General features: G+C 32.5%; 1 protein-coding gene across 1 annotated transcript; it reads right to left on the reverse strand.

Annotated features, from left to right (window-relative positions):
• Positions 1–5305: 5305 nt before the first annotated feature.
• Positions 5306–98786, reverse strand: LOC123698908 (division abnormally delayed protein). The gene is made up of 9 exons (XM_045645734.1): positions 98503–98786; positions 32193–32336; positions 25159–25508; positions 24569–24777; positions 17432–17600; positions 8376–8623; positions 7975–8101; positions 7012–7174; positions 5306–6572 (listed from the first exon to the last, which is right to left on the reverse strand). The coding sequence occupies exons 1-9, from the start codon at positions 98627–98629 to the stop codon at positions 6442–6444; spliced, it is 1668 nt and encodes a 555-aa protein (XP_045501690.1). The 5' UTR covers positions 98630–98786; the 3' UTR covers positions 5306–6441.
• Positions 98787–107750: the final 8964 nt, after the last annotated feature.

The following is a 107750-nucleotide window of genomic DNA, read 5'->3' on the forward strand; positions in this document are numbered from 1 at the left end:
TGTAATCTTGCCTGGCTTGAAATATTATTTCGTTTACAATTTAACTGAATATTAGGATAAGTCTTGTTATATTCCCCAGGGATATTGCGTATTTCTTATTCTTGTTAGTATTTCAAAGACAAAATTAAGAGTTTTAAAAATATATCTACAAGTAAGTATATTTTCAATTTTTGGAAGATATTTTTCCAAAAAGTCTATTTGTCTTTATTTTTATTATAAATTTTTACTGATAGGTCTATGAAAGAAAGGAGGTAAGAAATAAATAATTTATTACATCATATATTTTAGACTACGAGCATACGCCTTATGTGACATATCTATTACCAACCTCACCCAATATATGAGCAACATTCAGTGAGTGGACATACCTATTATTGCTTTTCTTAGAAGGTTTCAAGAAAATTCTGGAAAGGACTGTAAAATTGGATAGATAGGACTTCAAACCTCTTATTTATTGTTGGAACGCAATATAAACGCTATTACATGTTATTCAGTGTGTTACCTTCTCCAGTCTCTATTTCAAAAATTCTATTATGAATAACAAAAATAAATAAGTCTGTTCATTCTCCTATGTTTTTACAAATACTTCTCTCAATTTGCCTTATTGATAAAGTGTCGGCATAGTTTAAAGAAAAAGACGCTATAAATGTTAGTGATGCAAGTACCTTCGTCACAATAAAGGGAGGTCCTCAGGGACACTTATATTTGCACCTACTTTGATGATTGAGTTTTCTTTTATGTTTCCTTCCCTTTGTGCACAAATGCGACGATGGCTTTTTTTCTTTTGTAGAATGTTTATTAATATTCAATGCGGTATTTTAACGAGATTACGTAATAGCAGATGATTTATACATATATTTTATTGTTCAAAATATCCCAGGATTTCCATTGCTTTGCAATTTATCACTAATCAAGTGTTCAATTTTTTGTTTAAGTATCAAATTACCGAATTGTAACTCGTTAGTAGAGTACATATTATATTATTGGGCCGAAACTGGTCGCAGCAAAAAGTAACTCCGTTATTCAATAGACGTTTCGAATAAGACCGCTGATTTTATTATCTATAAAATAAAATAGTAGGTCTATAGCGATTCGAAAGCTCTGTATTAACTTTTATGAGATCCCCGCAGCGTTGGTTGACCGCGAGTTTATTTCTACGAATTAATTAAGTTATTGTTTACATTTCTTTCAAACTCAATAAAAGAGTAGACGGACAACGGATTTAACAATATTTCTTATTGAATGATTTCGCATTCTCATCGTTTTGCTTCGGTAATCATAATATATTTTCTTACATCGACTTTTGAAAGTAGCTTCAAAAAATCTTCTGTAGCAAAAACGATTTCTTTATAACCACAATATTTTTTTCTAAATTTAAATAACTGATAAAATATCTTAAATATATTAATCACATATAACAAAAATAATCTGAAGAAATATTTTTAATATACGATCAAAATCGGACCCTTCTGCAGTAAATAACACCTTAAGTAGGACGTAAACTCTACCATCTGGAAACTTGTCCAAACTTTATTGATACCAAACTTTAGTGGCCATTTGCAAAATGATGCCCCGTTGTACAATTTTATAAGGTTATTAGGAGTTCGGGTTTTTTTAAACTGATTAATTATTTATTGATACATTTAATGAAGCAGAAGAAATAAATTTTTAGTAGTAGGTTCTTATTGTTTTTATTTACGTCTAGGTGATCCACGCAACTTCGTCTGCGCTATAAAGGATTATTTTGCTACCCGGTTCGTATTGATTGTAGTGTGCTATTATTATTTAATTGCTGCTTGTAACCTTTGTCGATAAATGGATAATGCAACGCAAATTAAAAAAAAATGCAGTAGTTCCTGTGATTGGCATTTGGCACATTACACAAACAACGGATCTTCAGTTGTAGGCAAGGAGTTATAATAAGTAGTAGGTCTGTATCTTTATATTTAATACGTGAACCAGACTAGAACCTTGCCAACGTCAGAAAAGGAAATATTATGTACCTACATGTATGAGTTAGAATTTTGTTAAAATTGAAGTTAATTAAATAATACCGTACTTTTTTGATTAACTGAACATAAAATAGATGTAACAAGTACAATTTTTATTTTATTAAATTTAGAAACTGTACATCAATTCCAATAGTCAGAAAATGAATCATCTTTTCAAACATATTGATTTCATATGCCAATATCATAATAACGGGTGTTCCTCAGGAAACTGAACAAGTCAAAAGTCACGAAGGTGACACGACTTGACACCGACCTGTGTTCGACATACCATTCTAATTTTGCTGGGTTATATGTATAATTACATTTGGCATTTACAGTACTCTGGAATGCTTTAATACATGTTTTAATCACTAAAGTATTTTTTTTTGTATGTGCAACGAATAAATAAGTTTGGATACAATTTCTACTACAACGATAGATGAAAAATTGTATTTAATATAATGTAACGATTACGTCTGTTATTTAAAGGAAGGGTTGAAAAAGGTCTCCATCTTCCTTAGGGAACCATCTATTACCAAGTCCAATTTGATTTAAGTAAATAATATATAACTATGGATAACACATGATGAAATATTTTGTTTTATAATACGGTCAAAACGTACCAATCGTACCAAATTGTTTACATGAACGTAATATCAATATCGATTGATATAACGTTCAGGTAAACAATCATAATCGTATCTATGATAATTTCTAGATGGATATTCAAGTAGGCCGGTGTTTGCAATTCAACCATCTCAATCTCAAACATAACCTGAGTTTCACTGTAATAAAATACATACTGAAAACAACAAAGTATCTTTTGAAAACATAAGGCAGAACTCAAGTCTCTACTTTAATGTAACTGCTACGACTTTAACATAATAGATTTAATTTATTTTCAATTCCGAGTGCGTCAGTCAATGCGCTACCTTAGAGTTTTAAACAAAGGCATTTCGATATTCAGTAATGGTAAGCAATTGTATAAATCGAAACGTTCAGTGGCGGACGCAATGGTCCGCGAAATGGTTCCCGATACCGTCTCTCTATCTTAATGCTTTGACTCCATTTCTTAATGTTACAATTTAGGCCAGGCTATATTTTAGGTAAATGGGATGTTTATAACGTATATGTTGATATTTTAAATATTTATTGTATGCATAATTAGATGTGCCCCGTGGTTTAACCACGTTGCTCCGATCTTATTGGTCTTATGCGATGATGTAAAACCGATACTCTTCCTCGATAAATAGACTAACAGTGATATAATTTTTCAAATAGGACCAGTGGTTTCTGTGCTTAGCGCGTTGAAACAAACAAATTCTTCACATTATTGCATTATAATATTAGTATAGATGTAGGTCATAATATCTTGTAGGTATCGCAAATATCGGAGATCTGAGAATATTACTCATGAACATGGAGAGTTGCTCGAGGCATGTTTGCGGAGAAAGCAGACTGTATTCAGCCTAGATAGATCCTTTTAAGACTAGCCTTATCGACGATAACTTTTTAGGATGATTGAATTCATTGTTTATATTTGAGAAGTTTTACAACATTTTTTACTCAATTCAATATTTCACTATATCCGGATGAGGTTTCTATAGGTGTATCCTATTTCAATTTTTTTTTCATTCTCATATTGTTTTGCTATTCGTGGATATTAACAACCATGCTGTGGTATTTGTTATAAAACAAAAACCTTTTCCTAAATTTTGGAGAATTTATTGCACCATATCCTTCAACATATTGTTATTGATCATACCCGAAGAAGTTTTTACGAGGAAAAACATATGCATGGAGAAAGGCTGTTCTTACCATAAACAATAATTGTATGATCAAAGTTTTCCATCCGTAACATTCCTAAATATAAAAGCCTCCGGGGTTTCATTTTGTCTCTTTTCGAAGAATAAAAAAAAATACAGATAGTCTGATGCAAATATTTCTAATCATATTATAAACAATTATAAATTCAGTTTGTATATTTTGATGTAGCTTTTATTCTAGTTTTCGTATCATACTTGGGAGTATATAATTAAGGAATAAATGTTTCTTGAATAAAACAAAAACAGTTATGGTACAGAGTTTATTTTCATGATATAAACACACTATCTGTCCAATATTTACAATATTCGGGATAAGTTCGTTGACCTACGATCGAATTGCATACAACTTAATAGCATCTACTTCCATTCATAATAAACAGTTTTCGTTTTCAGATCATGCATAAAAGACCTTGCCCACTAAAACGTACAAAATAGAATTTATTACCAACTTTATAAAAATGCATAAATATTTTAACATAAAAAAGAGCGTGTGTGCCGAACACACGTGTCAGAAGTGAAACTTCTTTGGCAACATTCAAAGACACCAAAATCACCGTACTCCATGACGTGACGGTATTGCCGTGACGCGGACGCGACCATGAAATTTTACTCTTAACGCGCCTAAAGTTTCACTTCAATAATTAACACCTGATTTGAAAATCTAGTAAAAACGTAGATTTTGTGTGATAGTCGAGACCTTTGTTGTAAGTAATTTCTGCTCTAATGACCCTTATTGTTTAATTAAAATGGAATAGTACGGTGTAGTGGGCAGCCCTTTATTATTTATCTTACAAAAGAAAGAATCATACTTTCTTAACGAGGGTTGAAACAATAACATTTTATGTCTAACGTTAAGCAGAAGTCGTTTCGCATGAATAAAAGATTTTCTTGGGTGAAAAAGAGATTATTGTATTAAAAATGTCAGTTTGATACATAAAAGTTTGCATGTATTTTGGTATTGACCATTCCCGATAGGGTTATGCTTCGGTAATAAACAATAGGTAATTAATATATTCGTTACCGGTTCATCACTAACAATTAATATAATATACAACACAATTAAAATACATTCTGCCGCCATTAAATGGCGAATATAATACATTTTTAAAGCACAATCGATTCATATAATATCCAATTTTCACTACGTCCTTTATAACTAATAATTTCTTGGAATTTTTTAAGCAATTTTATCTAATTGTGTCTAAAATCAAATAAAACCATAAAAACGGCTTTGTCAAGAATTGATAAGTGCCTACTTTTTGGCTTTTTGTCTTTTATTATACAGACTACCTAGTTAACATATCGTGTGATCTTAGCAAGTAGGGTCTCTATTTAATATATTAGTGATTTGACCTTTTAGATAATTTTTGAAGTGAAACTTCTTTATCGGGGTTGTAAAAAATTTAGTGTAACATTTTTTCGTTACGCGTGACATTTTTCCGTTACGCGCCACCTTTTTCTTATCCCTACCACGCGTGATTCGACGTATTTCTGTAAAGTTGCATATAGTAAATTATTTTTTGATAATTATGGTCATAAAGAAGTTTCACTTCTTACGTGTGTAGGTACTGTGTACACTAGTACACGCACACATTTTTCTTTATCACTTCATGCTTACTAAATGTGTATCACAATGGTTTGGTTTATGCATAGAATGATATTCTAAATGTTATATTAACGTATTTTGAAGTTAATTGAAATATCTATAAAGACTCTACTTGTAAGTAATACGTATTAGGTAAAAACTCTACATTCGTAGACCAAGAGCGACTTACTAATAGATACATACATAAGCAATAAGCAATTTGTTATAAAATTAGGCCCTATCCATCCTTCCATACAGCATCTATAAAATATTACTACAATAAACAAAGTCAACTTAAATATAGTAATCCTGTATCACATAATATTAGATTAAATTATGACTTAATTATATTTATTATAAATAATAATATGGCAACAAAACATGATTACTTAGCTAAGCACCTAGACCAGTAGGATTTTAGGTATGTACACATATACAATCGACACTTTTATACTCATTATACTAACCGATATATATTTTCTAAGAGAATTATTGCCAATCAGCTAATATTAATATTAACATCGATAGAGATTCTTTATATGTTTCTTATTATGACGATTTCACACTCAATTAAATGCAATATAATATTAGATTCTTCCTATGCTAGTTATATAAAACGAGAAAATTATATACAAAATACAGTTAACATTTTGATATGCTCTGTACAATCGCAGACTTCAAAATGATATTTTCAATGCCGATAGCATTTTAGTTTATATTAAACTTAGTTTAATTTGGAAGCTTTCATACCGGGGACTAGCTACAGACACGCCTACGGGTTCACACCGAACATTTGGATTTATCAGACTACCCTCTAGTAGCGTTTGTACGAATTTAAAAAGTCACTAACATTAATTTTGCTAACACTTTTACCCTTAATTTACGTATGCATAATTCAATACAGAAAACGTGAACTATTGAAATCAAATTTTCCAAAAAAATCATGTTTATCTTAATCAGTACACGAGAGTAATCTCACAAAACGTCACAGTTTTCATTGCACAAATCCATATTACATATGATATGATTCACTGAGTACTTAGAGAGTGACACTTGAGATAAGGAAAATAATTGTAATTCCGAAAGACATTGAAGCTAAAGTTGAGGCGCTGCTGTTCACTTTGGGCGGCGCTGAGTGTGTCTTTTCTTCTCCACTTACTGGTCCACCAGCTAGAAAAAACATAATACATGAAATATTGTAATTACTAAAATGTTTTTTTTTTATTATTCTTGGTATATTTGTGGTAACAGATATACTTTCAGCAATGAGCACGCTTCGGTCTCATGAATAAATAACACGCAACGAAGCAGTTCGGCCTGAATGGACGCGGCGTTTCTTTTCGGCAGAGCCAAGTGTAGGTAAAAAGCTACAAAGGCTGAGTTGCTTTGCATGGAAATGCTTAATTACACCGGAATTCAAACATTAAGAAATTGAAACGTGCTGAAACTGTATGTATGTATTAAACTCTATTTAATAAAAAAGAGTTTTAAAAATCCAGAATAACATAAATTTTCCCATCCACCAACCAGACACATCTACACTGTTAAAAAATAAATCCAACAACCACAAAAAACATAAAAGACAAATAAAAAAGTTGCAAATGCTCACCAATATCATGTGACCCAGACCCCTCCTCACCAGACCCCTCAGTATCATATGAAGCATCATCATCAGTGTACAGTCTCCCTGAACCAGACCCTTCATCCCCTGCTTCATCACCCTGCATGAAGGCTTCCGCTGTTGGAGTACTCCACGAGTGTTTTACTAGTAACTGTGGACGAAAATATTGTTTAAAATTATATGTGAAAAAAAAATTACAGGGTAAAAATATTGTTTGAAATTATAGATTTTGCTAAAAAATTCGAAAAATCTTTTTCTTTTTGATTGTAGAGGATGATGTGTTTTATCTTTTATGTAATTCATTTGATTAATGTTTTACGAAATATTGTTTAAAATGACGATTTTATTAATTGTAGAGTTTTCCATATAAATATGTTTTTTTCTTTAATTATTATATATATGAATTTAATAGAACTCCATCAATGCTTTACAATGTGCAATGTGAAAAATAAAATTCAGAATTTTTCTGTGTTTTATTATTAGAGTTCTAATATGTAAAACTGATGTATATTATACATAGCATGATGTCGGATATATACACAGCATACCCTTCATATACACAGATATATGGCAGCTTAACCTGGTCATAGGACCAGTCCTATTAATACAGTTATTGATTTTCATTGTTCCAGTGCTAACCTGAGCTTATTGAATATCACATGAGATTCGGCATGGAAATGGCTTGTCAATTGTCTAGAATATTTATAGTTTAATATACATATATGCAATATTAAAATCGGATATACTATAAAATATATGCTATTTAAGAGATATCTTAATTAAATATTTATGGTCTTACCACAAAACAATTTAAACACAGTCTAACTTTAAACCAGGGATCTGTCACTTTAATAGTTGTTTATGTGAAATATGACAAAACCAGATTAAATTTAAACCCTGTCTAAAGTTTTTTGTGGTAAGACAGAGATTTTTACAACATTAAGCACATACTTGTCTTGCTTGCCGTAATCTATCTCCGAGAACTGCAATTTTGGAATTTTGGTTCATCTCCGTAGAAACTTCTGGATTGTATTTTTGATCACTTATAGAAGCCGATGCGACCAATGCTTTGGTATAACTGTACAGAGAGAAAGTTTATATAAATTACATTGCTAATAAATTTGGTTAAAATAGAGCTTTTTTATTTTTATTTTATTCGCAATCTTATGTATTATTTCGTAAACAAAATGTAACTAAAGAAATTATTTATTTTAAATTATATAGCATTTTGAAAAAAAATTAATACTAAATTCAATATCACAGAGCTTTTATATAAAACTTTTTAAAAAAGGGAACCAAATCGGTATAAACTGGAATAAATATGTCTTAAAGTTTGCACCCAAATTACTTACTCTCCAATGCTTTCCCCGTTCCAGCAGTGCTCATTGCCATCAGCTGCGAAGTCTGTGTCATCGCAGAGTCCATCAGCCAACCCCGCAAAGAGTTTCTTGCTAGCTGCTAGTGTTGCAGCGAATTGCAATAGCTCAGTGTCCGGTGGAGGCGCGCGGAGGGCATCCCGCCTGCTGGTCGTGGCTGTGGGCTGTGGGGAGGTGCTGCTGGCCGTGTCTAGGGTGGACGGTGGACCGCATTCTTGCCGCACCTATTTGTAATAGATGTTGATGTTTTGGTGTGTTTTAAATACAGATTTATGTAAATAGATGTGATGTTTATTCGCTAAGGCTAGATAATAATAGTAATTTTATAGTGAGTAATCAATTATATAGGAATAAATATTAATAACTAATAAATTCTTAATAGATATCATAAATAGTTATTGATTGTAAATAACTCTCTGGCATTTATATTAATAAGTTTTATTTATAGTAACGGGGGGTACTAATAAGCAACAACAATTACACATCAACGACCACGTCGGAATGTGCGAAACTAACATACCGGTTGCCGACAAATTGCACTCGCGATGTGTTATTTATCTATCCGCATATATTACCTTATTGCAATTCAAAGGGATCTTATCCGCGTCATTTGGCGTCATTAGTCTCTGTTTGTCAGTATGAAGTTACGAATATCATCAGCTCAAGACATCGGCGTTCGTGCGTAAATAGCGCCCGAGCCGTGTGAATGCCCTTAGCGACTCGCGACAAGCGCAAATAAACGAAGCCTGGCCGCAAATAGGCGCATAGTTCGTGCTCTGGACTACAACAATTTTGTGCAATTATTCTAAAAATTGCACCTTTACACACTTACGCGGATTCGCGGAACAATTCCCATTGGAATGTCAACAGCTTTTGCGTATGCCTTCACTTTTTGCTCCATATTACATTTGAAATAATTGAAATTCTGTGATGATGTGATGAATTTTAGAATACGTATGTAAAGCTAACTAGTAATTGAAAAGCTCATTAGGGTACAATATACCACAAGGCATTGTTATTCTTATCTTTAAACCTCATTTTATTTAAATATCCATACTAATATTATAAATGCGAAAGTAACTCTGTCTGTCTGTCTATTACTCAATCACGCCTAAACTACTGAACCAATTTGCGTGTTTGGTACGGAGATATTTTGATACCTGAGAAAGGACATAGGCTACCTTTTATTGCGAAATATGTACCACGGGCGAAGCCGGGGCAGACCACTAGTAGGAAATATTTAAAGAAAATGAGGAAAATGAGGTATCTCCCCGAAAGTAGTTAAATTAGTAATAGAACTTTATTTGCGTTAAAGAAATGTTTTCACATTTAACTCACAAAAAATCTTATAAATTTCCAAAGTCAATAAATAATGAATCTCCATATACGTAACATTCTATGATATCGTCGATGTTTATACGCACAATAGACGAAAACAAGAATGAGTTATTACACACAATTTATTAGAAACATTATTCACATACCTATCTCTACGATATTGATCATCAGATTCATAACCCACTGACTAACGCCATTGTCTCAAACTTTAATTAAAACAATTGTTACAGACGTCACGGTTTGTCCTTGCAATATGTCATTCATTATTATTTATTAGCTGAATATTTTGACGCCTAAACGAATTTGAATGAAATAATAATTTTAAATGAAGCATTTTATCTGTTATTTGATATCTTGCTCAAATTGTATTTAAATTTATTTTAAAGCTGCATATTTTTATAACTTCTAATTGTCTATTGTTATGGAATCCTTACGAATATTATAAATGTGAAAGTAACTCTGTCTGTCTGTCTGTCTGTTACTCAATCACGCCTAAACTACTGAACCAATTTGCATGAAATTTGTTATGGAGATATTTTGATACCCGAGAAAGGACATAGGCTACCTTTTATTGCGAAATATGTACCACGGGCGAAGCCGGGGCGGACCACTAGTATTGATATAAATCTAATTAATGAATCAGTATTGATAAAGTTGAAGTGTATAAAAATATACAATATTTATTCGGCTCATTTAGCTCTACATCTTTAAACTTTAAAGGAACTTACAATAATTATAATGGAAAATATACCTAATTTTAAAAATAATACGATAACAAACGAATGAAAATGTGCAATTAACGAATAACACAATTAACTGTTTTTTTTATATTTTCAACGTTAATAAAAACTAATAAAATGATGTTTTACTATTCCATTCTGTTCTTTAATGAAATATTTCATCAAGCTCTTTACATATTATATTGATAAAGCCTCCAACAGCCATTAATTAACACATGTCACTTATAAAAGATAATATAATGTATAGTCACATGTTAATTACTTTTCGAGAACTTTAGTAAAATGGAAAAGATAAGATATGACAATACTTTCCAAGATTTAATGAATACATGTAGGTATAACTTGTCAGATTTATAGGTAATAAAAAATATGGTTGACATAATTAATAAATTATTTAACTTACTTTTTGTGTGCCTTTTCATCAACTTTCATTGATAAAATGATATATTATCTACCTATTACAATGTACCTATAAAATATATACCAATATTTTATTAATCATATATACCGTGTTTCGCGGAAAACTAACTATATTGCAGTCATTGGGGAATTGTGAAAGCTCTATAAAGAAACTACGCAAACCAAACTTAATATGATGAGATGTTTTCCAGTAATAAAATTGAACAAACATTAACCAGGAAATGTTCACTGTACTATTTTTATGAATATATTCATACACTATACAGGCTGAAGAGTGGAGGAATATTTTATTCATTAATTTCGCGTTAATTAGTGCAAGGGCTTTATTAAATCAAATATGTATTATGTTAAGAAGTATAACATAAAATATTATTATTTTCTAATTTCATCTCGTTGTTTCATTGATCCATCCATTCATTGATCATAAACTTTCTCAGTTAAAAACATTAAAATAATCTTTTTGACACCTGTCAAACTGAAATCCTTCTTGCAAAGATATACAAACACAAAGCAAATACATTTGAAAAAACAAAACTTTCCTCCACCTAGCTAGCTAGCACTAGCAAAAACAAACTGGAAACCAAAATTGATGACTTAATCACAAGAACTATAATTTAGAGGTATATATTCTCAAAAATAACAGGCTGTCATATCGCTATTTGAATCTATCAATAGCGGCTAAACGTTTTAAATTGAAGCTGTATAATCTATACAAATAGTGGGCTGGTGTGTGGGCGACAAGTGCTTGTAATTAATTCGTCTTTGAACATCCGGACTTGCGTAAAAGTTCAATCGTAGTCACAGATAAGGCAATATCAGAAAAGAGGTTAAGGTTTTATAAATTAGTGTACAGCAGGTACATTTAAAGCGTTATTGTGTAAGATGAAAATCGAGTTTTCTAAATTAATGGGATAGTAAGGATATTTGTCATGGTGATATATTTCAAACACACAAACTTTAATTTAATTCAAAAGAAAAGCTTGGGTTCCATGGTCATGATTAAAAATATACGGTATACATTATGTAGTGAATTTTTTTTAATGAATATTCACCTGTTTTAGACTGCTACGAATATTATTAACATTAACTCAATCTCCTCATAAAGCATGATGCTTTAGATCAAGATAAAAAGAAAGATTCCTCGAATATTGAAATAAAAGAAAATTAATTAGGCGCTCCAATCATTAGTGATAAATATTTAAAACAAAACAACACGGTCTGTTAAAATGTCTGGCGCCTTTAACGAATTTACATTAAACCATCAATATTATTGCAAATGAAAATCGAAACAAACATTAATATTCAAAAATACCGGTTACATTTCACCAAACGCGGGTCGAATCAAATCGAGTCGTTAAAAAATCAGTAGTCGTAGGCAGATAGTGTCATGGCCATAAAGAAACTATCGAAGTTCAATAAATAAGTGTGATGCGGCGGTTTATCAATAAAATTGCGTAGTCGATTGGCTGCGCCGGCGCCCACGTGGCCTGTGGTGCAAGTCAAGTGAGCAGCGACTTACTTGGAAAAGAGAAATCGTACATTGATACTTGCCCTCGAAGTTATATACTTACGAATAAAAACCACTGATAGTGAAAAAAGGTTTTCATGTAAGGATGCGAAAGATCACTTATACGAGTACACGCAGTTTCCGATCAATGTTGCTTACAAGAAAACTTATAAAATTTATACCGAAAACACAAGATTAGCAATGGAATATAATCGCAAAATAGTAGTTCAGTATACCGTCTACCGTCAACAGCGCTATAATCCATTACTATAGTATTTATCCATACATACTTATTGTGCAAAAAAGAAATACCATTGCAATACGAACCTTCTATTTTGCTTAATCGTGTTAACAAAATCGCTAGCCGCTTATTCCGTAAACTCTATCGCAGAGAAAGCTCGTTGCGTGGGCGGGCGCCGGCGCTTCAACCTGATGGAACTCGAGACGCGGATTGTTGTAACATTTGATGACTTTTCACTCGCGACGATGCTAATGACCTTACGATTTTTACCTCATTCCAAATTTGAAATTAGCTTTTTTTACGATTTGTTAAATTATGACCAGTCACGACTTAATCGAAATTCGAATCATGCGTTTTGTTTTGTGCTAATAAAATTAAATTTAAAATTTAACTAATATTTGGTACATTAATTAATACTAAATTGATATGATGATTGAAAAGATTAAGATATGCTTGATTTTAATATTATTACGTACCTACCTATAGACTTACGTCTTTTATTAGCAAAACGAAAATAAATTTCAAATTTCAATCTACATATTTTCAATCTCTATAGGTATTTAAAGTTTACTTCAACTGTATGAAAAAAAAATGTTATGTAATACACAACTTAGAGTCATCTACAGTCGTAACATAATCCACGGAGAGACACAATGTCAACATAATCCGAATCCCTGCCTTCTGTGGAATACCTTTTGATAAAGGGATCCTTTGAAACCCCATCCACTGTCTAACGATGTGATTTTTTTAATCTTTGGCGAATAAAGCAGAAAAATCAGCTTAAATGTTAACACCGTTTGCGAAATGTATTTGCTTTATCCATAATTTCAAGTGTGCTTTGCGGGTTCTTTTTGTGTTTTAGTTACATATATTATTTAGGTTGTTTTAGAGGTTACTTCGTAACTTTAACTCAATTAAGGTTTATGTATTATACATGATAGTATTAAAACAGTAAATTCACATAATTTTAGGGCACTGTTACAATTTATTTAATTTTTGTTTCTTTACGACATTATAATATGAAAGCTAATCTTTTCTAATAAATCTATACCTATCGCAAAATTACATCTTATTCAATATCTATTTACCATAGACAAACCGAACTTCGTAACCGTAAAACCTACCCAAATCAAAGTTTCCTTAAGTTCTAATAAGTTACAAAGAAAGTAAGTAATCGAAAATTTTATCGATAAGCAACCGATCCCTAAAGTTGTATCCTGCGAATTCTTGGGGGAGTGGAAGCCGCACCAAAGCTATTAGTATGAAAATTGAAAGTCAACATTTTACCTACAGACTTCGATGCTTTCTAGAACGATTTACGACCGCGTGGAGCGGCATTGTAATGGAATATTAAATGTTTACTCTTTATCGTAAAAGTACTTTGTTGAAGTAACTTTAAAAAAGTCATTATGTTTAAGAGACGACCTGTATTGACAAATTATGATCCTTTATCCAGGTACACATGAGTAAGTAGGTATAATACCTAACCTATTTATAGCATATTTATAACATAATATATTGATAGCATATTTTCATATATGTGCCTCCGATATTCCTATTGATAATCGAAGCAATTGTAACTAATTACAATGAGAACACGTTACTAGTTCAATGCTACGACATGGCTTAGTAACATCTAAGGTCACTTCAGTTTTATTGTCATTAACTTTGCAATTTACGACGATCAATTGTGATCAACGGGTGTGAAGACTGTCAAGGGGACATAGGGCAAACAGATGTTTACTAATGATGTGTAAGGATGTGTACTCACACACAGAAGTTCAGTTTGTATTATCGTTATAATTTAGTAGGTGTGTTGGTTGAATTTTGTATTCCAAAATAATATATGTGTACGTAGTTTACATGACAATTATATCGTTTTGATTGCTAGGACTATTGTGTGATAAAACAAGGAAAACTTCATCGTATATTTGGAAGCATTTTCCTAGCCAAGATCAATTGAGAGCTGCTTTAAACGAAGTATTATGTGAGCAAAATGTGAGCACAACAATTTTAGAGAATTGAAAGCGGTAAAAGAAACACTTAACAGTGAATTATAATGATCCGATGTATAGAATGATGTATTATGTCGAATTCAATGTAGCCCACATTTGCTCTTCAATGCTTTCACGATTTCAATATTCATTAAGTGGAAGCCCACGCGTACTGAGCCTATTATCCGCGAAGCAAATTCAACATAAGCACTTATACATTCGTACCGCGAGCATACAATAAAATTTAACCACTCATTGTACTTAGAACTACATTCAAATAAAAATGGAATAAATCTATAATTTGAAATGTTTAAAAATTTATAGCGCATTTTAAACTACATATTATGTAATTAACATCGTTATTTCTCTGTTCCAACTGTCATGTAAGTGGTCAATTTATGCTCAAATGAAAAATGATACTCAAAAATGAGCAAGCTTTAATGATATGTAAATCGTGTTATGTGTAAAGAGATATAATCTATATAATTAGTAACACATTAAACATATTTCCGTCTAAAGGTATAATTCGTTTAAGCGTCTGTGGTTTAGCGAAGACGTTCTTTGCCCTGCGCCCACGATTGACCTGAACTTCGCCCACGTGCACACTTTATGGGCTCATAATTTCACATAAATTTATAATAAGAAAATTTCAAACTTTATTGCCTGCAGATGAACTGCAGTGTTGTTCGATTTTGAAGAACATAATACTACAATAAAAAATAATGTCTTATTCTATTTTATTCATTTTGAAAAACTGCTAAAATTAAAGAGCGATTGAAATATGCAGGAATGAATTTTTTTGGGAAAGATACGTTTTGAAACAAATCTTATTTATGTTTGGTCGAGATGATAAGCGAAACCTAACTATTTTTTAAAGAATTAACTATTCGAATAAATTTTGCTGTGTCCATTTGATGCTTCACAAAAGATAACAATAAAAATTTGTAGTAATAAAATTTGAATTATTGTAAATTTTATTGGTTGTGAAAACCGAATGTTTCAAGTTTTCGTGTCTGGTTGTTAAGCGAAGTTGTGTGGCGTACTGCCAGTGTGAAAGTTTGAGGAAACATTTGTTAACTACAAATTGCAGTTAGCCAAGATTACATCCAGCCGTCAAAGTAGGTACTTTAGTGCATTATTATAATTGCATTATGATTTATTTCTATCATTATGAATGTAATAATAGGGATGTAGTTGAAACTCTTTCTTAAAAGAACATCACAACTAGGTATTTTAACTTGGATACTGATACCACATACTGAAGCTAAAATATAAATAGAGACTAAATAATATGGAAATAGATATTAGTTGCAAATATCTTATAACTGTTTTCATTTCGTATACAGGTTTTAATTATTCATAAACTAGATTTTTTACATAGGAATACTTTGTTTTGATACATATAAATCAATTTTATGAATGCCTATCCATTCTATTATACTTTTAAATATTTATTATCTATAACTTGATGCAAATTTAAGTCGTATTAATAAATTAGCTTTTGTATTCATGCTGTTCATGTATATAGCGATAAAATGTTTTGTTTATTTTTTATTTAGCTGCATTAGTAGGAACTGAGCTCATTATTTATCTATGTTCAGTTGCATTGTCGTTTCCCGCCATAAATTATACTCTAGGTCAGTGACATTTAGCTAGCAAGCTCAAATGGCGTGCAAAATGCACAACTTATTGCTTCGTTCGCTGTAAATCAAAAGTTAAGCTCATTGTAGATTCAGAAGCATATTTTATGCAGAAAATTATCTCGTTCGCACAACTTGTGTACTTAGCGGCTGTAAATTAGTTTAAATTTAGTTCTGCAGCCCGTTTTGTCTACCTGATGAAGTGTTATTAATCAAAACTCTAGATAGATTTGTTTTGTAATAGCGGATATAGCGCTAAATATTTGTTATAGGTGACTATTATGCAGTGGTGCTGAATCTATAGTATCTTTGTGTGGTATTGAGAACGATTATCAATCTCATAGTAATAAAGGATCCAGCATACACTTAGATCATTAAGTTAATGGTCTAAGAGCATACAGCATTTTTTTACATTAAAAATATGATACAAACATTTAGAGTTCATAACATAGTTCTAATTTCCCCTGAAAGTGATGCCTAGATGTTTATTTAATCTTATCTCAGCGATTCTCGCCAACAAAATTACAAGGACGTGTAGTCAAGAGGCGAGTCTGCTTTGTGCTAGCAATATACGAGGTGAGAGACAATTTAAACATAATGTAATATGTAGCGAGGGCATAAACCACTATATATTGCATGTGTCGTGTGAGAAAAATTACTCCACTTTAAAGAGATTTTCTTCAAAATATTATATGGTTAAGTGTGACGGATTTTGGCCAGGATAAAATTGCACGATTTTTGAGGTTTGAGAAACTTATTGTATACATAGAGCCAACGCATAGAGTCTTCGAATGTGACTGACTACAAAATAAATAAATAAATAAATAGAATTATGGAAATCGGTCAAGCCGTTCACGCGTGATGCCGATGCCGTGAGCCCGTGACCAAGAGCTAAAGGGATTCATTTTTATATAATATAGAGATTTTTAAATATACAAGGTTTTATTTTAACATAGCTATGTTCATCAATGAACAATGGACGTCGCGAGGCAATGAGTTACCGGTAGTGACTTACCTACCGGACTTTTTGTTTAGTACAATACACATCTTCTATCAAATCAAAATCAAAATCAAATCAAATCAAATTTTTGATTTTGATTTGATTTGATTCTATCAAATGACTCACCAGATTTTACAAGAAAACGTAGGTACCTTTTTCTCCAAAATCACGTGAATCTCAAGCGCGTGCATGATCGCCTCCGAGACCCTCGCGTCCAGCGCCCGCAGCGCGGCGTCCGCGTCCGCGCGCGCGAGCCGCTCCACGCCCTCCACGTAGCCCGCCCACGGCGCGTCCAGCTCTGATACTAGGGAACCTATGCAGCTGTTGAGGATAGTAAATAAATAAAAAAAAATACGTGTGGCACGCGGGGACTGCCGCGGTAAAGCTATTGCATAGCATGCCTTCAAGCCACACCTCCGCCTGTCGGAGTGGGGAGCGTGAGGTTTTTCGTTACGCAATTTCTGGATTCGGTCCCCGCGATAGAAGCTATGCAATAGCTTAATAAATAAATATACTTTTTAAGTAGGTATAGAAAAAGAAGAGCGTGTGTGAGCACACGTGTCAGAAGTGAAACTTCTTTGGCAAGAGTCGAAGATACCAAAATCGTAGAGAGCATGAGGCAGAAATCAAACCCGCGTCTTTTGCTACTAATAGTAGTTTTATAAATGTATGTATGTTTAATATTTAATACATTAATATTTCAAATAATTTATATCCTCCGATTTGAATCATTCGTTACTACAATACCTACTACTTATACGCTACTCAAAGATACCTACTAATTAGCTAAGATAAATAAAAATAAAAAAAATAAAATAAAAATAGTTTATTTACCCTTCTCAATTTCATACAATATGGAGTAGTAGGGCCCTCCTAGTAAGTTTAATATAAAACCTGTGTCAGGAGGACCCGCTCTTCCTTAACTTAAAATAGGTTATCTACATGAGAAAAATAAACTGTTTAAATAACAAAATATTAATAGTTAAGTGTGGAGTGTATTCGTGTGTGTGTGTGTGTGTGTATGTATTGTGTGTGTGGGCGCATGTGTGCGTGTGTGTGTGGGTGTGTATGTGTGTGTGTTTAGATTTGTCATTTTATGTATGAGCACGAGTTTGTGAGTGAACAAATTTAATAGCAATTAATATATTTTAGTAGCGTATGATTATGATTAAATTTAAATAAATAATATAGAAACAATAATTACACAGTGCATGACGTAGCAAGGAGTTTTTCTGTGTCATCATAATTTAGTGTTTTTAGCCAGTTCGTTGTTTTGTTTTTTAAATCACTACACGTTAATCTATTAATGTTTAATAATTTATTAAGATGATTATATATATAAACTGAGTTAGCTGAGTATTGGCGTCTGGCAAAAACAGTTTTGGTACAACGAGTTTTGATTACATCCTTCCTTCTTCTTCCCTCGACTGTGGTATGAATTAATGGTGTTTTTTTGTGTGTTTTTATTGTAATAAGTAAGATGTATAATTGTCTAACTGATAGTAAATCACATAGTTTAAACAGATCTGTCGTTGGAAACCGGCGCGGTTTTTGATACATGACTTTCAAAAGACACCTATGCACACGCTCCATTTCTATAAATTTAGATTTGTTAGCCCCCCCCCAAATAGGAATACAATATGCTAAGATTGATTGAACTAAGGACTTGTATATTTGATTCATAAGTTTATGTGAAGTTACGTGTCTCAAAGATTTAAAAATCCAGATTAGTTTCCGTGCTCTTTCGTTCATATAGTCAATGTGTGAATGCCAAGATAAGCGGTGATCAAGTATGATCCCGAGATATTTTGTAGTAAATACTTTTTCAATAGTGTCGCAATTGCAATTTAAATTATCTGTTCCATCGCATTCGTGGAGCTTAAGGTTAAGATTAGGGTTAGGTTGTGTTTTATTATTAATTGAAAAGCATATGTAGTTAGTTTTTTTAATGTTCAGAGTGAGGAGATTACTTATTAACCAATCAGAAATTTTAGAAATACCTATTTGTGCCGCGTTAAAGACTGATATCCATGAGTTCCCACTAAATACTATCGCCGTATCATCTGCGTAAGAGTAGATTTTTCCATTTAATATACTTAAATTAGTTAGATCATTGATATAGACTAAAAAGAGCGTTGGCCCGAGAACGCTTCCCTGTGGCACACCACAGGTAACGCCTCTGTCACAGCTAATATAATTTTCTATTTTTACACATTGAGTACGCTCTGTTAAATAACTTTCCAATAGATTTAGGGGTGTACCACGAATGCCTGCATGTTCCAGCTTACGGATAAGGATAGGGATGGAGACGGTGTCAAATGCCTTTTTCAGGTCTAGAAAAACAGCCAAACATTTTTTGCCTTCATCCAGTCTGTCAGATATAAGAGATGTTAATTTCAACACAGCATCTTCGGTTGAAAGACCGTGTCTGAACCCAAACTGTGAATCGGAGAAGATGTTATATTTTTCAAAGTAATTGAGGAGTCTACTATTAATGAGCTTTTCGATAACTTTAGAGATTGCTGGCAGAACCGAGATGGGGCGATAATTATTGACATCGGATCCATCCCCACCCTTATACACCGGAACAACTACTGACTTTTTTAGCTGAACAGGGAATACACCTGTATTAAAACATAAATTCGCTAGGTGACAAATAGCAGGAGCTACAATAGGCGAACAAATTTTAAGAAATTTTGTAGGTATTTTGTCCCACCCTGGGGCACTATCAGATTTTAACGTCGTGATTATTGTATTAACTTCACTGATATCTGTTTTTAGAAGAACGAAAGAGGAGCTGTGTTTGTTAACCGTGTCTGAAGTAGGGTTCCTTACCATATTAGAATTTTTAATCAAAAGTTGATTTGCTAACTCTTTACCGACACCAACGAAAAAATCATTGACCAAATTTACCGATTTGCAAGGAGAAGAATCCGACTTGAGAAGATCTTTACTATGTAATTTAGCTGGTTTAAAGTTGGTAATTTGTCTTATCGACTTCCATAATTCTTTTGAGTTTTTAGCTGCTTTATTTAATATTTCTCTGTCATAATTACGTTTTAATTTTTTAATCAAATTATTACAATGGTTTCTGTAACGTCTGTATGTAAGTTTTAAAATTTCGTTTAGAGGGTCTGCTTTAACTTTAAGTTGCATTTGATTTCTATTTCGGATACACCTGAGAATACCTGCTGTTATCCATGGTTTAATCGTTCGTTGTTTTTTGGTTGTTCTTTTAATTGTTTTACTCTCATCCAATGCCTCAGATAAATATAACTGTAGGTACTCTGTGACTAAATTAGGATCATCGCACAATAACAAAGACTCTAAATTCTTTTGAAGAAGCCTGTCATAGGCTAAATCATAATTCACATATTCGGTAATTTTTGAATTTACTGTATGAATTTTAAGTTTCGATACACATAAGAAGATTGTTAGATGATCAGTGATACTGGTATTTAATACAGCAGCATTTGCCGAAAATTTTGTTTTGTTTAGCTTCACCATAAAGTGATCTAAGCAACTAGAATCCCTCGTTGGCAGCGTGTGTGCAGCAAGAAAACCATGATCAGCTAGCATATTTAAATAATTACCTCTATTATTACGATCATAGGATTGTTCGTTTATACTATTCAGAATGTCAATATTTATATCTCCTGTTATAATTATGTTACGATGTGATTTTATATTTTCAAGGTGGTTATTAAGAGATTCTACATATTCAGACGCATTTTGTTTAGAGGGCGATCGGTAGATGCCCAGAATGGTAAGGTCAAGGATTTCCAGCTGCACACAGGATGCATGCACCAATTTAATTTCTTTTAGGTTAGGTCTAAGATAGGATTTAGCATAGATAATAACTCCATCGTTTTGATTTTGATTAAATACCGATTCTAGTGCAGTATAATCAGGGATTTGTGGAATGGGTTTGAATTTATTTAATCTACATTCTGTAAAAATTAGTACGTCCACATCAAATTTTAGAACCGATACAGTTGTTAGGAAGTCATTTAAGTTACGATAGATACTTCTTATATTTTGGCACATTATAGTAAGATCTGAATTTGAAATATTTATGGATTTAGTAAGGTCCTGTATATCACAACTTATTTGTGGAAATGGCATCGTTTGATCTAAGTCTCTTATTGCATAAAGTTGATTAACTGCCGCCATTTTTAAAGTTAGTGTACACATGATGTATCAGTGGGGCTTTTATTAAATATAATTCAATGATAAAAAATTGATACTGGATGATAATGTCATAATCAAAACAGGTTATGTTTGAGATGTTGAAGTATATAGTAATTAGTTTAGATCCCCTCAGTAAGAGGCCAAGAGGTTTTATGAACTCGTAAGACTGTTTGAATAATAGTAATATGTGTGCGCATTTTGTGTATGTGTGTGAAGTGTAATTGATGATAATCGTAAAAGTATGTGTGGTGTGAGTTAAAATATGAGTTGGATTAGTAGGCAGGTGAGTGGAATAGTATACTGAGATACATCGAAAATTCAAACTAGTTGAGGCATCAAACAATTCTAACACCTTAATTACAATGCAACAATTAAAAGTAGAGTAAAAAATAATATATAAAACTAGCACTAGAGCAGTTAATGAAAGACAATTAAAAACAGATAGTAGTACCGCAAGTCATGCTTGTGTCGCAGTTTGCTGTTGCTGCATTAACTGATGAACTTGTGACTCGGTTTTTATGGTGATAATTGAAGATTTTTCATCCTTTCTCACGTATATACGACCAAAAGACGTCCAGCAGAACTTGAAGTTACCCGATCTTGTAAGATCTCTTGCGAGAAAAAATAGACGAGCACCCTTTTGAGTTAATTGTTCAGAGATGAAAATAGGGGTGTCACTATTCGTCATGAGTCCCAAGTGTTTCGCTTGTAGCTTCGTTTTGTTTTTAATATTAAAGGATTTCGCCATACTTAGTATATCACGTTTTAATAATGCAGAGCTCATCTCGATTACAATAGTTGAGTTCTTTACAGTGTCCCCATTGTGGGACTTGGGACGCACTCGAAAGATATCCCGAATTTGTGATTTATCCAATTTACAATCAATATTTCTGGACAGGTGTAAAAACATATTTATTAAATCTTCTCTCGATTCTCCACTTTGTATTGGAACATTTTTTATCTCAATGTTTGTTTTACGAATAACCCTTTGTGCATCTTCGACTTTCTCTTCTAGCATGACAATATATTCTCTATCCTTCTTTGCCTGAATTTCCATATCTTGTATTTTTCTTTTGTATTCTTCATTCTGACTCGTTAGCAGGGCGATGGAATTGTCTATATTGTGATTGGATTCCTGTATTTCTTTAATTTTCGCTGCAATAGTCTGTAGTTCTGATTGTTGATTAATCGTAAAAGTAGAAAACATGGCTTTAAACTCCTCTTTGAACTTATTGAATTCAAAACTTAGATCATCTTCCCGTCCTCGCTTAAGTCTTTGGGTAATATAAGTTGATGATTGGGAAGTGTCAGACAACTCATTTAAACGGGAGTCCGAAGAAGATTTATCCGAAATCATGCCTGGGGATAAGCCAGTCTTCTTGGTCGGTGGACTACGTTTAAGTGGCATTTTCAATTAATAATCGCAGTTAATTTTCTCAATAACAAAATATAATGTTTACAGTAACCGGTTTAAGTACCAGGGAATAATGAACAAGTAGAGGTAATCAATCAATTTATATGCAAAAGAGTTGCGAATATATTTCTTTCTCAGCTGTACAAAGGAGCAAGTCACAGTAACAGGAGCACAAAGGTTGATAGGAGGCTTCTAAATAATTATTTCTCATTAACGCAATTATGCGTTCTTCTTTTAACTTCAATTTCAATTAATTAAATAATCAATCAATGAGATCTTTAAGGCCAGTTTAATCTTTTATATTCAAGTGATGTACAAGGGTGACATAAACAACTAGCGGTCCGCCCCGGCTTCGCCCGTGGTACATGTTTACGTTTTCTCTACATAAGAACCATCCTCGTACTTCAAGGAATATAATAAAAAAAGAATTATCGAAATCGGTTCAGCCGTTCTCGAGTTATGGAATTACAACGAAAAGTGGCATTGATTTTTATATATTAGATTAAGATGTTTGATAGTTAATACATCACAAAGTCTCAGAAGAAATTTGAATAATAATTATTGTATTCATCTAATATTGGCACATCCACCAGGGTCTCATAAGTCTGAGGAGGTGTATTATTGCTCGTATAGTTCTTATATAGTTTTCGTATAGTAAATTTTTTCGTACCTTTTTAATAGTAGTTTTATGAATGAAAGACGGGGCGCAACGAGCGGCTGCAGCGTAAGTTGTCACTTGGTTGTCACAGTTGGAGTGAGCAGGACAGCGAAAGGTAACTTAAAGATGTAGTTATTAAAAGATAACGCAGCGGAATTGTACTAGGACCGCAACAACAGTAAGGAGGTTTATCACACGTTCTTGTACACTCAGCTTCTTGCAAGTATGCGCTCCTATTTTTCGTGATGGATTTTAATGTGAATAATTGCTATTTATTGAATAAACTAATCAATAAGCACTACGGTTAAAGACACAACTGCACGCGAGCGTGGTCCGAGAGGAAGAGGAAAGATGAAATTAAAATGTCATGAAACGATATTCGCACTTTACTATTATACTCAAGCAGCTAAAAAATAATCCTTATAATTAATGACCGCAACTCATTAAGATATATTTTCACAAGAACTCAACTTTTAAAAGTTTTAGTAGATAATATATTATGAGACATAAATCCTTTCTATTTTGCTTTCGTTTAAATTGCTAAAAGCTCTATCAAAACAAATTATCACGAAGCGACATTCAGGATTTAAGAAATTTATTATAACGGTACAATTTTCAATCTCGCAAAAGAATCAAGACCTAAATTTTGTAGCAAAACATTTTCATATAATGGAAAAATAATTTTCGTTTCCTTTTCTTACTAAATGTAGGCTAGCTCCGTAATTAGAGATCCTTTGTTTTCTTTTAGTGTGGAAAACGAGTGCATGTTGTTTTTAAAAAGATTCCCATTTTCATATCGGAAAAGCGTAAAAATGTTTTCTTTGTTTATTTTCTTCATTTATTGCTATGGTATAAGTATCTAATTGAAATTGATAATAATGGTGTGGCATTAAAAGTTAATTATACGTATGTATACGATACGTAAAACGACATTTGACGCAAGTAATTCATTTTAAACATCAAAAAGAAAACCACTCTCCCATATATCCATTTACTATCTCTAAAGATATATTTTAAATAACTCACCCTCTCGCAACATTAAGGCAATAGCTTCTACAGGGGCTGACTTCGAATCCCTTGCATCTCGAACAGCCAGCCAACCGCAGGATCTTATTGGAGCACTCCTCATTGGAATTAATGACTTGCTCACTGGCTGTCAGAGCACCAGCGCCCACCGCAAGGACTTGCAATAAGGCTCGTGCCGCTTCAAGCGATTTTGATAGAGATGCACCCAACTGTATAGAGAGATACACGTTTATCAATTTATTTTTATAACAAAAATGCATTTATTATATGTGTTAAAATTTGAACAACTACAACGGAAAATTTACAGAAAAAAACAATCTTTAATTTATTAATAAGAAAAAGAAATGAAAAAAATTATGTACCTGCAAATTACTTATATTTAATATCTCGTGGTATAAAGTTAACGTTTTTTATGGTGGGGAAAGCCTATTTATTAATCCCTAGAATGTCATTATTTAACATTATTTAATTTTAGGTTCACGTAACGTAACTATGGAATTTACCGTTTATTAAGCTTTCGCAATTCGCATACATTTTCATTAAGAAGTAAATTTAAGAACTCCAGTATGCAGTAATAGAAAATATTTTACCTGTTGTGGCACTTCGCCAAACGGCTGAACGGCATCATAAGCGTCTTTTAAGCACGCTTCGTACTCTGGGGTGAATTGCTTCGCGTCCAATCTCAGCACGTTCTGATACGCAACCGGGAATACCTCTCGAAAGAACTTTTTCGTGCTCTGAGCCATGTCTTTTGGAGGCGGCGATCCCAAATCCACCCCATTCGTGTCTTCGATTTCTGGATTTGATCGTAGCAACGTTCGAATGTCATCGTATAATGTCGCTAAAGGTGCGTGAGCTCTCGTCGCGTGACTCCGATACAGTTGCGAGAATAGCACAGCTGTTTTGTTTTGAGACTGCTGTGATAACGCTGTCAGATGTTCTGAAAACAAAATGCGATTGTTAATATAAACAATAAAATGTAGAATTTTGGGCAACAAATGAAAATAAATGAGTGTTAATGACATGCAATGGGGTTAATGTAAATTTCGGCCAATTATTTTGTTAAAGTTAATCTATTCTCTAATCTCGAGGTGTTTGTTAAAGTTTATCTATTAGAAAACTATAAAAAAATATATTCTAAAGAACATTTAACTTTTAATATTCCAGAGTAGTGCCGTAAAAAGACGTGCAATTTCTTGCATTTTTTTGCTCTATTTCTACGGTGTAATGACTGGCGGGCGGCGGGTGCCAACGACCGCTGCCCACTTCTCAAATAGCATTCAACTATTTAATAGCTCAAAATGTGACTCGATGATATATTTATTTTACGCTATCTCTATTCAGTCGAATAAATTACTTTTGTTTGAAAAATAACAATGATTTGTGATCTATAAGCGCTTATAAATGTCGGCATTATTAATGCTCATTTTAGTTCAGTTTATCCGTATTTTAAGAAGATACGTTTTTTCGCATCATTATGAGAATGGTATGTTGTAATAATAAAACATTGAATTATGCAATTTAATCAATAAGAATTATTAAGTAATTCATAAGCTTTTATTGTCTTATCTACATATCACTCCTTACTGTTGTTATATTTGGGAGGACAAACAACGCACTCATAAACTTTGATAACGAACATACAGAGAAGCTTTCTTTGACAAACTCGTCTTGTAAATAGTTATGTAATTCAAGCTCAGCGACGCAAACTAAAATCAAACAGTTCACAAACAAACAGGCTTAACAAAGCCTAAGTTAATACATATTGTAACGTCTCATATTTGAATTCACAACACCTGGAGCCTACCTTATCTACTAGGAATGTAAGGAAAAAGATCAAATGCTTAACATTCTTGAGATATACCTAGTTAAGACTTTGCGTGAAGTCCATTGATATTACACATATATTTTAACAGAGGCTTGAAATGATTTCCGGTAGGCGCCGAGCCGCCGAGGCACAACATAGAAGGATTAAGTTAGGATAAAGGGTCTCGTGTATTAATTTATTATCGGGAGACAGTTTGTTTTTATCCCTTTTATGTCAAGGCCTTACTTAATATAAGAACATATTTTTGAAATGGGCCGTGTGAAAACATTATACCAATAAGCATTAATCATCAGCATTAATTAAAATTAGAACACAATACTTTCCAGGGTCGAAAGGTTAAAGGAAAGATAAAATTTTTCCATTTAAGAAAATCTACAACAAATCTGTTAAAATACGCGCTCCTAAAAGCTCTGCACGCTAAGTGCTACATTGTTATTCTATACGAATAAAAAGTGAATTAAGTTTACATGAAGGGAGTGTTTTGTGTATAAGAGCGAGTCTTTGAAGTTACAATTCAAAGACATTCAGGCGAGGAATATGAAATGGCACGGACATGTGCGCTTTTATACAGGGCCAGTATCTGAATGCTCATACGAAAAGTGTTTGGTAATGTTACGAACGCTGCATTTGGCATTTATAATGGAAGAGTATTAAATATTCTATAGTAGTTGTACACAGCTTATGTGTGACGACAGATGGCATAGCAATAAGGCTTTAACACGGTAGAGGAGGGCTAATGAGTAGATTTGCCTTGTCACCTTATGTAAGCGCCGCCCTGTCACATTCGCTTTGTAGAATTGCGGATGTGATTTCCTCAGGTATAATAATACAATAACAAGGATGCCGTAAACTTTTAAGTTTGTAAAGAAATTCTTATAAATTTCGATAATAGAAAAACATTTTGTCGTGATACTATACATTTACTGGTTTAATCGTTAGAACTACCGATAAATTTATTTCATAATGTACCAATTAAAGTATATTTATTTTAGTACCTTACTTTATTAATTCTGTGAAAATTACACCCATGAAATTTTCTCAAAACGTTAAAAACAGCGCAATAAAACACTAATAAATTGTTTATCTAATGCAAACTCTTCCAATTTAAATATTTTACGTGTAATTTCAGAAAAGTATCTATGTTAATATTTCAGTTTACAATACTTAGCCCATTTCTCTTCAATATTGCCACATTATATTCATAAATCGTGGCCCATAAATACACATTTAAGTTCCCGGGAAAATATTTTGCGTTCCCTACATCATTTTATTTTCAGTATGTTTTTACTGTAAGATTAATGATAGCCGCCATTTTAGTCCGCGCTTTCGCTATGTTAAGAATAAATCTACGTTATTCAAGGCTCGTTTTAAGTCGCGTGTCGGCAAATATGATTTATTTACTTGATTGGGAATTGCTGAATAAGTATTCATTTCAGGTGTAAGAATGAAACGGCATTTTACGGTAATAATACACTTGAAATGTATATTTTATGTTTTATTTTCGATATGATAATATAGAACAACGATTTAATTTTCTTGATAAAGGGTAAGTAGTAGGGCATTTTTCTTGTATTGCATTGAAAAAAAAAACAGTAAACATGTCAAATCTAAAGAAATCTAGGTAAGTAATGGATTCTCAATGGAAATAAAAACATTTGAATTGTTTCTCGAAAAAAGCTTTTATTTTTTTAAAGTTGCTCTCCAGAGACCAAGGAGATATAAATCAAACTTGATTGTGAGTTAGTTGCCGGAAAATATAGTCACAGGAACTTTCTAAAGTACTCTGACAGGAATTTAATCAGCATGCGACTTTTTGCAACCTAGCAACTTTACATTCAATAAATAAAAAGTATTCATCTTTTAACCCGCCGCCGGCGGGACCTCCATACGCCCTCAAACTGTATAAACTCTACATTAAACATACTCGTATAACGACTTAAAAGTCTGCCTGCCTTATAGTACCTATCCATAAAACTGTTAAAATCTAACTTTGACATATCTTAACACAATTGTTTATTACATCGTTCATTTAGATACTGTGTTTAGATATAAAGTTCACAGATAAAGCAAGCAAGAATGACTATTAGCATTTCTTTTTAATAAAAACTACGCAGTTATAAATGAAGGCGGGAAAACAAAATTATGTTCATAGCGCAGAGAAGAGGTATGCAGGCAGTTTGGAGTGCTGTAATTAGTTATGTAAATTACTGCAAACTTTGTTTATTATAAATGCTGAGCGTTGAAATTTGCTTGCAGTATAACAATTATACGTATATTAAAATTTGTTTATGTTCCTGTATTTGTTATATGATTAAATTAAACCCACATGTGACCACTTCCGATTTTACCTATTTGGATAACAATAAATTTATTTATCGAAACATGATTATTACAGGGTGTTATTTAAGCGGTTAGCGAAGTATTGGTATATTTGTGAATTGGTAAGTTAAAATATTGATATTTGGACAAGAACTTTTGTTCAGCAAATATTTATAAATCAGTCTGCAATATATCATTCTGAACAGCAGTATTTTACAGCTGAGTATATATCAAAGCTGCAATGAATGACCCATACCTTATTAAATTTTGGTAAGCACTCAGAGAATAAGTAAAAAAATCAGTGTCGCTAAAATTAGGTAGTCTAGCATAAATAAATAACATACTTAAAAATCACTAAATAGTCTTACTGATGATTCATTTATTTATTCACTTACACGTAGACGTAGACAAAATGATTTATTAGAGGTTATTTCTTGCAATACAACTTTTAAAATGTATAAAAGCACTGTATAAAAACAGTTTTATACAGTTTTATACACGGTAATTAGTTATTATTATTAAACGTAGGTAATGGATCATTTCATCTTTGATATTTCTAGTATGTAATGATTTTAATAGAATAAAATTATCATCTACAACTCTCAAAAGAACTTTAATGATTTCAATGGCAACTATAATAAATAATTGATATGGAATTAATTAATTTTAAAATGCTTTACACACCATTAAACTTGTAAGAGTCAAAGTATAAGTCAAGGACAAGACGGTAGAGCGTTTAATTTAATTAACTACCTATGAAATAGTTGGCTTCATAAACACGAGTTACGTTCAGGGTAAGGCACAAAGGTGGAATTATTTTAGTTCTAATGACGGTCTCAGGTCTGCGCTTGAAATTACTTGTAGGCACAACACAATGGTACAGAGTTGTAAAGTACACCGAACAAAACATGCTAAGCGATAACGAGCCCTTTTCATTTTATGAGATTGGTCTCTAGGCAATACTGGAGTATTATAGTATGAAAGAAAGTATTGGAAGGATTAAAATGGCTTTAATAATGAAATTTTTTAAATGTTTTGTGAGTTTGTAAACAAGAAGTTAGTCATGCTATGTTTTTACACATGCAAGTTTAACGTTTAATTTTTCTTTTATTAGATACTATTTACTAAGATAATTTTGAAATTGCCTTGCCTAGTTATGAAAGATAAATTATGAAATAATGAATCAATCTAAACTAAAAGGCTAAAGTTGTTTACGCTCTTAAGTATCAGTTAAAAAACAAAGTAAATTAAAGGTGGGAATATTGAATTTTTTATTAATCTCGTTACAAAAAAAGTTCATTGCACACAAAAATAGTGCTGCTTACACGGTGTAACGACAGTTTAAAAGGGACGTTTACACTCCGGTTATTTCCTCTCACCGTCTAACCGAGGGTGTAGAGTAGGTATTGTTCTTAACCCACTCATTATGAAGAGTTCGATGCACTTGCCAATGTCAGAATTTACTTTGTGCATCGTTTATGCGACTGCTGGCGGTTTGGTAAGCGACACTGTTTTGGGATGACTGACGAAAGGATCATTAGGTCTTTTAACTCCGACCTCTTGTGTACCTTTGACGTTTGAGACTTTGAGAGCTGTGGTTTCATTTATTTTTTTGAAAAAATTAGAGGTGAGTTCTTACTGGTTCGCTTAGTAGGTAATTAAAATACTTTAGCTTTGAATGTGATCGTGGTTCCTTACTAGGTAGGTACACCATTAATAAATTATTATAATTTATATCGTATTCCGAATTCCGAATTTCATAATGCTAATTAATGAGAACAAGTATTTGAATATAATACCTTAAAATAACTTGATATCTAAACAGGTTTACAATCAAACAAACGATTGTTGAAGTAGCTTTTACAGTTCATAATCTCCAAATAATCATTTAACTTTTGTTTTATGTTCAACATTTTCTTATTAAGTCCCATTTAATTACGCAAAGCAAACATGAAATGAATCCTTAATACTCAAACGACATTACACCAAGTTGTCGGCAAGTTGATGACTGTAGCCATTAAATTTTATGGAATATAAAGCTTCTGTAAATAAAACTGATTTGTTGAGCGGCAGAAGATCGAATGAAACGACAATAATTTTTTTTACGATTTATTTTCTGTTAAATTTCGTGAGAGTTATTTGCCTTTCTTGTTTCTATGAGCAATTTTCTGTGGAAGTGATATGAACAAAATTCATTTCACTTGGCGTGGATATAATAAAATAATTATTGTTAAATTTATTGTAATAAAACGTTTAGAGAACATAGATGTCGCACGGGGAAAAAACACAATCGTTAAAAATATATTATAAAAAATTCAATTTGTTATTGCACCATTTGTTTTAGCTTTAAGTATCGAACACCAATAGCTTTCAAGTATTTATTGTTCTAGCATTCGATCAAAAATAAACGTCACATAAAACTAAACTTTATGCCTAACCTATACGTCACATAATTGTACACTAAAAGAGATTTATGATGTTTTCCGCGGTTGGGGTAGGCCTGATAGAACGCATTTGGTGTTTGTTTGATCGATCGCTCCTTCGGACACTTCAAACAATGTTCGGATGATGAATTATAAAATAATTACAGCGCTGCTACAGAACAATAGGGAACAGTTTATGCAATCCTAGTACGTAATACTAGTGTAATAGGGGTATTGTATAATATTTAATTAAAAGCAAACTGTTATGATTGCTTTGAAAATTTGATCGCACTAAAGCATCGGTTAAATGTATCTCGTAAAGCAGAACTAATAAATTATAATAACCGAATATTGTTATAGTATCTATTCTTAAAATATTTGACTAGTTGGTTACTTAAACTTTATGTTAATGAATACCTCTTTTGAATTATGTAAGACGTGGATAGTAAAAATGAATTTAATACACCCAGTTACAAAAGATTCTAAATTATTGATGTAAAAAAATGTTATATTTCCATTTATAACCTCAATATTTTACGAGCCGCAATTAAATAGTTTTATTGTTAATATTCACAGACAAAGTCTAGATAAAATGTTATATATATTTAAGACAGCGATATCGTACAGATTAATATTAATATATTCGCATTGTAAATGGTAATTTCTCTCAAGGCTGTGGAAAGTGTATTATGTGCTGGATTTGAATTTGAAATCTCTGAAATATCTCGCTTACAATATTTGTTTGTGACGTACTCTCGTTATCCCACATTTACTTAATTTATGAACAGTGAAAATGACAAGATGTTTGATTTAATAATATAACCAGACTTTTGTTTTAATGCGAGGTAAGAAAATTTATTTTTCATCTGTAAAATTTATAAGAAAATATGATTTTAAATATTTGTTTATAATTTATCAATATGAAAAATAAGGTAGAGTTTCTCCCAAAACTGAAGCCTTACGTAACTTGCTGGGTTCGTCAGGCAATAATAATTAAGTTCAATATAACATAATGATTATCCAATACTATTCATAATAATGTAATCACACAAACCTTGTAAAGTCCTTCTTGTAGCCAACAACAGCTCAGCAATAGGCCTGGTGGCGGCTGCTATCTTGTCCTCTGCGTTCCTTCTTAAAGTGGTACGTAAGGAATCTTCTCTCCCCCGACCACAACATTGACTTCCGCAAATGAGACCTACGAAGACAAAAGCATACAAAATTAACACAACATATAATTTTTTCTAGACGAATTATTATCAAACTTAAAGGAAACAAATTTGAAGGCATTAGTTAGATTAATCAATCGATTAAAACTTTACAATTCTTAAGAGCTCTGAATATTATTCAAGACTTAAACTACTAACTAAGAAAGTATGTATCTAGTATTAGTCTTAAATGCGGTGCAGCAATATTGCAAATTTGCATTGCAATTTGTTCCTGCACAGAAGATATTCATTTCCGACGTAGAAATGTGAACGCTGACATTTATGTATTAACTTTTCATATGCTTTGGACAAATAGTTACAACAAAGTAATAAAATTTTATTGCAGTAAAGATAGACTTATAGAGGCGACATCTTAACCGTAAATGTTGTATAACCCTCTTAACACTATTCGATCACAATCGGGTGTGTACACTTGTATGTGTTCGTTGAGAATTGCGAAGGTGATTAGAGAGGTATTTAGTCTGTATTACAAGCAACATTGTTTCCCTTTTACAATTCATTATAAACAGTTTTTTCTATTCTGGACTCTATCTGATCTACGATCTTAAAAATATATCCACAATTTACTAATTAATAGTTTCTACGTGTAACGGTAAAAGTTTGCTAAATATTGTAAAATATTTTCTAATAATATTCCACTTAAAGATAAAAATAAAACTCAAGTTATCCTAATCACAAAGCCATGGACTCTTATGAGCTTCTAAAAGTAATATATTCAGGTAAAACAAAGTGTAAATTACATTTAAGTGAGGTCACGCTGACGTAATGACAGGTCCCATTGTTGACGAGGGTCCAACCCACATTTATTGGACAATACACTAAGTACATTTTGAAGAAACTTACCCTTGCCGGTAACAGGTTGAATTTAATACGAGTTACGGATTGTTTACCGTAAGTCAAATTAACAGCTAAAATATTTATTATAGTTACTGAAACATTAACTTTTCTTTACGATATTCAGCTTAACCTTTATATTTTTTGTGTGAAGAATTTTACGATAAATTAAAAAAAAGAATCTTTATAAAATCCATGACTGCGATATTACAGCGAGAAGAATGAAGTAGTTAACCTGACTTTGTATTTATAGAAGGCTGTGTCTATTAATACGTTTTTTTTATTATTTTTTGTAAATCGATGAGGTTCATAACATCAACATCTGCAAAAATTCAACTGAAACCTGTTGGAATCTTATAAAGATTTCGTTGTATACCTACTTCAATGCAATTAAATATTCACATGTAGGTATTTCTAAATAAGGATAAAGTTATTGATTCAATAAATAATCGCATAAAGTTATTTTAATATAAATGATTAAATCCTTTATTTATTAAAGTTTAATAAAGGTTAGATAAAGGAGTACGTATAAATTACCCTCATGCAGTGCAGAAATATCGCTTCCAGTCTAATAAATAATACGATATGATGTCACCATATGTGGTAGAGCAAAATATGAACGTAAATGATCTGTAACATCCATTAAAGCTAAAGATGCGTGGTTCCGAAATAATACAGTTCTATAAATACCATATTATGTCTACATAAAGAAGTATGTTTCTAAAATATGGTTGTTAAAATTGTATTGATTTTTTTGGATTTGAATAACAGTAACGAAATCTTCAATTTCCTTCATAAAGTGAGTCTAGAAACATTTAAAGCAAAAGCTATTTATTATGAAACTTATAAAATGTAGGTTCAGATTAATTGAACAATATGTTCTTTCGATAAAGGACTTACGAGTTAAAATCGCATTCACAACCCGTCTTTCCAAACAAATCAATGAGCTAGTCTCTCCATCTTCTTTGATATGTGCTCTGTAATACGGTCTGTTGAATAAATATGATATATTAGATGTAGACAGTATAATACAGGATATGTCATCGTTCAGTCATGAAACGTTTGGCACCGTCGCCGAGTGAACGCTCGCACGCGCCCAAGGCCGGACCCGCGCAGACATCGCGGAGTCCGCAAAAACTATTTTTATATCTCTTTTTGTTTAAATCGTAACGTGATGCAATTACTGAAAGCATTTTTAAAGAGTATTCGAGTACTTTTTATCTCGTTTTCAAGCGACAGGTGGCTAAATAAGATTAAACACGTTCGCGGCGAACCACTTAGGTACTTGAAGAGGGGATGTGGTATTTTTATATAGCTCGTAAAAAGGTGAAAATTGGAGTTAAAATTATCATCCACAATAATTTTTGCGTAGAAAATCTGCGATTTTTGCGAATCAAATACAATATAATTATGTAAGTAGATAGATAAATATTTCTTAATATGAAAACGTCAACACATTCTACTTACAAACAGAAGACCTAACGTAACGCACACGGCATTTTGAGATAACATCAAATGAATGAATAATAAGTGTCCCCAAATGCAGTATTACAATATAAATAGGACGACCGACATCCGCTACTTTGTACTTTACGACTTCTAAACGACCTTTGAACGTGCCGGTATTTGCATAAACGAAATATTTTTACTGCCATTCTTACTAAACATAATGTATTTTTATTTAATTGCCTCGTTAAGCCTACACCACTCACATTCTAAATGTTTTCAATAAAGCTAAATGTTGTAAACGCATGATTCAATCGTGATTCAAACGGAAAGAGGCGTATAAAATCCAATGCGTATATTTCTCACGATTTCCAATAAATGCGCTGCTACAATCCGCAAATCCTTTGATATAGTGGCGATATTTCAGTATTTTCTTTGATAACAAAATATTCTGTATGGGATAAAATGTAAGCTTTTGTTTGTAAAAACTCGAAATAGCTCGTTCACCGAACGTTAGTGGAGGTTAAGGGTGCTTACAGAAATATTGGATTAGTACCAGCCGAGTGTATTAAATAAGCAAAGCACTATCGAACATACACGAGATGAAAGAGCTCGTACAGATAGCCGAACAACAATAAACTTATCCTGTCTCTGTGTACGATACTGATCAAATAGTTAATTTAAATAAACTCGATTAAATACTAAAAACAGTAGCTGATATTGATTAGTATTCTAATACATAGTTATGTAACTATTGTTATTTTAAATGAAATATATGAAGAGCGAAGGTCTATGTTATAATTTTTTTTTTGTAAAAAAGGAAAATACATAACATGCGATGTGCGCAGAATTGTATGATATACGATATAAAACAATTTCTACCGCTTCAAGACTGAAGAAAGAAAAGAAAATGAGTGAATAAATAATGTCACGTATTTTTCTCCTTGACGTTGTCTGATTATGCTTGATACGAAGATCGGGATGTGAGCTCTGAAGAAAAGGAAGTAATATAGCTGTAACATCTGCAATTTCATACTTGAATCTATAGAAGTCGGTAATATTATGTGCTGCGAACACAAGCATGTTAATTTTAGTTTTACAATTTACGGGTTATCTACACAGATAAGTATAATAACAACAAAAATGTAATCAAGATCAATATTGTTAAGTAATGAAATGATTATAGTAACTAAGTGAAAAATATTTTTTTCAGTTTTAAAAATAATAAAATATTATACATTTTTTCTCTGAATTTCCTTTGAAATCGTTGAATATAAATTCATACTCGTATGTTAATCCTGAACTATGCACAAACGTGAAAAGCGGGTCATTAAATTATTTTTAAAATTTTCTTGCGAACTTTTAGCGCTATAGCGTTGTCACGGAAATAGACTGAATAAACTGTTTCATAAAGCAGCTTAGCGAGAAATATAATTAAGTCTGCGTAAATTGTTAATTTTCGTTTGCGAAATGGTTTTAAGATTGAATAGTATTTAAACATAAATATACATAATTTCCTTTTGAGGAAAATATACCTCTTCGGTCCATTTTTAGTTTTCGCATATCATATATTTTTTTACAAAAATTAACTTTTCAATCACACCATGGCTGTTTTCATGTAGCTTTTCAGTTTTCACTTTTTTACTAACACAGTCATTTTTATTCCCTTCAGTAATATTTTATTTTATTATCTAAGAAATCGATTAACTTTTTCCAATAACAAATAAAACTTCATCCCCATAACGCGTTTAGTGTTCACGCGGCAATTTTTTTTCGTTAGCACTACAGATTATAGAACACTCATACTAAGTTAGCAGTTAGCACAGATAATATAATACTATATTACAGATAATATAGAAGTAGACTCGGTATGTTTGTTTAACTTGCATGACACACATGATATTGCATTTGCGTACTTTGTACTATAATATGCTATTATTAATTATATCTAGAACTAGCTTCCGCCCACGACTTTGTACGTGCATCCCCGTTTTTCCCCGTTCCCGCAAGAATTTCGGGAAATCCTTTCTTAGGGGACGCCTACGTTATGACATCTACCTGCATGCCAAATTTCAGCCCGATACGTCCAGTGGTTTGGGCTGTGCGTTGATAGATCACTATATCAGTCACCTTTGAGTTTTATATATATATATAGATATTGATAAACTTAAATCAATTACATTTAATGATTATTGAAAATAACACCTATTGACATCATGAATATAGACCTTCGAACCGTGACATAAGTAATCGTAAAAATAAGATTTCCTTCTGCTTTTATTTTTCTGCTTTTATTTAATCCTAAAGATTAAAACATCCGTATCTTATATTTTTTATAGGTAAAACGCTATTCTATATTAGTATAAAATAATTGTAAAACGCCAAGCGACACTTTTGCTTTCTAAGCGAATAAAAAGTAACTTTAAAAATAAACGAGTCTCGGAGGAAAGAGGTCACTACAGCGAAGGCGTATAAGTATCATTATAAAAACGTGTGGGCAAACGAAACCGAGAGTTTAACTCTTTATATAGACAGTTCCCTTAATTAGAGTCGAACCCACTTGCATTGCGTAAGGTATTACCATACAGGTCCCAATACTTTGCATTTCATAGACTTACGTTATATTTTTAATTAATAACAGCCCGCGGCAAGTTTGCACATGTGAAAATAAATCTACTTATAATTCCATTTCATACCAAATTTCGGGCAATTTCCGTCAGAAATCTCCATAATATACACACACACAAACACAAACTTTTTAAATATGAGAATTTAATATGATACATAAACCATAGTCCAAAGAGATATAAGAGATACATAATCTATACTGATAAAATAATTAATTAATCATAGAGTGCAACACTAACATATTGTAAACAAAGTAATTTAATTGTATGATGGATAGCAACAACCAATACAAGCAATAAAGCAAATTATATGTTTGATTGATCTATAAACATAATATTATTATATTATATTATGAAACTAGCTTACCGCCCGCGGCTTCGCCCGCTTTGTCTAAAAACTAATACATTATATACTAAAACCTTCCTCTTGAATCACTCTATCTATTAAAAAAACCGGATCAAAATCCATTGCGTAGTTTCAAAGATAATTAAGCATACAAAGGGACAGAGAAAGAGACTTTGTTTTATACTAGGTAGGTATGTAGTGATTCGCCATCCAGAACAAAAAGTTATACTATATTTTCTTAACATAAAACTACCTTCCTATATAAAATTAATATTATAAATTTAGTAGTGTCCCAGCATAAATGTTATAAGATTACTGTAAACATATAAAATAAACATTAGAGTTCGTATTCTTATTATGTTTACACAGAAATGTGAGTAAGATGTTATAGGTGGGCAAATTAAAACTTCGCCAAAATGTTCCAGCCATATCATTTCAGAAGAACATGCAGAGATTCTTTCTTACAAAAAGTGAGTTCATTAGCTGTTATATTCAACGTCTTACGTCTCTAACTAGGAGTCAAGAGGCAGGTTCAAGCGCTCTTTGGAGCGGCGTAGCTGGATTAAACCCGCTTTACAAGACTATTCCGAGATCTGTATCTTTGTGTGTAGATAATTATAACTAGGATAAGGGACAAGGGTACGGATACCCTTGAAGTCCTAACAACTTCTATAACGAATAATTGAGGTTATATGAAACTTGTGATTAAGGGTCTGTAATCTTGGCACGTAATCATTTTGTTAGAATATGAATCTAGACTCTATTTGGATAATATAGGTACCCATGCCATGTGATAATTTTATTTAAAATGTTAAATAAACGTAAATTTTAGAAACTGGTTTGCTACATTGTAATACTTTTATATTAACAGCAACTTTTGCTGTGACATATTTTCTCCTCCTAAATTGAAAATTAAAAAATTGTTCTACTTCCGAGTTTATAGTTAACGATTAATTTGGTAAAATGTAAGTATTATATACCTAGGTGTATATCTATAAATAAGTAAATCGTTATTTTTCATCAAATACGATAATGTTGAACATTTGTTTACCTTAAATAAAATTTATTCAAGTAGTGAGTATAAGCAACGGAGAGCTCGCAAGAAAGCTAAGAACAACAAACAAATTAAGTGTCTATAAATATTTATAAACAACGCGGACTGTAGAAATAGCTGAAGTAGCCTAGCGTAGATGGAGAAGACTATTTAAACTTTAAACAATATCTATAAATGGAGCTCGGATAAAAATATTATCGAATGTGTTTTAACGCGTTGAAATATGTACAAAATATTCCCTTGTACCTCTATTAAAAATCGAAAGGCCTAAAATAACGTCTATAAACGGACCTTAAATTCAGCCCTAATACTAGCAATTATAATTATTGATATTATATCAGAAGAAATCCGTATCAATGCAGTGGAAAGAAAGCTGGGAACTCGAACTGAAATGAACCAATTAAGATACATAGTTAACCTGGTGGTTAATTTATTAAAAGCACTTTAAATACCAATTGTAACATTTTTAGACATTAATTATGTATTACTATGTAGGTTAGTTAGGTTTTCACATGAAACTTCCGCAATAAAGAGAAGTGGATGAAGATTAGCTTTCATTGGAATGCACCTTCTACATTGTAAATAGTGTGACACTATGTCACATTCTATCTTAATGGAAAATTAGCGTTTTAATATGTACAATAACATTACTTCCTTTTCGATATTTATTTTGATTGTTTTGGTAAAAATGACGAGTATTTATTACTGTAATATTTTATAGCAAAGCGGGAATAAAAAAAACTGTACGTAAGTATATGTATCTATACCGGCTTATACCCGACACATCTGACCTCATCGTAATATTTTTTTTCTTATAAAATAACTAATTTAATATGTGATAACTTTGACTTATTTTATTTTGGAAAATGAATAACGATTATTCGCATCAAAACGAAATATATATCTATATGTATAAACCAACGCTTAATAGTTTACCAACCTTTATTTATTACAAGAGATATTATTATGGTTTAACATAATAATAACTGTTAAAATGTAATATAATAATATTTATTGATTGATAGAATATTCGCTGGCGATACCGGACTGTGTTCTGACCTATGATATATAAAAGAGCTAGATACGTTACCCGCTCTCTATTTTGGCAAGAAAAAACTCAGGTAAGTGCCCGAGTTTCACTTAGTCACGCACCATTCAGCGTCGTGACTGGACGTTCTTTTTGTATTTTAATCGGCAGTTGTTATTACGAAGTACATGAGTGAGACATGTATTATGTCTCGTGCGTGAGAGTGAAAGAGAGAACAACTGTATTGGTGATAATGCGTTAGTAAGTAGGTATGTATTAATTACGCTGTTTTTTAGTGCAATGATGTTGGCGTATGCCGCGTCTACTAGTATAATAGGTCATTGGTTCTGACAAGAATCGTGCCCGCATAGGCCTTGAGATATTGCTTTACGTCCATTTAAGTATGAACAATTAATTTACCAAACAATAAGTAATAAATTTGTGCTTTAATATTGCTCGATCATTCAGTTATCGAATTTCATGCAGGTCATTCATTGGCATCCACGATTGTTTATTAAAATACAATGTTATTAACATCGTTTAAGACGCATTATAATATTAAAATAAATTGTAAAAGCACTTGTTTTTACAATTTCAGTATCCTACTGACCAGACTAAGACAAAGTACCTATTAAAGTAAATTGCTTACAATCCTTACTATATACATAATCTAATCTAATAAAGACCGCGGATCCTAATTCAATACAAATATATTAAAAGCTTTGAGCTCATCTCTTCTGAGGTAAACCACAGACGAAAGTTCTAGTGGAATACCCATATCCCTGGTGGATATATTAATAGCCTGATGATGAATAAATTAACACTCGATTAACCCACACTGCCGTTGGTTAATGGCTCTCTGAAATTAGAGACTTCTCCGTTTACTAAATCAATATATTATTTCAGTTGATGGAACTCGAGTTAATAAAAAACAAACTTAATAAAAAATAAAACAATAAAGGGATAAATTTGGATCACTGTCAAATGTGATCGTCGTAATATGGATATTATCCATTATTGTATTATCTATTCAGTTATGATTGGATAACGAAAATATTGTGGTACCTAAAGCTCATTTTAAATGGAATTTTCTTAACATTCAATGAAGCAAGATATCCTTGTTTTAAAACGCCTAAAGTTATCACTATTGTGAATTTTGTTTTCATCAATATTGGTATCATATAATCAAAAATAATTTCGTAAGCTTAAGCAAATTTCAAAAACCAATATTTCTTAAAAGCTATGATTAACCTCCTGGGGCCTGCGGTCATATATATATTACATAAACAATAAAAAAATATTTCAACGCCATCTTTTGCGTATATGCGCGAATAATACCTCAAATCGATGTAGTGGTATGTCATCCACTATACTAAACGGTTTTTGGTTTTATAAGTGACAGTGATTTGAAGTATTCTCATTTCGAAGTTGACGGTGGCTGTGCGACGGCAAACACGTGGTCAGTAATCTTATATTTCTAGTGGAACCATTCGTATATTGCAGTATATCTTTGTATATCTAATGATAATAGATATTATTTCTGCAACTGCAATAGTTATTTTGTAAGATAAATCTAAAACTTGTGAAAAATATTAATGTTTTCTTTTATGTCATACTGGTAAGACATTTGGTCTCAATTCTTGCCAAAATGGTATTGGTTACTAGAGCCCCATGTATTACCTACATGACATTCTTTAGTTTATGTTACAGATTTTATTATAATTTCCAAGGATTATAAGATACTGAGATCTACCAACACCTGGATGAGTCAAATATTGACCTATATGATGGACCTATGGAGTTTCTTGCCGGTTCTTCTCCATAGATACTGCTTTCCGAATCGGTGGTAAATGTTAATACTGTTGTGACGATTCAAAATTGCTTTTAGAAGAAGTCTAATTGAATAAATAAATGTTTGAGATGAAGGTAATACCCCAAATGATACCGATGAAGCCGCCCAAATACCAGAACATGATTCTTCTTCCATTCGTCCAATGAGTATGAGTCATTTCAGAACAGAATCGTCACTATGTATGTCATCTTCAGTTGTTGGCAGACCATCTCGGGGACGCACATGACGTGGACCAAGCTTATGGGGAGGCTGACCGAGAGGATGGATTAGAAATAAGACCTAGGGGTGGACGTGACAATATAAATACACCACCACGCCGGTGCAAAATACATGAACTGGTCGTTTCTCACCCTTAAAAATACCTATCTATGAACCAAGGTACAAAAAATAGACACAGAACAATGGATAGAATAATAACTATTTAGATTCAAGTTTAAAAATATATAATAACTAAAAAAACATGTAGTTTTTCTTCATTTTCATAAACTTATTACACTTGGAACTGGGACCCCCTGTAATATATACATGACATAAAGAAAATCCAAGTTTTCCACGAAAGATTTTTTTTACCATTTTTTTGAATATCTATAATTGCATTAGAACAGATACAGCTAATTTTTATTACAAAAGAAAGAGAAAAAAATCCTGGGTCTCAGGAGGTTAAAATTTACAAGCCACTGCAACATAATAAGATATTATACATGAAAATTCATATTATTAAGTAATATACAAGAGCATTTGAAGTCTGTTCAAGCGAAGTGAATAAACAAAGATTAGGATGATGTTGTACATATTTACAGAAGCAAGGTATATTTAGAGCTTAGCTGACTGAAATTGCAATAAGGCGGTCCACAAACAAGTAATTCAGACGCTACGTTAGCGTAGGGTTGCCACATAATTACATTTTATAATATTTTTAACAACATATTTAATTTGCCTTTTCTGGTCTTTTCTACGACAACAAAGATCATCAAATTCACCAATACACTATTAATTAAAAGAATAACAACGTTTAGGAAAGATATAAAATTAAGTTTGATTAAAAAACACAGTTAACAGTCCAAACAAGGTTAATTAATGCCGGCTAATCGGTCTAGATACTAGAGGGAATTAAATAGATAATTCGAAACCTACATACTAAACTTGATTAGGAATACCACGTTAATAGGATTAGTGTGGAAACAGTATAAAATACATGAAATCTATATAATCATGGACTCATTTGTTAATTCGAATCTCCAACCTATAAGCTTAAACTACGTTGAGCTACTAATACACGGTCTAATGCATCATTAGTTCGTAATGTTCAGCTCACATAAGAAGTAAGTTGTTTTTCATAGTGGCAACCCTAAAATCATGAGATTTCGCGTAGTATTCTTTAACAACAGCAACATTCGGTAACAACATTATCATTACGGAAGGATTTCACTAACCATATTACTGCGACGTGTAATGGCACTGCTATTAACTTCTCTTTGTTGTAAGTACACGTTTGTTGCATTAAACTTCTTTTGTAAGGAAGTTCAGTCAAAATGCACTCGAATAAGTTTTTAACTGGTAGAGCCAAGTTTTATTTAAATTCGGAATGCTCTTAAATGTATACGTATTACTAAATAAGTTGGAAAAACTGAAAAGTTCAAATTCCTATTCGTATAGCTAATAAGAATTACTGACACATATTAAACAAAATTTTTGAAGTAGTGTCGAAATAATTTATTTCAAGAGAAAAAAAATTGCTAGTTTTTCTTTCATCTAACTACAATTTCAGTTTAACTTAGTCATCATTTTTATGAATTAATTTATCAATTTTCTAAATTAAATTTAAAAATTTAAATTATGTGCTTCATTATACCTACTATTTAGCATTTAGAAATGTTCGTGCATGCAACATGTCAACAAGAATGCATCGTGCCTATGCTAATGCAAGCGCAATATTAACGCTTATCTTGTTACAATTATCTTATCAGAGATAATATCTCGAGAATTGCTTTGTAAGATAAACTTACTCGTTCTAATTTCAATAAAACGATCGTGTTAAGTAGTAGAAAATGCAAATATAATCTTTAAACTTTTAAATTATTTTGGTATTGAGTTTGCATTTGTTACTTACAAACAATAGAACGTCTACAAACAAAGAGGGATAATATTAAATTTCCAAAAAGTCTTAATTTTTTGACATGACAAAATGCGGGCCGAAACACGAAATAAAGCCCTCAGCGGCGACTGACAAAAGTATTACCTATATCAAATATCCCTTTATGTACATATTTACGACGTAATCTGAAACGTGTCCTCGGAGCGTCGCATGTCAATGTACGCTTAAAGTGCAAATGCAATTTTTTCGTGAACCAGACCGGTCGGTACGCACTCAACACTGCGTGTCAGCGGACGAGACATATTATTATAATATACGTTTAGGACGGTTGCTAACGATACCAATTAATATGTAAAAGGTTTTATTGGCCAGTAAGAAAATACACTTTTTATAAAAAAAGAAATGAGAAGATGACAGTAATGTGCTAGTGTAAACTCAATATTAAAAATCGGAAATTTAAAGACGATTCAATAAAGGAAATTAACTTTTAATATACCGAGTTAACTAATGCAAGTGTTATTTTCCTGGTTTAAATACCAGTTTACACATCGGTTAAATTGAAATTAATGAACGTTTACTTTTAATTTTAAGCTAATTAAATGAAACTAACTAGAAGTGAAAAATGCAATAACGAAGCAACAAACAAATTATGCGAGCTCCTCCGAACCGTATATTTGAACTGAGTTTAAATTTTATTTTTTATTTTTTGGACGATGCATCGATAGCCTTATACGTAATTTGAAATGAAGGTGTAATAAGAAACCATTACGTAGCGAAATGCGAGTAAAAAGAATTTCGTAATTAAGCTGTTTTTATTGCCTTCCAATTTATATATTACATTTGAGCGTGCGCTGTTATTTTGATGAACCAAATGCGTAAATAATTATAAGCTGCCTTTGATTATGACATGTGCGGTGTTTTGTTTTAAGGCACCTACATCTGTATCATCTGCGCATATAATGAGTATTTTATTCATCAATTCGAAGCCTGTACTGACCTTAAAGTCCTCACAAAGCCGTGCAAAATTAAATTCCTTTCCACACTTTTCACTGTTTACTAAAATTGTACATAAAGGGCTTTGGAATTAATTACAGGGCATTTCCAGGACGCAATTTCGTATAATCTTATAATTCCTTTATTATTGTGGATAAATCTTTATACGTTGCTGTAACAATGCAAAGTTTATAAGGAAAAAACATGCGATTAAGTTATAAAAAATTTACATAAAACGACTTGTTAAGAAATACGATTATCATCAACATATTATGTAGACATGACCCATTGTGTGTTTCATGGATAAATATTATACACATTTCTCTTCAAAAGTTATTCTTGAATTTCTGTCCTAATTGTTATTTATTTAGGCTTTCTAATATAATTGTGCAATGAAGAACCCAAATCTTGAGATAATATCATCAAAATCAGACAATGAGACAACAATAATTTGCGTTCCAAATCAATTACGAGAACGAGCGAAGGTTTTTAATTAGAATTCGATGAAATTATACAGTTTCAAATAAATTAAATTCTAGTCTGGCTTTGTCGTGTTGCAAAATTCCACAACAAAAAGCTTTCAACTGGTTTTCCTTATAAAAGATAACATAACAAAGCAAACAATACGATAATAATACATTTGTATAGCCGGTAATGTGATGATGAAGCCGGATTAGAAAGAGAGCAGTGATGTGGCAGGTTATCGACGGTCGATAAGCCTAATGTAATGGATGAGTCGATGAGAAATGTTTCCTAAGTGAATTGATGTAATAACTGGCTTTGATGCGATGCTAGATAAAAATAACGCTGAAAATACCCTTCCTGGGATATCGGCTTGTTACGAAATCTAGGGCTGTGAGCCCATACATCATTATTTGATTATACGTCTTGCTTTATAGTGATATAATGGACAATTATTGTAAGAATTGGAAGTGCCGTTTTGCCTACTTTTTTGTCTGAATGGTAAAGTTGCTTTACACATAATTTGTAATATATATTTAATCTCTGTATATGAAAATGAATCCTTATTCCTTTGGCTATGGCATCACGCCTGAATTGCTGGACGATTTTGATAATTCCTTTTTTAATGTCTTCGTTACTGTAAGGACACGGTCTTATGAAAGAAAAACAAAAGAAAAATCTCAACGGCTATTTAAACTTCACGGGTTGGACAATCCGCACGAAGACAGGACGTTTTAATCATTCTATCTGTGTTCACTTGTTACAAAATAAATCTATAGCTTCATTCGATAAAACTATATAATTCTTCACATTTTCTTATCACTTTTCGATATATTTTGTTTCGTCTGAAACGTTTTTTATTTTGGAAATAACCTGCCATTAAATTACACAACAATAAAATTATTAATACGTACGTATATTTTATTGCATTCTCAGTGACATCGTAGCGGTATCCCGCCCACAGTACAAAAGAATGTAAACAAATTTCAACACATTCAAATAATTTATATTGTTGATGAAATTTATAGCTTGTGATCATGATAGTTATTATAACATTAATATTAAAGTTTCATCAAATGCTTGGTGCGAATTAACTTTTTACCTCTGTCTAGTTCATAATCTTGAAGATTTTAGGTCTCGTACGGTTTGTCCGGATGGTCTTACCTGAAAAAGAAAAACATCATTAGTATTCAATTTTCAATATAGTTCATTTTAAATACCTACTTCATAATTCTAAACTCTAGTTCATTTTTAAGCTCTATCATTTAATTATATTGTAGCACTTTTGTACACATAAACAACTTGTTTCAGTCATAACGTTATAACTTATACCCGGCGCGGCCTAAGATGATCCCTATGACAGTTCGTCTTAGTGATTGCTCGTATGATGTATCGTGTCGATAATTTACTATTTTATAGGCAAAGGCGTGGTTTGCATTCAGCCACGTCTGTAAACATGTTTTTACAAATATTATAAAATGAATTTTTAACGTCTATTATGTAAACGAAACGGTAAGTGAAACGAAAGTTTTCCAAAACATAAAAATGCACCTTATCATTTTCTCGTGATTTTTAACCCGTTTAACACAGTGTATATTATTTTATCATGAAAATAGAATCCCCCATTTCATTTTTCTAAAAAACTTATATTAACATAGGTAAGTAAATTAACGCGAACGGTAATTAATTAATTAATTATGCTGCTATCTTCTGTTCCACTCAATAGTGAATGAACTATAGCTTAAGCATGGAAAAAAATGTGAACTCGTTTCCATTATCGAAATTTGTTTATCGATACTTTTCGCACTAGTCGATAAATGCCAACGATGTAAGTTTTGAAGGACGTAAACGTAAAGTCAGATTGATATGATTTCTCGTAAATGTTAAGAATTGTTATAATTCCAACGGAATATCATTGTAATGGCATAAAGCTACGTAAAAATTAATAAATGCCATTTTTAGACACCTCCAATACGTTTCTAATTTAATGGTGACGCCATTACAAGTTTGTCTCTTGAGAATAACTGTCAGTGTCATAGGGATCATCTTAGGCCGCGCCGGGTATACAAGAAAGGAAAGCTTTTCTATCAATTACTAAATGTTGTATGCGTCTAAGAAAATCATTGCCAAGCTTTTCATTCTTTTAATTTCCAGTATGCTTTTACTCAGAAAACCATTAACTATATTGAACTACAAATCTTATAAACAACAGCAATGCGTGGTATAAATCGTGCCAGTAGCAGGGGGCAGACAGTATGGCGATGGCTAATTCCAACCCACGTACGCATTCGCACCCTCGTGGCTCGTACATGCATTATTTCAAGAGTATTACACATGTGAAACACGAAACTTCGCACTTTATAAACAACCACTGCTGACGGCTCTGCCGTTGACTCATGTTGAATTTTTATTCACTAAGTCGAACGGCTTTTGTCAGACTGTCTTAAATAAATGGAACTTAAGCGTAACTTAACAACAGAACATTTTAATAAATAAGAAACTTTGTATATATGAATTATAGGTATATCAGTCATCCATCGTCAAATAAGACCTTGATAGAGATCTTGAATAATATTATTTTTTTATAAAAAAGTAGATTAGATAAGGCATTATGTCCAGATGCCCAAAAATATGCAAAATATTACCTATATATTTCATTTCGTTTAAATTAAGTTTAAAACTACATACTGTTTTAATAACGACTTTTTTATTATTTAAATAACACCTACCTACATATAAAATTACATGACATAAAAGCTTTAATAATAAATATGAATTATTTATAGGTGGTTTATCAGCGTACGTACCGCATCACTCGCCGGCGTATTGCACTTTACACGTAGGTACCTACATACGTTAATCATATTAATCAGATTCCACAAAACTCAACATATGCATTCGAGTACATACATTATCAATGCAATATAAATCTAACAATACACGTTTTCTTCATTTTGTACAGATTAAACCCAAATATGAACATTATGTTAACGTATTGGTAAAATATTGTGAATTCAAAGCCGCGAGATCTCTGCTGATTTATGCACCTGCAACATTCTTGATATTTACGATAGATAGGAATATTTATTGCTAAATAACGAAGGATCTCTTTGTTGTACCTTTTATAGTTAATTGTGACTATACCGATAAGTATTTTATTTGATGTTAGTACTTCTAGAAAACATTACTTTCTTATCAATGATTTTTTTTAATTGAATTTTATTGTGGTTCATCATCTCATATTAACTTTCGATTAAATCAGTGCCGGATTAGCCACGTAGCAAGAGTAGCAAATGCTACGGGCCCCGCGACTCGGGGGGCCCCGCGGTCTAATACCTGTCTGACCGTAAAAAAATATCAATTTATAATAGACGTACCGTAAAAAAAATACACGTACCTATACCACGAGAAACGTTGGTATCAAAATCTACAACAATAATTTAAAATTTTACCACGTTTCTACAATAGGCATGACGAAAGATTTTGAAATACTCTTCCATAATGTGTGTATACGTTTACTATACAAGAAAAACCCTATATTTCGGTAATATATTTAAATTTAACGAAGATAAAAGCCATTTTTCAAAAAATATTTATCAACTGTGCCAAAACAGCTCGGAGGTGTCATGGAGTAAGCGTGACGTCACTCTTTAGTAAATACGTAATTATTTGTATGCATTGCGAAGAAAATTTAAAAAATATTGATTTAATATGTGTTATAGAAACGAATTTCAAAGTTTATAAGTGGTGTGCAGTATTGCAGTGTGAATCCACATTAAAATAATGCTCAAAAATGTGTTAGTAATTATTTTAAGCGAGAAAATAATAAGAAATGATTGTATAAAGTTGGCGTGGAGAACCCCGAAACCACGTATTCGTGAATTCGCAATTATATTTCTGTTCTGAGTCGATATAGCATACGTGAAACAACAGAAAATAAATAAAAATGCGTATTCTCAACATATTCATAACAACAAAATACATCTGACGTGAGTTGTTTACTTAAGCGTGACGTCACGCGTGTTTTAGTCAAAATGGCGAACTACAGAATTTCAATGTTTTATTTTATTGATAATCTCATTAATCTTAGTATTTTTAAGATTTTTAAGTCACTATATTGAATTTATTTATTATACATTTTCCCTTAAAAACACTAATACAATCATTTATGGATACTGTCGTCATGCCTTGTGTTGTACTGCTTGCACTGCGCTACACGCATGTTGGTAGCACGGCAAAACTAACAGGGGAATCCCCTGATATTGTCATCGAACGAGCTAGTCGTAACAACCCGATCAAATAAAATAGGATTCTATCGACTATCAAACCTTAGTATCAAACAATAAGAAAATGCTGTACATTTTATGTTTGGCACAACATAAAAAACTTTTAAAAGGACTTTAGATGTGAGCCATTCTTGAGAAAAGTTGTTTTGACATTGCTTCGAGTACTGTTTTTAGTTTTCTAACCTGACTTTGCGCTGTAAGCAAAAGCAACTGATCACTAACTGCAGTGGCGAACGTTCTTTTTCAACGTTAAAACGTATTAAAAACGAGTTAAGAAACACGATGGGCCAAGAACGTCTTAATCACCTTACTTTGATGAATATATAGAGTATAATTTGCTTATAGAAGTCGATAGTGAAAGTGTTATCTCTAAATTTGCCCATATTAAATGCAGAAAAGTTTATTTGTAATAGTTTTGTTTTATTTAATACCCTTTAACTTGAGATACTATAGCAAACGAAGGGCCTCTTGACAGAATTTGCTACAGGCCCCGCGCTGGCTTAATCCGGCACTGGATTAAATTGAATGTAACATTATGCATGTGAACATTTTAATACTAAATTGTACATCATAAACGTCCGAGAATACAAAAAATAAAAACATGCTTTTGTTGTCTTGAACTGCAGTCTGCATAGCTTTGCCTCCCGATTTGACGATAAAAATTATAAACTAAATTGATGTACACAATCCACACTTGTAACTAAGAGAAATACCATCGCATAACACTCGGTAACAAAGCCAACATCAAAGAATGTTGAAACATATCTCCGAAGTATAACAATACAAATTCCTTGGACGTCTCGTGTCGGGAACGCGAACGGAGATTCGTTACTTCTTTTTACATATTTCGTAAAGAACTGCGTATCGCGCACTCACTTGACAGGCGGCTTTTTTTGATGATCGATCTTCAGACAAAAAGTCTACAAAGCGACACAAAGGCACGCGGATTAGCGAAGGAGCAACGAGAGATCGGGCGTCAGGCCAAGGAACGGGTTGCGTGAGAATACGATCTAATGTATATGCGTTGGAGACAATGCCGTGCCTGCTGTAACGCCTCGTATATCTCAAACACATTTGCATACATGTCACCTAAGCATGTCACTTATATTATTATATAACTTGTAAATAGATTATGTGTTGATTGTTTAGAATTAGCTGGGTGTTCGGTTATTGTCAAACATCAGTAATTTATGTTGAGTTTTATTATTTGATACTGATCGTAAAACGATGAGAAACCTGATAGTCTGCTTACAACGTGCCTATCAGTTCAATCACACCTAATATTTATGATGACGTTAAATTAAACGTCTAATCTAATTAATTATCCTGTTCCAAACTATATCAAGCTATTGTAAAAAAAATACATTGTTACTTCGATTACGCAATCATGTGGTAGGAGGTATAGCAAAAAATCCTGAGAATGTAAATCTATTATTATATACAGTGTTTAATAAATATTAGGCTGTGGTAAAATATGATTTCTCTGTATAATATTTCTTTATGCCTTTATTTGTTAGATAAAAGTTATAACTATGTCCTAAGAAAAATATATGAAATCAAAGTTTGACGACGAAAATGTATGAAGTTTTGCAATAATAAAGTCGCAGACTCATTAATTACTGCGGGGTTAGATAAAATTTCAGCGCGTTCATAATAATTACTATAACATCATTATTACCATCTGGCCCAGTAATGGGACTAAGTATAGCTAACTGTGCACGTGCAAGCACCTCGCTTCGTTAAAGCTGCGGATTTAAAATAAAACTTTTGCAGAACAATAAAAGTTGCGGTTGCACCGAAACGTCACGAATGCACTCCATGACACGCTGAAACCGTTCTTTATTCTTGTAGTTATAGCGGTTAATTTCGCGTGCATAGCCATTTGCACTTCTTTCTTGGCCGATCTTCAGCTGCAGCGTTTTATTTCAATTGTCTCTGCGGGTGGATTGCCCTATTTGGAGTGCGCAAATAATTCTCGCTCGATAGAATCTGGAGTAGCGCTCATTACCAAACACTATGCCAGGTGAATGTGAATGCCGTGCACCGCTATTGTAACACCCACTTGATGACCCTTCATTTGGAGGCACGTGTTCCGAGATTAATTGTTTTTATTACCATTATAATAAAATGCTGAACAATAGACTTTTATATACAATGAAACTTCAACGAACATTCAGAAGTGACTGTCACTGTACAGTGTCGATATTATTAAAAGAATAATAAAACATGGGAGAACAAGACACAGCGTCCTGACAATTTGAATAATTTAAATTACAGTCATCATGTGACGTCATAACTTGCCCTTATTACTGGTAAATGAGTATCAAGTGATAAGCTCAGCTTAATAAATGGTAATAAGATTAGAGCCCGCCTGTCTGATTGGGTGAACTTGTTATTACGGATCAAGTTTCTTGACGGTCAACGCAATTTTCCGCTCTGGTACCTTATGAGCAGGGCTGCTGATGTTATTTAGTTGTTTCAACTGTGGATTGTTATCTTAACTGGAACTATACAAAACTTTGATATCATTAAATAAACCCAACTTCACTTAATAAGAATTTTGAATAAACGCAATCAAAAGATCTTAAAAGAATTAATTAACTTATTGTTTTTTACTAAAAATAACATACTGTAATTAAATACGAGACTCTTAAAATGATTTTTGAGCACTTTTATGTCAAGCAAAAAATGTAGACGTAAAAAAATGAGGGCAACACTGTTTGATTAATTGGACCGTCTGTGTCGAGGATTATGGTGGGAAAGAGAGACCGAGAAAATATATGTTAGTTACACCGAGTGATTTATATTGGAACTTGTGTAAAGCAAACTTACGATAATATAAATAACGCTTTCAGAAAGAAAAAAAAGGAAATTAAATATGTATTACAAATACTTGAACTATAATACAATAACACTCTCATACATACACTATAACACAATAATTTGTTTATTTTTAAAAGATATTAATTTAAAGTTATCCTGGGCTTGTATTGAAAAAATTATTTTCATCGTGTGAACATCCCAGCATCGCGTGATATTATGTATGAACACATTCCACTACCCTATTTATGCACTAAGAAGTTTCTTTAGAAAAAAATTCCCAAAATTCTGTCTTGAAAAACCTTCATGCCAAATTTAATCAAATCTGAACCAGCCATCTGAGAAAACGAAACAGAATAAAAATAACATTACTATACATTATTAGGTAAGTAGATGCATATTCTAGAGAAAATGGGAGCTGGGTAAATAAACTTATAAACTTACAGTAGAAGCAACCCTAAACGTCTATCGAGCCAGAGCCAGACGTCCTGACGACGTTACTGTAATAAGAACCCTTTCGTTTTAACTTGCTATTACTTTAATTGTTTATTTTTTGTCCATTAACAAATACAGTTTGCTCTCGTTAAGGGCCCTTCGAAAGATCCTTATTCAATGAATCGGAGCTATTGGCAAAATAAAGAACTGTGATTGATTCGTTTGAATTATTTATTTTATTATTTTTATTGTATTTATGTGGATTTTACGGAGCTTTGCAAACGGAATTCATATGTTCTGTTTAACTTCACATTATCATTGTTAATTAAATAAATAAAATGCTCTTTTCCATAAACAGGAGCACCAAAGGCCATTCTATTCTACTGCTACTACTGCTACTACTCATTTGTTTACGTCTTCATTAGTCAAAACAAATGTTTTAAAATAAAATAACATATTATGATTACTATAAGATATCTTTAATCAACAAAAAGGCATTCCGATATTTGATATATGTAAAGTAAACACGGGTATGCATCGCAAAGCCTACATGATTGAAATTGTATACTTTTATAACATAAACATGCATAGTTCCAATAAATATATTGGCGTAGTAATTAACACAAAGCTGGCGTAATTAAAAACAAACAGGCCGGACGGTAATCGGCGGCGAATTTATTTTAACGATCTAATTTATTATGTTAATGTGTTGATATCAGCCACTAGGGATTTCATTACTCTATTATATTTTTATTCATGTAGGTACCTACCAAATATTAAATATGAATTATTGCATTCTTCTCTGAAATAATGGAAATGGAATGAGGAATGTTCGAAAAATGAATTGTTTTGAAAATGTTTATTTACACGAAATTGGCTTAACTATAACAAATAAAACTAAGATTTTTAAGAAATTTCGTGAAAAATTAAAATTATTTGGTACAAGTAGTACAAGAGTAAAAGACAAAAAGAAACAATGACAGAACTATCATCGAAAAATAATATATTGTCATACACTGTCATACATAATGATACATTATCATTTATAGTAAGTTTATAGTTTACGATTGAATCATCATTATAAAATCAAACATCACATCAACTTGACTATTTCAGTGCAAATCATCCAACTCAATGCAAATTCTTAGCGAAACACCGTTAACGAAGCGTCTACTCAACTCAAGCAAAACCTTTCATGTCTAAGAATATCAGATTGTTCATATCATGCACGCAAATATGTGCCGTACTGCCTACAAATTATGAACAGATTGGAATGCAAGGAATATGATATTGTGCGACATTGGATTCACGAATAGGACCCGAACTAATCAGGCGCTAGCTGTGAGTGAATGCTTTTTCTAGAAAAAGCTGTAAAGTCCTTTTGCGTATAATTTAGACCTAACATGCAATCTGCAATGAATGAAAATTGGAAAACGCTGTTATTTCCACGAAAGTTAAGCCAAGAAAAATATATTGTAACTCTAACACTATCATTATTTTATGTCTTATTAATAATCCTATTTTCAGTTTATTCTGTTCGAGAAAACTAATAGTAAAAACTATTAATTTCATTAAATGTTTTTATTATCTTTAATAGCATTGATATGAAAAGAATATTTGAAAATCCAGCAAATAATATTTAATAGTTAATACGCTCATATAACGAAATAATTATCTAGGTAAGAAATAAAAGCGGAACTCTAATAGGAAATAAAAAGCTACGCTGAAACTTATTGCCTTCAATTTTATGCCGTGAAGACAACAGCTGTTCTCTATCGATTCGTCATTAAGGTGACCTCAGCCGGAGGTGTCGCAGATACATTAATATCGGATTATGAAGGAAATAATGATATAATATTAATAATATTAATCGCCTGTACAAATATATTAATGTCGTCTGTATTATATGGGCGTAGCTGGTGTAATAACGAACAAATTACTATTTTTTTCATTACGCGGGATAAGGCTCTCGATAATTATATTATACATAAATCAATAATACTGTACGTTACAAATTGTACTACCTTATAATTATTTACATACTTAGGTACTATCGCAAAAAACCTATACCTATATGAACATGTCTTTATTTTCATACAAAGGAATGCTATCTGGGATAAAGCGTGCCTGCTATAACTCTTTTATTTTAACCTTGAAGAGACAATACTTTTTTCTGCCAAAACGAGCTAGTAGAGAGTTCTGCCCGCCGCGGCCGGCGCGGCGTTTCCAAACATAATTTTCGCACGAGAGCCTTGTTATTATGTCAGTGCTTGAATCCTTAAAACTTTCTATGTTCAAATTCAAAAAGTAGTACGTTCGAAACAATCCCCGCATAACAGCATTGGGCAAAGTAAATCACTTCAGTGTAGTCTCATGCCCGCATAATATATCCGCACACAAGCTTAGCGGTTAGAATTAAGGTTAGAATATATCTAGAGGTGCCACTAACCGTAAAGGCTTATTAAATGTTTACGAGCGCCGTAATACTGTCGACGTTTTACCGCTAATGCTATGAAGAAATGATCGTCCTATAAGCTACATTAATTTACATTACGTATGAAGTTTTACGCTGTTCAATAAAACTCTATTTAAGTACGCTATAAAAGCGAAATTCCTTGTTACGAAACTTTTTTTTACGGATTAGTGCGTCTGCCGAGCGAGGACGACATTTTTTGATGTTACCACCCGCCGAAATATTCTTTATGCTGTCGGTTATGAATCTTTATGTGCCTATATAACTAAGGCCAACTACTGTATAAGAAGATAAAATAAACAAATGAATAATACAAAAGCAGAAGATGAATCGATATTTTGTTTAATTGATTGTTTATAATGACAAAGGCGATTCTGAAAGCAATGCAAAAAATTCAATTATGGAACTCGATTTCTCATCAAATTGTAAATCAAAGTACGCTCACGATGACATTCCAGCGCTACAATGCTAGCTTATTTTCTATACAAATGCTAATGAGGATGAAATTGCAGCGCTGTAGCGGTTCAAGTCGACATCACAAATGATGTCTAATCATACGGAGTTATACACGACTACGTACTAGTTAATAGTTCAACTGTATTCGTGATTATGGTTACGATGTATTATTGAGTCAATTTTATGCGGTAAGGAATTTCAGCCTAAATATCGGTAATGTTAAAACTTTGTCTCTTACAAAAAAATATGGTAATGACAAGCGACAGCCGTCTATGAACGCGCTACTGAATGATGTTTTAAGAAAAGTTAGAATATAACACTGAAAAGGTCATAAAAATGTTTTCCTTCTGTAATTCATAAATTTAATGTCTTTGTTTTAAGGGTCGATCAACTTTTATTGGTCCGACGGTACACGCATCATGTCCCTGAACGATAATTAATAAACATGAAATCATAAAGAGTTAAATTGGTTTTAATTATATTCCTTTTAATATTTTCTAACATTATTGTGAACAATATTTTACTTGTTTTATTAATTTGTGCGTAGTTTCATGGTTGTCCAGAGACTAAATGCAATTTTCCAGTACTATCACATTTGTCCCCAAGCCACTATGCATTAACAAACTTCGCATCACGAACACATACTATCACGACCATAAATACCAAATACACTCCTTGTTTCAGTACATAATTATTGACATAAAAACATACAAACAATTTTTTTTTATTGGATATAATACGATTTTCAGGCATTTTACTTTTGTCCCTATAAATCATCTACATGGCACAGGTCTCACAGACAACCGTAATTTAGTTATGAAACCAAAACACAGATGGCACGGTAGATTCCTAAACAACAAGCTAAACACTATACTTAACTGTCGGGCTCAAACGCCATTTTGATTTGTATAAAATCACGGCAACAGTCATCCGAGCGACGTTGGTGAGTGTGGGGTGGCTTTTTTGTCAGTCCATCAGACAACTGTGATTAAAACGTAAGAGCTTGATGCATTGTTATCAATTATACTACACGAGATGCGCTTTCGTCTATATTTTAGTGTGAGCTGAGATTAATATATAAAATAACAATAGTATTTGCTTGGCGGCTCAAAATTTTAAAAATGTCCCGCGGACAACCAGTCACTTGGTCAACCAAAGTGGGTGTACCATGGACAATTTGGTTGTCCCTAGGACAATTATTATATAAAACTTATACTTTAACAGTTAAATAGTTCATGTTTTGTTCATTACTCGGCTGTTTCGGGAACACATTTTTATTACGCGTTTTTATGTCTAGTTTAATTGTAATTTTAAAATTTCAAAAATCAAGACGCTACTACTACAACTAAGATGTCCCCATATGAAAATCATATTAAACTTCATTAATTCAGTTTTATCGAGAATCAGTTCATTTTAATTAAGTAAAATCAATAATACGATATGTAACAACCTCGCCTTAATAGTTTTTTTGTAAAAAATATCACTATTTCCGCTTTACTGAAACTTTTTTATATATGGAACATTATTTGGTTGTTCAAAAGACATCATTCGTTTCAATTTTAATAAAAATATTTCGTATTTTGGGTGTAAATAGAACAAATATCAAAATATTATTTATTATTTAATATTAGAAGAATTTGTTTTAATTCTTAAGGGAATTTAACATTTAAAAAAATACTATTGTGTAAGTTGTCCAAAGGACATTATTTCCCGTGAATAGATCGGTTCGTGAAGTTAAATCCACAAATGTATTTAATCAACATCACTGCTGCTTATATAATCTTAATCTACGAAGAATTATCTTCTAAATGAAATAGTAAAATGCTGAAAATTAAGTAAAAAAAAAAATATACGAGAAAATTATGATCGGGACCTTTAAAAATTGATTGACCCTTAAAATAAATAAGAATATCCCATATTTTCCATAAATAGGAACCTGTTTCCAATAAAATAAATCACAAACAATCCACGTACATAAAGACAAAACATACGTATAAGCTATAAGCTGGCAATATTTCACATGACGGCAAACCTTCTACGTTTGTAGGACAATATGGTTCGCATGTAATGCACTAAGATAAGTTTCCTTGGCACAGTGGAGCCGAGTCGATTCAATGCTGTACGTACGCCGCATATCAATCAAATGCACAGATGGTTGCATAGATTTATTGTGCCTCCTCATATGCATTTAGATTGAAACATGATATTTTAGAGCACGCTCTTTGTATCAAATGCATCAAATAATAAAAGATAAGAGGATCTTTCAATTTATAGCAGAATTGGGAAGTAAAAGGAATAATAATTTTAGTCGTTATAACTACATAAGTATATATGATTGAGAAACTGTATATTATATAAATTCTTAAAGAATAAGAACTGTGTATTTAATTATTATATTTTTTAATGAATTGAATTAAATCAGCTCTATCTTCAGAAGATAAACAAAATATAATTTATAACATTTTTAGCAACTATAAACTAAATAAAATCCGACACTAAAAAATAATTAAATTGCAAAATACCGGCAGCAATGAGAATCTGTAATTTATGACACTATTCGATTTAAATGATAATAAACGATAGCGCTAAATTGCCACTAAATTGATTTGCTCCAAATTGGAATTAAATTTTAGTTTACGATGTAACAAAATTATGAATTCCACATCTAAATATATTATTGTTATCCTAAATGTGAACTTGTTAGACTTGATTTCCAAGTTAAGACGTATTTCCCTTCTTTAAAGGTTCGAATTTCAGAAAAATCAGTATGAAACCTTGTTTCACTGAAACTAACCAAGTTTCCATTTTATACGTGACAGATTTAGGCAGATAACCTCGATTTTTCAATCGGATGGCACTAGTTTGTCACGCAGGCTTAAAATGTGTGAAAAAAATGGGATTGTCCGGTTTTTAGTATCGAGAATCTTTGAAATTACTATCTGCACCGATAAAATAATACTATACTAGCTATCAGCGTCTACAGTTTATTTTCCAAATAAGAACTCATTCCAGAAAATGTATATTATGGAACCATAATATTATGTACTACGTAGTACATATTATTATCCCTATGTATGGAACATATTATTTTATTTCCTTAATGTAGTAGGTATCAAACTTAATACTTAAGTTCCTAAATATTCCATAATAGTTTGCTGGACTTAAATTTTATCTCTTTTTTTATGATATGTTTTCTATCAGTAAATCAAATTATTAATCACAAGGATTACGAACGACATAGATTATATTCATTAGCATACACGTCCCCTTTCCAGTAATCTTATAAAGTAAAAAAAAAACTTTTAAATTCAAGGCACGTATCCGAATTGCGTTCTAATGTTCGTTCTTGTTTAATTGTCTCATAGGATTAGCATATATTTGTCATTGTCTGGGTTACATATGCTCTTAACAATTTTAATTAGTTACCTATTACGTTATATAAATATATAGATATATATAAAACGTAATATATATTACGGTATATTTTCACATTGCTTTAAGACCATATGTCGTTAAAATTATAGACATTAATAAGGATAAACGATTAGAAAATGAAAACAAATTAAAATAATTGCAAATAATAACCGCTCGGCGTGCAATCAATTTGCGTTTTTTTTTTCTTAAAGACATAAATAACCTATAGCCTATAGGAGGTCCAATTAATTTAGTATCCTTTCCAAATATTGCATATAAAGTTGAAAGGTTTAGTATCGCTTAAAATCTATTTCAGAGCCAATATTTAAACGCATTAGCGTGACCATTGATTGTAATTTAAATTGAAGAAAGCAATAACAGATAACACACAATTTACACATTATCTCCTAAAAGCTTGCACACCGTTCGCATAAATCATAGCCAAATCATGCGCTAATACCGCTTATACAATGCAATATATCAGGCGCATTCAGATAAACATAATTGTTCATTATAAGCGGGAATCGCGTTACGTAATATCGCTGTTTGTTTATTTGCATTTCTCTTTAATGCATATGTAGTCTTTATTTATTTCAAAATCAAACTTTGTATCCTCATTCCTCCTCAAGATTCCTCCTCCTGATTCAAGATTATTACTTTGTAGGAAGGAAATGATTCATTTTTCATCTAAGAAGGCGAAGACATGGCCAATTATTCTTTTGTCGTAAGTAGTTATATTATGTTGTTCGTTACACTCACTACCAATTTCTAAACACCATCGAATACATAAGATACATTTAAAGACATATTCTTGATGTATCACATACATGAATAAAAACATTCTACGCACGTTGAAAGCTCTTTTGCTCTTAGCGTATTGAATGTCAGAGAAAGTCAATCGTCTAAAGGTATTTCGCGAGCTTATTTGTTGAAAACGACAGGATCGGTAAGGGCACGTATTGATGGTCTTACATCAGTGAATTTTCTGAAAACAACATTCAACAATCAATTCGGCTCTCGTTAGTACGTGTACTTGTCACGAACAAAATGTGTCAAGAGCCCGTCTCTAAGTTTTAACGACGTTACCGCTTGGAAACACCTACGCTTTTCATTGCTTACGTTTGAAAGAAAAGTTCCATCATTGGATATTATTATAGTTATATAAATACATAGTTATATTGTGCGAAAAGTAATTGAAACTATAGAAACCAAGAATTCGGTCGATAAAATTTTCTTAATTAGTAATTCATGTCTCTACCACATCATTATTTAATACAAGACTGAAACGTGATAATGAAATACCTAATTTTTATCTTAATTCGTGATTAGTGAAATTTAAAGGTAAAGGAAACGACAGTCCATTTATATAGCTATTGGCTATATCAACTGTTAAAGAATCTAACGATGAAATTATGCACTATAAGTTGAGTAAATAAAATTAGAAGCACCACAGATAAAACAAAACTTATCCATCAAAGTCGACAATCGAATTACACTACTTAACTGATACTAGAGTAATCGAATGTAAATTGAACCGTTCATGAATATTTCGACTGTATAATTAATACAATGTTGGCGACAGATGATTGATAACATCCTGCCTTCAATACATCAACTATTAACACCATACAGTGTATATAAGTAGCAATAGCTACATAAATGATAAATATTAAAGACTACCTACAGCTGTTATATAACAGCTTCTGTGAAATAAAATAGTAAAAATTGATCTGGTTGTTTCATTTTTTAATTCAAGATATGGAAAATACGACCGCAGTAGGCAGTTGGTTTGAAAAATGTCGGATATTGCTGTTTTGGCATCGATGATTCGATTAAAGTCGGACAGAATAATAAAAGTTTCCATCGGAGTCCACGCTAATTGCCAATCAAGGACGCGCTGGTTAGTTACGACTTTATATTGTGTATTATTGACACTGTTCAAATATTTTTATGTATTATGTACCTATGGTTTAAGCAGAAAATACTGCATTTGAGAAAAAAATACTACCTACATCAAAGTTGAACATACAATTCCATAGTATTCAATAATTACTTTTGACGTTTCCAACTCCCAGACTTTTATTTAAAAAGATAAGCAACTACGTTTGCTTCAGTGTAACGAAAAAATATAAAAAAACTAATAAATAAAAAATCTTTCACGTATTATGAATACACAGTAGCGAGTAACATGAGCTGCATTAACTAATGGGATTTGCACTCACTAGGATGATACCGCACAGCTATATGAATAATACATATAAACGATGCAAAATATGTATTCTTGAAGTCTCTGGTCTAACAGCTTCGCTATAATCGTTTTATCAGAATGCTATTGCGTAGTTTATCGTTTCGGATAGTAACTCTTAACTGCAACCTAACTCTCCGTCCTCTATTTCCATCCAGATTTTATGACATTTCGTAGTTCCCTTTATTGACTATCAAAGGTCCATCAGCAAATAACTTCCAAGAATATTCAAACGAGGTCATTTCTAGATCTCCGTATCTTCGATGACCGTAATTGATGTGCATTGCAAACGTACTCGCATCGCCCGTCGGCCCAGCGTTCGTCACATATTGTACTGAATATTAAACAAAGTTTATTTCTTTGAATGCATATATTATTACTTTCTAGTAACTAGTCTATCCCAGGCTGCAACATTTCCTGTACGAGACGTTTCCATCATGCACAATTATACGCGTATGGAATTGACAAGGTCTTGAAAATGTTGCCGAGATTTATAAACTTTTGGAGCGTTAGGTACTATTAAGCATCCTGTGCTTTTGGAGTCAAAACCCTTACGAAATAGATAAAATCTATAACAATTATCCCCCATTAAATTTGTAACATATCGAAAACAATCTGTACAGTTCGCTCATTGAACTCTGACCCACAAACGGCACTAACTTTAGTTCACCGAAGCATTCCTAGTCACGCACTAAGGCACGGTCCTATTCCATTACGTCACGCCATCAGCTGTAATTAAGAGTTCCAAGAACCGACCGATGCGATCTGCTTTTCCTGTCACGATTGTGATCAAATGCAATTAGCGACTCTTTGTCAAACAAATGAATACCTGTCGCCATAAAAAATGAACAATCCGTTGGATAGATTTAAATTTTAGCATAAATATATCATTTGAATAGATTATATAATAACTATTGGAGGCGCCCGCGCAGTATCTTGACGCCGATACGGTATCGAAGATTTCATTAGGCGCATTTATTGTCGGGTCAGGCGGAATGCCAAACAAACTATAAAAAGGTTTATAAAGGCGTCCAATTTACATAAAATTCCACAGCTACATCGGAATAGCGTTAAAGCCGTTTCGCGACCGATGAGCAGTATAAGATTACAGTGTAGGTATTGTATGAAGTATGCGGTGGGCTGACGAGGGTTGTTTTAATTTAATTCAAAGACTATGCCGCCGAGTAAGAAAATAAATTGTTTGCAGATAATGATGAGTGATAATTCACGCCCGGGAGAGCGGTGCCGTCGATTCCACCCGTATAACCCGTTTCATATAAAGTAATCAGAATAACTCCGCGGGCGCTTGCATCTACAGTGCTATAATTTCATAATAGTTATGAATTTACTGGGCTTCGAGTTCGTATTATTAGTGGCCAACTTATTTAGCTAACGATTCTTTATTATACTCGACTGCTAGAGAAGTTTATCGGTGCTGTTAGCTAATTTAATGTAGGTACTTTTCGTAATGTGACTGTATACGTGAGGTTTACGTTATTAAATATTATTTTTATAAATAGTTATATAGTAAATATTTGAATAAGTAAAAAACTTTCTTCTTCAAGTATTTTAATAATATTTTAAGCATAAATGTCAAATTTCAGTGAAATATTATAAATTAAACAATAAAAATGCTCCTTAGCTCTATACATTTACCTGAACTACATACAGATTATCCTCAACTAATGACGGTATAAAATAAGAATGGCCATTCACAGCAGAATAAAAAGGTTTAATTAAGGTTTTGGACGTGAGATGATTAAGAATCCCTATGATGATTAAGCTGATAATGAGACGAGGTTAATGAACTCGTGGGCGAGATGCACTTAGTGTGTATTTGATGGAATAATTAAATTAATATTTTGACTTCATGGATTAAGTTTCTTATGATAATCAATGTTGAAAGTAGCTTTCAATTAAATTGAAAATATTAACTCGAAATTAATGAGAAAATCCATTATGCACAATAAATTATTAACAAATTATTTATATGAGGTATGAATGTTGTTTATTAAGCTGCAATCTATTAACGTATGGAATAAAGAATACCAAAGTAGAAAGAATACCTCCGTCATCACAGAGAAAATAGAAGCTTTACACGATCACACATTCAATGTCACTCTTATTCGTATGCACTTGTATCAACATAATATAAAACATTATAAAAGTAGATATTTGTTTTCTCTTAATTATCACGTCAAACATACTACAATATACTTCGTTCATTCGTTTCAAAACAAAATAACGTTGCCAAAATGGCTATAATAAGGGTAGAGTAACATTTATATATTGCATAAAACATTATGAGGGTCTTTTAGAAATGTTATCTCGAATAGTCGCATATAGTATGAGTGTAAAGGCAATATCGTGTAAAATTCTTATATTGCGCCAACAGATATAAAGCTGTGCAGGTGCGCCCGGCTCGTAAAATAAATTACATTAGTTCGCAACAAACGCTATTGTATGTAAGCTGTAAATATATGTGAAACGCTGATTGCTAAGGACTTTCTAAAAATAACTATTCCATTTTCTTTAATGCACATTTTTTATTTCTTACTATTAAAAGCTTGCTCTATAATATCTAGGTATCTATATTCATTTGTCGTGTTGTGTTGTCAGAATCTCTATAAACTATTCTATATCTATGCGAATACGATAAAAGTTTTCAATACAAACTGAGTTACTTTCACTTGTGCTCAAACATTCCTTAAATCCTGTACATGTATGATATTAAGGTATTTGAAGGCTACACTACTACTACTTATATATTGACCCTGATATCATTATTCTCCTTTTTTGGAGTAATGTTTCCACATCTACATATTAATTAAAACGCATTTTAAGGTTAAAACCAAAAAGCACCAGATATATAATAATTACACTGCATTATGTTGCAATAATACAATATTCAATATCTCTATTTCCCTTTAAATTACATTAAGATAATTAATAAAGAATTTCCATAACATTTGATATTGCATTAAATTTTTGAACAAGCCCAGAGAATAGAGATACATTTTACGGGTAAGCAGACGACTCATAAAAATATAAAATTCATGTTTTGGGTTTACGTCTTAATTTTATGAAGGAAACCCATGACCCTTATGTTGCCAGTTTGACCCCTGCGTATCATGATTATTAAAATTTATTGCTGAAATTATAATAAAAATTTGATAGTCCACTCGCAGTCGACTTGAACTTGTTGGCGTCATGTTAATCAAATCGTTAATGTTATTAAAACGTTAATACTCTAATGAAAATAAATATGTTGTGGTGCTTTTGGAGATAGAGGTATATATTTTAATTAAGAATACCTATTTAATGCAAGAATACCACTAACAAAATTTTTGGCTAATGGCGTCTCGCATAGCAATGGCAACTTATAGTTTGTACATGTATTATTTATCGTGTAATCAAGAGTATGTACAAAAACAGTACACATAATACATGTTCACATATATCCGTCTGCTCATCATGCAGACCTAAATAATTAATACAGAAAATAGGGCATAGCGTCATCGCTGGAACTACGGGTACCTTCATTAATGAACGACTGCATACGATCGTGATGTAATTTACAAGGATTTTTACGGAAATGTAGATTGAATTTGTAGTTTTCTACGTATTTTTGTATTTGTATAGCAATATGGACATATAAAATCCATACTAATATTATAAATGCGAAAGTAACTCTGTCTGTCTGTCTGTCTGTTACTCAATCACGCCTTAACTACTGAACCAATTTGCATGAAATTTGGTATAGAGATATTTTGATACCCGAGAAAGGACATAGGATAGGTTTTATCCCGGAAATCCCACGGGAACGGGAACTATGCGGGTTTTTCTTTGACTGCGCGGGCGATGCCGCGGGTGGAAAGCTAGTTACCTATATTTTGAATATTTTTTGATATCATTTTGCTCTTAACACATTGAGCCCCGAGCGGCCCGATAGATCCACGACAATAGATTTTCTATTGTGTCTGTGATTCCGGGGCCTGAGTTATTACATATAGCCAGTCTCACATAATAGGTATTCCTATATATCAGTGAAATTATTTTTGCAGAGAACCCAAAAAATGCAGCATTTCATCAACAATATTCAAAATGAAATCACGCCACCTCGTAATACTTTAATCTAAATTCGCATGGGTTCAGAATCAACAATTTCAATATAAATGTACAAACGTGACCACCCACATAATTTTATCTCCATACTCATTTCGAAGTGTCGTTCACGCGACACGGGTGTTTTATAAAATCCTTTTAACCCTTTTATTTGTACATGATTTAAATTTTAGATAATTTTTATTGTAAAACTTTAGCAAAATTTTATATCCTTAATAAATTATTGATCATTAATAATTAGGAATATATTTGGTGTTCGCACTCAGACGTCTGCCGTTTTGTCATTTTTTTTTTTTAGTTTTTAGTAATTAAGTATATTCGTATTCACCTGTCGGGTAGAGGTATAAGGTGATATAGTTAATTAAGAGGTGCGGACGATATAAAGAATTATGGCTTCTTGATGAAAAGCAATCTGATGCCCTGACTCACACGGCTCAGTGACTCATCCAATGAATTTAAATATTGGCAGAATGCAAAAAAAGCACGAATACAAACGGAATAAAAAGTTTTTGACCCTCGTCTGCTTTGTAAACGTTTATTATTTTTAGAATCCTAAAATATTGTTGGGTTAAGTATCGGATGTTTAAAAAATAAGAATATGCAGTACCTACATACAACAATTTGAATTTTATTAAATAATGTACATCGTATGATACAATATTTTGTCAATTGATTTTAACTGAATCTACACACCCATCTCATCTGATTACTGTAACAGGCACATTGTGATATCTATTAAAAACAATTTAGTTCGATTTGAATGAAGTTTCTCATATTTTCAAGTAAAGAAAATTCTTGTTATTAAATTTTTTTAATTCGCATTTAAAACATTAGTAAGGACTAAGGATACCTACTAGATATGTACTTAAGCGACCAATGCCATGAAAACAATTGAAGTATCATTTAGACAATTGTATTCACTATTCAGCTATCAATTAACGTCCACCGATAAGCTCTACTGTGTAAATGGTAGACTTTGCAGGACGTTAGGCCAATTTATTTGGCGTTCAGTTAAACTAAAATAAATGACGCGGCATTATTGCATCTATGCCACGTTCCATGTAACACACATACGCAATAAACGTCGTTTTAACCTAAATACTGTTCAAATGGTTAGTTTTAAACCGTTTTGCGAATAAGCTAACGAAAATTTATTACATCCGTATATGTGTACTTTCCGTTTTTATGTCCATTTAATGTCCTCGCGTATGCTTCGACGTTAAAGATCTATTTTTAAGGAATTAATGGTAATATAAACGTGCATGAAATTCATTAAAATATTCTTTCATAGAATACCAACATCGCGATAACAAATAAGAATTTAATGGTTACAATCAAAACTCATTATAAATTCACACAGTTAAACTTTGTTGCGCAACCGTCATTACAAATAAAAATTTTCAAATCCAAAAGCTTGAAAATTTATGCTATGCTTTAAAATGTTTTCTTCGAATTTATACGAAAAAGTTTCCAGCTTGTGAATTCCCGCGCACTGCACCAAATACAAATCTCTTTTTTCTCTGCACACAGATAAAAAACAAATATGCGCCGGTTCACACCAGTTATAACTGTCAAACAGTGGAACTTTCATGAAAATGCACTTGGTTACGTGAGACACTGAATTTTAATTGGATTATTAGTTGCTTAGTGTTCATTCTAATTGCTCAAATTTGTCGTACAATTATTAATGTATAATGAAATATCTGCAAAGTAATAATAAATAAAAAGAATATGATACAGGAATTACGGTTCGGCGTACCTACACATTTCTTATACATTAAAGCTTAATTTACACGTAAAAAATTGTTATTAAACAATCATATCTTACTTCAATAATATTTAAATAAGAAACAAGCTATCGCCATAAACTAAAAATACCACAAGCTGCAGTGTTCTATAAAGTAAAACTCACCCAGATAACTTTTTGATAAATTCGACTGAAAATGTTAGTTTGTGGAATGTAAGACAAATCCAAGCATAATAATATAACCAAATTATTATAACGTTGAATGTTTTGTAAACAGGGACATCTTGTATGCTAGATTCCAAATATACACGGTAATAAATAGATCACAGAATGGGCCAATTTCTTATCAATACTAGCCAGCATTGATATACATATTATTATTTTTCAGTACAATTCAATACCTACGAGTCAATTGTAATTAATATTCATAAAAAGTAATAAATACCAATAAATCAAAATCAGCGCCTGTCACAGTTAACTCACGTCTTATATAATATACAATTCATTGCCATTATAAGTATATTAAGAAGAGCTGGAACGTCAACACATTTACACATTGCACATGTTAGGCCGGGAGATACTGACACAAAATTTCGGGTCATTTGTAACAGGATGGCGGTCTAGAGGGGTCTTACTTATCCGACGAGTGTGACTTACGCCCTCGCGACTAGTCCGCCGGTACCAGCGTTCTGACCATCGTTTTTCTTTTTGTCAATGCGTAATAAGACCTCTGTAGAACCGCCATTCTGTTACAAATGACCCGAAATTTTGTGTCAGTATCTCCCGGCTTATGTATGTGTCATATTTTGCAATTGTTTATAAATACAGAGTGATGTTATTGGTGTAGTACGAATATCTAAAAATCTATGAAGAATTTTGTGATACAGTAAATGGAAGAATTATAGACTATTTTACAGTATTTAATAAAATCATTTAATTTTTTGTTCATTTTCATTAGAAATGTCAATTTTTCTCACCAAGGTGGAAATTTGGATGATAAGGATCTTGTTAGAAAAATATACATTTTGACTAAAATCGGCATTTTTTTTTTCAAAAATCAAATTACTAATTAATAATCAGAGTTATCACCATTTACATTAATTTACAAACGATATCGGTTGTTCTTACTTAAAATTGAATACCAATGTCTTATAGCGGTATGTGTTCTTTGGAAGTGTTCGTAAAGTTGTTGATCCGTACCTAATTAAATTTTGCGGAAAATCTTTTAGAGCGCTTAGTCGTGACATATCCTAAGTCTTAAGTTTGAGTTTAAAACCAATAGTGTGAAAATTATACAATAAACATGTAACACGTATTTGTTAGCGCGTATTGGTAGGTATTACGTACTTACTACAAATATAATATTTCTTAGATATTTTTACTCGACCAAAGTCAGGACAAGACTGCTCCGCAACTGCAGAAGACGTCCGTCATTTAAATCATTATCAAAACAACCATCCGTGTGTTGGGACTTGGGAGTGAGCGCACGTGTTATTTGTATTGTTTTTATGACCTGAAATTTAATTATTATTTGATAATTGAATGATTATTAATACTTTTATCCAATTGATTATTTTTAGAATAAATAATTAAGTTCATCAATTGATTTACTTTTAAATTATAATTTTACAGGTAAATTATGAGAGCTTTCATAATTATATTTGCATATATTTATCTACAACGCACCCATTTTACAATTCAAGTCTAAAATGAAACTAGAGTCGCATTTATTTTTGAACATACTGTAAGTGAAATTGCATAAGTGTGAGTACTGTGAACATGCCAGCTTTCCTTAATTGACCGATAGCATGTGACGAAAATAGGATTGTATAACAGTTCTGTAGATGTGCTATCAGTCCATATTAATAAAACATAGGCGACAAAGTATGATTGTAGTGACATAATAAGCGCAATGTTCGAGACATTAATAATGCAGACGTCTTGGTTTGTATGGACCATTGTTCTAGACTTCAAACAGGGACAACGTAAATGAATAGTTTCTTAAATCGCTTTGTACTCGGCTTTAGTTCTTTGGCAGTTTATTAAGGATTTATAATAGCGTCCTATAATAATTAATAGCAAAGAAAGAAAAGCAGAAACTTCACAGTGCCTGTAATTAAGGTGGCTAAATATAAGTATACGTATATTATATAGAACATTATTTATCATTTTTCTCTATATTTTAACGTTTATCGTCAACATTGCGTTCAGTACATTTCTAATTCTAAAGTTAGGAACTGGAACAATTTTCTCTTTTCACATTTCTTGAATACTGTTTTGATTTGAATTCTATGTAACATAATTATCTGTTCTATTTTCAGGAGATCCTGAGTCGTCTCTGCTGTCGTTCTCTCTTAAACCGTGTGTGTGAATTTCATTCAACTTGAAAACGTTCCACATGAAAAAAAACAATGTATTGCCTTAAAAAGTTAAAAGTATGTTAAGTAACATTTACAAAACATGTAAGAACGTTTTCAATAGAGACTTTCAAGACAATACACTGTTCTTTACATTTGGAACATTGTCAAGTAGAGTTGTATAAAATTCAGTCAACCTTAGCATTGTCTCAAATGTCTATCTTTGGATTTTGTAGAAAAAGCCGCTGCCCTTGGGAGTTCCGCGGCGGATGACTCAAGACCTTGGCCTGTGGGGTCGCCTGATCGATCAGTCGCACCTAGAACATCTTAATTCTAGAATCTAGACACTTTTGTTTTTCGCCTTTTATTTTAAGTCTAGTTGGAATATAAAACACTAACAATAATATAAGCGAACAACTTACTTAAAACAGCTGATTGAATATAATTTTATGTGCGATTTATCGTTATCTGTGTTACATTTTCCGAAGTTGATTTTATAAGAGATGTTCGTAACTAGGGTCCAATATCATAGAAAACGTTAAAAAGTAAGATCTACTTTTTACGTATTTAAAATAAGGTGGGAAAGTAGAGTCTAGTACAGATTCATATAGCGCTTTCGTTACATAATTTTAAATATGTATTTTGAAAAGTCATTCCCAAAATTCACATCTAAATAACAAGGTGTCTTGTTATTTAGATTTCTATGGTCATTCCATATCAAATTGGTGACTTGTACTCCAGGTTCCTCGAAACCTATTTCAGGCACCAGTCTCTCACAACACTAGTTGATAAGCTCACTCACTTTGTATTTGCAAGCAATGTATCTATTTACCTAATGTTGTGATGAGACAAATAAAGTTATATTTTATTTATTTATTATTTATAAATTACCACTACATTCCACTAGTAACAAAATAATTCTAAATTACTATTAAATATGCGTGACATTGAATAAAAAGCTATCATGTTAATATAATTGAAACGTTTGTGTTAAATAGTTGTTGTCAAGCGACTGTTTCAATTCATTGGTAATTTAGTTTAAATACAATAGGGACATCAATACTATTGCCAATTGAATTTCAACGATACATGGCTGAAGCTATAAGTAAATTATTGTATGTATGTGCATCGTTTTTCTTAGTATATCATTTTTATTGAAACTGATTCTTAAAAACTAAATATATCATAATAAACAAAGTGACTCTTGTGCACGCACAAAACGTTTATAGATGCAGGTTTCAAACTATATCCATTAACGACAAATGCTCTAAAAAATTACCCTAATTCAATACACAGTCACAGTTGCGTAAAATAACAACATGTTTATTTAATCCAAATTTAATCCAGCACGATGTCAAAGAACTGTATCAGACATGTATTAGATATCAATTCCAATAATCAATTAATGAATATATACGAAATAAAAGTCACTCAGATGTCATATAAATATAATATTGGCATGCTTCCATCCGCGAAACTATTCTCGAGAAAGGTCAGCATATAAGACGACAATAGGAAGATGGAATTGTGTCACGCGAACCATACCTAAGCCACGCTTCACGAATCGTTCATGTACAAAATATTGATTACCTACCGTAGTACTTCTAATATATTTTTGAAGTGAAACTTCTTTAGGCGCGTTGAGAGTAAAATTTCAAGGTCGTGTCATGACAATACCGGCACGACATGGAGTAAGGCGACGATTTTGGTATCTTTGAATCTTGCTAAAGAAGTTTCACTTCTGACACATGTGATCAGCACACACGCTCTTTTTTATTATTTTAGATTAAAATTTATATCAAAACATAATAAATAGCTTTCTATATGATTAGGTACTATTGGTTTATTTTAAAATTCTTATGTACAAATTATCTTAAAACCAGCTAAGATTAGTTATGATTTATGTGAAAATAATAAAATAACATTGTGTCAATTTATGTATTTTTGTAAATTTATTAAATTAGAGCTTATTAGGTACTTCAATGGGTTAAAGGCAGGTGTATTTAACCTAGTTCTCTAATCTGTTAAGCAAGATCATACTTTATCATAATCTGGGTTTTGACAGCTAACCTTTTTTATTAAAATTTAAAGCCCAGTTTGAAACTCCCACACCAACCACTATACTAAGAAGGCGTCCTTGATTTTAAAAATTATATTTAATTAAACAAACACGCTATCACGTAATAATCACATGAAATAATTAACACTCGATAAATGTTTAAGAGTCAGTAATTAAAATTTGCTAATGAGCTTTTAAAAAATTAAACAACGTTACCATTTTCGATATCGGCCTGCAACAATCGGATATTTGAAGCAGTTCCTATTATGTATATTTATATTTACTCATGTCACTCAAATTGACATGTAGCAATTGAAACATTTTTCTCACAACGAGTTTGACAATAATGGGGCCACGAGTGATCTGACCATATAGGGAAACGGCGTGGGCAAACAAAAACCGTGGGATAAATTGTCTCACAACTACACTTTACTAAAGAAATTTGAAGCAATTATAGTTTTTATGCAACTTTACGCTCCTAATTGATCACAGCTATGTAGTATGTATACAATTTGACACATTTACGATACCTACCTCAAAGCCTCAAGCAAAGATCATTCACAGCATGTATTTCATCATTGGTTGGAATGCTCTTCTATCTATAACACAGTAGGTATTTCCTAAAAAATGTTGTCGTGTTTTTACACCATTCTCCAAAATAATCTCACAATTACAAAGTATTGTTTAAAATTTACAATAACATAGTATTAAATCTTCATACAGTCTATGTAAGAGATATTCTAGGCGAAAATTCATACCGCAATCTCTAAATAGAACACCACAACGAGAGGCCAGTATGTAGCGTAGTCCTTTTTATTTTTAACTCAAAGCAGAGCCTTTACAAAACTTGTACTAAATAAAACAATAAGGTATTCAGTTTGCATATCCTAGTTTTAGTCGGGAAAGCGCTTTCACAGCATGTGAGTTCGGATTGGAGATAATAGACTTTAGAGGGCGCTGTGCGCGCTTCGGTTCGTATGGAGAGGGACTACACTGTGGCGACTGTGGCTTTTATTGTAAACCCAATGTGTGATAGTTCGAGGCAGGAAGAATAGTAGCAGTAATATAAAGTAAAAATATATGTTATGTGCATTATGTCCTAACTTTATTAAGTACTCTAAAATACTTCTTTAAAGATTGACTATAGCAAACAAATAGATCATACATACAATTTATAAAGTCTCGTTCTAACTCTAATAAAATAAGAAAATAGAGAAAACCCTCTTACATTTGTTAGTGGTACTTTATTGAAGGATTTAAATAATGCTTACGGAAGTTTTCCACTTAATATTAACTTTCCAATAGCAAAGTTTTGCAAAAGAAAAATCATTTATTAAAAACGGGAAGTTAATAATTTAACTACGCTCTTATAAATCCTTACGTCCGCATGAGTACCTAATTTTATCCAAAATACACAAAACATCTCTTTTTATTAATAAAAATAAAACAAAACTTATATATTCATTAATATAAAACAATAAAAAGCTCTTAATTATAGAGCAAGTTTAAAATATTCTATTAATAGACATGTCTTCCACAAATTATAGCTATTTCACGAGGTCTCCGTCTATAATTAATTACCGTAATTTTGTCTTTGACAGGTAAATCGATACCTACACTTTTAAGCCAATCAAAAGTTATATTTTTACCTCTGTATAAAACAGATAGATAATATCAATAGCAAGTATATTCATAGATACCAATATAATCGTTCGATTCAGACCCGTCTGTTACCTATTCAAGCGAATCATTAATTTTTTGCGCGTCAAATAGAAAAACATTTTACATTTAAACTCCGATAGACATTTGAATGTCGTTAACTTCTCGATATGTATCTCTAATCCTTATACGTGTCAATAATTGAAAAATTATTTTAAATTATTATCTCGAGAGATTGTATTACTCTTAGCCGGATACATAAAGTGTTGTGTCGTGACTCTTACAAGTCCATGTCATGTCCATGTAGCGTATTTTTAAGCACACACATACAGTATAAGTACAGTATTACCAAACTCACATTATATTCAATACACAATATGCCATGAAGAATTTCTGTATCTATAAGTAGTTTTCTTTTCATCGTTTTATTGGAGAAACAAAGCTTTACCTACAAAGAAAATTCTATGATGCATCACTACAACGCGAAACCCGAGATAAATCTTAGCGAGAGAACTTTTTGATACCACAAATTTGTCCGCAACGAAAGTTATATGGCATCCGTGATTCAGAGATTTCATTTACGAGTCTATCGGGAGTTCCTTTATCAGAAGGTGAATTAACCTTGTAACAACGTATATTCACGATCCATATATAGCGTTAAGGAGTGACACCCAAACGTGTTGGGAATGCAGTGAGAATACATGCCGCTAGAATTCCGTACCCGTCCGCCTACGTCAGGGCACTATATATTTTACACGCCTATGATAATTTAGAAAGGAATGAAAATACAACCAACATAAATTTACTTTAAGAACCAATAATTACTTAGCTCTCGAGACCTTGTTTACAATCTCTGAAAGATAACTGTTTATTGTAAATATTTATATAATAATTAAAGAAAGTAAATAATTGCACGAAACAGGAGAAGATTTCGTCTCAACTAATATTTAAATTAGAGTACCTGTAGATACGAGTTCACACTCGTATACGCAGTGGATGGGAATGGCTCGTTACGTCGCCAGTAGCTAGGGTAAACACACGTCCGCTCACGCCCGAGGCTGCTGCGTGACTGTGTTCCCCACTACCCGCGAACCCGAGACATCCGGGGATATAGTACCTATACTTTACTCAAACACTACATCCCTTCCTTATTCTATTTTTTCTTTTATTTAAATATAATTGTTTACAACAAACATACATTATAGAAAGCTATCAGACTGATTTAGTTAGGTATTTCATTAGCGGTATTCTTCGCTTTCATTTACATCACCGTTGTCTCCACCTCTATCCTGAACTTTCTGGACCGCTTCCATTCCATTCCCCCTCTGTTTTTATTAAGTCACATTACTTCTATGCTTTTGGCTAGTATCCACATTTCTGACAAGTACGTATCCACCTTCTAATCGTTCTACACTGTTTCGAGTTGATTTAAAGTTTGCTGTCAGTTTGTTACGCTTCTTCATCAAATTCAAATTCAAAATTCAAGTTATATTTATTTGCAAGAATGTAGTACAAATTATAGATCTTTAAATTACAATATTATGTGGCTAACACATTCTACCCAATACCCATTGATTGGGTGTGCAAATATTAAACAGAAAGTTGATTAGTCTAATTATTATTTAAATATACACACAATTCAATTTTCACAATTACACGAACGCACTACGATTTACACGATTAAATCACACACTTATCACACAATCTTCTCACTTCAAAGTCATAAATTCTTCAATGTCATAAAATTGTTTTAACATTAGCCAGTTCGTCAGTTTATTTTTGAAAAGATTTACTGGTAGTTCCTTGAAATTGTCCGGTATTTTATTATATATTTTAATAGCCATAAATATTACACTGTTTTTAGCTTTGTTGATTCTACATCTCCTTTACATATACTTTATCACCTGTTATTGACCTCAAAATCACCTCTTTCTATCTGTATGTTATTTTCTATTGTTTTTTAATTCCTGCCCCTAACATCGGAATTGTCAAATTCTTGTTCGTTATACAACCGAGAGGAAATTTTATCTTTATTTTTTATCTTTATTTTCTGTCTTCCAGAGAATGTCCTTGTTTTCCAAAAGAATTTCATTTCATCAGTTGTTCTTCCGAGCTTGTTTGTATATTCAACTTTCCAGCTTGGTTCCGCAGTTTTCCTACAACTTCTCGAATATCTCTCCTTCTTCCTGTTATGTTATGTTATGTTTGTTGAACATATACCTTTCGATAATTAAAAACACAAACCCAACATTTATTCATTCAATAAGACTTCTTCTAGAAGCTCTTTTGAACCGTCGTAACATAATTTCACACTTTACCACCAATTCGGAAAGCAGCATCCATGAATGGAACCGGCAAGAAACTCTTTAGCTGCTCCTCTAACATCATGACAATATAAAATTTTAATTTAACATAACAGTAGGGTATGTAAATATAACATAATGATGATGCCAAAGAACTGTCCCGTGGATCCCACGCGACAAGCCTCCATGGCTTTTCATTCTCCATAATACATATTATATTCCTTAATGCTGTACTAGGCTCACTGAACTAATACGTTTTATATTTAAGTTTTAAAAATACCAATATTAAACTCTTTAATTCTATCAGGGGTTCTATTCCAAAAGAGTTATATATATTATATCTTGACCCATTAGATAGCCGGAAAAATAGCATGTCAATTTTATTTTTGTTCCTTACCTATGTGATAACAATGTCCATCTCCTTCTCTTGAGTATAAGTCAGTATTATTGCGTATATTTAAAACGTTATTAAAATTTAATTATATACTGTGAAGGTACAGTAAGGATGCCAGTATCTCTTAGTGAGTCCCGAGCACGTAATTTATATAAATGCGTATGGACCATTTGTGTAATATTAAAACAGTTTCAATATCTGCTGCCAAGCCAAGCCAGCCCCATAGTAACCTTATGCCATGAAAGTAGTTAATAAACCAATCTAGTCGTATCTTTATCCGTGAAATGATGCCTCATGTTCCGAACTGTACGCAGCTGAGCTGGTGTCCTAGCAGCGGCAGTGCTAACATAGACTCCCCATTGTAGCTTCTCGTCTTATTTTCCTATAGCTGTGGCAAATAACTACACCGACTCCTTCAGAATCAGTTACATATATTTCAGGTAGACTGTAAATAGTCTCCTGTAACTCAGATCCATTTAACAATAACAAAGTGGCCCTATTCTTTTCGGCGCCTTTCGCGCATCCAAGAAAATCCAAGAACACCCTTTTCATCTTTTCCAACAAAAAGCAAGTGTTGTATTGTCATCTTCTAGGTCGAGTATACCAGGAGGGAAAGTAAGTTAGTCATTATTTAGTCCAATAGGCACAACCTAAAATCAGGTTTGATTTCATGTGATAACACCGGTACGTATGCTTTACATTAATATAATGAAGGCTCATACTGCCTACAGCTAACAATTACGTACAATTTACCATTTATGAAGGCCATTTATATAGCCTATATAACAAATAACGCACGATTTACAATTTATGAAGGCTCGTACAGCCTATGTCACCAATCACGCACGATTTACATTTAATGAAGGCTCGTACAGCCTATGTCACCAATCACGCACGATTTACATTTAATGAAGGCTCGTACTGCCTATGTCACCAATCACGCACGATTTTCATTTAATGAAGGCTCGTACTGCCTATGTCACCAATCACGCACGATTTACATTTAATGAAGGCTCGTACTGCCTATACAACCAATCACGCACGATTTACATTTAATGAAGGCTCGTACTGCCTATACAACCAATCACGCACGATTTACATTTAATGAAGGCTCGTACTGCCTATACAATCAATCACGCACGATTTACATTTAATGAAGGCTCGTACTGCCTATACAACCAATCACGCACGATTTACATTTAATGAAGGCTCGTACTGCCTATGTCACCAATCACGCACGATTTACATTTAATGAAGGCTCGTACTGCCTATACAACCAATCACGCACGATTTTCATTTAATGAAGGCTCGTACTGCCTATGTCACCAATCACGCACGATTTACATTTAATGAAGGCTCGTACTGCCTATGTCACCAATCACGCACGATTTTCATTTAATGAAGGCTCGTACTGCCTATGTCACCAATCACGCACGATTTACATTTAATGAAGGCTCGTACTGCCTATACAACCGATCACGCACGATTTACATTTAATGAAGGCTCGTACTGCCTATACAACCAATCACGCACGATTTACATTTAATGAAGGCTCGTACTGCCTATACATCTTGCATAAACAATAATTTTATTCATATTATTTTAAATTTGATTTGCACCCAGTGTGCAGTCTCGTCTAACTTGAAGATAGGATAGGTTACATTTCAGTTTATAGTCGCAAAAATATACATATATATATATATATATATATATATATATATATATATATATATATATTTTTTTTTTTAATTATTTGACAGTCAGTTCTCTGTGTATCTGTTAACTCCAATCGATACTTACATAATATGGCGGCATCTATTGACTGGAATTATTGTTGTTATATTGTTAGTAAGTATTCAATAGATGGCGCTATTTAATAATTAGAAGACTACGCGTTTGACCGTTCATATTCATAATTAAGACAACGTCTGTCGGGTCAACCAGTATGTATAATGTATATATTTATCGAATATAAAATTAATATTTACAATTGCATGCTTAATATTAAGCGAAATACGTAGATCAAGCGTAGATCAATTATAGGTAAAGTTATATCTTTCTTTTGGAAACTACTTACATAATATTATTTTATTTCATTTAGTCGGTACACAATTATATAGCTATAAGATACTATAGTACAGTTAATAGATTTTGTATCCAGTAAGTATAAGTTGTAGTACCTACATAAAACTTCCGACTAAATACTCTAAATAGTTTTATGGCCATACAAATGTGTACAGCGGGTACTGTGCAGTGTGCACGCGTAAAGAGTGTTATAATAATAAATAATAAAAATACTTTATTGTACACACAGATGAAGTTGACAGAAAGACAATAAATAACAGCAAAAGAGGTTATAGTACAGTAGGCGGATATTATATGAATTAAGTATAATATTTGAACAACTTATACGTAGAAGAGGAATTAGTTATGTCTTCATTTACTTTTTACGACAACATATTATATAAACAAATATATGTCTGTCTCTATCTCTGCTAGAAAAACACAGTGTCATATAGGTAATATTTATTAGAAAAGTATTGCATCCGTACAGTCACGTGGTCTCCTCTGAGCAGCCATACCCTTCAATTAATGGTTGCTGCTTTGCGGTAATCCTTTTTGCCGCTATTGCTATCATCATCATCAGCCCATATACGCTCCCACTGCTGGGACACGGGCCTCCCATGAGGGCACAGGCCACAATCCACCACGCCGGCCAAGCGCGGGCTGGCGGATGACACATGTCGTCGAACTTTTTTTTTTTTTTTTTTTTTTTTTTTTTTTTAATTCTTCGACATGCTATTGCTATATTTTCTTCTTTTTAATTTTATTTGATTATTAAGAATTGCATTTTTTCTTTATGGTGGCACATAAAGTTTTCTATTTAGAAACAAATCATCATGTCATATTTATTAATTGCTCTGATACCGACTATATTATAAAATATAATTATTATTTATAATAAGTAGTTACAGCCCTATAAATGTACATATTATTTACTATTATAAAACAGAGCGCAGCAATTACATAATTAAATCATAATATTTAATACAATCTACAAAATTTATGATACAAAATCATTGGCCGCTTTGTTTGGCTTATTTAACCTCATGTTGGTAACTACATAATTAATATAATAACTTTGGCAGACAGTGCACGCACTTAGCACCGCGCAGCTTTAGTGTCACGCTCCGCTCATGTCACACAGATTGACTAGTGCCTCGCTAAGCAAAGCCCTATACACCAACGCGTAGCCCAAAAACTCGCAAACCATTAACTTAAGAAACTATTGCATTACCACCGATCCCAGACAAGTATGCGAACCAAATCTGCCCGTTCAAAATGGGTTAAAATCTTGTCTGAAGGACCAACTTAATACAAGTAGGTGAAGCTATTAAGAGCATGTTATAAAGAGAAATCATTTAGCAGAATATCATTGTTTGTGTCATGAGTTAGGCTAGGTTTTTTCCTAACTAATAATATCCGTTTTACAATAATTATATACTTACTCAAATACATTAGAACGCAAATATTTTGTCGGACACTAATATAAATTTTATGAAAATTATAACTTTAGACGTCAAGCGTCTGAGTAGGTACACCCAGCGCTGGCGCTCGGTAATCTGTTTAGCAGCATAGTTACTGCGCATTACAACCATAGAAAATATTCTGGTATAACACATTTGACATATTAGCGCGGCGTCAGTTTAGTGTTACGTTTTAGTTATGTGCCTTGACGTCGCGTACGTACGCATCCTATGTGTCAAACTCAAAGCCTAAATCATGTTTATCGCTTACGACTTGAACAAAAGCAAAACGTAACGTAATTAACATTAGTAATCTACCTCCCTTATTTTTATAAATTCTAAGAATAATTATTTAAAATTATAAGTCTGACCTTCATCCTCGTCGCCAAATGTAGATACGAGTTCACACTCGTATACGCAGTGGATGGGAATGGCTCGTTACGTCGCCAGTAGCTAGGGTAAACACACGTCCGCTCACGCCCGAGGCTGCTGCGTGACTGTGTTCCCCACTACCCGCGAACCCGAGACATCCGGGGATATAGTACCTATACTTTACTCAAACACTACAGTACCTAAATAATATTTCGCTTAAACACACAATATACGTATAGGTAATTTGTAAATATAAGTAAGAATAAAATATTAAAGATATTTATTAAAACGCCTGACTGTACGTGAATTTTACAATAATTCCAGTTCACTATAAAAGTTTCAACTACAACAGCACTATCAACATACCAAAAACTTGTAAAATGTATTTCACTTTCTACACACGAATAATTTAATTCCGTGAAAAAGGAGAATGAAATTCCGTTTCATTAGTTGTCGGCAGTCGGCAGCTCGTGTAGGTTGCTCCAAATACGTCTTTATAGCACACGTGGCAATTTTATAAATGAGTCTGGTCCCTAACTCTGACGGCGCGGACCGTGAGATCGGACTGTGTCAATGCTTAATCTCTGATCGATTTAAAAAGTATCGGTAGAACACAATGATTCTATATATAATATCATTGGTAGAACATGTTTTTTTTGTCAATAAAACTTGTACGTTCAAACTCGATGTAGAAAAGCTCTCTCCCAATTTTTTCAAAAATGTTTTGACGCTTTGACGGAGACATTCGAAGTAAAAGTGGTTTGAGATTGGAGAAAAAAAATGTGCTATTACTGTTCTGACATAAGCTTTATATAAGGGGGTAATTTAGAAATTGTACTGTTATTTTGTTAATAAATTATTAATCAAAGGGTTACTTAATTGCCTATGGATAAATGAAAGCGTATCAGAAGCTGTCAAACACAAGAAAGTCATTAAAATTAAAGCGGATGCAAAAAGCCTCTGCTATGCTTCCATTATTCATTATTCACAAAATGGTTAACCTTTAGATATCATAAATTAAACCATTTAGTTTTCAATAATAGTCATTCTAATCTCAAAAACTAAGCATCAATATTGTAACAAATTTTATAACAGCGTTTGAGAATAGAATGTAAGACCCTAAAATCACTATCTTTTATTAGATTCACAGATAATCTCTTCTGTATCCAAAGTAGATAATTCAATCAAGGGCCGGACTTCAAACCGAGGGGCACTCACGGTTCGTTGGGCAGCGCACCTCACACAGAAATTGGGTTAACCTCAGTACAACTCTACTGTAACCTTTACTAATTTAGCGATACTTCACCTCCACTTGATGACTACGTCAAACTAATTGTCTTATATTGAGAACAATCTCAATGTTCAATATAATTTGTATACAATTTTTTATTCAGAATAATTATATTATTCTATATATTAATATAATAGAGGAAAGAGAATCTGGAAGAGATAAACAACACGATATTGCATTAACCTATTAATTTAAAATAACTAGGTACTAACTGTACGTGTTAATTGAATATGTACTCTTTGATTATTTCTTATTATATCGAACGTTATAGATACTGCTATTGCTAAAACAATCAAATTGTTTATATGTAAATTCCAAGAACAAAGACTCTTTATTGCAATTTGCAATTTATTCTTATAGATGAAGATTCATTCCGTTATAAGTATCAATTGAACGCTTCAATAAAAGTCAAACAATTGTGATTTTGCTCATTATTCAATGCAGATATTGCTGAACAATGAAAGGTGAAGAAATAACCAGTTATAAATGATAATATGAAATTTACTTCATGGATTTACCACGAATGCTACTGTAAAAGCTTCCGATTTCTAATTTGTTGCTTGGCGATTTCTCAAGCAATGAACATTATTCAAAATGTAATTGCTATTTATGTAGTGTCGATATTAATGTTTTCTATAAATATTTATAGGCGTTATATCTATTTTCTGCCTAATTTAGTGTCAATTAAAGATGTATGTAATAGGTGTGTTCATTTATTTAAAAAAATGCAAAAATATATATCGAGAGACAATTTTACAAGATTCAGTTTGTAGAAGTATCATAATCTCAATAAAATTTAAATTTTTGTTATCTTGTACTTTCATTACACACTCTGTTTGTAGAACTAGGCTACTAAATAAAATAAAATGAACATATTTCATAACATACCTGGTATATGACATAAAAAGGAATTACGCAGTTTGATATAAATTACAAGCGGTATCATATATCAAGTTCGCAGCATCACAGATTACAATAGAAATAAAAACCTACTCTATATTGTAATAAAAAGGTGACGCAAAAACAACATTAATTGTGACAAAAGCAAAGAATTATGTTTAAAGCGAAATATTAGATCAAATAATTTATCATTCTATATTTACCTATTAAACAAAATAAATGCTTAATAAAATTAAAAACCAAATTTTATATTTTTTACGATAAGAACATTGAACGTTTCCTTCCTATATTCATTTTCCAAATTCAATAGGCACTTTCATAATAACTTCAAAGAAGCACACGTTGCTAATAATCGCGCTCTAACTTGGGCACAAAGGAAATAATTTTCATTTCATATTCTGGTACATAACATGAAATGTGCATTGTACAAAGGGTGGCACTGTCTACTTGTTTAATGGCTGTCCGTCGGCAGCACATGGCAGTAGGCTTCATTAGCATTGTTACCCAAGCTTGCAAGAATACGAGCGACTGCGAAATATTTGCGCTCACCGGACTATGCAAATTTTAAATATCTCGATTTTAATCTAAATCTTCTCCTTTATTATGTTATCCAGTTAATACTCAAATCATTAAGTGTTCATATTGAAAACTAATACTTAACATATTTTTTGTAAAATATAGGGTTTTGTCGTACTCTACATTGAAACGATAAGCCTTCATTGCAGCAGAAACAAATCACGCGACAGAATTAATTTAAAAGTTAAAACAATAAGCAACGTAAAATGTAAGCCGATTTCTAGCACGAATATCTCAACCCTTAACTGTAAGTTCAAAGCTGACTAGTACTAGTCGGTACTAGTTACACGACGCGGACTGAAAGTTTTATCGTCGCTAAAAAATATAGGCCAGTTCGTACAAGACATGCGAAAACCGCGAATAAAGTCTGACAAGTCTTCTTATGAACTACTTGAAAGTTTTGAAAGTCCGTTTGAAACTCTAATTGGAAACAACTGTTTGCTAAACGATTCGTTGAACATGTTTTTATTTACGTAGTTACTCAAGTACTTACTTTATACATGCAATATTTTAGTTGATGGTAATTAAATTAAACCATTGTAGACAATTAAGTCTACAATAGTTCATATCAGATTACGACGCGCTTATGAGAAGGCCACGATTCTATTGAATGTAATCCAAACACCGGCAATAGAAAATCGATAACTTATTATGATACTATACGTCAAGCCAACTCGAACTAAAACTATAATTTATAGAATGACTTTCGAATGCATGTGTGTGCAATATCTTAAAGCATAAATCAGTTCGTAACACATATCGAAATGCAGTCGTCACAAATTCAACGGCAAGACAGCTGGTGCATGCGGTCAACGCATTAGCTATGCGATTCGAACTCAGCATCTTGAGAATGTCCTCGTTCACATAATATATTCAAGACAAATGTATGAATATATTCGCATATTACTTCGTTTGAGGTATGACCGCTGGTCTAATTTTGACAATAGCAGTGTCTTTTAGAATCACCCAGCATAACTCGACAACGGGGAACGTTAATTTCTCCATAGAAAATACTGTTTCTAAACATTTCTTTTTACATTACCTGGTGATACACCCCAGTAAATCCGTAATTTATTTCTACACGACTGTACCTGGAACAATAAAATAACAATAAGATAATGATCTAACATTGCGCAACCAACGCAAAGTACACTCAATGGAAAAAACAAATAGAGGTCTATTAGGAAGCGAATTAATTAAGCCGTGTTTCGGAACGGGATCTTAATTAATGGAAGTAACATTCAATAGCAATTGTTTAGCGCCTCCGGAATACTAATCGATAAACAGGAATTCCGAATGCATCTATAGATAATTTAACTTTGTTCAATCTATACTAATATTATAAAGCTGAAGAGTTTTTTGTTTGTTTGTTTGAACGCGCTAATCTCGGGAACTACTGGTCCGATATGAAAAATTCTTTCAGTGTTAGATAGCCCATTTATTGAGGGAGATTATAGGCTATATAACATCACGCTACAGCCAACAGGAGTGGAGCTACGGGGGTGAAACCGAGCGGAGCAGCTAGTATTTGATAAAAAATAAATATGGTAATGAAATTTGAAATAGATGATAAAAGGGAGTAGGAAAAAAATCAATCAATTTGATTAAAATCTACGCAAATTCTTATTTAACTAATAGAAAATCGCTGCGTAAGTATAACAGACGATCTAGGCTTCTGTTGATTTTGCAAATCAAGCAATTTATAAAATAAACACAAGAAGGCAATAATGATAGAAGTTTTAATGGGAATTTAATTTTAGATTAATAATTGATACACAAGCTGTCTTCATTAAAATTGATAATAAACTTTGTTAATTGGATCGTTTCGGTGAGCATTTTTAAGAACTTTGAAACAACAGAATGTTCATCCTTCAGAATTTTTACCTGATAACTACACCGCAAAATATTCAGAATGTAGATAAAAAAGTTCTTCGAATTACTTACGTTGTTTTTCAAAAGATGGCGGTGTTAAAACTTGCATTGTTTTTAAAACACCATTTAGGTACAGGCAGGTAGCATTGTTTAAAATGAAAGCAAAAGATGAGTAACATTTTTCAAATCTATAATGCGACGTTTTTGAATAAGCCTAATAAACCTAATATTACACTTAAATAATATTAAGTAAGAAGATTAGTATAATTAGTTACAGTCTTAATATAGCTTTTCCTAGAAAATTTAATCAAAATGCTGAAAAACAAACTTTAAGATTTATTTTCTAAAGAAAGCGAGTCTAATAAGAGAGATTTTTTGTAATTGCATTAGTTTAAGTAAGTACGAAATGAAGACTACGAAATAAACTTTGATATGAAAAAGGAATCTATTATAGAAGCCATACCTACTAACCGTACCTACTTCTGTACTTTTGCAGGAATTGTGTTATGCTCAAATGCAACAAATGTGTGTATCATAGCAAAATTGAATTGAACTTTGATATCGATCTTCAAACAATGATACCTTAGATTTTCTGAAGTATCTAAAATAAAAATAACTGCGTTAAAAACAACCGACTTCAAAAACGGAAAAGTAAGAAATAAAAAAGATTTGATATTATTAATTACTACATATTATTTTTATGTGCTATTTACTAAAAAGGTTTGATGTCGGTGCATGGGCTTAATACTAAGTGCTTAGTGTTTGGCACCGACTTCAAACCTATTTAATAAATAGCACATAAAAATAATATGTAGTAATTAATAATATCAAATCTTTTTTATTTCTTACTTTTCCGTTTTTGAAGTCGGTTGTTTTTAACGCAGTTATTTTTATTTAATACTTTTTAGTGTATTTTTCAACACGAATCAAACGAGCCCAAACTCGATAAAGTTGAGTCAATATATTACTGAGTTCCTATGGCCACCTTCCGATTCCATCATCAGATCAGCTCCATGTCATGATAATGTTTCATCGCTATCCAATTTACATTCGTATACAAAATTTCAGCTCAATCGGTTACCGGGAAGTGAATCAAAGTTACTTGCTACATTGAAATTAAGTCATCGAGTACAGACAAAAATGCTCATAAAATAAAAACTACTAGGCCTAGCGGAATAAAATTTTTATGGGACCAATTCGACACCATCCCGCATCGAACAAAAAAAGAATCACGTAAATCGGTTCAGAAACCTCGGAGTAATCGGTGTACATACATAAAAAAAAAAAAAAAAAAAAAAAATACCGGCCGAATTGATAACCTCCTCCTTTTTTTTGAAGTCGGTTAATAAGCTCAGATTAGGTATTCTGTCGAGCATTAACCGAGAAAAGGGATATAAACTTTTAAATTAAGATATAGTATGGATCGGAAATCCTATTGTTGTCCTTTCATTATCAAACTGAAGTTTAGCAAATCCGTTGTAGTTGGGCTGATCCGAATTACCCGGGCTTGTCCGGGTCAGGTCAAGGGCAGTTCTGAGAAGAATACGTGTTGGCGGGAATAATATTATTTATTGTTAGACCTTCGTTATTTTCCTGTAATGTACTTCGAATTGGGAATATTAATGATAAAGTGCACTACATCATTGTACTGTTTATAGAGTTTAATATGTTTTCTAATAACGGCATAATTAGTAAAAATATAATTTTGTTCATCCAAATTCCTAAGGTAGACTTAGGTCTAAGATTTTGAGATTGACGACGCGGTTGGCGCAGTGGTAAAGTAACTGCCTACTGAGCCGACGGTCCCGGGTTCAATCCCCGGTCAGGGCAAATATTTGTGTGATCTCAATTATTTGTTCTTGGGTCTGGGTGTTATTATCTATATATGTATTTATTAAATATTATATTTATCGTCGCCTAGTACCCACAACTTACTGTGGGACTAGGTCGATTTGTGTAATAATGTCCTATAATATTTATTTATTTATTTATTTTAACATTACTTTTTTTTGCGAATATAATATGTTGTCGTGCTATCGTTGCTCTAAGACCGCGGTTACACTAATACAATGAGCATGTTAAGTAGGTAACACAAAAACCTCTAATCCGTATACATAACCTCTCGGCCAGGCAAACATAAAAGCGGGGCGAGCGGTAAGCCGATAACTGTATTCAATAAAAATGTATTATGGCTGTATTTTGGATGAAATTCTTATCGTTAACGAGCAATGCTGTCAGGTTCCGACGTAGCAGGAAGTAGGCCATTTCACTGTCACGGATGAATTGATTTAATCTAATCAAGCGATAAATTGCCTCTACAGAGCTCGTTATATTTGAACAAGTATCATCTCCACTTCATTCTCCACACTTGAGATAAGATATCTCATAACACTCGATGATTAGCGCTAATTAAGTGCTAATGAGCGCTCTTCAGTTAAGTGTTAAATTCCTAAATTACAGCAGCAGGTGCTATAAATCATATCACGCCTTTATATGTTATACCGTCGCGTATGAGAAACCGATCAGTAATTACCCTTGACAAGAATTCACACATGGAACATGTTGAGGGATAAATTAATAATATTATATTATTATGTTACAGCTCTATAAATTTATTTCGTATTTACTTAAATTATATATCTAATAATTATAATTCAATATGAATAAGTATAAGTTGTTAAATTGGACATCGTCACGAAGAAATAAAAGGATTCATAACGTACATATCTACCTCTATATTTTAAAGTATAGACTGAAACGTCCGAGCGAACAAAATTACTGACAGGAAACTCCCCAGACATTTCGTAGATGCCTGGGAAATTGAAATAAATCTAACGTCCATTTATTTCCAACGAAAAACTATCATCTTTCAATTATTTCATCATAAAACCCATAACCTAAGTCAAGCGGGCGTTAATATGGTTCCCAGTGTTCGCATTCGCATTGGTTGCGAACATAAAATATATTTAGCCCATCCGGTGACGCGAGCGCGTGATGAAAAACCACATGTGGAGACCGCATCTAAGCCCCAACCAACGGATCCTGTTTAATGTGGAAATCGTGTTAAGTACGTTTTGTCCTTAATTGTGTTTAAACTAATATATAAAGAGGTTACGATTTTAGAAAATTATACTCAGACGTAGGTAATATGATTTCAGTTCTATACTGTAATCAGCGTACGATGCTTTTGTGACATGCTATATTTTAACATTAATGTCTACTATTCTGAATCTGATCCATTCTTCAATATTCTATTGGTACAAAGATTTACGCCGGGAGGTTGCCACTCCCCGTCTACGAAGCAAGTACATAAAATATGCTTAAGTATAAATAAATAACAGGCGAACAGTAATATCGAAATTATCTGAACATTACGGTGTTGTTACTATTGCAGGATTGTGAAATCTAGGTTTCGCCCACACCTGTTCACAACTTTATAAATAAAAGCCGTATTTAATGTCATTTGATAACAGTTATCGCTTCCCTTACAAGACATTTGTTACGAACGAAATAAATGCGAAGAATTAGCTTTAGATATCAATGGAAATGCTTGTAATTATACATTCATAAGATGCAATAAAATTAATTAAAACACAGTTTAATTTAATTTATTCTTATTCTAGTGCATGGTGTGTTTCCATTAAACCGAGCAACCATATGTGGTTTCATATATCATTCTACAACTGGGATCATTTTTATTATTGTTTATACATTTATTTGTTTAAAAGCTCATGCTAGAATTAATATAGACTATCCGTACACAAATTTTGTGTTTTGCAATTAAACTATTGTAAGCTGAAAGTTATGGGGCGTTGGGGTTTGGGACCAATGGCAATCCGGCGCATGTCACATATCCAAAACATATTTAATTTTGTCATTTATAATACGTCCACACTACCTACTTTACGTTTTTGAACAACAAATTTGAAATATCGACATATCCGTGGGATCATAATTTCACCCTACAATCTGGAATAGATGATCTCTTGACAGTAAACTACCGGGATACGAGTCAAACAATTCGGTTTCTAACTAAAGCCGGAACAGCTTAGGGTAAAGAGATCCGGCTTGATATGTTGACAATCACTACTACTTTCCCATATTTAAAGTATGCATTAACATATTGTTATACAAATAAAAAAGGGACTAGTGTTTTCTTTTATATTTCGTTTTCACTGTTTCCCATTATCTTTTGAAGGTTGATCAAAGCTTTTTCCCTCGTGAAATCATTATTATACTCATTTGTCAATCAAACTTTCATTTGAAAAAGATAAAGAAGAATGAAAGCTTGGGATTAAATTTTATAGATAAAAGTCTCTAATAAATAATAAAAGTATGCTCGATACCAAATTTTATTATATCAATATCAATATTAAACATCAAGCAGAACATAATTTTATACTCTTTTGGAACTTAAGTGATGAAAGGAACGATGTTTACTTTCCCATTATTATATCCGTATCAAATTTAAACGCTACACTGGCGTACTTTGTATGAAATTAATAAACCATTATTCATTCTTTGATATTGGGTAAATCTATACTAATATTATAAAGCTGAAGAGTTTGTTTGTTGGTTTGAACGCACTAATCTTGGGAACTACTGGTCCAATTTGAAAAATTCTTTCGGTGTTAGATAGCCCATTTATCGAGGAAGGCTATATTTCATCACGCTACGGGCAACAGGAGTGGAGCCACGGGGGTGAAACCGCGCGGAGCAGCTAGTATATAATAATATAATAATAATTAAATAATTAGTGGCCAAGCTCAGACGCGTTCTTGTTGGACATAAAGTTATGTGTCATAAAGTTTATTGTGTTTATGTAGCCAATTATTAAAATAATATATATAACAATAAGAGCAAACGAAAATGTAGGACATTTTCATAAAATTTACATCGACTTTTCCCGAGCTATAACGTCGTAAGAACTGGGACGTTAACTCGACATTTCTACAGAATTTTGTCCGACAGTTATTGGAATAACTCGTCGTGATTTACGGAAATCTGCTCAAATTCACGAATTTCAATATAAACAAACATTAATTCCCGTAATACTCTCTCCAATTAATATCCACGCTTGATAATTCAAACAGTTATGATATCATGTCTGTCTGTTATATTTACAATAATAACATTGAAGAGGTTTTCTTAGAAGCTGGTCAAAGTTACGAAGTTTCAACTTCTCTAATGTGGCAAGAGACAGACACTTTTTTCTTATACATTTTTAATGAAATCAAAAGCTTATAATATTTCTGTTTTCAAAGTTAGCAGCACTCGAGCAGAGGATGAAATTCGTTACATTTATGGTTATAAAATTGTGATCAATAAATTACTAATTATTTGCATTCAACTATTATCGTATTATTTTATTATGTGTTATGTTAGAAGAGATAATCAACTAATATACATAAAAAAGCTTTAAAAAACTCAAAACATTCACCCAAATTGACACTACAACATGAACTATTACCAACCTAACATTTTCCAATCAACCAAAAACGCCATAACCACAAACTAATTGCCAGAACCACGTATCGATGTCTACTATGGCTTATGACTCATTGATTGTAACTTGACCCGGGAAGCCACCGAGGGTCGGATGTGAAAACTATACCCGGATCACACGACCACCTGTTTTATGACCATTGACAATCCAAGTGCTCTATAGCTATCGACGCCAGATGCGATCGTGTTCAATACCAATTACCTTGGATTAGTGTTAATAGAATACGCACTGGTTTTGGCTATTGCAACGGACATCTTGAATTGTCTTACTTACATTTGGATTATTGAATATGGAATTCTATAATATTGAGTGTGAATTATTATTTGTTTAACCGTGATTTATATTAAAAAATCTTAAGCCAATATTAACTCACTTTAGAATCTAGAAGGTACACAAAAATTCCTATCTCACTAAATATTACTTCTATTCGCTACCACTACACTCATACATACTAAACATGCAAATCCCATTATTAAAAAGAAAGCGTCAACGCTAGAGGCGCAAAATCTTAAGTGGGTTCGTTTAATAAAAATTTATTCCAGATAAGCTGGGTTTACCCTGGAACATAATAACTTTTTTATTAATATTTAAACCTGTCTCCGGCACAAATCCGACGCCTTACCTCGTCGTCCCGGGGGAGGAAATCGAGACTTTGCAAGACCTCATTCGTGACCTGCATTTTCTTTAAGACTTTTACCTCACTTATTCTCTGAATATAGGACAGATAAGATGCTTATTTCTCGCATCTCGAGAGGAAATGCCTTATTATGTATGTTACATGATGTATAACTCTGTCATACTATTATGTATTCTGTGACTCTGTGTCATCTTCTATCTTATATTATTAGATGTTACGTCAACATCCGACATAAGCAATAAAGAACAATTGCAGGACCATCTGCATTACTTATATATCTTGGCTAACACTGAAGTTTCCTTGTGACTCATTTACTTTATGTTTTAAATTAATGCAAATTGTAGATTATTATTTTATAGAGCTAATAAATTAACTGTTTCTTTATGATGAATAAATATAACAGGTATTTAGATCCAAAATATAAATGAGAACGCTATATTTGTGGGTACAGAACACTAAAATCGAATAAAATTACGATTAATATATCAAAGGACAGCAAAGCTAGGCAAAGCTATTGCAATATTGAACATAAACAACTCCGTCCATATATTGCAGTATCATATTGTGTCTATCTCATATATAAACGCGACAGTGTCCAGCCTTTTTGGGCTGACGTTTAAAAGCTCTCAGAGAAGTAATTGTTCCTATCTAGAGGCAGATGAAATGCCGTATAAGGCCTGCACAATTAGGTCTCACGGTGTTTCCAGCTCGGTGAACCTTTGATGCACCGACATGAGGAAAATTAGCAGTGATTTAAGTACATGTTTTTTTTTAAACGACTAATGGCTTGAACAGCTGGTGGTAAAACCTTCAATTAGTTGAAGGTAAATGTGATACAATAAATTCACTCAAATTAGATAAGTAGGTATGTTAAAAAAAAGATAGTGGACAAACGAATTTTTGGATTTGTTGGTGCCAATCATATCTAGTCATTGTCAAAACTTTATAGCGCCGATAGCTCTACTAGCCGAAATTATCTATGCCCAATTGCAGTTGACCGAATCACAAGAGCGAAGATACAACAAGATAGAAGACCAGATAGCAGATAAACAATGTCCCAATTATTCGCTCGACTCGCAAACATCTGTGAATGTAAACGTGTTCTTGTCAGTACTGTCATGTACCGGAGACATACACCTATACGATAGAAGGGATCGTGAACCAGCGATAACAGCCCAGATACTTGACCCCTGTGGGCTGAGAGCTGCTGCAATATCTCGCAAGCTAATTAGGTAACAAGATGGTAACAAGCTATCGAACGTTCTTGATTAACAATATTTTACATAATTAGTTGCACCGATTTTTTTTATGCTTGATATTTTCCAATTTTATGTAACTAATGGATGAAATTATAGCAAACTATTTCAGTTAATTTATTCTAAATTATTTCAGTACAATTGAAGTATAATATTGATAAATATAGCTTTTGTATATAAATAAAATAAGTATAGCTACATATTGTAAACTGATAAGTTGTAGCTACTGTTTCTAGTAATATGAGTACTTCTTAGGTTAGAGCTAGATGCCGTGAATCGTTTAAGTTCATAATAAGACAAATATAATATTGATTAATTATTAAAAAAATGAGCATTCGATCTCCGAGGCTATCCTCACAAGGGACAGTCGAGGACTAGAATAATTAGCGCGGCCATCTTATCTCTGTTAATTAATTCCAAGAGAATCGCTGGGCTCTATCCGAATATATAACATTACTCTCTAATTAAATTCCCTCACAAAGCAGTCGAACGGGAACGTAAAACCCAATTTATCCGATTGTGTTATGAGTGCGAATTTTCTCACTTGCCCGGAGATAAGATAAGGTTGTTTTACACAGTCTAAACATTTTTTATTGATCTAACAATAATATGTTAATAAAGGAATTGGTTACAAATTTAAAATATTCTTATGCAGTTTTATTTGAAAAGTATCATTGAATCGAATATCGATACATTTCTTTTGATAATATAAATTATATTTAATTTCATATCAATTGTCATGTTACTCACCGAACACATTAATATAATGGCAAGTGATAACACTTTACTTATAGCAAATTTCTTGATAAATTAATAAAAAGCCTATGTAAACATTAATTTGTGTCTTTTTTTTTAATTTAATAAATATACTTTAATAAATAATTAATGTAATAATAAACTAACGAAGTTCAAATTATTCAATTAGGCATATATGTATAAGTAAAAGCTATTTTATTGTAAAATAAAGTAAACTAATTAACTGATTACATCAAAGCACCCCGCTTCCTAAAATTTGTATGCACTTAAGTGGTGCATTGAGCAACTCAATAATCCTTGATCTTAAGCACTTCATCAATTACTCAGGACCCCTAAAAGTATGAAAGACATAAAAAATAACAATAAGGGCTCTCCCCTAAGATATTAAAACTTCCGTTACAATAAAACTTTCGTTTTTATTTATTATTCCAATTTATTTTGCCGCTCTTCTATCAGTTTAACGTGAACAATAATAATTAATATCAACGGAAAAACTTAATTTATTTTTCATAGAGCTTTGTTATTTAATTGTTTGGAAACTTCTGTGACGTGAAGGTAAAAATAGAATATGGTTTTTGTTTCATTATAAGTTACATACCTGAAATTTGGCTTTACGTAGGTATTTCTCTACGCAACGATAGGATAAAGTACACGATACCTATATACGTATATTATATTAACAATTATCTAAATATGTACATATATATCAATCAAAATTATAAACGATTCTAGAGTCTGTCCAAGTCTATCTACAACTCTATAAGATATATTTATATAAGTATACCATTTCAGTGAGCTAATGTTGAAATGAATAAAAATAAAAAGCGTACTTCAAACAGCTTCATTTATCTATATGTTAGGCATTTCGCAAACACAGCACGGCTCGCTACGTGCCGCTCCGACTACGAAAATGCTTCCAATTTATTCGGACTTTCATCACTCCCTGACGAAGTATACTCTTCATTTAAAGCATTTTGGTGTGAATCGCAAAACGAATGTACGTGTACTTCAGTGGAATTTCATTCGTATGAGCACGTTTTCATTGCAGGTTATGAAGTGATATTGGATTGTTTTTAATAACTTAATCTTTTTTATACCGAGGATTTCATTCAGGTATTATACGTGGAATTGGGTTTATAATTACCTTAACCACTATGAATATTTTTAAACTCTAACTTAATCTTTTCGTTGTTGTACTAATTTAAAGAAGCAAGAACAAAAAGGAAAGCAGCTAATGACGGACTTTTTTGAATTCATAGAAAAAAAAGTCTACATAATTTACGTAAATACCCAAAAGTAATATCCGTCACCAGTCGACTAATCCTCGAAAACAAATAGAAAAAGCGTTCAAAACTAACAGTTACACAGATAAGACAACAATGCCACCTTGGCGATAACTTTGCGAGTTAGAGGTGATTGTCAAAATGCATACAATAATATACCTGCGCGCAGGTAAGGCGGTGCGCACAATGGCATTCCAAACATGGATATGAATCAAACTCGATTCGATTTTGAATGAATCCAATCTTAAATTATCGACTTTCAATTCGTGAAAATAATACCTCTGAATATCGTTATGCAATCTTATAAACGCTTTTGCGAATTGAAAAATATCTAAAGGGCAAGTGAGTGATAAACAACGAGGATAGAATGTTCGGCTGAGACACCTTTCCTACTTCTGTAGTGATAACTATCTTTTATTTGCTTGTTTTAAGACATTATAACATCCTGACATAAAACTTGCATTAATTACTGCAACTTACTACCCTTCTAACAAACCGTAATATTATCCTTTATCGTCGTTATTGGGGGGATGATTTCATTAGTACGACGGAGCAGGTGCACCTTCGACCGGGACCTCTATTACCTACCTGTCAACCATATGATTAGTGTTTAATAAAAAAGAGGGTCTTCCGAAGTTAAACAGCGCTTAGTAAATTCTAATTGTCTTTAAATATACGTCCTGCTGCAAAATAACATACATTATCGTTCTATAGGAGTTTAAGTACATTTTACGACGAAGACATTTATCCTATTGCGATTGACGTCAGCCAATTTAATTTGAACGAATTTAAATTACGAGTGTCTGGGAACGCTTGTATCGATATTTCCAATTGCCCCGTTTTCCCTAAATGTCATTTAAGGATACGGCGAGCGCATTTATTGGAACGCGAACAAGTCCTCCCCACTTAAACAACTGGTTCCATTATTTGTAGGAGCGGCGACCTACCGCGCCGACAGGAACAATGAAAGTGAGAGAGGCAGGAATGTGCGGGGCGAGGAGCGGCGCGGGGCGGCCGTTCCCTGTTCCCAGGCGAGGAATGTCAGCACGACCAACAAAGCCTACCGGCCGCCATTCACCCCGCTCTGCCGCCACCCTAGCGGTTCCGTCTCGCACTCATAATTTTTCATAACCCTCTAAGTACCGTTTACGATCCGAAATTGATTCGAAAGCTCGATTTTCGCAGCGCACGCTCATGTATCGGAGGAACAATGAATCGTAAATAAGAACGCGAACATACGTCGATGTATTAATGCATGTTCAGTAAAACATTTAATGCGATATGATTGTTCCATTCATGAGCAGTGTCAAAGTTCACGGCCAAGTGTCAAATAGCTACAGCTGATTTAACGTATCGCGGTTTATTTACTCCGTACCTCAGAACGATACTAATAATAGTACAGTTACACTGTTATTAAACTAATAATCTTATCAAACAGAGTGGAGCACTTGTCCGCGTCTAACCGTTGATTACTTAAACTACTGTATCGTCTAGCTCGTAACTCGATAATTGCACGTAATGTAGTACTGTGAATATAATTGCTCTATAATTTGGACATTTATTTTTTGTTATCATGAAAGTTTTGTGTTAATCTTATACTGTATGCTATGAGCTTCTTTAATGAATAGTAACTAAAAAATATGCAACAAAAAATAGAGAGAATCTATTATCCAAATTTTGATCCAAACCTTATTTTTTTTTTATAAAAGAACTGCAATAAAACTGACAAAGAATAAATAAAGTTGAACGTTGCACGTTTCCCCAAACAGTAGACAAAGTAAACGCAAATAGCGTCGAACAAGAACAAAAACGTATTTCGCAATCCGATCAAAGTCAGCCATCGCGCATCGCTAAAACAAAGGGAGTAAATAAAAAAATTACCCCGTGTCTGTGTTTATGCACGCGAGGTGGGTATTAGCGCCAAGCGGACTAGCTTACACCGTACACGATGCCTACACGATATCCAATGCAAACTAATTCATCGTTTAACGGAACGTGTGCTACTAGTAAATTATTACTCCATTTAGATATACGTTTGCAATATAAACAGCGATTTTTTGCAAACTAGTCTAGTTTATAACGGTAAATTTACAAGGAAATCTGAAAATAAATAAATAAATAAATATTGAATGCTGAGATGAAAATTAATGTTTTGCCAATTTAAATTAAATAAAATACAGATAGGTATATATATTAAAAGGTATACCTATTAAACCATTTCTGTGATTAAATAAGAACAGTGGTTATTTGTTTTATACTAACAGAAAGTAGGGCTTATGTATAAATAAATCACTATTAGGTACAATAAAAATCTTGTTCAATATGTAAGTCTATTATAACTTAGCCGAGATAACGCTGGTCAACAAGCCGCGAAAGCCCTCGAAACAATTTTTCTTTGTGTAGTCATCAAAACCCATAACCTCTAACCTTTAGTATATGTGTTATAACGGATAAAAATGATTTACATTTATTACGTAATTAGAATATGTTTAACAGCCAAATAGTCTTAGCCTTATATCGCGTTTATTACAAACACTATTCAATGTCGTATACCAAATCACACCCAAATCCATAGAGCCTTATCCAGATCCATAAAGTTGACAAAGTAGGTACCTAATCAATACTTAGGTACTTACATTCAAACTGTCTCATTTATAATAGTACCTACAATAAAACGAATCGCCTCATCGAATTCAAATAAGATTTGCAAACCAAGATATATTGTGACCTCTACACGTATCCATATGTCAAAATTACATTTTGCTTCGTCCGCACAAGATTTTATCGCAAAGTACAGCGGATCATTGTCCACACAATAGATGATTACACTAAGTATTGTAATCCTGTTTGTCATTGCCACAATTGAACCTCACATGTGATACGCTGTGGTCACACTCTTATGCTATTAGATCATTCATGTGTTTTTATTCATTGTATAGTATAAGATTACATCATAACTCATAACAACTGTACACTTCATTAATATTAAGCAAATGTTAAATTAACAAACACGCGAACTTCCAAAATTTTAATAGAAAACAATTTAATAATTAAAACGTTTCAATTCTAAGAAAGCGAATAATGATAAACGCGAAGCAAACTGAAGCAAACATTGATAAGAAAATTTAATTAATAAATGCTTTAAATCCACATGACCCTTTTGTTTTGGGTAAATAATAAACATTGAATATTTTTTAATAAAACGTAAAGGTTAAATTAATATGAGGTTAAAGACACATAATGATAATAACAAACAAACAAGTTTTATATTAATAAACTATCGTTACTATTTATCTCCGTTCGCTTGAATGCAGTTTAAAAAAAAAAAAAAAAAAAACTCAAACATTTATTTATTCAATTAGACTTCTTCGAGAAGCACTTTTGAAACGTCAATACATATTTTTATCATTTACCACCGATTCGGAAAGCAGTATCTATGGAGAAGAATCGGCAAGAAACTCCATAGTTGCTCTTTTAAATCATTTCAGTATTACAATTTAATTTTACAAAATATGTAAGTAACCGTACGTTTATATACTTTATAGTGTGAAAATAAGAAATATGAAGTGATTGCATACATAAATTAGTTTATCAATGAGCTATCAATATTCATATTCTCGTTCTTGACTCAGGCAACTTATTGATAAAATATTAAAAAAAAATTATTTCTGCTCTACACTCGTATAATTCGGTACAAATCGACCTACAAATACTACATCCGGAGGGTCCAAATCGTGTAATCCTCTTGAGGTCAATATTAATCTTATCTGCTCTCGGTATTTCAAATTAAAATTAAATAAAAGATGTTCTAAGTTGTGACAGATTGTGAAAAAAAAAACTTCATTTTTGAGACATTCAAAATATAATCATACTATGTATTTACTTCGATAGCTCTAGAATTATCCGGAAAAAAATAAAAATGTTTGAAATAAAGTAACGGAGAAGTATAAGGAACAGTAGAGCCTAATATTTTTGAAGATTTATAGCAGTAGAGTCGGTAATTCTACTATCTCTCTATTTCCAACTGTTCCATATAGACAGCTGAAAAATGTCAGATAAATAATCAGTCGAAATATTCGCCAAATATTCCGTCGAAATTTGTAAGGTGCTTAGCCCTTCCATAAATACTAAGAATTAAAAAGAACACGTTGGATGTTTGCAATTATTGTTGTATTGTTTACTTTTTAATTTCATTTTTTCCTTTGATGTAAAATATAATATTATTTATATTGTATGTTTAAATTATAGTATAGAGAACGAGGAAAACAAATTTTCTACCTGTGAATGAAAGAAAATATTTCCCGATGAAGAGGTAATTGAATACCTAATGCGAAGCTCTTCATAATATTGATTTCAATTTTAAAGAAAGTTTATACGGTGTAAATAATAATTTTTTATCGCAATAATCATCAAAAGGCTCTACATTATAAAATGCCTCTTTTTATATTGGTATTATGTACGTACGACTTAATAAAAATAAATAAAAGGTATGCTGATTATTGTAGAGCTTTTACCGCTAAATATGAACTTTATTAATACAGAAATATTTTTTGTGTTTAAGAAAATCGCTCCAACACATAACATTGCGTAGTTCAGTCAAGGAAGCTATACTGAAGTTTCGTGAAACCGTGGTGTTTACAAGATTCGCACCTGGCTCATGGCTGTCATCAGCTGATATATTATGTTTCTTGAAGAAGTCTTCGGCGAGACAGGACGCCGCCGCCGCCGAGGCAGAGCTCACACACGCCGCAATACAAACAAGCACTAAACACCTCATGGTCACAGGTACACAGTATGGTCACAGAATACGAAACACACACGAGATCAACGGAGTTCCGCAGACGAGAGCGCGTGCAGCCACATCGGTGCGCATTCCCTAACTGGCCGCGAGCTGCGAGTGACGACCGGCCGCGACTGCAGATCGCATCGTTATAAATTAGGAACAGAAATAAAATAACTGGAAGTAGCTATGAGCTGTCCGGAGCACTTTTAGCAATTTTAAATCTTTTGACTTTTTTACTTTTATATTTCGAAGTCAACTTTGGAACCTTTTATACGCCGTGACTCCGGTTCCTTGGACTTAAAGTTTCGTGCACATTAAATATTCACTTCGCCGCGCTTCGCTTTTAGCGGGTATGCTTGGAATAATATGAAACGTTTGATATTGTAAGGTAAGCTCAGCTTAGCAAATGATCTAGTGGAAATATTATTTTGTATTGCAACATTTGCTTTTGAAAGCTTTCAGGTACTTTACAGGAATTGTGTTGTAGTGTGAAGTCATACGAGTATAACATATAATTAGGTAATAAGCATGTTTGAATAGAGTGTATTATAAAGGTCTGTGCAGTGTGAGCAAGCAGCAGCTCGCCGGCAGACAAGTGTGTGCCGCAGCGCTGCGCGCGCACTGCTATCGAACCATTTGAGTCCGCTTCACGAGACACACGACTTTATTAAAATAAAGCCTTAACGTACGACATTTCGTAATTGCAGTTAATCATTCTTCTTATACAACTTAAATACGTAATTGCATACAACTTAAACGCATAATGTGCACGTTCTGTGCGACGCTATAAAAGATAAATTCTGCATTTAATTGAAATTCACACAAAACCTTTAAAACTTCTGTAAACTTGTATAATTATTAAACTATCTATTTAAATTTAATTCGAAAACTAATCTATCAAAAACTATCTATAAAAACTATCTATTTGAATAAATAATAAAAGTTTACTAAATTGATACCTATTTTGATCCAAATAATAGAGTCTTGGTAATGAATTTGTATCCGCGCTACATTCCGACTAACAAACCTTAAATCAATGCATTCTTATATTCCCCGAACAGTATTAAAATGCCTTACATGTGACCTTCGTGTACTCACGTTGCATTTTCACGTTCACCCCGAACGGAAGAGCGTCTAGCCAGACTTCCAGACATAGCTAATACTCGCTACACCATGAATTAAATCACGTAGTCACGGAATGCTGACTCTTACAGTCCTTTGTTTGTATAATGTTCAAATATAACAAGATTTGTTTCAAACGCAGCAAATATAATTGCATACATGGCAATATAAAAACTATATTCTAGAGAAAAAATATTTCAAGGACATTGTTATGAAATTCGCTGTTTCAATAACAATAAAATGCTTATTTCAGCTATTGTGTTTTGTGTCAACATTGTTTTCATTACAAAGAGGTCACCCGTGCATCGTTGCAAGAAATCTCACGTTCGCAACACAAAAGGCATTAAAATTATTTAACGAGCCACTTCACACAAACTAACCTCGAATTTATTCGAGTCACATAAAACAATCGCGTACAAAATATTTTAAGGTATAAAGAAGCAGAAATGACCCATTCGGATGATAAATGCCGTTCAAATGCCATATTTATAATTTATCACCCGATAGATAATCCAGGTAGGTTTCATTGAGTCCCGACACCTCGCCGCCCGCCGTGATGCTTTTGTTACTATGGCTATGAGAGCGGCAGCCTCTATTGCTTTGTGCAAGTCACACGATCACGGCGGAAACTGAAAAGTTTTACATATCATAAGTCTTTTAAATATATTTGCTTAAAACGTTATTTTTATATATACACTTTTTATTTTAATGATCGTGAGCCATTTAGAACCGTTAAATATTTATGAAATAGAGCTTTTGGTAAAGGTGAGCTTTTAGATAAATTTTTATTATTTACACATACATACATTAAGACTCTACCTTTTTAAGATCCTCGTAAAAAAAAATTAAAATAACGTCGATCCCAATCTCTTATAACTTAACCCAAAACCTATTTATACAGCTCCAAACTGCACACCGGTTATGAATGTTAGTGGTAATAAAAGGGACGTCTCATTTATTATTACAAATATTTCGCGCTGAGCCGAACTTCGTACGGAAGGCGCCACCTTCATTGTATGAATGTACACAATGACAGCGCCCACTTTGGGCTTTGGCGGTAACTTTTGGAAACCATTAAGATTATGATATATGCAGGTGGATAACAGCTGCTATTGCTGTTTCTATTTATTTATTTATTATTCATTTATTCAGGAAATGATATATAATTATATATATTCTTAAACACTAATTGTTTTCTTACACGGTGTATTCCAATGTTATCACGGTCAATGCTGACAAGCTTTCAAATGAAGCAGTGAAATATTTTATTTTGATCTAACGTTCAATATCAATTGTAGAGCAAAATTAAGGTTGTTATTTATTTCCTAGATCTTTATAATTTGCTAGCTGTGTACCAAAGAGTACCTTTTGTAGGTACCATACTGAAACTGAGCACCTTGGCTTCGTCGATCGAAAAGTGGGCTCATGCTCAACACATTGAAGACCATAAGATGATAAAATGTATAGTTTACGATTCTATAAAGTACATACCGACAAATATTCAACCCATATTCACCAGTGTTTAAAATATTGAATACTAGCTTTCCGCCCGCGGCTTCGCCCACGCAGTCAAAGAAAAACCCGCATAGTTCCTGTTCCCGCGGGATTTCCGGAATAAAACCTATCCTATGTCCTTTCGCCGGTATGAAAATATCTAAATACCAAATTTCATGCAAATTGGTTCGGTAGTTAAGGCGTGATTGAGTAACAGACAGACAGACACTAGACAGAGTTACTTTCGCATTTATAATATTATTAACTAGTATGGACTAGAAGAAACGTGAGATTCCATTATCAGAATTCAACTTTATCCATATTGTTAGTAAGAAATAGTAAGAAACATTAACTGGAAGTCTCTCCTTTATGTAAAAAGTGTCTTCAAATGACAGGAAATAGTATGAATTGTAAGTCAGCGTCCTCTCCCTGGCTTACAGTTGCGCGCGCGTTTATGTCTATTGTGCGATGCGCTTGCGCATGCCTTTGGAATTTCATTTAAATCCACTTTTTGTGTGCGAATAGTATTAACCACCTTGTGATTTTGAAATGATTTATATTTGGTGTGACTAATCGTGTGTAACTTTTTTTCTTACGTGATGAATTCGTGATGATGAATCTTCTTTAATGTGATGGATACACGTATTTTGTAATGGAATGAGGCTTGTTTTAAAATTATCCTTCATAAAAATTGTCCAGATTTGATCTGAATGAGATCATACGGATTCGTAGTTAGTAGTTACTCTATCTACGTAGAGTTAGAAAGTTAAAAGTTCTAAATTTGCAATGGAATATCTTACAATGATAGATTCTATAAAAAACATCTTCAACCATAACTTTTCTTGTCCCATATTTATAGCTGTTTAGGTCGTAAACATCAACTTTTTACCTGTACATAAAAATAATTCAGTTAGTATATCAGTCTAGGCGTGTCTCATCTTGTCGACACACGAGGATTTACGCAAAGCACACAAAAACGTGCACAAAAACAAGCGAACACAATGCCCACAACCGTAAAAATTCTTTACAAATAAAATCATCTAAGAGATGCGTACTTATTTTGAGGCCATTGTTTTGTATGAATCGCGCTTTGAAATACTGAAAGCATTATTGTGGCATTATGTTTCAAATACTCTGATGAAATATACTTTAGATATGAGGCCGGCCTACTTTCGTAGTTTAAAAATTTGCTACTGATTTTAATAATGCGATAGTTTGTAAGAATGTACCTTTGGTTCTCTTTTACGTGAATGAACTGAACAGATTGGTATCATATTTTACAGTTATGTAGATGGTGTGTCCGAATAAAATAAAAGGCAAGCTATAGAAATATACTAGCTTCTACCTGTGATTTCGTCCGCGGGTTAATCCACATGACATAGCAAGCAAACAATGTGATAAATTCTGATGAATAAAGATATATTACAAAAACCCTTAAACATAACTATTAAAACTACTAAATTATTATGCCATTACAACACTTTATTACGAACACTTAAACTTAAAAGAAAAGCTCGTCTTTGACTCTCAGACTACAAGGGTCCGAAACGGCCGACGCGTTGTTTATAGCTAAAATATGTACATATTAACGATCAGATAGTGCAACATCATCATTTGCTCAGTCGGCTACACTAACACAATTGCCGTGTAATTAATTAAGACCGGGAAAAGGTAAAATTTAATGGCTATCAATGATTTTACGTTTTAATAGGTGAAATATTTAAAAGAGGACTATTATACAGTATTATAATGTAATGTATTGAAAATAAATTAAACTATAATGAGATGAAAATAATAGAAAATAAAGCATGTAGGATGTATACTGTAGTAGGTATTTATATTTTATAAATATAATACACAGAGTTTGAGATGGAGAGCGTATTTTTCTGAAAGAGGTTGATGTTCGCTTATCAGTACAAGTTGTATACGTAGTATATTATTATTAGTCTGTGGTACAAGATATGCTCCAGGCCAATGTATTTTGTGGGAAAGCCTGCGAGTGTCCTACGTAACTACGCACTTCAACGCGTTATAATAGAGAAATTGACTCCATTTGAAATATTGTGACATATCTTCGTATTAAATTTGTGGATGGGTAATAATCGAATTTTAGATAACCGTTTTCTCATTATGAAAGTTCTGGAAGTTACAGTTTTAAATGCAATGTGATTGTCACGATGTCCACCTTTTGTCCTCCTTACACCTAATAGGTACATATATCGAACGGTTATTTAATATAAAAAAAAACAGCAATATGCAAATACCATTGAAAATACATAATTTTCAAGCACATTAAACGCGATTCAAATCTTCGATCATTATTTACTGAATGCGATTGGAAGCGAGCCATTGTTGAGCAGTTGAGAAATAAACGAATCTATTGTCAATGCGATATATAAATCATTTATATTGCGAAAGCATTCAAGTCTACGTACTTTAGTAAGAAAAATTTCAAACCCTTTGTTCAGGAAATAATTGAGTGTTGATATAAAGTACCATTACTGTTCATGAAGATCAAACAGATTATAGAATTTATTGAATTTCATTTCTACTTCTGTTACGTGAACAATTATATTATGTAATCGACCCAAATGGGCTTAAAATCTAACATAAACGTTTTCGACATTGATTACGATAAATGTGAAGATAAATAAATTTATTTGTCGTAAACTGAAACGCGTAAGACCTCTTTTACGCTCTTTTATTCAAGCGAAAATAATGAAAATGTATGTTTGGATAAATCCCATTTCCTATGTATAAATACTTTCTTGCGTGATCGGAAAAAGTTCACTTCTCACCTTCAATTGGGACATTCGGTGTTAATTTCAACACAAAATCAAATATCCTGATTAAATAGAAAGAATGCGATAACCGAGTGAGCACAAGTTTATATAAATAGATAATGCGACTTAAATATACAATTTTATCAGTAGTCGTCTGAAAGAATGTCTAGGCAAGCAAACACTGACGATTGCGTTCCCACCCCTTCAAAGCCTGTCACTAGCGACTAGCGAGATATGATTCTAATTTATAATATCTCGTTTTATACGCTCGATAAAAAACCTTCACACGACAACACTTGATCATTACCAGGTCGTTAACTTATTTTGTGACAGGAAGGACAATAATATTTAAAAAATAATAATTTTGTTTCACAAAATAAGATAAACTAATTATGAATTATCTTCATGTTGTACTAACTATCCGTGTCCGGCTGAAGAGAAATCATTCCTTATATTTTATGTCAACAAAGTTTTATCAAAAGCTTATGAAGTTTTCACGGCACTAGCGTTGATCGCGACAATCATCGTACAGAAACTATCTTCCATTTCCTTTATCTAATTAATACTTTTGTAATCTAAACTTACAAGGATATACGGGCTAGCGAACTTTGTCATTGCTTCAATTATCTTGTTTTTTTTTTTAATTGCGCTTTTTATAGATTAGATAGAGACAGCTTAGTTTCGTTCCCTATATGAAATTCATATTTTCATAATGGAGACTTCATAACATTCATAGTTTTAATCATCGCCCATTTTTGCAAGTGACTACTATCAAGCTGATTTTCCGTTTGTAGCTTTATTTTGATGAGACACCGAATAATTTCGTGTACGAAACTCTCGATTGTGGTAGCTAACAGAGATAACAAGGATAAAATTTTTTGATTTGATGGTTCTCAAATATTTATTACGCAATTTGTAGGACAATATGTCTGTTGAATTATATAAACATTAACTAAGTGAAAACAAAAAAATCAGCTTGTTAGTAATCATTTATGATGACCTCGTTATCGATACACTTTGGAAAGGGGGACTCTTTGAACCAACCATAGATTTTGTAGGACAAATATTTTTTCGAATAATTTAGGTAATTATCTTGAGATTGAACAAAAAAAAATCAGTTAGTAATAAATATTTGAGAACCATCAAATCAAAATATTTTATCCTTGTTATCTCTGTTAGCTACCACAATCGAGACTTTCGTACACGAAATTATTGGGCGTCTCATCAAAATAAAGCTACAAACGGAAAATTTGCTTGATAGTAGTCACTTGCAAAAATGGGCGATGTATCATGAACTTACAATATAATGTACACTTGAAATATAAGTATTAAATTCCTCTATCAATCCATCTACTTTAAAAAACAAAAACATTCCCATATTAAATTTATGAGACATACTTGCACTTGAAATTAACTTTCACAGAATTTCATCAAACATTTCATGTCTTACACGGCTTTCATATTTCAAATAACAAATAACAAGACGCGAGCCGACTCGCCTCAAATTATACAAATTACGCAGAGGATATTCAAATTCATATTCGCCATATTCGCAGTTACGTTTACAATTTCAACAGCCCTCAAGCTTGTTTTATTTACTGAGTAAAACATTATTCACACAGCAAATGATGTCTGCCGAATATATTTTATCTCACGTATGAAATATTTTTGAAACGTTCCGTATGTTTACTCGAGATCTAGATGATCTTAGTTTATTCAAATGCCACTCGTTCACTTAGCTTATTTATTATTTACCTTAACTAAATATTAGAACTCGCTCTAATTGTTTACATTCCTCAAATGTTATTCCTACGTAAACTAACAAAATATGTATTTCGATCGCCTAAATAACTATAATTCCAGGCAAGTTCTTACACAGTTAACATGTTTCACAACCGCATGAAGTTAATACATTTCACAACTAGGTACTTCAGTATCGATTTTAATGGCCCAAGCTAACTATAACCTTTTTACAAAGTCCAAGTATTTGTTATTAACTACAAGTCTAGAAAATTACGCAATTGCCTCCTTGTGCTAAAGCTGACGGAGTTTTCACTACGCTTCGTCGCTCTACGTCCATTATCCTATATAGTTATTGGTTATAATGAAGAACGTAACAGCGATCAAATTAACTCAGTATAAATTAAACCATATGAAAGTTTAACTAATAAAACAGCATTATTAATAAAACGGTCGTTTATGTCATAAAAAGCTAGCTTTTCAAATAAACTCTATATAAAGCAGTACCTGAAAGGTGCGAGCGAAGCGCGAAATGCCCGCCGGCATCGCTTTGATACACCGCACTCGCATACCAATACAAGATAAATCGTATCTCAATGAAAATCTATTTCATGCTTAAGCTGCTTCTACGTCACATTATTAATCCGTGCCATAGCTGTAATGAATGGCTTTGCTTGTAATTAATGTGCAAAACAGAATGAGCTTTGATAGTCATCGAAGTGGTTTGAATTAGAATTTGAAACTTTAGTGCTTAGAATATTAACACGATTGTGTTTAGGTGATAAATTGTGTTTTTATGTAAAATCGCAATATTATTCTGGGTCTCTATATTATTCTCTATGTTTATCTATGATATGAACAGTTGATATGTAAATATTTAAAAAATTTCATAGTTTGAGGAAACAATTAAGTAGATAAATTTGGATTATTAGAAAAGTCATAAACGCGACTCTATCAAGACGTCACGTAGACGAATGAAACAATTTCACAGAAGGTGTTCACAAATCAGTGGAACGTCATGCCGGTAATTATCCGGGCAAGTCTCCCAGATCCGATACGATCTTCCATCCCGAAGCCTGTGTGACTAACTCGTGAGGAATGCGACGTGCGAGCGCCGGCGGTAGTCGGGCGCGAGAACCTGCTCAAAGCACAACTACAGAACATCATAACACAAACACATTATACACAAAAATCTGTCTTCCCCACAAGGAATAAGGACGGAGGTACCTGCGGCCATATCATTTTTTATATTCCTTTTTTAGAGGTGTCAGTTAGCGCCGGCGACAAAGCAATCCTGTGATACAGCCTCCGAAACTGATAAATAGATCAGGCTTTTAATATTTTAATTTGCATGTTAATTAGGGATAATAACTTAACAAAAAATATGAGATATTTCAAAGACACGGAGATTTGATCCCAGTGTTGGTGAATTAATAACATTTGGATGTATTTCATGTACCTACCTAATATTTTAATGTTATAGAGACTGTCCCTTTCATAGGTTTTAGCCCAAAAGATTATTATAATTCAAGTTTTGCAAAGTATTGCAATTCCACAAATTGCTATCATTATCGATTTCTTGAACTAAGTATTCCTGCTATCCTATAACAATACTTAGGTTCATTGACAAAGCTAAAATTTTAGTTCGTAAAACTAAAGTTTGCGAACAGGCGGAACAGGTAAGTAACGTACGCCAGGAAAAAGTTTTAAGGCTAGCATTAATCATTGCCAAAACTTAGCCGTGAAGAAAGGAATTATATCTTCTTTGACATGTTCTATGAGTTATGAGATTTCCTTGTAGGACGTGTTTTCAAGATATAATAAAAGTGAAGTACTTAGGTGTTAGTTTGGAAACATAAAAAAAGGATTAAGTATTAACTTAGACTATTAAGATCAATGATGTAGCTATGATTCAAATATTGTATTTAATTCATACACAGAATAATTGAGATGCAAATATTTTAAAATTGCAAGCT

This window comes from Colias croceus, chromosome 2, assembly GCF_905220415.1.
Source record: "Colias croceus chromosome 2, ilColCroc2.1".
Taxonomy (NCBI): domain Eukaryota; kingdom Metazoa; phylum Arthropoda; class Insecta; order Lepidoptera; family Pieridae; genus Colias; species Colias croceus.

Coding starts and splice junctions, on each gene's coding strand:
- LOC123698908 (XM_045645734.1), bottom strand. CDS start 98,629: ATGAGGTGTTTAGTGCTTGTTTGTATTGCGGCGTGTGTGAGCTCTGCC. Junction 25,509..32,192: donor TACAAGAAGGACTTTACAAG/GTTTGTGTGATT, acceptor TTTTGTTTTCAG/AACATCTGACAGCGTTATCA. Junction 17,601..24,568: donor TGCCTTAATGTTGCGAGAGG/GTGAGTTATTTA, acceptor TATCCTCAACAG/CTGCATAGGTTCCCTAGTAT.